The following is a 144,179-nucleotide window of genomic DNA, read 5'->3' as shown; positions in this document are numbered from 1 at the left end:
TAAATCGTCAAAAGAAAGATTGCAGCATTCCTATTCCTCCTGATACAGTAAATGAATACTTTGCCAATCCTATACCAGAAACCAACATCAAGGAAGATGAAAGTGAGGCCGAAGCACTGCTGCCACCAATACACAATAAACTAATTGAATGTTTTGAATGGAGTCTTGTAACTTGCCAACATGTCATCGAAGCAATAGCTAAACTCAGTAATTCCTGAACAGAAGATTACTAAAGCTTTTCTAATTTTCTCAATAAACAAATAAGAAAAGAAATAATAATGCTCTTAACAAAATTAATAAACAAAATATTAACAGGGGAGTGTACCCAGAATATCTAAAAATGTCCATAATCAAGCCAGTCCATAAGAAAGGTAGCACATCATCAGCTGACAATTACCAACCCATTTCACTAGTCCCAGTTATTTCCAAAATAACAGAGCACTGTATGAAAAAGCAGATGAGCCCATATTTTGAACATAATAACCTGAAATTTCTTGGATTCCATATTGATCAAAGTTTAAGCTGGGATACACATACAGATAAGTTATGCACCAGACTTGCATGTGTGTTTTATCTGCTGTATGAGTTGAGAGGTCGTGTAAGTGAAACTCTGCTGCTCTATGCATACTTTGCTTTCTTCAGTTTCCTTCTGACATATGGAATTTTGCAATGGGGAAACTCACCTGGCTCTAAGACTGTATTTAAATGGCAAAAAAAGGCCATCAGATGCATTGCGGGACTCACACCAAGACAATCATGTAGACACTACTTCAAGGAAATGTATATTCAACAGTACTTAGTTTATATATTTATAGTTGCCTAGTATACAACGAAAGAAAACCTGGATAATTTTGACCTTAGGATGTCAATACACCATAATAACACTAGACAGAGACATATAATTGATAAGCCCCATGCCAGACTAGCAAAGATCCACAATAGCTATAAATATCTTGGTGTCACATATTTTAACAAACTACCTACAGATGCCCACTCAGTGCCCCTGAATAAATTAAAAAGTGTAATAACAAAGTGGGTAAAAAGCAAAGCATTCTATACAGTGAAAAAATTTGAAGAATATGTAATAGATGATTTGGAGTTTTGAGATGAGACGATACTAAATTATAAACTGTTATATTTAGGAAGCTACCAGTGTAGCATGCTGATTCACTGTGCCATATTGTACGAGGGTGATTTGAAAAGTTCTCGGAATCACCATGAGAGGTCAGCACTAGTGCAATGAGTTGTTCACGTGATATTCATTGGACTGTTGCCTGTAAACACATGCCACATCAGTGCTCTTGGTAGAGAGCTGTGGTGGTTATGTGGCTCTGTTGTTGTTTCTGCGCAGTGATTTGCGAAGATGGAAAAATACGAGATTCGAGCAGTGATTAAGTACTTCATAAAGAAAGGTATGAAGCAAAGGATATTCATGTCGATTTCCAGAATACACTGGGGGACTCTGCTCCTTCATATTTAACTGTTGCCAAGTGGACAAATGAATTTAAATTTTGTCGGGAGAGCTTAGACGATGATCTGCACAATGGTCGGCCAAGATGCGTCACTGCTCCAGAAATCATTGCAAAAGTGCACAAAATGGTCATGGAGGATCGCCGATTGAAAGTGCATGAAATTGCTCATGCTTCCCAGATGTCATCTGAACTGCAGAATTAGAAACGAAAAATTTATCTGCAATATGGGTGCCATGACTCTTGACACGCAACCACACACATGTGCCATCACCATGGCAAAATTACATGAACTATGGTATGAATTGTTGCCACACCTGGCTTATTCACGTCAGACTTTCATCTCTTCCCAAAACTGAAAATTTTTCTTGTTGGACTAAGATTCACTTCAAATGAAGAATTGAAAGCCGGAGTTGACAACTATTTTGCAGGCCTGGATGAAACTCATTTTCAAGATGGGATCAAGGCACTGGAACATCACTGAACCAAGTGCATTAATCTACAAGGAGACTACATTGAAAAATAAAAAAGTTTCAGTGATGTAAGTACTTTTTTCTATTCCATTCTGAGAACTTTTCAAACCACCCTCGTATAAGGCAATATAGAGATAAAATTTATGATTACTATAATTGTATACAGATTATTTAGATACAAAGAGACTAACATGGTATGCTGATTCATTGTGACTTACTGTTTTTGGTTTGCAAAAAGTGATCAGTTTGGGTTACAGCGTACTTTTCTGAAGTTGTTACATATGTAAAAGCCTCCTTGCACCATAATTAGGCAAGAATAATTGTAAAATAACTGTAATGCTGCAACTATAAAACATATGATGACACCAATTGCATGTAAACATGTACAAAGGTGAATAAATATTCTGTTGTATTCTTAAAAAAAAAAAAAATCCTGAAATTCAGTTCATCAACATCAATGTTTTTTGCATTCAATATAGCACTTTTGCTCAACCAAACATGATTTTTGTAATTTTGCACAACATTTGGGAACATCTTTCAGATGAGTTCAGTCTTTGATTCAGTGAACTGGTAAAAATCAACAGGAAATATGATGCAGCCAGTCAAAATGTCAACAAGGATTTTATTGTCTATTAGATCTTGCACTGTTTGATCTAATGCCTGCAAAAACTTTTTATGCGCCATCGTACATTCATCCCAAATGATCCACTTCAATTGCTGCAAAATTTTTGTCATCACACAGTTCTTTTAAAGGTTGCATTATGGAGCTGAATGGATTTGTACATTCAATGGTAACTTGAAAGTTGAATGAGCCGTTCGAGCACCTTCCAACAATTAGCTGCAGTTCCTGATGAAGCAAATGCAAGTGCAATTTCATTCTGCAAGCAAATCGTTGCCAAAAGCAATGCATTCAAAAACGTTTTTCCATTTCCACCAGGAGTGGCCAAGAAGAAAATTCTCCAGTTCCATCATTCATACTTTCATGAGGGTGTCATATGCGTATTTCTGTTGTCGATTCAACAGTGGCATGTTCGCTTGAACTGATTCTCTCATTGCATTGCAATTATATTATTTTCCTCATTCAACTCTTGATTAAATGCATTATGCATCACATAATGGGGCACTGTCATGCCTAATGGAGGTAATACCTAGTTCAATATCATCATGCACATGGCCTAATTTAATGCCAATGGCTCACTGTCAATTTCCTTGTTCAGTTGCATATCTGTATTTGGTGTTTAGTATGCATCTGATGCAAAATATCATGAGACATGTCATCTTTGTATTTGGTCCACAAATCAGTTCATTTTAATGGGAAGCATGTTGAGATAATGATCACAAATGATGAGCATTTGATGAAATCACAGAGCCTTGGAGGGTGTAATTCCAATGAGCATCATTCTCAGGCAATCAGAAATGTTGACAGTCTTCTCTATACATGTCACACAGTTCACCGTTAATAGTTTGTAGATGTTGTAACGATGTTGGACCATGAAAGTTGACTAATAGCACATCCAAATACAACAACTCATTGTTGCGTAGATGGACTGAGTAAATGTAACCTAATGCATCAGTGGAAAATACATATGGGTAATCTGGAACTGGATTTCCACATTTCCATCACTGAAATATCTTTGATGATTGATTCCATTTATAATATTTTGACATTTCAGCGTTTGAGTGATGTCATCATTCTGGCATATTTGAAAAAGAGGTGCTCAATGTTCTAGATGGTGGTCAATCAGCTCATTGGAATGCTTTCTCCAGAGTGAAGAATACTCTTTGACCATTCTGCAGATGTATGGCCAAATGGACAACAGTGGGATCTCTTTCATAAATGGTGCCATGTGCTCTTTAAATGTCTTCGAGAGTAATGATGAGTACAGAACAATCCAGTGATTATCAATTCCAATGTTCTGTTGACCACTGTTGGTCTCCCGTTGTTCATAGTCAATTGGCAATGATACAGTGGATAACAGTCATTCTGGTAATTGTAACACTTTGAACATTTTCTGTCAATCATACATGGAGAATTAACAATGTACGAAAAGATAGATTGCTAGTTACCGTAAATAAGACACGTTAAGTTGCAGACAGGCACGATTAAAAGGCACTTAATACAAAGCTTTTGGCCACAGCCGTCATAAGCAAAAGAGAAACACATACCATTCATACAAACAAGCTTTTGCTGATGAAGGTTGTGACTAAAAGTATTGTGTAAGTGTCTTAATTGTACCTGTCTGCAGCTTAACATGTCTTCTTTAAATAAGTAGCAATCTATCTTTTCCTACATTGTTGATAATCCTATAAGGAGTTTCCATTGCTTGATACATGGAGAATTGTTACTTAGCGTTCCACAGGGGCCATGAATCATGTTCACAGTAACAACCTCATGTGCATGTCTGGCTCTTCTTCTTCATTGGGGATTTCTGTTGATATCACATCATGGATTTCATTCAGCTTTATCTTCTGAATCAACCAAATTAGAATATGTTCTGGTGGTAATCCATGTTTCTGTCACTCCACTGAATACATACAGCAGTGTGTCTCACTGAGCACATAATACTACACAAAGAAATCCGTAAGTGACTCCAGTTTTTGTTTGAGGACTCTCACAGTGATGTCATGGTGATCGCTGGGCGACTGGTCAGGGAATAGCTCATGCCAGATTTCTATCCACTGTGCATTGCATGTGAATGTGATGAACAAATCTGTTGTGCCATAAAGGCAAACAGACAACATGGCATCTTGAGTGTATTCAAGCATATGTTGCAGGCTTCTGATGCACGCTGCTTGGAGAATCATCATTTGGTCAATGTTCTGTGCATTTCCATCAGCATTGATGGCATCTCGAAGGTGAATATACTTTTCAGAACAGAGTTTTTCCTGGTTCAATCTGATGAACGTCCATTGCTCAGTTTCAACTTTGACATACATATCAACAGCATATTGATGTAATAGTCACCAACATTTGATTGTTCTCATTTTCACAAGCCATTGATCAATATGACTAACAGCTGACTGAATTGACTTTCTTGTTCATTTCAGCGCTTGTAAACAAATTTTTGTGTCGGTGACATGAATTAATCTTATCACAAAAAATATAGATTTGCTATTGAGCTGTAAACAGATTTATCATCTTTCTTGATCAGGAAATAATAACCATCTTTACCTAACCAATATACAGTATGATGGAATACTTTAATGCATCATATAATATGCGTTTCCTACACATTCTGCAGCTGATCATCCTGCTCATGTAGAACAATGTGATGTGATTCCATATTTTCACCAATAATGACTTAATCAATTGTTGGTGCCTTGTGGGTTCTCCTGCAGATGTCTTATCATCTCTGATTACAAGTTTGTGATTATCAGATGGCATGCAATTCAATGCACTTTTGAACAAAGGCATAAATTCATATGAAAAAAGTTTGCAGTTGTTTCACAATTGATACTTTCACCACACTGTTGTTTGCACAATGCTGATCTAATTCTGGTGGTGAATTGCGCATGAAATAAATCTACAGAAATTTATAGTCTGCATCCCACAGTGGCAATAGTGAACCTGCTTGATGATATATCTGATCTTGAATCTATAGAGCTAAAAGTATAATCTAATAATGATAATATATATAATACGAAATGATGATAATATAGATGTCGAATAACCATGTTGTGTGGAAATATCAAATTATGTGAATGTGTGTTGTATCAAATGGTGCGAAAATTCCAGAAAGAAATTTTCACTTGGCAGTGGATTGTGTGCTTATATGAAACTTCCTGGCAGATTAAAACTGGGTGCCAGACCGAGACTCAAACTCGGGATATTTTCCTTTCATGGGCAAGTGCACTGCTGAAGGTAGGAGTTGAGGCACTAGTGGAAGTAGGGCTCTGGGAAGGGGCATGAGTCACGCTTGGATAGCTCAGCCAATAGAGCACTTGCTCATAAAAGACAAAGGTCCCGAGTTTGAGTCTCAGTCATGCACACATTTTTAAACTGCCAGGAAGTTTTGTTGTGAAAGATGATTGTGTTGAAATTACCTTGAGAGTGGGCAAGAAATAGTCCAGAAACGCTTTTGTTACACAAAATTATGTTATTTGGAAGAAACTGTTATATTTCTGGATTTATGTTAAGATATCTGTGGAATGTGTTCCTGTTGCATAAACCAATGAGCACAATGGCTCTGGTGGTGAGACCAATGGTGCCAATTGGATTTTGCCACTTGTGCAACACAATCCAGGAGCTTCATATCTGTATTTCAGTGCCTCATAATATGGGCACATAACGACCATCAATCCATTAGCAACAGATTGGTCTGCACTATAATCAATCAACACACCGTAGTAGAATGCAGCTCAATGAGTATTCAATGCAACATTTATTTGTCTTCTTGCATGATTATTCAAATTCATTTCCACACATAGCAGTGAAGTATACCAGGATATAAATAAAATAACTATGTTTGTTGACAGATCAGAATACAACACAAAAGTAAAATGAATGTAATCTTATTTTAATTTAGGTTGGAAAGTGCTTTTTCAAACCTCCCAGAACTTTTTTTCAGTTCAAAACAATTCTAACTGAATTATTTCCATTCGGGTAGCATAATGAACAAACCAAGAAAAGATTCAAACAAATATTTTGTTCCTGCCATCAGTTATGGTTGAGAGTGTATACAAAAATTATGATTTTTGCACTTTGTCTGAATTTTCTGACTTCACTTTGTGATTGTCCCAATTTTTTTCTGAAAACTTTTCCAGGACATAACAAACAAATCAAAACAAAAAAAGAATTCCACATATCCATCATGAGTTACGGTTTTGAGTTCATGTAAAAATCCCACAGAAAAAAGCATTTTCATGTTTTCTGGATTTTAAGGTTTTTTTTCTGGGCAACTTTTTCAATTTATCTTTCCTTAAAAACCAGACACACACTATTATCAACATTTCAAAAAATAAATTAGCCAAATGGGTCCAGCTGTTCTTAACTGATGTGCTTACCAACAAGCAGCATTAATTTTTATTTATATAGAAGATAGATCAATTTATTGAATTGCAAACAGTCACAACAAAAAGACTGCTAAACAACTAATCTTTCAGCCATTAAGGTACACCAGGTCTCTTCATCACATTCACGTGCAATGCACAGTGGATAGAAAGAAATTTGACAAGAGTTATTCCCTGTCCAATCACCATCGATCGCATGACATCACTGCAAGAGTATTCAAAAAACAACTGAAATCACTGATGGATTTCATTGTGAAGTATCATGTGTTCAGTGAGACACACTGCTGTATGTATCCAATGGAGCAGCAGAAACATTGATTGTCATTCACACATATTCTAATTTGGTTGATTCAGAAGGTAAGACTGAATGAAATCCATGATGTGCTATTAGCAAAAATTTTCTCTCAAGAAAATGATCCATACTTGCATGAGGTTGTTACCATGATTCATGGCCTTTGTGGAACATTAAATAACAATTATCCATGTATCAAACAATGAAAACTCCACATAGGAATATCAACAATGTAGGAAAAGATAAATTGCTACTTACTGCAAAGAAGACACATTAAATTGTAGACAGGCACAACTAAAAGACACTTACACAAAGTTTTCAGCCATCAGCAAAAGAGAAACAGAGAAACACACATCATTCATACACACAAGCAAGCCACACCTCATGCACACGTCACCGCCAACTCCGGCAGCTCAGGCCAGAATTCTGACACACTGTATGCTCAGTAGCACTCTTTCCTTTTCATAATATTGTCATTATTCCAACCTGGATTTTCCACTGTTGGATGAATTCCTTAGCTGTAATGAATAATATCTCCTTACTATGCTTAAATCTATTTTTTGCCCTATGTGGCAAATGCATCATTCTTTGTTTATGTACAGCATAATTTAAACTCAAATTTATGTATATATGTATAATTCTAGTGAAATAATGTGTGGTAGGTTATATGTTGAACTATTCGTTAGTTTCTGTTATTCATATGAAAAGTTCAATATGCTTAAGTACTAAACAATAATTTTTGAAAATCTGAGCCATTCTATATCCAGTGGTCTATTCACAAATGGATCCATGGAATGTGAAATAAATAAATAAGCAGTCTAGTAATAGTTTATTGTTTTAATGCAGTGTACATATTAAATACACATAATTTCCTTCTTCTTTTAAGTTATGCTTTGACTTGTTCCACATCCTTGAAAGTTCTCCTCCTTGATGGAATACAATGAGTGACTAAACGATTGCATTCCGTTTCTTGATGGCAACACAGTTCTTCCTTGTGGTAGTGGAAACTACCTTTGCTTTCTTTTGATAAATGTTTCTTATTTATTTGTTACATTTTTGTATATACTATAGTCACGGTTCAGCACTGCAGGCAATATTCAATAGAAAGGATAGCTGCTGAACTGATTGTTGCTCTGATCAAAAATGGTATAACAGCAATGTGATAACCACGGGATAAAATATTCATCTAATAAAAATTTCAATAACAATTTAAAATTCTCATCGACACATGTGGATGGCTGACTACTAAATTTAAAAAACTGGGAAGAAGAGAGCTACTGGTACTCTGATGTGATTTGAACCCATAGGGTATACGAAAATCAGAATTAGTGATGAAATAAAATAATTCTCAAATTAAAAGTGGAACAATAAAAGGAGTATATAAAATTGCTTTGCAGATAGACATGATTGTGTGACCACCAAATAAAATAGAAGAGAGAGCCACCCATTTTAATGTCTGTTAAAATCTACATGTTAATAACTTGGGAAGGATTCTCCCATACATCACAAAATTTTAAAAGCAGTGCTACACTCATATAACAATTACCCAAGCCTTTCAAGGTGTTTCCTTCAGTATACAAATCACGTTTAAGTTCAAATATTCAATTGTGGTCATTTCATTCCCATGTATCTATGACAGTACCCCCACAAATGCCATCAGTAAATTGCTAGGGAATGTCATATAACATCTATGTACGTTCCTCACAAGCACATATAAAAAACAAATGCTGTTTGCTGGAGACATCTACATAGATTCTTTAAATAATAGCAATAATTATTTGCATTATGTTGACTTACTATTATCACATAAACTCAGAACCTACAAGAATTACTGTAGAAACACAGACATGCATTGACCACATTCTCACAAAATAACAAAGGAGAACATAAACATAACCACAGCAGAAAATGATATATCTGACCACAGGACCCTTGCTATGGTAACTGATGTAGGGAAAGTAACTATAAATAAAAGTGATACATTTATGTATAAAAGAACATTCAATTATAATAAACTTAAGAGTGCATTAGGCAATGAAAAATGGGAACCAGTTTACAGTGCAACAAATGTGAATGATAAATGGGAAAATATCTATAAACTATTCAATTAAATATTTAATGAAACATGTTGTATAGTAAAACAAGTAAACGAAGTTGTTAATCACAAAGTTGAGCATTTCCCTCCAGAAATCATTGAACTGAGAGAGAATGTGAAAGACTGTTATGTACTGTTTAGATATACTGTACTAAATTACAATACTATGTAACAAAATACAAACTGCTCAGAAAAAATTGAAAGATTCCTTGACTAACCTTGAAGCTCAGAAATATGCCTATCAAATAAGCAAGTCAACATGTGTTAGTAAAACCGTCTGAAAAATAATGTATAAAGAATGTGGGAAACAGCAATCTCATGAACACACCAGCACAACATTAAAAGAAAATGACAGTATAACAAATGGCACAAAAGAAGTGAGTGAGAAATTCATACAGGTGTTTAATACAATCAGCACAAAAAAACACATGACTGGGCACCCAATTTAAATGTTACAAAAAGTAGCCAATCTTTTTTCATCCATGGCATTACTGAGAGGGACCTCCTCGCAGTCATTTCAAAACTTCAAGCTAAAATGTCTTATGGCTGGAACGATATTTCATCTATGCTGCTAAAGGAATGCAGAAGAGAATTAGTAAAGCCTCTGACACACCTAATAAATATCTCACTCTGCCACAGAGAATTCACAGATTTTTTGAAAATCACTGAAATCCTACCAGTGTATAAGAAGGAAATAAAAACTGACACGAAAAACTATAGGCCAATATCAGAGCTTGGAAAATTATTACAGACAGTAATATTAAATCAATTTGAGGCATATTTTGTCAAACATAATCTATTTAACAACCTACTACGTGGTTCTAGAAAAGGAAGATCTACTGTAACAGCAGTAGCAATTTTTATACATGAAATATTAAATACACTAGATGAAAGAGACAAGGTAACAGGCACCTTCCTGGACATGAATAAAACTTTTGATAGTGTGAATCATACAACTTTACTGCATAGATTAGAAGCAATTGGGATGAAGAGTAGCCTTACAACTATCTACTTCCTATTTGAAAAAAAAAAAAAGGGAACAGTGTGTCAAACTAACTTATAAAAGGAATGAACAGTTGGTAACAACCAAATCAACCCACAAGATACTTCAATGTGGTGTGCCCAAGGAAGTATATTAGGACCTTTACTGTTTCTTGTGTATGTAGATGATCGAAGTGAACCCCAAAACTGCAAGGTTGTAAGCTACGCTGATGACACATCTTTCGTCAGCTGGGGCCATGATACGCAAACTACTACAATCAGTAGTGAAATCAATTGTAATTTTCTGTCAAGTTATCTTACTGCAAATAATCTACTCATAAATAAAGAGAAGACAGTGACAATGCAATTTATGCTTAGCTATAATGATAACATAAATAGGACTCTATCTAGACCTCCATTGGCCCTTAGCTACACAAACAAACACAAACTTTTGGGCAAAACTGCTGATGAACACCCGTCATGGAAAGAACATATAGACCATGTTTGTAAGAAAATCAGTACAAACGTTTATCTGTTAATAAGGGCCTCAGCCTTCCTAGACCATGACAGCTTGAAACAAATATACATCTTCAGAATGGTATTGTGATATGGGATAGAGCACCAACTGACTACACAGACGACAGAAAGAGCGGCAGCCAAGGTAAACAAGAAAGAGCCGTGTAGAGAAAGCTTAAGAAAATATAAAATACTAACTATCTATTCCATGTACATCCTGCAGGCAATAACTTTTATGTAACAAATTCCAGAATATAATGTAACAAACAGTAATATACATAGGTACAATATATGAGGAAGGGAAAATTTTCACAGAACTGCAAGTAAGAAAAAAAAAAAGAAAAAGAAAAAGGCTGCAGACCACAGTCTACACACAACAGGAACCATCTTTTTATAACAGACATCCATCTGACCTGACAACAGCTAACTGTAAACACTTTAAAGAATAAACTAAACATTTATTAACAAAGAAAACTGTTATTCAGTAATAGATTTCAAGTTGCAATATTGCTTTGTAAAACAGTGTATATAGCATAAGTTTGTTTTTGCAACACAAAAATGATAATTTTTGATCTTCACACACTACATCAATGCATGCATTTATATTTCAAGTTGTAAAGTCTTTCTGTAAAACAGTGTACATAGCATAAGTCTGTTTTTGCAACAATAAAAGATATTTTCTGACCTTCACAATTTATATCAGTATGTGCACTTATGTATGTTTACTCAACCCTGTGCCCTCATTGCTACAGATTCCAACATGTCCTAGTGTCCAGCAGAACTTCACTTATTTGCCCCTGCTTTTTGCAGAGAGAAAATTATATCCTAGATGTATTGTTCAAGTTTCTTTGCTTCATACACTCTCTTGACAGTCTATGAGTGGTAAAGACAGCATTTATATGGACAAAGCTCATCATTTGAGCAATGAGCATAAACCTCAGCATCAGAGATACTGACTTCTCTTGGTAAGCTAGACCTATGGATGTTCTATGAGAAGGCAACAGAACAGTCAACTAAATCCTCTAGCTTGGGGCCATCAGTGTTAATGACTGTGTCTTCAAAATGTTTCTTTGAAATGCTTCAGAATGTACGCTGGTATAGAAAACTTGAATTATTTAATTTGTTATGCAAATGCAATTTGAAATATATTCTGGGCCTCTTGACGAATCAAAATGCCTGCTTCTTTCAACACTGTGGGAGGATGTAATATCTATTATGTTATTCTAGTATGAACGGTTTTGCTGAGAAGTCTAATGGCTTTGTGACTTTAAAGTAGATGACAAACATTTGTGGGGGTACTGTCATAGATATGTGGAAATGGAATGACCACATTTAAATATTTAACTTAACTAGGTTAACAGCTGAACGAGTGTATCACTGCTTTTAAAATTTTGTGATGTTCAAAAATCCTTCCCGTTTTATTAACATGCAGATTTTTAATACAAATTAGAATGTATGCCTCTTTCTTGTACTTTATTCATTGGTCACACAGCCACAACTATCTGCAAATCAGTTTCATATACTCCTATTTTATTGTTCCACTCTTAATTTGAAAATTATATTATTTCATCACTAACCCTGTTTTTCATGTGCCCTATTGTTTCAACTCACACCAGAGAACCAGTAGCCCTCTTCTTCCAAATTTTTTTATGTTTAGTTACCCACCATCTATATGTGTCTGCTGGGAAAAATGTGCTCATATACTTTTGCATTTAGCATTTTCTTAAATGCAATAACAGAACTATACCTTAACCAAAAGAAACGCTCCCACACCATAACACCACTGCTTATATACTTCACTGTTGGCAGTACACATGACAGCAGGTAACACTCTCCAGGCATTCACCAAACTCAAACCCTTCCATTGAATTTCGACAGCATATAGTGTGATTCATCACTCCAAATTACTTATTTCCCGTCATACACTTTACACCACCTCAAGCACTGCTTTGCACTGATACAGAAATGAGTGGCTTATAAGAAGGTGCTCATCCATTGTATCCTAACCCCATAGGCACAGTCATTGTGCTAGCTGGACTACAGGTAGCACTTTGAAACTCATGAGTGATTCTTTCTGCTGATTTGTGAATTTTTACTATCACCCTTTGTAATGCTTGACAGTACCTGTCCATCAGTACATGAGATCTGCCTGTCCTTGGGTTAGCTGTCATCAATCTTTCACATTTGCAGTTTACAATCACATCACCAACCATTGACATGGGCAGTTTTGGAAGCGTTGAAATATCTCTGATAGACTTTTTATTCAGGTGACATCTCATGACTATTTCATGTTCAAAGTCACTGAGCTTTGATGAATGAGCCTTTCTGCTGTTATTGCTTCTCTACTGACAACACAATACTCCCTGCCTTCTTTTATACTGATGGGTCCAACTTCATTACACCTAGTAGTCAATTTGGTATAACATAGGGATGTCCAGATACTTTTGATCATATAGTGAACTAAGTCAGTCTACCCAGTTGTGAATTGCATGGAAGGATGCCAAAATTATTGAAATATACACAAAAAATAGTGTCCTTCAAAGCATTTTAAGTATCATCCTCTTCACTGTTCTATGACTTTTCAATTACAGGCAACAGTTAAGAGTCCTTAGGACTGGTGAGAAAGGACAGATTTTATATTTGCAACAGCTAAAACGGAGTGTGTCCATTTTAATGACTATGAACTACATTTTAACGGCACCACTTTCCTTCTTTGTGAATCAGTCTTGTTCCGGGGATTCATATTTGACAAAAGGGTATCACACTTGCAAAACTTTAAAATAAAAGTACTACAACCCTTCGGTATTATTAAGTACCTGGATGGGAGGATCTATGGTGCACACAGCTTTTGTCTATTGCATTTTGGCTAAATGTGTATACAACATCTGTAATTCAGCTCCTACATGTAATGCTGGATTCAGTACACCATGCAAGCTGACAGACTAGCGACAGAGGTTTGTAGGACAAGTCATATTCCATGCACCTATGTTGAAGCTGATGAGCTGTGCCTAAGCATCCAAAAGTGGCACCTCATCATGCAAGATTCCTTGAGAACTATATCAGCTAAACAAGACAAAGTGCCCACCACCATTGCTCCAAGCAGAGCAGCTGTTCCTCAGCTGCTTACAAGTCCTAAAGCCATTAGGATTATTGGCAAAACTGTTCATGCTAGAATAGCATAACAGACATTACGGTCCTCCTATAGTGTTGAAAGAAGCAGGCATCTTGGTAAATCAAGAGGCCAGAATATATTTTAAATTACAGTTATAAAACAAGTTAAATCATTCAAGTTCTGTACACTGTGAATAGAACAAGAACAGATTGGACATGATGGCAATGATATCAGCCTGGCAATATACACTATCATAAAGCAGCATCTGTGAGGTGCTGGTTTGGGGATAATAAACTAACTAAATTGCAATTACCATTTTGTAGAAACATTTTAAAACCCTCTCAGGCGCAGTTATCTGTTAAAACTTCCCCTATAAACTTTGCCTTAATTTCATCTAATCTACAAGATCTTTTCTTTATGTAATCCATTTTGGGTTAGGTAGAGTATTCAGGTTTGAATACTGTTTGGGGATGGATATTGTTGCCCAAGGAACATGGCTTTCATAGCGGAGAGGTTCTGTGCTCTTTTCAACTATAAAGGCAACAACACTGTAACCTGCTCTGATAGCCTCCATTAATAGAGTGCACGTCTACCAAACCATATGAAGCCTGCCATAAGAGATAGCTCTAGTTCCCTTAGACAGGTATAAAAGGTACACTGACCTCGGTAATAGCCCCCACCCCCCAAATGATTGGAAAAGAGCACAGGTAGTCTCAGTCTTCAAGAAGGGTCGTCGAGCAGATGCGCAAAACTATAGGCCTATATCTCTGACATCGATCTGTTGTAGAATTTTAGAACATGTTTTTTGCTCGCATATCATGTCATTTCTGGAAACCCAGAATCTACTCTGTAGGAATAAACATGGATTCTGGAAACAGCGATCGTGTGAGACCCCATTCGGTTTATTTGTTCATGAGATCCAGAAAATATTAGATACAGGCTCCCAGGTAGATGCCATTTTCCTTGACTTCCGGAAGGCATTCGATACAGTTCCACACTGTTGCCTGATAAACAAAGTAAGAGCCTACGGAATATCAGACCAGCTGTGTGGCTCGATTGAAGAGTTTTTAGCAAACAGAACACAGCATGTTGTTCTCAATGGAGAGATGCCTACAGATGTTAAAGTAACCTCTGGCGTGACAAAGGGGAGTGTTATGGGACCATTGCTTTTCACAATATATATAAATGACCTAGTAAAGTGTCAGAAGTTCCTTGCGGCTTTTTGCGGACGATGCTGTAGTATACAGAGAAGTTGCAGCATTACAAAATTGCAGTGAAATCTAGGAAGATCTGCATCGGATAGGCACTTGGTGCAGGGAGTGGCAACTGACCCGTAACATAGACAAATGTGATGTATTGCGAATACATAGAAAGAATGATCCTTTATTGTATGATTATATGATAGCGGAACAAACACTGATAGCAGTTACTTCTGTAAAATATCTGGGAGTATGCGTACGGAACGATCTGAAGTGGAATGATCATATAAAATTAATTGTTGGTAACGTGGGAGCCATGTTGAGATTCATTGGGAGAGTCCTTAGAAAATGTAGTCCATCAACAAAAGAGGTGGCTTACAAACCACTCGTTCGACCTATACTTGAGTATTGCTCATCAGTGTGGGATCCGTACCAGGTCAAGTTGACAGAGGAGATAGAGAAGATCCAAAGAAGAGCGGCACATTTCATCACAGGGTTATTTGGTAAGCATGATAGCGTTACGGAGACGTTTAACAAACTCAAGTGGCAGATTCTGCAAGAGAGGTGCTCTGCATCACGGTGTAGCTTGCTGTCCAGGTTTCTAGAGGGTGCGTTTCTGGATGAGGTATCGAATATATTGCTTCCCCCTACTTATACCTCCCGAGGAGATCACGAATGTAAAATTAGAGAGATTCGAGCATGCACGGAGGCTTTCTGGGAGTCTTTCTTCCCGCGAACCATATGCGACTGGAACAGGAAAGATAGGTAATGACAGTGGCACATAAAGTGCCCTCTGCCACACACCGTTGGGTGGCTTGCGGAGTATAAATGTAGATGTAGATGTAGACGTAGAAACTGCTATCTCTCAAAATCTTTAACACGCCAACTTACAAACACCAGCATGAATACAAAACCCTTTTACAATAATTTAAAATACAACTGAAATAAATTGTTAGAATTCTGCCAAAAGACACCTTAAGAAGTATCCTTTGTTTATTGGTGGTGACTAGTTCCAGATATTATGTTCACTTGCAAACCATCTGTCTTGTAAGCACTTAAAATACAGTCAAAATATGCATGCTTAGAAATAGCCACAGCACACAATCCAGAATGACAATGCAGTTAGTTCAACATGTAATAAACAAACTATGCTGAACAGTACAGAATGAATGTATATTTTGACGGCATTTTAATTACTTACAAAGAGGGATGGTTTGAAAATGGAAATAATGCTCATAACTAGTCAACCAGAAATAAATAAAGGACTCTTCTTACGGCAACTTTTGATAATGTTCCAACCATTTATTTCATAAAGGAACAATCACTGACCTATTTCAACTGTAGCATGCTGGAGGTCCATAAAATAAAACTGATTCATTGACTTTCATAGATTTTATGTTGAGACTACTTTTGAATCTTAACATTAATTAACATTACATTAGACCATTTCTAATGCCGCCCGCCAGCTTGGACACATTAAAAAAAAGTTAGTCCTGCAAACAGCGTGCTATTGTATCAGTTAATTACTTCCATATTTTCTCCGGTATCAGTAAGCAAAACTTAACGTTTGTCTCTTAATCCTCAGAATGGTAGGGTAGTGCTACTCCTTTATCCCCTACTTACCATACATTCACAGTCTTACTTCCTCCTAGGTCCTCAATACATTGTTGTGAGTTTCAGAAAAAGACTCCTTTTATCAAAAATTTTGAAATTGGATACATTGGTCATTTGGTAAAGCTTCCTTAAAGATTGTCCAAATTTGAAATTATGTCTTGTCACTAATTGTGCGTCAGCTACACAAATCTATGTGAGTACAAGTGCCTGCCAATATCCCAGCCACAACATAGTGGACCAATTTGGTTTGTTGTGTTCTTCTACACTTTATGTAATAAAAAAAAAAATTTAACTGTAAACTCAGTTCATATCTGACATAATTAAATCTGATGTAAATATTTATACTCAGATCATGTATAGAAAATCCCACATCCTTAAAGTTATATAATGAGGTACCAACCTCTACCTATTCATTAGTAATATACAATACCAGTAATACTAATAAGCAATTAATTTTCAGTTTTAAATTTTTCATAATAAAAGAGCTTAGTAATTGCTAATGATAGCAGTCAGTCAGTTACTGGTAACACGGAAACTGAGAAATGGTACTGAAGATAGTAAATAGCTACCAGTAGCAAACAGTGGTAAAAGCTCTGTGCTAACAGTAGCTGATAAATTCTCAATAGTAATTGAAGATAACATATTCTCAGTAGTAATCGGTGACAGTAAGTTCTCAGATGTAACACATGATAACAATTTGTCAGTAGCACCCAAACATATCAGTATTAATAGGATCATCTATTAATCTACAATATGCATAGTCACTTCACTATCAGAGGATTTTTCCACAGTTTGTAAATTCATGGTTCCACATGTTTCCCAAAATGAAATTACCTGATTTCTAGACAGAGCAGTTTTTAGTATTTTTTTTCCTGATAAATTTTGAGATCTGATTGGTAAGTAAACAAGCAAGTTGGGCAAAAAATGTAAAGACTTCTGTATTTCTGAATGTCTCTTTAACTCTAATTTTGAATGAACAGTAAGTTATTGAGGCCTTCACAGGATTTTTTATCTGGAGGGTAAGTAAACAGATAAGTTGAGTACTTAAAAGCCATTTCCAGTTAAAGCATTTCTGTGTTCACTAATGAGTTAACTCAAACTTTGAATTAACAGCCAGTTTTTGCTCCCTTTCACATACAGGATACATGAATTTTCCAAACGAAATAATGTGCCAGATCAGACAAGAAACACAAAAAGTAATATTCCATATAATGTAACATTAAAGTTTCAAAAATAAGAATGACAGCACTGGGGTACAACAGTGACATCTTCTCTGCCAAATAATACTCTGTGTTTTGTCAAACAATAAAATTCAAACAAACAATTTAAAATTAGTCAACAAAAACCAGTCAAATGTCCTTTGTGAGAGAAGTGATCTGTTCATCAATCCCAATCAGTTCAGTGGCCCCCTCAGCCAGTATATGTGACTTTTTAGCCTTGATTTTATTAACTAGCTGTACAATGGGCCTCTTCTGCCTAGTTATCCCCTTGTAGCTTTAAAGCCTCATTGTACCACCAGTCTCGAGCATTGTAACAATCCGCAATCATTGTCTTGGAAATGTCTATCTTGAAGACATGGCTAGTCAACTTCATGCTGTCATATACTTATGTAATAACCGGAGTAACCACCAGAATGTTGAATGCAAGCATGCAAACATGCATGCATTCTATTGTACAGGTTCTGCATGTCAGTTTATGGGATGGAGTTTGTAATGGGACACCCTTCTCTAACATTATGTTTCTTTAATAGAAGTAACTGATGCCAAAATATTTTCGAATCTCGTATAGGTTAAGATTATCTCAGCTGTTTCACTGAAGGAATTTTATATGATCTGATAAACGATGCGTTATACTTCAGGCTAAAATGTATAAAAAGAGATTAATTTGTTACAACTGATATGCACTAACTCTGTATGTACAACTAAAATTGTTCTTCTTTTAGAAATATCTGAAATTACAAAATATCTGGCACATGTAAAATTCCTATTGTTAATTACACAATCTGATGCTAAATATTACATTTATTTCTGGACTCATTTACAAAATAATGATATAACTTGGTGATCTTTTTCAAGAAAGTTTGTAAAATCTTTTTGTTTTGTAAACTCTTTGGAATATTGTTAATACCACAGGATGAACTAGTACTGGGCATGCCGCTGATGGAATCGGACGTGTTTTTATGTTTGGCAAAAACAATGTAAATTTCTGTTTTAAAGTGGAGATTGTAAAGACAGTGAGACATAGAAGAATGGGATAAAATAGTCATAGAAACAGAAATAATGCAGCAGATTTACTTAACTGTTATCAAGTCATCTGGAACCTACAAAGTTAAAAAATTTCAGCCTCAAGAATTTACTCCTAGACGTGACAAACTGAAGCCAAAAACAAGAAAATGAAGATAAGTAAAAAAGTTATTTGTACATCTTACTCTTCTCGAAGCTTGTGAAATAAATCAATCATTTAGGAGAATGAAAATCTACTGGTGATGGGAAGGAGGGTAAGGTCAAAAGTTCCATGCTTGTTGCACTTGGACAGTCAATACAGTGATGATTAATGCTGTCTGTGGATGATACTGGAGCTGTCGTCCGATTATGTCCCATATGTGCTCAATTGGAGACAGATCTGGTGATGGAGAGGGCCAAGGCGATATACTGACACTCTGTAGAGCATGTTGAGTTATAATACCAGGAATCACCACACTGACATACAAATTTGCAGTCAGTGTATGTGGGATGACCGCAAGAGTGCTCCTGCTGTCATACAAAATCGCATCCCAGACCATAACTCTAAGTGTAGGTCCACTGTGTCTAGTATGCAGACACGCTGGTTGCAGGCCCTCAGCTGGCCGCCTCCTAACCAACTCACAGCCATCATTGGCATTTGTCAGAAAACACAACAGGCTTCCATCCTTCCTTCCAATGGGCTCTTGTTTGGCATCACTGAAATTGCAGATAGCAATGGTTTGGGGTCAGTGGAATACATACTACAGGGCATCTGGCTCAGAGCTGTCCTTGAGGTAACCGATTTGTAACAGTTTGAAGTGTTACTGTGATGCCAACTGCTGCTCAAATTGCTGCTGCAAATGCAGCATGATGTGCCAGAGCCAAATGATAACACTATGATCTTCCCTCTCGGCAGTGTCACGTGGCCATCCGGGGTCCGGTCTTCTTGCAACTGTAGATTCTCGTGACCACTGGTGCGAGCAATTATGTACAATGGCTACAGTCCTACTAAGTCTTTCTGCAGTATTGCAAAGGAAACATCCATCTCCTCGTAGCCCTACTACACAACCTCATTCAAACTCAGTGAAATGCTGCTAATGGCATCTTTGTCATCTTAAAAGCATCCTTGACTAACATCAACTCACCACATTCAATCTCAAAGGTAAAGAACACTCATGATGGTTACAGTGTGTATTTAAAGCAAACCTGATTTGCATCCTCATAGTAGTGCTACTAGTGCCACTCTTATGTGACAAGTGCGAAATATAAACCGATATCTTTCATATGAAGATACATGCTTACTAACTTCTGTTTATGCCACATGACTCCTTCTTGGTGGTGTAATTTTTTTTCCATCAGTGTATCATGGACACTGCATTAGCAAGAATAGAAAATAAAGTTTGTACAGGAAAAGTGCCATGAGGGGGACACATCGGAGTTCCCTCAAGAAAAGTGTGACCTGCTACTAAACAGTCAAAAAATGATATTTTAGCGAGCAGCAAGGGATTTTCAAGGTATTCCTACACTGTCATGAATTACCAACAGCATGTTGATGAACTGAGCCTGTAGTGATTAATCTGTGCAATGGATATCTTACGCACATACTCTGAGATCCAAAAAACTACTTCCCACACCTCCCTGCTGCTCAGCAAGCAGCGGTGGGGGTGTTGACTGCAAACTGAGAGGAGTGGTGGGGAGCAGAGAAGTGGTAGGAAGGATGGAGTAGGGAGGGGGTGCACTTCATCCAGCAGCTACTCAGCTACACCCTGCCAGCAATGAGGTGTGGCTTCTTTGTAAACAAACCATTTCATCTGCTGAGCCAAAAATGAGGTTTTCCAGTGTTTTTTAGAATTCCCCTGACATGTTTGAAATTCTCTGATTTCAGAACTTGTGGCACCTGTGAAATCATCTAACAGTCAGATATTATTTCTAATTGATGCAACAGTCTCCTCAGTCTTAATTCTAACTTGTTCTAAATTATCTGGTGTTTCCAGTACTTGTATTTCTAACACATGTTCTTCAGTCACTGTACTATATGGCACTGAATTAATAGTAACATACTTAATATTGCTATCTAATGTTTCTTCAACTAAACTTAAATAATCATCAACATCTGACACAATGTTTTTTCTTAATTATACTGTAGTATCTAGATTGTCCATCCTTTGATTTAAATAAGATGTTATCTCTCAGCAGAATAACAGGGATATAATAATAATAATAATAATAATAAAGTAACACTTAAAAAAAGGATCACTCATTAATGTTATGACTGCCTATGTTTGACATCAATGTGCAATAACCACTCACAGACGGTAGCTGAAATGGAGTGATTTATCTGACATCCAAAGGGCTTTATCATTGGCTTTTGGGCCAAGGGTGGCAACATTTCCAAAATGGCAAAGTTTTTTAAACTCGTCTGCCGCCATAGTTAAGGTATGCCAAGCCTGATGAAATGCCACTATCCAAAAGTGGCATTGAAATGACAGGGATGGACGGCAGCTGTGGAGATATGCATGGGCAAATAGATGTGCCCATCAAGCAACTGACTGCCCAGATGAATCAAGGGCTATCAACAGTCTTTCCTTAATGACCATTCAACGAATGTTGGTACGTATGGACCTCTGCAGCAAGCACCTGGTTCATGTACCCATGCTGACTGCTGTTTATCAGTGACAAAGGCTGAAATTTGCATGCCAGTATCACAACTGTAAGTCCACTGAGTGACAACAGGTGGCCTTTTCATGTGAACCATGTTTTATTCTCCTTTGGTGTGATGCATACCCTGCAACAATCATGAGAAAGCTCCAGGCTGGAGGAGGGTGTGTTATAGTCTGGGGAAGGTTTTTGTGGTATTCTCTGAGTGATATTGTCATTCTGGAAACCAGAATGGATCAATGCAATTATGCATCTACTGTTGGGGTCCATGTCCATGCCAACAAGCAGTTTGTTTTTCCTCAGCACAATGGCTTTTACCAGCAGGACAATGCAACATGACCCACAGCTCATATTTTTCAATTTTTTTTCCTGTGAATTAATCATAAATTATCAATAAACTGTTTGGTTCTTCTTTCCAGATAGAATTTATTACACTACTGATGCTTGAGCAATTTTACCAGCAAGTTTAGTATTGTAATATTGCTCATCCCTGAACATCATTCGTCGGCACCATCACTTCAAATTATGACCACTGGGCATTTCTCTCTATTAGTTTTGTATTTCATCTTGTCATTTATATTGCTTTTTGTGGATAACTGTCACTTAACACCACAATCGTGAAGTGCACTTCTTGGTTTATCTTTAATATGCCAGGAACAATTTTCATAATTCCAGTGCCACTTGATAATTCTTGGCCTGGACTTCTTTTCCTGATACAGAATTCTTCTTATAAGATATCCCCATGGGCAAGGGAATGTGCCAGTGGAAACATAATAACTTATTGATGCAATAAGTACTAAATTCCTGTTGAAAAATTATTCATAGCTATCTTCGTCTTTTATTTTGAGTTTCAATTCAATTCAAATTCATACATAACTCCACAGTCGCCACATGCGAGGGTTAAGCAGCATAAAATTATGTGTCTTCTGGTCCTGCAGAGCTCACATCCACTTTATCCTTCAAAGTTTAGACGTACTTATGTCACTCAAGCCTACTTCAATGTGTAGCAATGACCTGAATATAACAAACCGATTTATTATAATATTTAAATAAACAGACCTTCCCAATTTAAAGGATCTCAAACTACTCACTGTCTCTCCTACTCAACTGCATTTGTTTTTATATAACCTCATTAACATTTTCCCAAGGAAGACTTCTGCCTGAAGTATTCCGTGGAATGACATACAGTATTGGAGTGTGTCTGTTACACCTACGGTGACATTAGAGCATCTCTCATTGCGTCCACAACAATGCATGAAGCCCAGTGAATACTTCAAACAGAAATTATGAAATACAAACACAAACTTAATACAGTACTTGTTACATAAAAAATCATTGGTTAACAAAATCAAAACCTGATTTAACAATAATTCATACTGATTCAAAGTTACAATATAAAACGTTTGCTCATTCATATTTATTGCTGAGAGTGAAAGATGTTTATGGAATCTTTCAAAACTAAAATTCTGAAATCTACTTCTATGTTTGGTCTCCTTACAGACTAGCTCCAGACTGCTCGTTGCTTGGGTGCAGCCGGTCTTGCCACCTGCTTCAGGTCCATCCAAACAAACTTCATGGTGGGGTCAGGATCCTAGCTTAGGGACATGGGCACTTGACAGCTTGGATGCCTTCATTCCTCAACACAGGATACAAGTGTGGTCACCCCACTCTTTGGTCTGGCCATGGGAGAAGTGACATTGCACAACAGATCCATTTGCCTCCAACCAAATCAACCTGGTGTATCTCCAGAAAATTCCAGTGCCCACTTACTGAAGTATTTTCATGTTCTTTTGTTGCTGAATTGAACTTCCTTCTTCCTGGTGCCAGGGTCAATGACCATCTGCCACCTCCTCACCAGTATTGTGGCCCCAGCTTACAGAGACATCACCTGTCTCAGCTCCAGGCTCCCACACTGACGGATGTCGCCCACAGTCTCCTAGGTCATCAGTTCCATGTGCAGGCATATGCTTCCTGAGTCTTGGAGATGGTTGCCATCCTCTCATAAGGCACACTGACAAGGCCAGCAGCCAGCAGTGCAAGTGCCACTTGAGAGCACTCGCCCCACAGACCTGTTTGCTTCTCCAGACCACATGATCACAAATAGCTCCTCTGAAATCCCAATGCAGCCTGGGTATTTAAGGCAGTGCACCGCTGCTCCAAGTCAGTCTTCCATCGAACTCTGGGCCAGTATCTGATTGCATCTGCAGTTCTTCAATCAGAGCCTCTATCAAAACCTTTGCTACATATGACATATTTTTGCACCTTCATACATCCATAGTTGAAATGGAGGACAGTGGGACAACAGCTGGTATAAATTTATATTAAAAAAGAAGTGGCTGGTGCAATAATATTTATATAAAAATGAAGAAATTACTCCAGCTGTATTTAAGGTGTCGATTTTATTTTGGCAACTAGTTTCAACATTGTAACAACGTCATCTTCAGGCCCATACACTTGTTGACGTCAACTGCGTGTGGCTGATACTAGAAGTCAGTGGTGAGATATGGACAAGCTCCGTGTGGAAGGTGGGTAGTAACTCAAATACAGCTGGAGGAATTTCTTCATTTTTAATATAAATATTATTGCACCAGCCACCACTGACTGAGGGAGCTGCCAATGTCTGCCTTCATCGCCACCAGGAATTGGGCTATGCCTCATAGATGACCAGGAACTTGATATCAGTCGTCGACCTTCACTATGTTATTTTACTCAACCCCCAAAGTACCAGACTTTTGTAAATTCAGTGCTAAATGTGAATTTTTACAAACTATTGTAGTGGCTAACTTTTCTCCAAAGGAGGATGTGACCATACAAGTTGTATGGGAATGTGCATGTGGTGTGGATGATGAAAAAAAAAAAATACAATCTCTGACATCAACTCACTGAAAATCAAAGTTCTAAATTGTTCACAAGCTCTACGTCAACAGTGAGCCCCCATGGGCTACTGCATGAAAACATTTACCCATAGCACAAACCCGTCAATGGGCCCCGTAAATTTGATTGGACTAAAAGTTTGGCTATGTTTTGTGTACAGGGTGCCAACTCACATTCGTCGCAATGTACCCAACACAAAAGTATTTAATGTAAGTGCAGGCAGGATTTGCTATGCAAAAGCCATGTATGCATTCATACATTTTTTAAAGTTTTACAAATTCACGATTATTTCCAACAAGAACATAGAAACATCAAAAGTCACAGTTCACATTACATTAATTTCAGAGCATGACCTAGTTTCTTAAGATGCTCGATGTGGCTGAATAAACCATGATTAACTGCATGATTTATCTTTAGAAAACCATTAAAGTTCCACAGTACCTCAAATTATAAATTCCACAACGGCTATACACTGAAACCTTCTAAATAAAATTTCTTGAAACTGAGACCAACACAGCTTGGCTGGCTCCAATGGCACCTGAACATTGACTCCCCACCAAAATGCTAATGTTCACCTAGGAGACCTCAGTCAAGCACCACCGAATTCAGTTAAACGAGTGAACACAAAAATTGCTGAAATTCTTAATTTTAACCGTTTATACACATATGATACATCAAATTATATGGAAATTTCCTGAGAAATATTATGCTGGTATCAGTTTTCTGTTATCTGCCTTAGTTTATTCATAAATGATAATTTCTATGGTTTTTCTCTATTTTGGATTTATAAGTGTAAATATTAAACAACAATTTAAATTATACATTAAATAATTTCCTGTATATCTAAAGCTTACAGTACTGCCACTACTTTTAATGTTTCTCTATTTATTTAGTAAGAAAAGCTGTTTTTAATGGTGTGAAATCCATTTTTTTGGTTTCTCATTTAAATACATGAATAATTTCAGTAAATCTACTATCACAATCCAATACAGTTCTACGAGACATATCTTTAGACTCCTCATTTTTTGCAATCATATAATGTGTTGCCGGTCTACCCAATGGGAGACCCTCGTCACATGCCATTATTATAACATTTAACTCATAAACGAAAGTGGATATCGAAGGTGTGTCTTCACACGCACAATCGTCCATCTTTTCCACTTCAAATGGGCCCACTGGCTCTTCAGTGACGCGTATGGTTCAATATTTATTAATTTTGGGGTAAGCTTTAATTCTGCACTGAAGACGAAAAGCAGACACATAAAACGAGCAGTCAATGCGCTGCCCAATGGATGGGTTTTCTCAGTCACACGATCATCTTAGCAGCCAGTAGAAATTTAGAGACAACACATCACAGCACAGCACGAAACAGGCCTGCACGTGCTCCTGTCGATCTGATTTCTGCTGTCAACACGATAATGACCCGATCTTAGGCTCTTCCTGTGCATCTGTGATTGTGTGTTTGTGACTGAATAAAGTGTCTCTTCCCCTTGGAGTAGGCTGTCATGTTACAATACCCGCACTTGCTACACCACATACATAGTAAATGGTGTCACAAGTAGCACCAAACACTGTACCGGATTATTAGAAATAATTTACCCCAAAAACTATCACACGAAAACCAAAAGAACTTACCTAAATGAATCTATAAACGAACTTATGCAGCAGCACTTTGTGACTTAATATAAACATAATTATCCTAAATAGAATAAGTAACATTACACTCTGTGTCAAACAATAAATGAACAAATTTTATGTCTGTGGGCAATTTCACTATCAATTTAATGTCACACTTTTACTTATTTTTTTCACTGTAAACAATTTGCACAAACACTACACAACACCTTTCAGTGTCTTCATACATGCCTCATCAAAACTGTGATGCAGCTTCTACCATCGGCACAGTTTCTGAGCTCTCCTGTTAGCCAGTTGACATGACCCTAGCAAGATACAAAAATCACCCAATCAGTTTCTTATGAGCAAAAGCGTCCGAGTACCAAGGACTGGTTGGATTAAAAACCCACCCCCTTTGCCATCCTTACTTGACGCAAATCAAACTAAATTTCAGGGTGAAAGCTAACACAGACAAACAGATTATTATGTGTGCAAGAAATGCACATTAGATACAGATTTTTCATTTCGATAGCAACAAATTGTTCTACTCAAGGGCAGAAAAGCTCAAATCATTGTTACTGTACAACATGGAGACAAAGTTTCTCCAACCAAAGTGAAATGAAAATTTCACAAGGACGACACTCAGAATATCTAGACACATGATTGGTTTCATGGTAGGTGTCAGCTACAGTCTTGGCTACTCCTTTTGCTAACATTAAGTCAACTGCTGTTCATTGCTATTTGGCCTAAATTTATGCAAATGAATAAAAGTTGGTTGATTGGTTGGTTTAAAGAGGGGGGGGGGGGGGGGGGGCAGGGAAGGTACCAAACTGCTAGGTCATCGGTCCCTTGGTCCGATTAAAACAATTCCACAAGAGTGAGAAAAAACAAACGAGACTTACAGCATAAAACAAGGAGAAAGGAAAAACCACAAGAACAACAGAATGGCAGTAAACACTACACTGGACAAAATAGGACAAGAAAACCACAGAGACGCAAGAAACAGGTAGAAGGGATTAAAAAAAGAGAGCAGATGACAATGGCTGGCCGATCACGAGAATAGAAAGGAGAAGCCAGCCACTCTGTAACACATTAATAATTCCAGCCTAAAAGCACTAGGGTGTAGGACACAGAGGAACAAAGGACATGCGCTAAAACTTAATAGAACATAAAACCCACCCTCACATAGAAAATGTAAAACTTCATCAGCCGATGAGATGTTATCTGCTAAAATTAACAGTAAGAAGTCCGGTAACTGAAGATTATGGCATAGGGCAGCCAAAGTAGGACAGCGAACAGAATATGGGCCACTGTCAACCGGGCACTGACAATAAGGTGGGTCTTCAAGTGCAAGAGAGAGCCATGGGTCACCCAAGCGTGGCCAATGCTGAGCCGCAGAGAACCACAGAACCCTGCGAGAGGCCCACATGGAGGTCTTCCACACGTTTGTAGTCTCCTTAATGGCATGCAGTTTGTCATGTGTACTGAGGTTATGCCATTTCAACTCCCAAAGGTGAAAAACCTTGCAGCATAATAATGAACACAGGTCAGTTACAGGGATGCCGATGTTCAGAAGCGGTTTCTGTGTAGCCTGTATGGCCAGCCAGTCAGCAAGTTCATTACCTGGGATTCCGACGTGTCCTGGGGTCCAGACAAACACTACTGAACAGCTGGACCGTTCCAGGGCATAGATGGACTCCTGGATGGTCACTACCAAAGGTTGGCAAGGGTAGCACTGGTTAATAGCTTGTAGGCTACTCAACGAGTTACTACAGAAAAGAAACGACTCACCAGGGCATGAACAGATGGGCTCAAGAGCACAAGATATGGCCGCCAACTCTGCAGCGAAAACACTGCAGCCATCTGGCAAGGAGTGCTGTTCAATGTGTCCTCTGTGATCATATGCAAAGCCAATGTGACCATCAGCCGTCAGTATAAGCCACTTCAGAGCCCCGGACAGGTCAGGAATCAAGAGGAACTGACAGTGGAAAGCCGTGGGGTTAACCGAGTCCTCAGGGCCATGCAAAAGTTCTAGATGAAGCTTCGACCTAGGTTTACACCATCGAGGTGTATGTGAATGGACCTCGAGTAGAGTTGGTAAAGGGAATGACTCCAGTTCAGACAGAAGGGATCACACACAAACAGAAATCTTAAGACCTGACCTGGGCCGCTGATGCAGGAGATGAACTGCGGTGGTTAGGAAAAGGAGATGGTAATTTGGATGCTCAGGAGAACTACAAATGTGTGCAACGTAACTGGCGAGCAGTTGTGCACGCCTGACCTGCAATGGAGGGGCTAAAGCCTCCAACAGTACGCTGGTTACCGGACTCATCCTGAAAGCCCCTATCGCTAGTGGTGCATTGGGTCGTGCAATTACAACACTGAGGGCGCCACTGAACCATAAACCAGACTCCCATAGTCAAGGCAGGATTGAAGAAGGGCTCTGTCCAGTTGCAGCAGTGTAGAGCGATCTGCACCCCAATAAGTGTTGCTCAGGCAGCAGAAGGCATTGAGGTGCTACCAGCACTTACACTTAAGCTGATGAAAAAGAGGAAGCCAAGTAAATCAAGCATCAGAAACCAGTCCTAAGAATCAATATGTCTCCACTACAGTGAGTGGGTTGTCAGCAAGGTAAAGTTCTGGTTCCAGATGAATGGTATGATGCCGACAGAAGTGCACGACACATGACTTCGCGGCTGAAAACAGGAAGCCGTGGGCTCGAGCTCATGACTGCGCCTTGTGGATGTCGCCCTGTAGGCACCGCTCAGCAATACCAGTACTGGAGGAACAGTAGGAAATGCAAAAGTCATCTGCATACAGAGATGGAGAGACCGAGGACCCTACAGCTGCTGCTAGACCGTTAATGGCCACTAAAAATAGAGATACACTCAATACAGAGCCCTGTGGAACCCCATTCTCCTGGATATGGAGGGGAACTATGGGAGGCAACAACTTGAGAACAGAAAGTACGGAGCGGCAGGAAATTTTGTATAAAAATAGAGAGCGGGTCATGGAGACCCCTCTCATATAATGTGGCAAGGATATGATGTCACCAGGTCGTGTCGTAAGCTTTTCGTAAATCAAAAAAGACGCCAACCAGGTTTTGGCGTCTGGAAAAGGCTGGCAGACTCAAGGGACACTAGATTATTAGTGATAGAGCAACCCTGGTAGAAACCGCCCTGGCACGGAGCAAGTAGGGCACGTGACTGCAGGAGCCAACACAACTGCCGACTCACCATATGTTCTAGCAGCTTGCAAAGAACTTTGGTGAGGCTGAAGGGCTGGTAGCTATCCACATCAAGCGAGTTTCTACCGGGTTTCAGCACACGAACGATGATGCTATCTGACCATTGTGACGGGAATGAGCCATCGCTCCAGAGGCAGTTGAAAATGACGAGGATATGTCGCTGGTAGTCCGATGAGAGATGTTTAATCATTTGACTGCGGATCCGTTCTGGCCCAGGAGCTGTGTCGGGGCAATAAGCAAGGGTGCTGAGGAGCTCCCAGTCAGTAATTAGAGCGCTATACGGTACACTGTGGCATAAAGTGAACGGCAGGAGTTTCCCTTTCATCTGCCGTTTGAGGGTATGAAAGGCTGGGGGCTGATTCTCCGATGCAGAGGCTCGAGCAAAGTGCTCAGCATAGTACTCAGCATATTACTCAGCAAAGTGCTCGGCAATTGCATTTGTGCTGGTAGATAACACGCCATTGATGTTAATGCCAGGTAAACCTATCAGGGTCAGGTACCCAAAAACATGTCTGATCTTCATCAAGACTTGGGAATGTGACGTATGACACCCAATGGTCGAGAGGTACCTATCCCCATACTCCTGTTTCCATCTTTTTATAAGCTGGTGAACGTTGGCAAGGAGCCTTTTAAAAGCTATTAGGTGCTCCAGGGAAGGGTGCCACTTACGTCACTGTAGAGCCCGCCTATGCTCTTTAATGGCCTCAGCAATTTCTGGCAACCACCAAGGTACTATCTTTCACCGGGGCACACTGAGGAACAAGGGATAGCGTTTTCCGCTGCAGAAATCATCATCCTGGTGACTCGGTTAACCACCACATCAATGTCACCAGGTGGGGGAGATTCAACGGTGATGGCAGAGGTGAAAGCTTGCCAGTCTGCCTTGTTTAGAGCCCATCTGGGTAGGCGTCCGTGGGCGTGACACCAGGGGAGTGACAGGGAGATGGGGAAGTGGCCACTACCACACAAGTCATTGTGGGTTCTCCAGTGGACAGATGGGAAAAGTCCTGGGCTGAAAACTGATAAATCAATGGCCAAATAAATACCATGAGCCACACTGAAATGTGTGGGGTCCCCAGTATTTACGAGGCAGAGGCTGAGTTTAGACAGTAAATTTTCGACATCTCTACCTCGGCCAGTAAGCATGGTGCCACACCACAAGAGGTTATGGGCATTAAAATCTCCCAAAAGTAATAAAGGTTTAGGGGTTTGATAAATCAGTGCAGCCAATATGTTCAGGGGTACTGCATCATCTGGAGGAAGATATACATTGCAGACAGTTATTTCCTGTGTCGTCCTTTTCCTGACAGCCACTGATTCAAGTGGAGTTTGATGGGGCACAAGTTCACTGCATACTGAGTTGAGGACATAGACACAAACTCCCCCTGACGTACTATAAATTCTCTACGGTTCTCGTAATACCTTCTATAGCCGCATTGCCAGGAAAGGTTTTTTGAACGGCAATGCAGAAAGCAGGTGTAAAGCTTACCAGTTGCTGTAGCTCAGCCAGGTGGTGGAAAAAAAACCGCACAATTCCACTGGAGGATGATGTTATTGTGAGGCTGGGAAGGCACAAAGCGTGCAAGGAGGCAGTTTACGCCTCAGGGTCATCTGCTGCCACTGATTGAGTATTTGTATCCATTCCTATTGCGGTTGAGGCATCTGTGAGATCCAGGTCCTCAGGGGATGCTAAAATCTCCACCTCATCCTCAGAGGCAGAACTGGTAAGGAGTGGTGGTGTTTGAGCCACCAGAGGGTCGTGTTTCTTACCAGTCTTGTTCTTGGTTTGCTTGCCCTCTCGCTTCTCTTTAGGGGCTTGCTGGGAGGACTTCAGGCATGGACGGAGACCGTTTAGCCACTGGCAAGTGTCTGCTGTGGCTTAAATAGGGACCTTGGAAGAGAGAGTCCTAAGGGACACCTTCTGCACAAGAGGAGCCGCAGGAAGCTGCAAAGCTCTTCTTAGAGACGGCTGGGGGGGGGATCGATGTCCCCTGCATTTGAGGGAGTATTGGTCCTAAAGTAGGTGCTCTGGAAGCAACAGAAGAATATTCCCCCCCCCCCCCTACCACCAAGGGGGCGGATATATTCTGGTGGCACGAAGGGCCCACTGTTCACAGCACAGAGTGTGGAATTACCGTCACTTGTGATGGCGATGTTGAAGTAGCTGCAGCATATGTGGATGTCAACCACGGGGTGTAATCGTTCAAATTTATGTTTAGCCTCTTGGTAAGTCAATCAGTCCAGGGTCTCGTACTCCATGATTTTCCGCTGCTTTTGGAGTACTGTGCAGTCTGGCAAACAGGGGGAGTGGTGCTCTCCACAGCTGATACAAGTGAGAGGAGGCACACGTGGAGTATTTGGATGCAGTGGACGTCTGCAGTCTCAACATGTGGTGCTGGAATTGCAGTAGGAAGACATGCGCCCAAATTTCCAGCACTTAAAGCACCCCATAGGGGGAGGGACGTATGGTTTAACATCACAGTGGTAAAGCATCACCTTGACCTTTTCATGCAATGAATCACCCTCAAAGGCCAAGATTAAGACACCAGTAGCGACCCTATTGTCTTTGGGTCCCCTGTAAACATGCCGGATGAAATGAACACACAGCCATTCTAAATTGATGTGTAGCTCGTCATCAGACTGCAAGAGGAGGTCACGATGGAAAATAAATCCCTGGACCATGTTGACGCTTTTATGGGGAGTGATGGAAACAGGAATATTACCCAGCTCATCACAGGTGAGTAAGGCCCGGGACTGGGCTGGGGATGCTGTCTGAATCTAGACTGCACCGTTTCTCATCTTGGGCAGCGCTGTAATTTCCCCAAACTTATCCTTGAAATGATCAACAAAAAATTGAGACTTCATAGATAGAAAGGAGTCCCCATCCATTCTGCTAGAGACTAAATACCAAGGCAAATACGGTTCTCTTCTTTCTATAACTCTATGTTCCTCCCATGGCATAGCGAGGGAGGGAAACAATTTAGGGTCTACCTGTCAGCATTGTATTTGATATTTCCCTTCTTAGAGACTGCTGGCGCCGTTCAGACACCAACAAGAGGTGACTTAGTCCACTTCATTGCGGGTCATCAGCCCTGATGCCACCCACTCTGATCAGGGGCTCCCCCTACGGGTGCTACCCAGCCACAGCAGTGGCCACTCGGCATGATGGCCTTTGCTGGGAGTCCTGATGCCCCAAGAAGATGAGAATCTACTCCTTGTCATATGTGGGGAGTTTACAGCTCAGGCATCAGCAGTGCGATCCCTGTGTTGTCAGGGGGTACATGACGGCCCCACCACAATGGCTGGCTACCGTGCTGGATATTGGGTACAGAGAAATCCAATATTGTCATGGCAGTGAAAGAGGACAGGAGACAACAGAAGAAGACGAAGTGTCCTCCCCCAAATAGTTGATTGCAGGTGGAAATGCAAAGCCATGACGAGAATAGGTTCAGGACATCGAATCTAATGGCACTATGGATAACTAGTGCACCACGTAAGGCATCCTTCCCCATATGGCCCGAACTTCTGTAGAATTTAGAAAGTGGCAGGTCAAACCATCAAATGGGACCTGAACTTATAGGGCCGAAAAATGGGAGACTCCTTTTAGTCATCTCTTTACTACAGTCAGGAATACCTCGGGCCTATTCTAACCTCCGGACCTGCAGGGGAGTAATGAACAAAAGTAAAAATTGATAAATATCCCATTACACAACACAATACACAATTTCATTCTAACCTCACTGAATAAAGTAAGCCACAAACATAAAGACAGAAAACTATATACCACAAAAAATATTTTAATCAATTCATGTAACTTATTGTCCACATCACTTCATGTGGTGTGAATCCCTTAGCACTACTTTTCAGACTGTTCATCATATCCTCAAATGTGGTTACATATTCTGCCCAGATGATAAGGCTTGCACATCTATTGTTCAGCCAGATTTCCTGCTGGGTGATAAACTGAGGTCCTGATGTGCTTTGCAACTGTTTGATTCATGAAATTTTCCCATGCCCTCTTGATTAATTGGGATCCATTGCCAGAAAGCAATGCCTTTGGCTTACCTAGGCTCTTGAGGTAATACTTGGTAAGACTCCAATTTCTTTATCATAGTTATAGTTCTACTAGTGGCCTTTTTCATTTCATACAACTTTACATGTTTGGAAAACACCTCTACAGCAAGCAGAATGTATTTTTGTCCGCCCATACCCATTGGCAATGGACTGAATACATTAATCACAAGAAGTTCCCTCACATTTTTGGGAAGATGTTCTGCATTTCTGCTTGACTTGCAATGGTTCTGTGTTTTACTCTTTGGCACCGGTCACAAGCACCTAGTTGCTTCCACCCTCTGCAGTCTATGTTGTTAAAAAATACATAGTGCCGTAACACTTTTACACATTTCTGTGCCCCATAGTGTCCATGATTCAGTTGCTCATAATTTACGAGGGACTGTACATGTTCCGCACACTCCTCTTTATTTTAGCTGTTCCTACAGAACAACATCCCTTTTTAAATCTAATAAAACTTGTCCAACTTCTCATTCCCTGTGGCTTCCAAACTGATCTTTACTAACTTAAATTAGGATCAGCTTTGTGTGTCCATCTCATGTCCTTACATATACTTCTAATGTGATTTTCCCCTTCTACATCTCCCACCACCACTCATGTACATTCTAAACTCACTCCTCTCTTACCCTTCTTCATTATTTCCATCACTTCCAACTGCCAAGTGTGAGGGCACATCAGCAACCACACTATCAATGCCCCTGACAAACTCTATCTGGTATTGAAATCTCTGCAAGATCATCATCCACCAAGTGAGCTTTTTATTCATTAGGTTACAGTCCTGTAAGTAACCAAGAGCCATGTGATCTGTCACCACAATGGTCTCATGTCCTTCCAAATATGTCTGAAATTTCAAGAATGCCCATACCACTACAGTAATTCCTTTTCTGATGTGTCATGGGCCCACTCGCATTTTGTCAACACCTTACTGGCATATGATACGCCCTGATGCTCCACCTTTCCATTCATGAACTTCCTCTGAAACAGAGCAGCACCTATTCCATAGTCTGAGTTGCCTGTGGCAAGGTAAAATGGGAGACACATGTCCAGGTAATGGAGTAAGCTACTATCACTCAGACTATCCCTCATGTTATTGAAATCCCTATCACAGTCAGCTGTCCACACCCATGGTGCATTTTTCTTAAGCAAGCATGACAAGTCTGGTGAATTTAGACTTAAATCACCAATGAATTTCCAGTAAAAACTTGCCATTCCAAGGAACAACTTTAACTGCTTACAATTCCTTGGCTAAGCACACTCTGTTATTGCTTTTATCTTGTCTTCATTAAGTACAAGACCTTCTGACGACAGCACAGGCCTAAGAAATTATTTCTGCCTTGACAAACTCAATTTTTTTTAATGTTACAGGCATACCACGATTTCTTAAAGCTGCAAACAGATCCTTCAACAAACAGTAGTGCTCCCTCCAAGTTGGCATGGCAATCAGTATGTCGTCCACGTATGTGGTCCGTCTTCTCATCAGCTCAATTCCCAGCATGTAACACAGACCCCTTACAAATACAGCAACAGCCATGCAAAGTCCAAAATATACTACTTTTACTGGTACACACTACTTTTGAACAGAAAGGCGGTACATTTTCTGCTTTTCACTGTAAATGGGACCTGGCAAAATCCACTGGTCAGATCCATAGTTGTTCATAATTTTACATTGTTGAAACCTAGGATTAATTCATACATATTTTTGGGATGGTCTGTTTCCCTTGCACTTATTTCATTTAGCCTCCTAATATCTGCAACCAAACACAAATACTTGTCCTTCTTCTTGACAATTACTGTTGAGCTGTAATATTCACTTCTGTATTGATTAACAATTCCCCATCCCAACATATACTGTAGCTCTATTCTAACTGCCTCTCGGTCTGCTAATGCTACTGGATATGGCCTGATCTTAATGGGTTCATGTGGTTTCACCCTGAGTAAGTATTCAAAATCTGTCACCTTCTCTGGTTGTTCTGAAAATGTGTCTCTGTTTCTAATGATTAACTAATATAATTCTGGCTTCACCATTTCAGAAATCCTCTCAGTATTATTTACTTTATTCCTTAACTCCTCCTCAACCTCCATCGCATCCATTAAGCACTGTGCCCCATGCAAAATAGCCGCTAAATCATCATTGAGTGCAGTTTTAAATTTTACCCTCTTCCTTCCTTACTGCCTTTCTTAATACTTATTTTGAAACCCCCCATTATTTTTCCTATAGTTATTTTCCTGTGGCCTGGTCCTGTTTCTGTCATTGTGTCTTGCCCCAAATCAGATTCTAGTTAGAACATTTCATAGTTTAAGGAATTCTGTTTTGTTCCCCTCTGTTATTCATCTCCCCTCTCCTGTTTCTATCTTCCTGCACTGACCTTTCCTCATTCTGGTAGTCATTCCCTCCTGGACTTTTTGGTTCCTATTTTCATCATTTCACGTTGCTCTGTTTTCTCTCCAATTTTCATTTTGATTTCTATCCCTATTTCTGTTCTCATTTCAGCTTTCATTTTGATTTCTACCTCTGAATTTTGATGATTGTTAACCTAACTCGTATTGTTCCCTACAATTATTTCCTATATCATTACCTCCGAGCCTGGTTTATGGCAAGTTGCCTGATCCACCCTTTCAATGAATCCCAAAAGTTTTCAATAATAAGTGAGGGCAATGTATAAGTTCCCACTGTAAGTTCTCTGGTAATCTCCTCCTTGGAGTAGAGATTTCAGTTAACACTCCCAATGGTCTGCCTAAATGCAAAAGGTGTACAACTTTGGTTCCGCCGTTTACCAACAGGTGTAGACAGTGGTACGTAGTGGTCGAAAAAAACAGATCGCAGACAACATGCAATTATCTTGGACCTCAGTCAACATAACCACATTCAAACATTAGTCGATTTGTGCCTGCATCATAAAGTTGTTCTTGATTGAAAATGACAGTTTACAAGCCTAATTCTCATCATTTGCAGGAGGTGCTACTGTTTTGTTCCAATATGAAGAACACAGCAGCTGAGTCTCATCAAATGCTCTCAAGTACGCATGGTAAGGACGCTATTAGTGAAAGAACGTGTCAGCTTCAAGAACGGTGATTTTAACATGTTAGACTGGCATAGTGGTGGAAGAGAGAATGTTTTTGAAAATGCAGAATTGGAGACATTGCTGAGTGAAGACTCGCGTCGAACTCAAGAAGAATTGGCACGATTAGTGGGAGTGACACAGCAAGCCATTTCAAAGTGTCTCAAGGCTATGGGCATGACTCAGAAAGAAGGAACTTGGATCCCATGTGAGCTGAAACCAAGAGACGTTGAACGGTGTTTGTGAACAGTTGCTTCAAAGGCAAAAACGGAAGGGATTTCTGCATCACATTGTGACGGGGGCCGAAAAATAGGTTCATTACGATAACCCTAAATGCAAAAAATCATGGGGACATACCGGACATGCTTCCAAGTTGACAGCGAAACTGAATATTCATGGCTCCAAGATCATTCTCTGCACTTGGTGGGATCAGCTCGGTCTCATGTACTATGAGGTGTTAAAACCAAGTGAAACAATCACAGGTGCTCGTTATCAAATGCAATTAATGTGTTTGAGCAGAGCATTAAAAGACAAATGGCCAAAATACAGTGAGAGGCACCATCAAGTGATTTTGCAGCACAACAATTCATGACTCCACGTTGCAAAAGAGGTCAAAACGCTCTTGGAAACGTTAAAAGTCCTACCCCACCTGTCATATTCTCCAGACATAGCTCCTTCTGCCTGTCACGTGATTAGATCAATGGTGCATGACCTGGCTGACCAACACATCCAATCTCATGGAAAGAAAACAAGAACAGGCAAACTGGGAGTGATCTGTGAGGGAGGGAAGGATTTTGAGTTGCTAAAACTGTATTATGCTGTTACTAGGGGTCGCATGGCTGGTGGAGGTACACGCGCAGCTGTCATAATGAACGCAGCCAATACTAAAGGGTGTGCCATGGCCATTACAGAGTGAGTGTACAAGTGAGAGAGAAAGAAATAGACAATAGAGGGGAGCTAAATGAAGGAGACAGTAATGAAGGATGAACAACGTGAAGTTTGGATGGAAGCCAGCCCCTAAGCAGTATAATAATGTACAGAAAGTTCTGGTTGAAAATCACAAATTAATTAAGAATAAAGGAGATGACCCATTGAAAGGCAGAAGGACTGTGTCATCAATAGCCACACAAACAAAAGGTACGAAGCTTGGCTAGCTTTCAGAATGCACTTCCTTTTGTCATCAATAGCCACACAAACAAAAGGTACGAAGCTTGGCTAGCTTTCAGAATGCAATGCACGCGCTCTCTCACACATACACACACCTCATTTGTCGTACACCTAACCACGTACATCCTAACCCACAATTACTTCCCCTTTGAAGCGAAGGTATACAAACAAATATGTGGCACAGCCAAGGGCACCTGTGAGGATACATTCCTAGCTTCCTAAAACAGCAAACCCCTAGCCTGGTTCAAGTTTATTGATGACGTCTTTATAATCTGTATCCAAAGCCAGGACACCTTAACCTCATTCCTCCACAACTTCACCACCTCCTCTCCCATCCACTTCGCCTTGTCCTCCTCCATCCATCGTGCTACCTTCCTAGATGTCAATCTCTTCCTCTCAGATGGCTCTATCCACATCTTGGTCCACATCAAACCCACCAATCACCAACAGGACATGCACTGTGACAGCTGCCACCCCTTCCACACCAAAAAATTTCTCCCATAACAGCCTGGCCACCTGTGGTACATGCATCTGCAGTGATGGTGATGAGACCTCCTTGCCCAGTATGCTGAAGGCCTCACAAAGGCCTTTGCAGAGAGGCAACACCCTCCACGCCTAATTCACATACGTATTTCCCATGCCGTATCCTCACATACACCTGATCCTCACATCCATCCCAAGAACCAACCACAAAGGAGCACCTCCTCCTCCCCCCCCCCCCCCCCCCCTCTTGTCGCCCAATACTACCCCAGACTAGAAAGACTGAACGGCGTCCTTCATCAGGGCTTTGATTATCTAAAAATTAGGGACATCCTACCCGAGATACTTCCAACCCCTCCCAAAGTGGTGCTCTGCTGGCCACCCAACCAACCTCCACAACATCCTAGTCCATCCCTATACCACTCCCACCCCCGATCCCCTGCCACAGGGATCATACCCCTGTGGAATATCCAGATGCAAGCCCTGACCAATCCATCCACCCAGCACCAATTACTCCAGTCCCCGCACAGGCTTCCCTAGCTAGCCCACAGATAGCACCCCATTCTCCCCTGAGACCCTAGACACTTCTCCCAACCCCCTACCTGCTCACACCTCTCTCCATCCCTCATCCCATCCCACCAAAGGCCACCCCCATCTCACCCCAGTACATTCACTATGGGCCAATAAAGAGCTGGCAGTCAACTGAGCACAATGTACGGAGACAGGTGTGTGCAAGTGAGTGAATGCTTGTGTGTGTCTTTCTGTGCATGTTATTCCTACAGGTAGAAAAAGGAAGTGCATTTTGTATGCTAGCCGAGCTCCGAACCTTTTGTTTGTGTGTGTATCGACGGCACAGCACTTCTGCCTTTTGGTGAGTCATCTCCTTTATTCTTAAATAATTCATAAATTACAACCAGAACTTTCTGAGCCTCAGACAATGAATCACTTATACAGGGTGATTCATGAAGAACAGCAATTATTTTAGGAGGTGGTAGTATAGACGAATTGCAATAAAAAAAAAAAAGCCATGTAACATGTGTCCAATTTTTACTGAGTATGTAACCCAAACAAACTCAAAACAAAGGCAAATGATGTACACAGTTGATTTTCAAAAATTCCACCGCCAACTTCAACGCACTTTTGGCTTCTCTTGATAACACCATGCGTAGCACTTCTGAGGTCATCTTTGTGTTCCTTTGTGAGGGTTGTGCTACTCATTATCTGGATGATCAAATCGGCTCTTTGTAAACTTTGCCATCCCCACAGGCAAAAATCCAAAAAGGTAAGGTCCAGGGACCTCAGTGGCCAAGCAACATGCCCATATCTAGCGACCCATTTTCCTGGGAATATTAGGTTTAGATGATGTGCAGGAGCCCTGTCATGCTGGATGAACATACATATTCTTCTAGCCAAAGGAATCTCTTCCAATAATGCTGGAAGCTCATTTTCAAGAAAGTGTAGATAACAAGCTCTGTAAGACAATGTGGCAACCCAACAGGCCCAATCAACAACATTGTCTATCAAACAACACCACAAATTTACAGAGACATGTTCTTGAAATTATGTCTCCACAATGGCACATTGATTTTCTTCAGTCCACTGATGTGAATTATGAGTGTTACTGATGCCGTCACAAGTGAAAGTGCCTTCATCAGTGAAGAGTAGAAATGGGACTACCTGCCAATTTTCAAGTATTTGATGACAAAATCCCAGTCATCTATCTTCATCTCCTGCTCGAAAGTATTGAATGAGCTGTAAATTGTATGGATAGAACTTGTGCATATGTAATGTCCACCATACTCTTGTATGTGGAACACCGATATGTGCAGAAATTCTATGTGCGCTTGTTGAAGGACTACATTGTACCAACTGAATAATGTCTTCTACTTCATCCACAGTCTGTTCGTTTATAAGTTCAGATGCAATATGACTTCTGGGCAGTGTCCCAGTGTCAAGCAATGTATTGAACACCCAAGTAAACACTGTTTAATCTGGTAGTCTGTAGTTAAAAAATCATATACCGTATTCTCGACAAACAGCAGCAGCATTTCTATTACAAAACCCATACGCGAATACCATATCACCATACTCAGCATGTGTAAATACGTGTGGCATGTTTATATGCTACAGTACAGTTGACTTGGCCAATAAATTACAATGAAATCTTCAATGTAAATTAAGAGCACAACTTCACAACATGAATACCCTGACATTCGATAAATATGCCCATAGCAACAATACCAACCAGTGTAATAACGCACGATATGAAAATGCGTTGAACTCAGCTGTATGTCTGTACTCAATAAAAATTGGCACATACTGTATGGCATTTTTTACTGCTAGTTGTCTACACTACCATCTCCTAAGATACCGGTAATTAACATTCTTCCTGAAATATCCTATAACATTTGCTCTATTTCAGATTGATGATTTTGTTGAAGACAGCATCAGAAATTTAACTTACTTTGCATACTCTTCCTCATTAATGCCACATGAAACACTTTTCTGGATATAGTCCACACACATAGGCAAATACTATTAATTGCACAGAAATGTCCTACAAAGATAATGTGTGGTGTAAACTTACTAAGAAGTTCAACATTATGGCAACTTGTCACAAATACAGTCCAAATAATGTATAAATAAGTAACAAAACAAAATCCCAAGCAGTAAAAATGACTAGAACGATACTTGTTTAATTTTCCTTTGAATTTGCAAGAATACCCATTTTCTCATGTAATGTCTGTCAGTAGCCTGTTAAAAAGATCTCTTTCCAGTAGCTTACAGTTCCTCACTCTAACCCTAGTCAAACATTTATATTCTACACAGAACTTGTTTTGAGTATTGTATAGTGATTGCATAAATTATTGCTCATCTTAAAGCAGTATTTAGAAGTAGACACAAATAGCATTAAAAAGGCAAGTGCACTGTTAACTCAGAAAGAATTGTGAGGTCTTTGAAGATATCTATAATAGGCCTACTGATATGTAAGATAGGCCATTATCTACTTCAAACATTATTACTACTGCTCGTTTATACAATGACAAACATACAGTGATTGTAGGCTTGCTTCCTACTGATAGAGCCTTTCAGTGAGACAACCTTATTCTAACAAGGCTCAATTATAAATTGCAAAGTGGAGGAAGAAAACTGGATGCAATTGAAGTACCTCTTACCTAATATGAAAAAAATCCAGTAATGTCATATAATGTTTACATCTAGTGTATATATTTAGCAAACACATACTGACATTCGTAAGTAGTTAGAACGACCGCAGTAAAAACGCATCAACATTGTAATCATACTAAAGTTTCACTAATTTATTCTCCACGACTCGCAAAGCTAGTACAATATATTCGCATTAAATTAATTAGTACGGATCGGGTTAGATCAAATGTACTAATTGCTTGTTACCTGCAAAAACAGTATACAACTTCTTAATGAATACCATATGGTTTCAGTTACGGGTTCATGCAATTTTGCTTTCATTCTGAAGTGCAGCTCCTATTCGTCAAAAGTCGTTAAATGTACGCGCAAAAGTATGACTATTCGGGTAATTTCTGCACTTTCTTTCCATTTCCTTTTATCCCCTAAATAAGTTTTGTCCTTTTTTTCTAACACAAGCTTCTTTCGTCAAGGGACTGTGAAATACTAGTCCGAAGTCGTTTGTAAATACCGCTAGTGACTCGACGCGTCAGTACACTCAACTGTCAATGTATCCGTAGTATGGCTGCCGATAGTCTTATTGGCAAAACATTTATTAACCTAGAACTATTTCTACACAAGGTAAATCATTATCACTAAAAACTTAATTAAATACAATATTTTAATTATATGATTACCACGGCAACATTATGTGCCTTTTCAGGTTGCACAGCTTGGTGTATTTGAAGCACTCATTTTTAATTACAAACTGAAAGTCGGCGTTTTGGAACCTGCCAGTAATCTTTTTAAGCCTATTGTCAACGAGCTTATAAACGAATTGCAGGTGAGAAAGGTTCATCACACGAGAAAGCACACGATTATTTCTGTATCTGAGTTCTAATTTGTATTTGCAGTTGGTGATTCAGGAGCAGGCCCTTGTTGGACCATACAGTCAACCTGCAGTAACATCGCCTCAAAATTTAAATGGTGTTAGGATTGAAACGTGCAGCAGCAATGAAGAAGGGAAGACTGATACCACTAGAACCAACGAGTCCGTCGTCTTATCATTTTGTGAAATTGATTACTCAACAAAAGACATTCAGAACCTAACATCTCTTCATAATGTGAACGAAGCAGATTCAACAAACCATGAAACACCCTCTAACTTTCAGGACGGGGATGGGAATGGGAATGAGGGTGTAGTGACAGAGAATATCGACAGCCCAAAAGAGAATGTCAAAGCCTGTAAAACATTACGCCGAAAGCAAAAAGATGAGCGCTGCTGCAAAACAGAAAATGACGTTATGGGGAAAAGCTCTCATATGCAAGACACCGGCAACAATGATTCTAGAAGCAGATTTTTCATGTGTCCAGTATGCAACAGGTATAGTAGCCCGAACCCGAACCTTCATATAAAAATTCAAGATGCAAATGTCCCCTTAGAAAAATATATTTGAACAAATACCATGCCCATTGCTGAAATAAGAGGAAAGATATTTTTGAAGACGGCTTCAAAGTTTATGTTTGTAACGATTCGCTATAATCAATGTATGTCTGTGGGAAAATAATCACCTAACACAGATTATTTGAATAATTTATGCTTCTGGTACTGGTGTGCCCACACAATGAATTTCATCCTACAATTTTGCTTGTGTCATCTCCTCTTTAGTGTGTGACCATTTATTCAGTGTTTATTTTCAAATGATATCTTAGTTAGCTGGTTATGGTAGTTAGTTCTTTATTCATTTATAGATAATTTTACAATTATAGTATACTTATTATTTGCAAATTGTGTGTGATCAAGAAAACACGCACATTATGGACCAACCAGCAGCCTGTGTAATTGTTAAAAATATTGACTTCATGCTCTGGAGGATCGAGTCTGCTCCATCTGAACATCCTAAATTTGGTATTTCTATATCATTTCAGGCAAATGCCAGGATGGTTCCTTTGACAAATTCACAGCTGACTACCTATCCTATCCTCTTTGTGTGTATATTTTGGAACTATTTATTTTCATTGCATTTTGACACAAATCCTGTGTCATTGTAAAATAATTCCAGGATGAACTAATAGATAAAAGACAACAATAAATTATAATTAAATATTAAAAAACATGCAGGCATGATGTTAGTTACAGATTTCAAAACTAATGGTACTTTTTTTTATCTCGTAAGTCGTGCACACATTAGACTCATTGGAAACATTATAGGCCTACATATTCAGCGTGCAAACAAAGTTGACACTCGGTGCGCTGGCTGATGGGAGCGGTTGTAAATGGGAAATGCCTTTGCAGTCGCTCCAATCAGCCTCCGTGCCGAGTATCAACTTTGTTTGCACATACAATACGTCCATTTGGCTGATTGGCTGATGAGTATACACCTGCCTCTCCCTTACATTCTCATTTCATTCCTATTTATCTGTTTGGAAAATTGAGTAAGCATCTCTGTTTAATGACAGCAGTGTTGAGCTCCGAAAGACAAGAGGCAGCTACCATTTTTCATCACAGATCTTTGTTTACAATTTTCCAGTAATATGCATTACATTCTGAAAGTATATTAGAGAATAACCGACATATTTTCATTTTACCAACCCCTGTTACTTTTGAATAATATTTTATAGTTTATATTATTTTCGTGATAAAACATGTTAGTGCTAGTTACCCCTTTCACTGTTGTGGGTAATTTGTTGTAGGGTGGTGGGGTTGCAGTTTGATGTGCTGGTAGTCTATATAGTTTTAAGTTTTTTGTGTAATTTTCCTCAGTATGTGTTAAAATCAGGTTCTTTTTTGATGATCCTGAATAGTGCTGATAGTGTAATACTAACATACATATTTTTTTCCTTTATATGTGTAATGGATTGGCAGATGTACTCAGATAAGGCAGTTAAAATCCCAGCTCTTTAAACAGAGTTTTACAGTAACCTCAGTTATTGTTTTCTGTCATTCTTATTGCCGGCTGGTATAGGTAGAATATTGCCATTGTGTTTTGTGCATGTTACTCCCCAAAAAGAAGCCATAGCTAAAGAATGAGCCTGGGCATCTCTTATTAGCCACTGATGACAAAGCTTTAAAGGCATAACATGCTCATGACAGTCTTTTGTTAGTATCTTTGTGTGCTCAATCCAGTTCAGCTGACAGTGAATGGTCATGGCTAAAATTTTTGTGTTTGTTACAGTCAATGGAATTAACATCTACACGTGGCATTATTAATTCCCCATCTTCAAACTGGAATTCGTGCACTTTGTTTTATTTATGTTCAACATTAGTTAATGGCTGACTAGAAGTAAACATCCCTCAAACTGTCTACATCTACATGACTACACAGTAATTCTTACTTAAGTGCCGAGTAGAGGGTTTATTGAATCACCTTCAGACTAGTTCTCTGATCCACTCTTGAAGAGCGTGGGAAAAATGAAGACTTAAATCTTTATGTGCCAGCTTCGATTTCTCTCACTTTTATTGTGATGATCATTTCTCCCTATGTAGGTGGCCACCAGTAAAATATTTTCACATTCAGAAGAGGAAGATGGTGATTGAAATTTCATGAAAAGATCTTGCTGTAGTAAAAAATGCTTTTCTTTCTAATGATTGCCACCTGTAACTCTTGTATCACATCTGTGACACTCTGCCCTCTCTTTCGCGGTAATATATGAAAGGTGGGGCCAGGGGAAATGCCAGATTCCACCCATCTGCGTGACCCATGACATAAGTGTGTTGTGTTGTATGACGTTATTGTGGTGCAGTGTTTTGAGTCAGGTCATGTTTGTAGATGACTTGTTGTAATTGTTGGTGCACCCTTGTAGTGGATGTTCATGTGTGAAGTTTTTGTGTTACATGTGGTATGTGATCATTTGACTTTGTGTAATCATTCTGTGAAGTTGTTGTTGGAAGAATGTGTTTGTTTCTGGTATTTATGCATTCTTGTTTGTCTTAGTTATAATTGTCATGTTTTTACTGAAATGCAATACAATTTTTGATTTTGCTAGCTATGGATATAATTGAAAAATTTATTAGTTATTCGCTCTGGCTTGCTCTGGGTGATGATATGACAACAACTATAAGGTTTTTTCAGGAGTTTTACGTGATTGCTGACTGCATAAAAAGTTGTGTGCTATGAGGAAGTTTACTAGAGTCCCAACTTCTCAAACCAGGGTCCTGTATGTGTGGCGGTGTCACCATGACAATATTTGCAAAACTATTTGATGAGGACCTGGTTTGAGCGATTTTCTCTTACATATTATTTTTGTTATTGTTCATCTTTACATTTTTGTGTCAATAAGGCAAGAGTGAATGCACAAAGTGTGTTGGATTGATTTTATTTTTTGTAGGGAAGCGTATAATGAGTATGTGAAGTATAAGGGGAACTTGGGACGGTAGTGGAGATTGAAGAGTCTTGTGTGTGTGTGTGTGTGTGTGTGTGTGTGTGTGTGTGTGTGTGTTGGGGGGGGGGGGTGGAGGAAGATAACTAACTTGCTTGTAATTTTTTTGTTTTATTTGGTTTTTAAAGTGTTGTTTATGACTTGTTTGTTTTGCTGTGTAGTTTTTTTGCTTGTATTTTAGTTGGGCAGAGGAATTTAGGGATTTTGGATTTTCAAATTTTGTATGAGGAGGAGGGGTGTGATATCATTGGCTTCATTTGAGCAATGTATGTTGTGTGAAATTTACAATACCAGGACTTTCAATTTCTGTTTGGGATCTAGGTATTGATGGCTTCGTTTGAGATTTATAGGTGAAGAGAAATTTGCGATACTGTGTTTTGGATTTGCCTATGTTGGTTTTTTTATATCAAGAGCTTTGTTTGAGCTATATAGGTTAAGGGAAATGTACAAGTCCTGTGGTTTACATACTTTCAGCATTGTGCCATATGCTGATAATTTTTTGTTTGAGTTTGTGGATAATATTTGTTTTTGGATGGTGATGTTTTCATATCATGTATTTATTTGTCACTGCCCTAATCCCCTGCTTCACGTGGTTGGTTCTTTAGTTTCATTTTATTACTGGAGTGAACCCTTCTTTGAACTTTTTCAGTGTTCTCCAGCAGCCTTATCTGTTAAGGATCCCATACCATGCAGTGTTATTCCTGAAGAGGAGGGACAAGCATAGTGTAGGCAGTCTCTTTAGTAGACCTGTTGCATCATCTAAGTGTTCTGCCAACAAAACAATCTTGGGCTCACTTTCCCTACAACATTATCTTTGTGAACGTTCCAGTTTAAGTTGTTCATAGTTGCAATCCCTGGGTATTTAGATGAACTTTCAGCCTTTAAATTTGTGTGATATATCATATAAGTCAAATATAATCAAATTCTTTTTGTACTCATCTGTATGATTTTAAACTTTTCACTATTTGGAGCCAACTGCTGCTTTTTGCACCGTACAAATATCTTGTCTAAATCATATTGCAAATGCTTCACAAGTGTACTGGTGGTCCATAGGGTCCAGCAGGCACAGTATTTCAGCAGGCAGCCATGTCACCGTTGCCAGGTTTGTTGAGGATCTGAACTCCTGATGGTAGGCAGCTGACTTATATCTCCTCCTATGGCAATCCATTGCCTCAGTGGTTCACATCTGACGGCGCACATTGGCAGTTGCAGCATAGACATGTGTGTAAGCCTCTCTGGTAGTGAACCATATCGTGTTTGCTGAGTGTCTTTTTCATTAGAATCAGTACTGGTTTCCAAGCCTTGCTGAGATTATAGGCACAGTCCCAATTGATAAGATTATCTCCAGTACTAATTTTGATGGCTTCTGTCATGACAGTGTACCAGTATTTGTATGTCTGCTTTAAAATCCTGATACGTATGTGTTCCATCACATGATTCTCTGGCAAACAGTGCTCAGTGACCGCTGATTTGACGGGGGTGGGGGGTTAAATTAGTAGTGTGCTGCTGCTGTTCTTGGTATTGATCATCAATGGTGTGCACTGCTTGTCCAGTATATGTCTTGCAACATTGGCATGGAATCTGATACAGCCTGGCCTTCCATAAACCAAGGTCATATTTGACACTGCCCAGTAATGATTTTTTTTATTGGACTGGCAGGAGACAGTTCTTACATGGAGCTTATTCAGTAAGCACTCATCTGTGATTTCATCCGTCCCCACAGGTTGTACTGTAGTGGTGGGGCAAAGAACGCTCTTAATGTGCCACCCTGAGTATCCTTTTTATTGAAACACAGTTCTGAGACGTTCCATTAACCGTGGCAGACACTTTGCATCTGAGATGGTGTGGCGCCTTGTGTACTAATGTTTTTAGTACTCAGCTTAGTGTGCATTTTCTTGTAATAGACACTATGGCCCAGGGTGCAATCAGCTGTTCTCTTGACCACCATATTTCCAGGATTGGTAGTCCCCCTCTACTTTGATCTCCATAGTGAATTTGATGTTGGGATGTATGGAGTTCATATATACCAAGAAATCAAGAAGTTTGTCCCTTCCATGAGGCCAGATGATGAACATGTCACCCACATAATGGAAAAGGCAGATCAGTTTCCATTTGGATGCCATCAGAGCCTCTTCCTCAAAGCCATCCATATGCAAATTCGCAACCACTGCTGAGAGTGGGTTGCCCATTGTGGCTCCTACCTTTTGCTCTTAGTATCTCCATTAAATAGAAAATATGCGGAGGTGAGGACATGCGTGAAAAGGCTGGTGGTCTTATCTCAAATTTCATACCAGTGAGTTCTAGTGACTCGCGTAGACACACCCTAGTGAAACAACATCAAAATTCACCATGATATCTGAGTTCTTCAACCTGAAATTGTTGAGATGTTTCACAAAATCCATATAATTTTGGGTTTGATGTGGGCATTCACCCACTTAGTATGTCTATCAGGTATTTTGTCAACAATGGAACATAACTACATACCATCTTTGAGGACTTTGGGAGGCCACAAAATCTTGGTGGTACTGGTCTTTGTGGTGCCAATTTCCTGAGGACCCCTCTGGTAACTCAGATTCCTTCAGAAGTGCCTTGATCTTGTTCTCTACTTTCTTGGTGGAGTCAGCGTTGATCTTGTGGGAGAGAACAACAGTAGTATTAACTTTGTCAGCAGGTAAGATAGCAGTCTCAGAGCACCTGACATGGCGACAGGTCTGATCACCGAAATATTGTGCTTGTTGGACCCCGTGGTCCGGCAATACACTCATAGACTGTTCGAGTAACAAATATGCTGGGAGAAACTGAAGAATCACATTTTGCAGTTGGTTTTGATCTCCTGATGCCTTGGTTTTAAATGACATCTGGGCTGCTCATATTGTCTCCTAAATCATATGGATTTCTTAGAAATTTCCTTTGGAAATGACAGATACAACTTCTGTCATACTCAATGACTTTCCATCAGTTACTAAGTACTGTGACCTTTGTGACAAGAAATCACAATTCCAGTTGCACAGTTGAAATGATACTCCATAGGCAGGTAATTTGATTAGAAGTTGCTTGTGAGGAGCAGCATCAATACCCTCCTGGAAATCTAGAAATATGAAATCAGTTTAAGATCGCCTGTCAACAGGATTCATTACTTTGTGTCTGTTTCACAAGAATGATATTTTCTGAATCATTTCTTGCTACGTGTCAATAGATCATTTTCTTCTAGATAGTACATAGAGCAAATTGATGTCAGTGATATGGATCTGTAATTCAGCAGGTTACTCCTACTTCCTTTCTTGAGTGTTTGCGTGACCTGTGCAACTTTCCAGGTGTAGAGCTTTCATCGAATGAGCAGTTTTTTATGATTGCTTCGTGTGGAACTCCTATATCAGCATTCTCTGAAAGGAACCTAGTTGGTAAACAATCTGGCCCAGAAGACTTGCCTTTGTTAGGTGATTTAAGTTACTTCACTACGGCAAGGATATCTACTTATAATGGAAACACCAGGCTGGAGTGTAAAAATATTATAAAAAGGAAAGTTGCTACTCACCATGAAGTGGAGATGCAATGTCACAGATAGGCACAACAAAAAGACTGTCACAAATAAAGCTTTCTGCCAGTAAGGCCTTTGTCAAAAATAGACTTACACACACACACACACACACACACACACACACACACACACGTCTGCAGTCTCAGGCAACTGTACCCACACTATAAGCAGCAAGTGTGGCTAAGATACAAGTGGACCACCCTGTTGCTGAACACACTGCCAAACATGACATCATGACATCTTTCATTTCAGTGACTGCTTCACAGCCTGTGCCATATGGATCCTTCCCATCAACATCAGCTTTTCTGAATTGCTTAGGTGGGAACTTTCCCTGCAATACGTCCTACATTCCCATAACCCTCCTGGCCCCAGCCTTCATTAATCATTGTCCTCACCCATACAGCCCCTTTCCTGTTCCCATTCCAGCACTACACAGCCCACTATCCACCATTGCACCCAGCCTTTTTACTTCTCTCCTTTTCCACTACCCCCCCCCCCCCCCCCCCACCTCTTCCTTGCCCTCTGTCTATCCTGCAGCACTTCACTCTCCGCCACCCCTACCCTACTATCCCTCCCCGCCCCAGCCTCCTCCTTACCCCCACCCAGCTGCCACTCCCATGATGCACTGGTGCTGCTGCTGACAGTGTGGCTACAGTTGCCTGAGACTGCAGTTGTGTGTGTGAGTTGCGTGCGTGCGTGGATGTCTGTGTGTGTGTGTGTGTGTGTGTGTGTGTGTGTCTGCCGTCTATGTTTGACGATGGCCTTACTGGCCAAAAGCATTATTTGTGACAGTCTTTGTGTTGTGCCTATCTGCGACTCAGCATCTCCGCTAAATGATGAGTAGCAACTTTCCTTTTCATAATATCTAATTATAAGTTAATCATTCAACTCACATTGCAGTTGTTCTGGATTTGAATTCTGGAATATTTACTTCCCCTTCATTGGTGAAAATAAACTCTGCTTTAGTGGCACTGTCATTGGTAACATTACCAATGCTATCAAGCAGCAAAGGTATTGATCATGTCTTGCCACCTGTGTACTTTACATATGACCAGAATCTTTTTGTATTTTCTGCCAGTTTTTAAGGCAGAGTTTCATTGTGGATACTATTAAAAGCATCTTGAATTGGAGTCCACACTAAATTTCGAACTTATTTGAAGCATCACGAGTTTTAGATATTATGCTTCTTAATTTTGGTATACTTTTTCCATTCATTGTGCAATAGTGTTCTGACCTGTTTTGTGTACCATTATCAGTTCCATCTCTTGTTAATTTATTTGGTAAAAATCTCTCAGTTGGTATCAATACAATTTCTTTGAATTTAAGCCACATCTGGTCCACACTTACATAGTTAGTTTGTAAGGAGTAGAGACACTCTTTGTAGTTAGTTTGGAAGGAGTGGAGACTGTTTCTTAGAAAGATATCAACCAATTTTTTAATTGCGTTTTGAAATAGGTATGTTTTATGTTTGTTTTTCGTGGATTTTGATGTTGTAGTATTCAATCCGACTACAACCACCTTGTGGTCAGTAAGCCTTGTGTTCATCAAGATGCGACCTGCTTGCAAAGGATTATTTGTTGCTAAGATGTCACATATACTTTTGCAGCCACTTACACTTTAAGCCACTCCTGAACAAATTGCTCAAACATATTTTCACAGGAAACATTTAGTATAATTTCTGACAATGTTTTTTGCTTACCACCGACCTCAAATATGTATTTTTGCCAATATATCAAAGATAGGTTGATGTCACTACCAACTAAAGTTGTATGAGTGGGATACCTATTTGAAATGAGACTCAAGCTTTCTTTGAACCTTTCAGAAATTCTTATCATCTGGGTGTTAGGGGTCTGTAAAAGGGACTATTTATTAATTTATTCCAGATGTCAAGTTTAACCTCTACCAACACTAACACACAGGAACAGTCAATTACACTACAAGGTAAACTACTTCTAACAGCAACAAACACACAACCAACAACTGTATTTAATTGACTGAACTTAAACTTCGCTTAGCCAGCTTTCGGAACCTGTAACTATTTGGGCTTCAGTGCTTTTTATTAGTACTTGAAGCTCTGGTTCTTTCCCAACCCAGCTATGGAACACAGCTATGGCAGTTTACAGCTATAATACTGATTGTTCCTAGGTCTGTCCTCAACCTGTGATTACCATGCATCCTTTGAGACCGAATTGCTGTTGTACTTTTTCAAGGCACTCTAACCTAAAAAAACAACTCTGTCCACAATACCCAGTGCCCACTCCATGTGTAGTCAACTCCTGTTTTTAATGGAAGCCTGATGCATTAAATGTAACCCAAAACCCCACCACCTGATGGTCCAAATGAAGGAATCTGCAGCCAACACGTTTGCAGAACTGCTTGAGCCTCTGATTCAGACCCTCCACTTGGCTCTGTACCAAAGGTCCGCAGTTGGTCCTGTCCATGATACTACAGGTGGCAAGCTCTACCTTCATCTGTAAAACAAGAGTGGCAGTCTTTACCACTTCATATAGCTGCCAGAAACCAGAGAGAATCTCTTCAGATTCAAAGCGATGCACATCATCAGTGCCAACATGAGCCACCACTTGCAGTTGGCTGCCCCCTGTTCCACGTCTGAGATGTCTCCAGTATGTACACAGAGTGCACACTTTTTCTTCCCCTCCTTGGCAGCCATATCCACTGGAGATCACAACTAGCAGTAACGCCACCTCTGTGAATGTCCAAATCTGTCAGGCCAAGAGGCTTTCTCCGTCAGGAGTTCGGTAGTTTTATATGTAATAACAATGTTGCTGTCATTGTCAAAGAGATTTTTTTTCCCATGAGCCCATCTTTATCTGGAAAGTGACTGACTTATATCAATAACAGTAATGATCCTAAGTTGCTACCTTGAGAAACTTTTAGTAAAGTGTTTTGGTTCTGATCGAAGTGTTATTAAAATTTTCACTTTATTACAGACCTATGCCAACTCTACTGTTTGTACCGTGTTTTGTGGTTGGAACCATTCATTTGCTGCTACTCTTATTCCTAATGATTCTGAATTATTTGTAAAATTTTATTTTAATATTATCAAATCCTTGGATAACTCTAAATATAGCAGTACACAATCTTTATTTAGTGCACAATGTAAGCGTTTTTGTTAGCTCCATCATGGCTGACTAAGAACTACATCCACATCCAGGTTCTGCAAACCACTGTGAATTGCATGGGAGAAGGTACTTCCCATTTGACCACATATTAGGGTTTCTTCCCATTGTATTCACATATGGAGCACAAGAAGAATGACTGCTTAAGTGACTATTTTTGTTGCAGTTTGTTTACTCTTTTCTTCACTGTTCCTAAGGAAATGATATGTGAGAGGCTGTAATGTATTCCTAGATTAACCACTTAATACTGGTCCTTGAAACTTTGTAAGTAGATTTTCATGGGGTAGTTGGCATCTATCTTCAAGAATCTACCAGTTCTGGTTTATTAGCATTTTCATGACTCTATCCTGTGGGGTACACAAACTTTTATTCATTTGTGTTGCCCTTCTTTGTATACATCCAGGGAAAAATACCATAAATATAAATATAATTCCATGGTCCATGGTATAGAAACAGAGTAAGCTGTGATGCACATTGATTGCCTCTGAAGTATTATTTATTCAATTCTTTCTTTAATTTTACATCCCAATGTGCATAATGAGATGGAAATACGTCTGTTGGATACACATTTATTTGCTTTGCTTTGAGATCAGAGTTAAGTACCCTCAGCAGGAAGCTAAGACCTTCAGAATGAAGTTACAGTTTTGTAAGTGGTGAATGTCACAAGACATTTTCCAGAAAAATACTAAATACCTTCTCTGAAAAGTACTTAGAACAGATAATTCGGAAGCCCTCTCATGAGAGTGAATATTGGCTCTAATGGCAACAAATAGATCCAATCCTCATTGAGGATGTCCATATTGAAACAGGTACCATTCATCATGCAGTTGTTTCAGCAGTGATTACCAAATTACAAAGGGCAACAAAAACAAGTAGAGAAATTTACAAATTCAGCAAACAAAATATAGGTAGTAGTATCGTATCCCAATGTGGAACTTCGAAACATCTGGCTCTGGGTTGAAGCATGTAGAGGAACTGTGGCTGAACTTCAGATGCTTGACCAAAAACTGGATAGATATATCATCTAGTCAAACAGTTCAAGATGTAAGATGCATTATGTGGTGTACAGGAATAGAAGCAGCAGCTACTGCACAATAAAACATAGTACTGTATATGGAGAAAAGCCAAATGAAATCACTGGTGATGAAGAAGGAAATCAGACACAAATACTTATAGGAAGGTTTATTTTAACACTATAACCAGTTTCACACTGACATTCTCATCTTCAAATGGCTAATGTTACCATATATATTAATTTGGCACAGTGATTTTTGTAGAATATGTGTGCTATTTGCACTGCAACAGTTGGAACATTGTACAAGAAAGCATAAGGGCCAAAGCAAGACGGAGTGTCACCCATAGAAACATATGTAAGTGAATACAACTGTTTCATTTTATCAGATGCTGGCACATTAGTATGGTTTTGCTATCCAAACAACATGTAAAGTGGCACTAAACATTAAAATAGTCTTGTGTTATGCAGGAGTGAATGACATGCTGCTGATGAAAACATTAATGTAATTGGAAATATTAGCCATCTGAGGATGGGAAGGGTAGCCCAAAACAGGTTACGGAGTTAAATTAAAGCATTCTATAAGTATTTACAGGTGGTTACATTCTTCATCACAATCCTTAACAGCTGTACAGTTCAACGATCCAGCATGGATACAATAACATGTAAATGAAATTTGTTTGGGTTTCAAAAGGGCAGTGCGTGAAGCCTTTGATAACCATTGTAGCAACATTTTATTGAAAGATCTCTCATAAAACCTCCCAAAAGCTGTCAGTGATTCTAAAGTTTTATCCTAACACTCATAGATGACACTGAAAGTTAAAAGCAAAGAAAATACAGAAATGTTGAAAATCTGAAAAAGGACCCATAGATCTCTCAAACAAAAAGAAAATCCCTAGCCCATCAGTTGGAAAAAAAAACACAGGTCACGCCATTCTACAAGAATGGCAGCAAAAATAATCCACAAAATTACAGTCCCACGTGTTTGATATCCATCTGTTGTGGAACCTTAGAACATATCCCAAGCTCAGATATTATTAGCTATCAAATAAAATGACCTTCTGCATTCCAACTACCACTGATCCTGAAAACACTGGTCAGGTGAACCTCAATTTGCACCTTTATCACATGACATCCCAAAAGCCATGTAGCAAAGCAAACAAGTAAATGCAGTACAGTATTTCTTGATTTCAGAGAAGAATTTGATGCAGTGCCACCCCAACACATGAATGAAAATATGATTATTTGGAGTAGAGATATTTGTGACTGGATTGAGGATTTCTTGGTAGAAAAGACACAGTACGTTATCTTTGGTGGGGACTCATCGACAGATGTAGTATTAAATTCAGATACTTCCCAGGGTTGTGTGTTGGGACCCTGGCTGTTTATGTAATCTCAGACATTTTGCAGATGATGCAATTATGTACAATGATGTACTGTCTGACAAAAGCTGCACAAATATTCATTTAGATTTTATGAAATTTCAGGCGGTGCACAGATTGGCAGCTTGCTTTAGGTGTTCAAAAATGTAAATTGTGCATTTCACAAGGCACTAAAATGTAGTATATTGTGATTGCGATATCAGTGAGTCACAATTGAAAACTGTCAACTCATACAAATAGTGGGGTGTAACAGTTTGGTGTGGATGTGGACTGAAAAGATCATAGGCTCACTCATAGATAAAGCAGGTGACAGACTTCAGTTAATTGGTAGGATACTGAAGAAAATGCAGTCACTTGACAAAAGGAGGTTGCTTTCAAAAGACTTGTGTGACCCACCCTAGAATATTACTCAAATATAGCAGAGAGGACTGTCATGGGATGTTGACCAAATATAAAGAATGGCGGCACACAGTCACAAGTTTTATTAACCCATTAAAGAGCAGCATAGAGGTTTTGAAATATCTGAACTGCAGAAATCAAACAATGGAAAATCCACGATGTAGTGTAACAATATTATGAAAAGGGAAGTTGTTACTCACCATATAGCGAAAATGCTGAGTCGCAGATAGGCACAAAAAAAGACTGTCACAAATAAAGCTTTCGGACAGTAAGGCCTTCATCAAAAATAGATTCCCCTCCCCTCCAGGAATATACAATTCCCTTCCTATTACTCTCATAGTGAAAGACTAGATTAGACTAATAACAGCACCCACAGTGGCATTTAAACAATCCTCCTCCTCCTCACACTCCATATATGTGAGTGGAATGTGATGATGCCGTACTAAATGGTACATGCTTTTCTCCGCACTTCAAACTACAACAAATTTAGACCTTGTCACCCCAGAAACCTCAAGCTTTCTACCAGTCAGAGTGGACTGGCATCAGATCATGTCAGGATTACCCAAACAGGACAGGCCACAAACAGAATGCAACCAGTCAGTTTGGACTGAAAACAAAACACTTGGGGACTTGAGAGTGAACCACAGATGAAGGAAGATGGAGGGTACAAATTGTGAACATGCACATCCAGTCAGTAGTCTCAGGTAGCACTTGATGACAGTGACTAGTCACGCCACCAAAATATCATACAGGGAAGAAGACAATATTGGACAGTGCCGACAATTCAAGAATGTCAGCAAATTGCTGGGAAAGCCTGAGGAATTACCCTTCACAGTTATTTGCAGAGTATGGATGTAGATGTGGAAGTTATACTTCATACTCGTAGTGGAGTTCAGTAAAAGTAAAACTAATTTTCATGAGATTTGATTAGACTTGTCATTTCACGTTACACATCCTCTTGGGTATGCAAGAATAGCAGTTGTGACTACCATAAAATTTTATTTTGGATTTTGATAACTCATAACATTCATTCCCTTCACATTCAGTACTATATATAAATGCCTTCATATTGACACTGTTGTGCCATAGTGTGAAGTTTTAAATTGAGTAACTATGCCTTCTCTTTTCTTAATCAAAACATTTCTCATTTTGACTTATTTTGTCCTTTATACATAAAGTCACTAAAGTATTCTGAATCCAGGAAATTTCTCAAGGAAAGTCGATTGGCAGCACATTTATCGAAGTGTGGCAAGGCAAAGGGCAAGGCAGAAACGAGGTTTTGTGAATATTGTGACATGGGATTTTCTTCACAACGTGTGTTAAATTTACATATTGAAAGGGTAAGTCATTAAGAATCTTATAGGCATTAGTAGTATAATAAATGTGTAATTTGTGTTTGCAAAGATTTATGAGTGTATACTGACAGCAGAGAAGAAATTAACATATTTTTCATGAGGTTTCGTTACTTTATTGATACTTGTTTGAGTTCATAGTAAGTTATCCGAGTTTAATTTTAAATTGGCAAAATTCCTGATGGTCGTCTAATGAGAAGATATGAAGATTTATGGAATCTTAGTGTAGTATAATGTTCTAATAATGTTACTAAAATTAGTGGATTTAGGTGTACTTATTATAAGCAATCAAACAGTACGTAATGAAACTTAGTGGCAGATTAGAACTGTGTGCTGGACTGGGACTCTGACTCAGGACTTTTGCCTTTCATTGGCAAATGTCTTATCAAGCATGACTCGCAACCCGGCTCACAGCTTTACTTCTGCCAGTACCTCATCTCCTGCCTTCACAGAAGTTCTCATGTGAAACTTGCAGGACTAACACTCCTGGAAGAAAGGATATTGTGGAGACATGGCTTAGCCACAGCCTGGGGGGTGTTTCCAGAATGAGATAGTATTCATTATGAATAAGTAATGATTTTTTACTCTTGGTGGTGGAGTTTTTTCAAAACTCTCAATTTATTTTCAGTGCGTTCCTTTCCTTGGTATTGGCAACTCTGTGATAATCTTTTTACTCTGTTTGTTGATATGTGGTTGCCATGTTATTAGGTTTTATTTTGCTTATTCATTGCTAAATGTTAATGATACCCATAACATAATGATCTTTTTTTTTTCAAATTAAATGCCAGAAAATAATAGTTTTTTACTAAAGAAAACATCCTCTAATGAATGACATTATATATAGACAAATGAAGATACCTTTTAAAGTTAAAAATAAGGAGTTAGAAAATTTTGACGATCACCAATAATAAAATCCCGAGTATGCTTGTGCACTGGACTTTGACTAAAATATCCTGAAACTTGAAGTCATTTTTTAATTTCTGTGTAGCTGCAAAGTCGAACCATGCATTTCACAGTGGTTTCCTATGAACATCAATCTTGGAGAAGCTAGCTGGAGCCTAATGGATGTGATGTATTTATCTCATACCACTGACAGGCATTTGTCACTCAGTTGACAAACTGTCGTCACTTTGTCTCCAATGAAGTAACATCGCATTGCTCTTCATTTTCTGAGTCACTAAATCCAGCGTCAAACTCTGAATCACTTTAGCCACCCTTTTTTTTAAAACACTGCCTAAACAACAATACAGGAGAGAAGCTGAAAGTATTTGTTTTGTTGTAAAGTATCCAAAGCTACACTCAGTAAAGGTGATGTCTAGTGGCAACCACCTCAAGCAGAACTTGAGAGCTGTGCTACGAATGTAGGACCAGATGCTCTCTAGTGGTTGAAATCTTAACTATCAGTGCTTAAATGAATCTAAATGGTTTTTCTTGCTCCTCCTCCTAAAAAAATATCTGTTCTTAAGTTGCTCGAGCATACTCAGGAATTAAAATGAGATAACTCAGGAATTAATGTTAAGGGGTTAAATAGCTGTTATTATTCCATGTGACTTACAATTTGAATGCCTGAAGAATACCTCCTGCTCTCTAAATTTATCAGGCTTAATCTCAGTTTGGTACTCAATCACAAAGACCCAACTAAGAAAAGAACTCATAAGCTGCACAGTTTTGATCGTGTATATGTAATATGTTGACTAAAGGAAAGCATTTAGTAGTGAAAACACGAGTCATGTGATTCATCAGATTCGCTAGCAGCACAAAACAAGTAATTGCTAAATTTGTCTTAGTATTTGCCTACAAATAACAGATGTGAAGTGTTCATGTATCAACTGTGGAAAGAGGAATCATGTTGTAGAATTAACTGACTTGCAAATGAAAGAAACATAGTTGCATTTATAGCTAAACCTAGTTTACAAGGAGACATTACATTGCAAAACAATGTTTCAAAACTGTGCCGTTAGCAACTGCGTATTTGTGGCTCACAGTGGTGAAAATCATTAAAACTACTCAGTTTTAAGTCGTTCCAACTTTCACAGCATGACTATCAGTTGTGTGTTTTATTTTATGTTTTTATTTACACATGAAGATCCGTAGAAACATATTGAGCAGCAAATCTCCAAGGTCATGGAATGTGTCCATACATGAAATTACAACATAAAAGTAATAACAGATAAAAATAAAATATTGATGAACCCAAAAAAGTCAATCCATAAGGTCAAGTAAACACAGTCAACAATACAACAAGAATCAGCTTAATTTTTCAAGGAACTCCTTGACAGAATAGAAAGAGTGACCCACGAGGAAACTCTTCTGTTTCGATTTGAAAGTGCGTGGATTACTGCTAAAATTTTTGAGTTTGGGTGGTAGCTTATTGAAAATGGATGCAGTAGTATTCTGTACACCTTTCTGCACAAGAGTTAAGGAAGTCCGATCCAAATGCAGGTTTGATTTCTGCCTAGTATTAAATGAGTGAAAGTTGGTTATTCTTGGGAATAAGCTTATATTGTTAACAAGAAATGACAGTAAGGAATATATACATTGAGAGGCCAATGTCAAAATACCCAGACTTGTGAACAGGGGTCGACATGAGGTGTGCGAACTTTACACCACTTATTGTCTGAAGCACCCGTCTCTGAGGCAAAAATATCCTTTTGGAATGGGAAGGGTTACCCCAAAATATAATACCATACGACATAAGTGAATGAAAATAAGCAAAGTAGACTAATCTTCTTGTCGAATGATCACTCACTTCAGATGTTATTGAAACGGAGGATGACAGAGTAAAGGCCGAAATACTAAATGTCATTTTCCAAAGCTGTTTCACAGAGGAAGACTGCACTGTAGTTCCTTCTCTAGAGTGTCGCACAGATGACAAAATGGTAGATATCGAAATAGGTGACAGAGGGATAGAAAAACAATTGAAATCGCTCAACAGAGGAAAGGCCGCTGGACCTGATGGGATACCAGTTCGATTTTACACAGAGGATGTGAAGGAATTTGTCCCCCTTCTTGCAGCAGTGTACCGTAGGTCTCTAGAAGAGCGTAGCATTTCAAAGGATTGGAAAAGGGCACAGGTCATCCCCATTTTCAAGAAGAGACGTCGAACAGATGTGCAGAACTATAGACCTATATCTCTAAACGTCGATCAGTAGTAGAATTTTGGAACACATATTATGTTAGAGTATAATGACTTTTCTGGAGACTAGAAATCTACTCTGTAGGAATCAGCATGGGTTTCCAAAAAGACGATCGTGTGAAACCCAGCTCGCGCTATTCGCCCACGAGACTCGGAGGGCCATAGACACAGGTTTCCAGGTACATGCCGTGTTTCTTGACTTCCGCAAGGTGTTCAATACAGTTCCCCACAGTCGTTTAATGAACAAAGTAAGAGCATATGGACTATCAGACCAATTGTGTGATTGGATTGAAGAGTTCCTAGATAACAGAACGCAGCATGTCATTCTCAATGGAGAGAAGTCTTCCGAAGTAACAGTGATTTCAGGTGTGCCGCAGGAGAGTGTCGTAGGACCGTTGCTATTCACAATATACATAAATGACCTTGTGGATAACATCGGAAGTTCACTGAGGCTTTTTGTGGATGATGCTGTGGTATATCGAGAGGTTGTAACAATGAGAAATTGTACTGAAATGCAGGAGGATCTGCAGCGAATAGACGCATGGTGCAGGGAATGGCAGTTGAATCTCAATGTAGACAAGTGTAATGTGCTCCAAATACATAGATAGAAAGATCCCTTATCATTTAGCTACAATATAGCAGGTCAGCAACTGGAAGCAGTTAATTCCATAAATTATCTTGGAGTAGGCATTAGGAGTGATTTAAAATGGAATGATCATATAAAGTTGATCGTCGGTAAACCAGATGCCAGACTGAGATTCATTGGAAGAATCCTAAGGAAATGCAATCCGAAAACAAAGGAAGTAGGTTACGGTACACTTGTTCACCCACTGCTTGAATATTGCTCACCAGTGTGGTATCCGTACCAGATAGGGTTGATAGAAGATATAGAGAAGATCCAACAGAGAGCAGCACGCTTCGTTACAGGATCATTTAGTAATCACGAAAGTGTTACAGAGATGATAGAAAAACTCCAGTGGAAGACTCTGCAGGAGAGACGTTCAGTACCTCGGTACAGGCTTTTGTTGAAGTTTCGAGAACATACCTTCACCGAGAAACCAAGCAGTATATTGCCCCCTCCTACGTATATCTCACGAAGAGACCATGAGGATAAAATCAGAGATATTAGAGCCCACACAGAGGCATACTGACAATCTTTCTTTTCATGAACAGTACAAGACTGGAATAGAAAGGAGAACTGATGGAGGTACTCAAGGTATCCTCCGCCACACACCGTCAGGTGGCGTGCGGAGTATGAATGTAGATGTAGATACCTTTCGAATAGAAAAAAGGCAGCATTAAGTCTTCGAACAAGATCCTGAACGTGAGCATTCCATGACAGTTTCCTAGCTATCTGAACATCTAGAAATTTGAACTATTCAGTTTCACTAATCATATGCCCACCTTTGAAATTAAAACATCAGGTTTTGTTGAATTGTGTGTTAGAAACTGTAAAAACTGAGTCTCGCTGTGATTTAGCCGTAGCCATGAACTTAGGTCGTGAACTGCACTATTTGAAACCGAGCCAATGTTGCACACAACATACTTTACTACCAAGCTAGAATCATCAGCAAACAGAAATATTGTAGAGTTACTCGTAATACTAGAGGACATATCATTTATATAAATAAGGAACAGGAGTGGCCCCAACACTGATCCCTGGGGCACCCCCACTTGGCTGTACCCCACTCAGACACCCACATCACAGGCATTCTCAGCATTGTGAATAATGACCTTTTGCTCTCTATTGCTAAAGTCATAGGGGAACCAATTATGAGCTACTCCCTGTATTCCGTAATGGTCCAACTTCTGGAGCAATATTTTGTGATCAACACAATCAAATGCCTTAGTTAAATCAAAAAATATGCCTAGCGTTTGAAACCTTTTGTTTAACCCATCCAGTACCTCAGAGAGAAAAGAGAATATAGCATTTTCAGTTGTTAAACTACATCTAAAGCCAAACTGTACATTGGATAGTAAATTATGTGTTTTTGGGTTAGGTGGGATGGGGAACTGAGAAAATTGTTGATTCTTGGGGCGTTACACTATGCTTGTAGGGTATTAATGATAACCATTACAAGAACAAAATGTGACACAGTACTGCACTCGAGTCAATTGTTCATGATGTGAACAGCAAGCGAATGACGATATCTGAGTTGCTGACCAAAATACCATACTTGTAAAAAATAATGATACACCTAAGATTAATGAATATCCCTTGCTGCATTTGGAAACTTGTATAGATTTTTTTTAGTTCAGTATGAAGCCATACTGAAGAGAATGACTACTAAAAATATAATTGCGCAAATGCGAAGTTACCCAAAGAATACAATGTGGAGATAACATCAGAAATAGAAAATTTAATGTGTACAAAGCGAATGTAGGAGATAAGAAACTTCCCAGATGCGTGGGATCACAAATAAACTTGGCAGCTCTGGATTCTAGAATTTGACATCAGTACTATAGAGACAAGGAATAAAAATACCTACATGGCAAAAAATGCTATATGATCTCTAGTTTCAAACTTGATGATAATGCTTCACACAGTAACATATCTCTGCTTTCTATTATAATAACACAGGGTTATTCTAAATGATGGACCCATTTTCAAAAATTTGTATGTGTTCAAGTACAAATTCAAAATGAACAAGCTTTATACCACTGAAAAAAGAAAGTTTCAAAGCTTTTTCCCTGATGTTTGACATCAGTTTAATAAATTTAATAATTTGTAATAATTCATAATTAATTAGTTTTTAATAATTATTTAATAATTAGAAATGTGGTAAATGTTATAAATATTCAATGTGGCCACCATTGGTTGCATGGCAAACATCGACGCGGTAGCCAAATTCATCCCACACACTTGAAAGTGTATCTGCTGTTACTGAGTGCACGGTACTAGTGATACGGTTCCGCAGATTGTTCAGATTACTTACAAATTATTAAATTGATATCAAACATTATAAAAGAACCCTTGAAACTTCCTCTCTTCATTGGTATAAAGCTCGTTCATTTTGGATTTGTACTTGAATAAATATGAAGTTTTGAAAATGTGTCCATCCTTTAGAATAACCCTGCATATTCCCCGATTATTTCTAAATCTGATTTTGTTTCTCAAACTACAAGTTTCGGAAATGCAACAAATGAGGATTTAATTTCTGAAAAGAAAAACTTAAAACACATATTAGTGGCAATGGTGAATCCAACTCGACAGTCATATGTGAATGGACTCAACCAGATTATTCGCTAATTATGATACAAGACAATATGGCAGCAATACTCTTATAAAATATTCTTAAGCATCTGTACTAGTGCAATTATGAGCAGAAGTAGCTTGAATAGTGGAGAGTTATTTTAAAACACATGTATGTAACTCTTTGGAAATTATTAATCTCTGCAATTCTTACAACACAAGTTCCTGATTCAATATGTATGTGAGACTTCACCTTGTAGCATCTTGAACTCTGTTATGATCCATGAATCTTTCTGACATCATTCTAAAATTTTGAAGTAGCTTCAGAAATAATCTAAAAGAAATTTGTTGTTGACTATCTGTGCTAACATCTTCTCTTGATACAGTCACAAATTATATTTACTCTTTTTCTTTTGTACTGATGTCAAGCAGACAAGTCTGAACTCCAGCATTACCAACATAACTGCCACCACATTCATTTTAAAGACAAAAATTGTGTTTCAGTTTACATAAAATGTCAAAACTGAATGTACGCTGATGTCACTGTGTAGACAGTCATTTATGAAAATAGTTTTGCTGTGCTGGTTTCAAGAAACAATTTTCACAACCCACGTGTCTCTGTCTAAAGAAGAAAACAGCAAGCACTCAATTGTTAAAAATGAAATTCTGTAACATAAAAAAAGTCACAAGAGACTAATGATACTAAAATGGAGGAAAATGTAAAGGGAGGGGGAAAGAGAAGGGAGGAGGATATTGAGAAGATAAGCATAAACTGATAAAAGCACACAGACAGAAGGGAAGATGCTGTATTAGAGTATAGAGTAGGAAAAGGGATAAGAAACAAATTTGAATCAAACCAGAGTGAATGAGAAGACCCAAAATGTGTTCCTCAGACAATGAAAAATCCAGGATTTGTCCAGGATATTGTTACTCTAACATAGCTGCCACCCTTGAAAAGAGGCTGTAGATTTCAGAAATTTTCTTACATTACATAAAGATTTTCTAGAAATAAAAACAACTGTAATGAAAAAAATGAAGTTACGTGAAAAATACTTTTTAGTTTAGTAAACATCAAGGGTGTTTGAGAAACATTCTGTGATTTTCAAATACTGCAAAATCAATACACACATGAAACAATATCAAGTTACATTCATAAATGAGAGGCCTGTCTTTAGTGTTTTATACAGAGATATTCACAATCCTGCCTCATCCACTGCCCCCTCTTCTTCCTGGATTTGCCTATCTTGTATAATACATAATCTGGATTCTCATTTTATAACAACAGATTTTTGGGACTTGGTATGATGAATGAAGCTTCTAGTGTGTACGCCAGTGGCAGTAACATCATCGCCTTTGTGAGATTTATTTTTTTGAAATTTCAATTCCAGGTTTATTCCTGCCCTTTAAGTTGACACGCAGAGAATTAAAAATTTTTGTTGTCACTCAGCATAATCTCTCTTAGTACACCATGGTGACAAAACCGTTTGTAGACAGTTGTACTATATACTCAGTAAGGAAATCATTACAGTTTATAAAACATTTTAATGGCATATGATTAGCGAAAAGTGAACAGTACATTTTCCAACTTTTTTATAACATCAAATTGTAAAATGTGTATTTCCCCAATTTTTTAGTAACTTCACATAACTCCTTAAATATGTAACAATTAAAATCTGTGATAGTTGGTAGCCATGCTTTCGGTGTATGCATTTGCAACATTTGTGTTAAAATGTCAGACAAATGGCTCTAAGTGGTGAAAACGATATTCAGATCACTCCTGTTGCATTGCACAGAATTTTCAACTGCAGGCTAGTATATGTTGCTAGTACATGTAGTTTTGTGTGTGGCTGTTCATTCTGACTGCTACAAGTACTTGGGTGGTTGTGGTGTCATTATCAGTGAAACAAGATCATGTTGCTTTGGTGAAATAATAATAATAATAATAATAATAATAATAACTTTAATTGCCCCTAATAACTTTACAGTCTTAGAGACATTTTTTCGACATTCACGTTAATGTTATATCATATATATAATGTAATATGTCCGAAAAATAGCAAACGAGCCAATACACTTCAGATGCTTAAAAAATAGTGACTTGATAGCAACAGGAGATTTTAATGGAGAATTCTTTGTAAATTATCTCCATGAAACAATGTAAACATCTGAAGCATACTTCAATCATGTCCCCATTGTATCCTCGCCAGACGCACAACTTCAACCACAATCCTAACTAACAACATTTTTGTTAGAGTAAAGTCAACTATACCTCGGTTGGAAAAAGTAATACAAGGGCTGATCTACAAGGACTGAGACTGATTTTCTTCCAATAGCTTCCATGGTAGTTTCCTGTAGTATTGGACAAAGAAAAGCAAGCATGCTCAGTTATATCATGCAAGAACTGTGGACACAAACCCAGAGAAACACACCCAAATTATATACATTTATTCAGCAATAAATTACCAATAAATAACTGTCTGAATAGTTTACAAAAATTTTCAAATAACAGTGACTTTAGCATGGGACAAACGGCCTAGTCTCCAAACAAACAGCCCCTACGGTCATGCTGACCACTGCTTTCAAAAAACACATTAACACATGTCAGGTACAGGCAAAATGTAAAATAAACACATATATTATAAAATTGCGAAACATAGTGGCAATAATCATTCAACATAATTAAAAGGAAACCTGCTTGACACTCATTTAGTCAGTCTCACAGTGAAAATCAAATTATATTAGAAAACTTTAAAAACCAGTAATAAATCTTAATATTCATTAAAAAGTTTATGCCTAGTAATGTGAAACCAAAATTTTAAAAGAAAATACGCTTTACCTTGAGGTAGAATGTTAATGCTTGTAACATATATAAACTAAATTTCGGATCAGCCTAATCAGTTTTTAGAAAACCACAAGGCATTACAAGCTAGCTGCAGTCTTTCATAATTTGCCTCAAGCATTATAACTATTTAAGTTCAAAATTAACTACATAAAGTTTAATGGCACTAAAATAAGTGGGCCAACACAATGAGAACATTTAAAAGGAATTGTGTCAACAAACACATAATGAATTTTAAACAGTTTAACCTCTATTCTTAAAACAATAAATTCTTAAACCAACAAAAGCCTTAGGGCCAGTCAAATTCAGGAACTTCAAAGTCCAGACACACACCCGAACGTTCAAAATACAAATGACCCTCTCTTGTCCTAATGCCAATGAAAAACTATTTGCATGCAAACATAGTGCTCACCAGGGACTGCAGTGTTGCTTTATTCTCCATCAGCAAACATATCTTGAGAAACATCCACACTAGGTGACTAACATACGGAACAGTTGACAACTCCATGTGGTGTTTCTGATTGCCGTATCTAGCAGCTATCTGCTATGGCTACCATCTGTATGCTATACTCTACTGCAAGGTGCACTACCATGGCCAGGGAACAATACCACACATCCAACTGGCAGAGTGCCACCATACAACTCTCACAGGCTCTTCCCTCAACTCAAAACAACAGACTTGGTGATGCAGACACTACTCGTCCAGCATCATATAGAACACTCCTGGCAGACAGGACCAACAGACCCCTTAGCCTGGCAATGTGTCTTCCTTTATTTCAGAGTGTCATAACTCTGTTGCCTCCTAGCAAGGCAATAAGGGTAGTGCGGCCTTGAGTTCAGCCTGAGATCTTTGACAATTGATCCCGGACTGGCTCAGTTTGAAAAGAGTGGGTTTTTATGTGTAATGTTGCAGGCGGCGGAACTCCCGTATCAGTAGGTTGGTAGTAATGGTCTATTTTGTAGACACTCTTGCGTTTCACATAATGAACAAAGGAGGTGATGCGAGAGGAGCAGTACGGCACAATAAGATTCTGTGTTCATTTAAATCATACAGCCATTGTAACATACGAAAAGCTGCAGTATGCATATGGTGAAGATGCACTACCTCATGCAACAGTGTTCCGGTGGTTCAAGGGCTTCAAAGAAGGCCGACTTGTCTGTGTTAAGCAAGATGGGCCTAGTGTTTTGACTTCTGCTATACCGAGCGAGGTGGCGCAGTGGTTAAACACTGGACTCGCATTCAGGACGACGACGGTTCAATCCTGTGTCCGGCCATCCTGATTTAGGTTTTCCGTGATTTCCCTAAATCGTTCCAGGCAAATGCCGGGATGGTTCCTTTCAAAGGGCACGGCCGGCTTCCTTCCCCGTCCTTCCCTAATCCGATGAGACCGATGGCCTCGCTGTCTGGTCTCCTCCCCCAAAACAACCCAACCCACTTCTGCTATGACTGAAGTCAGCATCAGCACAACTGCTGTGATTGTATGTTGGGATCAGCAGATAATTTTATCTAACCTCAGTGAAGTGCTGAGAATTTCATATAGCAGTGCTTTTGCGCTTATGAATTATCATCTCCATGTACCCGTGATTTTGCCCATTGGGTGCCACATCTGTTGACCCATGAACAAAACGCTGTGCATATGGAGACAAGGCATAAGGTGCTCAGCTCCTTGATGATGGAGAGGATGTGTTTCTGGCATTGATTATCACGATGATGAGTCATGGCTGCATCATTATGATCCTGAAGGAAAATGAGCCAGCACAGTGTGAAAACACCAAAAAAGCCTAAAGTTATTCCATCTGCAGGGAAAGTGGTAGTGATAACATTTTTTTACTGTCATGAAATGATTCACCAGCATGCAGTTTCCACTCACACTACTGTTTCAGCAACATACTACATATCAGTATTGGCTAAACTGAGGAAGCAAATTCCAAGGAAACAACCTGAATATTCTTGGACGGAGTGGTGACTGCATCATGACAGTGAGCAGCACCCTGTCACGTACCAAGTTACGCAGTTTCTGGCTCATTTCAGTATCACCTTTGTACCTTATGGCAGCGATCTTTGCATTCTGTGATATTTATTTGATCACTAAAGGCAACGCTTTGGGGTATTAGGTTTGAGATTTCTGAAGCAGTGCTCAAGAAAAGTGAGGTAATTCTCAAGGACCTGACAAAAAATGGCGTGCACTTTGTGTTTGAGGACTGGCAGACATGCTGTAATGACTGAATCGTGATGAGATTGGCAACAGAGAGAAAGTCATCTTAGTAAGAATTTTAACAAGTAGAGCCTGCAAACCTAGGTGAAGACGTCCGGTGCTTGCCGCTTTCACCAGACCAATATGAGGTTGGGTGCATTAGGAAACTGCCGATATCAAGTTGGCTGATTGCAAATTATAGGTAAAAAAATGTGACACAGTCACATGAATCTGTAAGCTAACATCCTCAGTACAGTATAAAGAGGTCACCAGTTGACGAGCAGGGCAGAATTCAACAGTTTGATAGTTCCTACCAGCAGATGAGCCTCAGGTGTCTGTCGGCTGGCAGCAGAAAGTTATGTGAGTGAAAGAATCTCTTCAGTTAAGCTTATACACTAAGAGGCACTTGCATTCTTGTCTGTATGTACCTCTGGACTGTGGGTAGTTGGTCTGTCATGGCTTACTTGTACCTATGACTGACTGTCACTTACAGTGTGACATGTAATGGAACCAGGGTGAGGTTTCGATTTGATCAATAGGAAACTGGCCACTTTCCATGGTTCAAGTCAAAGTGATAGGCCAGGCAGGCTATTTGTTCTAGTAATTTGAGTATCCAGTAAGTCTAATCTATGTTCTTCACTCATAGAAATTATGACCCAGTGTCCATGTTCTTCAGCATGTTCATGTAAACTCAGGAAGAAGTAATAAAATCAGACCAAGGTACCAACTCAGAAGCTCGTTTCTTCATTTCTACCTTCCTAACCTGCTACACAAGTGTTTCTGTACTGTCTCCAATTAATCTTAGCTAGACTCTTTCACCAGCTTATTCCTTTGCACGAAGCCACTCATTTGTCAGAGAGTCCATAGACCTGAAAAATCTCCCATCACTTCCTATTTGCCTAAGGGATTCACATAAGTATGTTGCAATCCCATCGGGTTACGACAACACCATAAAAATTGCATTCAAGTAGGAGGGGAGTATGTTGAAAAATATGATGTAAACTTTGAAATGGAGTAATAACCAATCATGGAAAAAAAAAATCAGTCTCAGTTTTTGTTGATCAGCCCTCATAATGCCTAGTCTGACCAAGATGGGCCACAGTGAAAAACTGCAACAATAATGAATAATGAAGCTATTCAGGTATTCATGTCATTCTTTCAAGAAACTAGTAATGGAGACCAGTGTGTCTTGGAGAAGATGCTAACTCAAAATACAGTTTGTCCATAACTGAAATAACAATTTTGGAAAGCATGTTTCCAAAAATATTACAGAATCCAACCTACAAAGTGTGTTAAAAACGTAAAGGCATAAGTGTATCTTTTGAGACAAAGAGACAACACAAATAGCATCAATGCATTCTAAACCTGCACAGTAAAGGAATTATAAACACTACTGTAAGATACTAGCCCAAGTAAAAAAAACGGGTACATGCTTAGTGCCTGAAATTATTAACTCATCTCATGTTGTGGTTACAGTTGTCAGAGCTGCACCTTTTTGGAATAGGAAGGGAAAGAAATAAAATTTTAAGGGGGACTAGGATTGGAACAGATCTTCAGTTTGATAAAGAAATTAAATGACTTAATTATGGCATATTGCATCAGCATAAAGAAATGTTGGTTAAAAATTTTATTTCCATTCAGTTTTGTCTCAGCCAATGTGAAATGCCTACTATCTTTATCTCATTAAAATATTTGAAGACTGAGAAGTACAATTAATGAACTACTTAACTTCATTAATGAATTAGGATCACGAAATACAGTTTTCATAATCTACCTCTCTGAACATCATGAGACCATTGGTACAGATGTTTTAAGTAAATTACTGCTATAGATGTGTTAAGTGTTACAGAATTTACATTAGTGTTTAGAGCAGAAATGGAGAGAGGAGGTGATGCCACACTTATTAGGAAATATCATAAATTTAAAAACAGACATATTTATAAATTTTACTTACAGAAAGCACGTGTGACACAAGTAGAATTTCATAGTAAATTCTTTATAAGTATGTACTGAGTACCTTCAGGTTCTTTTAACCCATTCATCAATAGCTGTGAAGCTCTGTTGGCCTATTTAACAGTGAAATACAAAGAAATAGTGACTTACAGTTATTTTAATGTAGGTTCTCTTTAAAACACTTCAGTAAGACTTTATTACAATCTGCGTTATTCAGCTTAATTCCTCCCGTAAACTTTCTAACTAGCATAGGTAATTGCTTACAAAATACTATTGATAGTATCTCTACAGGAAGCTCTAATGAACAAAATTATATTAGAAAGCAAATAGTCAGCAGCCTCTAAGACCATGACATGTAGTTTATTTTGTTAACAATGAACAGGATATAAAATCTACTAAATTTGTGTGTGTGTGTGTGGTTTGAGGTTTTCGGGCACTAAACAGCGTGGGCTAAATTTGAGTTCAAGAGGGTAGTAAGTAACCAAAACTGGATTATTTTGGGAACTTCCTCATAGATATGAACTAGAGTGAGATATACAGTGCTCTTGGCATGAATGAAAAATGCAAGACCAAAGTCTACAGAGAAGCCAATGATTATTCGTGGAATAAAGGTGTCTTGTAAGACCAAAAAAACTGCATGTGCTAGTCAGAACCAGCTCTTATATTGATGCTATAACTCATTACAAGACATACTGCAAAATATGGAACAGATAGATTGCTACTCCACATAGAGAAGGCATTGAGTTGGAGACAGGCACAATGAAAAAGAATGATATTAATATTGCTGTCCTCCTTTAAGGCGGGTCCACACTGAGCGCGCCGCGCTGCGCAAAACGGCTGTGCGTGGCTCTGCGCGCTCAGTGTGGACGGCGAACCGCGCTGCGCTGCGCCGCGTCGTGCGGCGCCGCACAGTTTTCGGCTGTTGTCGGTACATCAAAGGAAGTGGCACGTTTGCGCACGCTCAGTCTAGACGGGGCTTCGGCTCGCTCCATCTTCAGACCGTGCGCGCGCTCCAACTGGAACACAGTGCACGCCTCGGAGCGGCGCGGCGGGGCTCGGACGGCGCTCTCCTCTCTGCTACAGCTGTGCGCGGGGTGCAGCAGCACGGCGCGGCGCGCTCAGTGTGGACCCGCCATTAGAAGTTGACCGCCCAACACACACACACACACACACACACACACACACACACACACACACACACACACGACCTTTGACCATAACCACTAAGGCCCAACTGCGACTGCATGTGACGTGAGCAGCAGTCTAGCTGGTGTGGGGTAAAGGAAGAGGCTTGGGGGAGCGGAGATAGCAGGGTAGGGTGGAAAAAGATGTTAGTGCCACTTGTTGGTGTGCAGGGACATGGTAGGGACAGGATAGAGCTGCTAGGTGCAGCTTCGAGAGGCGGTTGGTGGGGTGGGGGTGGGGGGGAGTAGAGAAGAGGGAAAGACTGTGTAGTTACATTGGTGGGATAGAAGGCATGTGTAATACTGGTGATGGGATAGCAGCAGATGCAGGACAGGGGCTAGTGAAGATTGAGGCCAGGGATGTTATGGAAAGGAAGGGTGTATTGTATAGAGAGTTCCCACTTCCACCATTCAGAAAAGCTGGTGTTGATGGGAAGAATACAGATGGCACATATTGTTAAGCAGTTGTTAAATTAAATCACATTGTGTTTGATGACATGTTCAGCAGTTCGGTGGTCCATCTGACTAATGGCCGCGGTTTGGCAGTAACCATACATTCAGACAGATACAGTAGTTTGTTAGTCATCATGCCCATGTAGAATGCTATACAGTGGCTGCAGCAAAGTTTATAGAACATGGGGTTCCAGAATCACTGTTTTTGTGTCTTGCAGTGGTAGACACACGTGCATTAATTGCTGGTTCCCAAGTTGTGCATGAATAATACTTTGTTGACACAACACCGTAAGAGATTCTAATAGACGCAACTAAAGGATCCACATGGTCTGATATAAATGTGACAGAATCAGAATCTTTTGAGATGTTACTTCCAGGCACTGGTTCAAAATCTAAGTTCCACAGAAGAATAGTGGTTCACACACTACATTCCACAGAAGAATATCAGTCATGAGTCCTGAGAAGGCCAATGTCGAAGAAGTTGATGGCTCTGAGGGTGATGGCTGGCAACCTGCTGTTGCTCTTGTTCAGTATATTCCATGGTGGCAGCTGGAGCGGTATCATGGTGTGTTGTAGGTGCAGAGGCTATGCTCAGGTAAATAGAGGCAGTGATCTCAGAGAGATGGGCCACTGGGTGCAGCCAGACAGCATTGTAAATATTCATCTAGTGGAAGGATACTCGCGCAGTGGTCAGTGAGCATGTGACTTGCGGATGCAGCATAGTGCCCACAATTGCAGTGGCGTCATCCTTGATGCACATGCTGCTGCTGGTGAGGGTACTGCCTCTAGTGGTGCCTGCTGGAGGTTGGCTTATCAACATGCATACTTATGTTTTTGGCTGTGATGTTGCCATCGAGGTGCCTGTGGTACTGCAGCATCAGAGTCTACACTCATGCTCATAAATTAAGGATAATGCTGATACATGGTGAAACAACTCTCTGGTGGGCAGTTTGCGGGTTTAAATCACCTTGGGGTATGACCATGCAGTCCATTTGACCTGCGGTCGTCGCACGGTGGCACTGGCAGCAGTCCACGTATGCAGAGGTGTGTTGGTGCATGTCAGAGTATGGTGCAGCGAGTAAGTGTGCAGACATTTTCAGATGTGCTAATGGTGACGGTGTGTTTAAAATGGCTCAAAGAACACATATTGATGATGTTATGAGGGGTAGAATACCAGGGCAACTGGAGGCTGGTCAAACACAGCAGGTCATAGCAAGGGCCCTCCTTGTGCTACAAAATGTGATCTCAGGATTATGACAATGATTCCAGCAGACAGAAAACATGTCCAGGCGCTACAGTACGGGATGTCCACAGTGTACAACACCACAAGAAGACCGATATCTCACCATCAGAATCCCGCAGACGGCCACGGAGTACTGCAGGTAGCCTTACTCGGGACCTTACCGCAGCCACTGGAACAGTTGTCTCCAGACACACAACGTACAGATGACTGAACAGAAATGTTTATTTGCCCAGAGACCTGCAAGGTGCATTCCACTGACCCCTGGTCACAGGAGAGCCCGTAAAGCTTGGTGTCAAGAACACAGTACATGGTCATTGGAACAGTGGTCCCAGGGTATGTTCATGGATGAGTCCAGGTATAGTCTGAACAGTGATTCTCGCTGGGTTTTCATCTGGCGCGAACCAGGAACCAGATACCAACCCCTTAATGTCCTTGAAAGGGACCTGTATGGAGGTCATGGTTTGATGGTATGGGGTGGGATTATGATTGGTGCACATACACCCCTGCATGTCTTTGACAGAGAAACTGTAACAGGTCAGGTGTATCAGGATGTCATTTTGCACCAGTATGTCCACCTTTTCAGGGTTGCAGTGGGTCCCACCTTCCTCCTGATGGATGGTAACGCACGACCTCACCGAGCTGCCATCGTGGAGGAGTACCTTGAAACAGAAGATACCAGGCGAATGAAGTGGCCTGTCTGTTCTCCAGACCTAAACTCCATCGAGCACATCTGTAATGCTCTTGGTCGATGTATCGCTGTAGTCTTCAAACCCCTACGACACTTCAGGAGCTCTGACAGGCACTGGTGCAAGAATGGGAGACTATATCCCAGCAGCTGCTTGACCACTTGATCCAGAGTATGCCAACCCGTTGTGCGGCCTGTGTACATGTGCATGGTGATAATATCATTGATGTCAGGGTACATGAGCAGGAAACACTGGCGTTTTGTAGCGCATGTGTTTTGGGACGGTTTTCTCAACTTATCACCAATACCGTGGACTTGCAGATCTGTGTCAAGTGTGTTCCCTATGTGCCTATGCTATTAGTGCCAGTTTTGTGCAGTGCCACGTTGTGTGACACCACATTCTGGAATTATCCTTAATTTATGAGCATGAGTGTGCATTATCTTGAACCTTGCTCTTACGCCTGTTGTATCAGCAAAGTATTATTTATGTAGAACCTGGGAATCAGCAATTATTGCATGTGTGTCTACCACTGCAGGATACAAAACATTGATTGTGGAACCCCACGTCATGGATGTTATACCAGTAGCTGTTGTAGCAGCAGGTATGGCAGGGATATAATGACTGTCATTATTCATTTTAGTTTTACCCACTTACTTAAGCTGTTTAAGCTCCCATGCATAGACTAATTTCAAGAACCACAGAGTGCTTTTTCTGGAAGGCAGCCCATTTTGAGTCTTGATATCAGTGCTTTTAACCTAAACTGTTTTGCATAAAGGAAGAAAAGAAGACTCTCTCTCTCTCCCCCCCCCCCCCCCCCCCCCCCCCTCTCTCTCTCTCTCTCTCTCTCTCTCTCTCTCTCTCTCTCTCTCTCTCTCCCCCCCCTCACCCCCTCTCACCCTCCCCCTCACCCCCCTTTCCCTCCACCTAACTCATCCCGTCCTCCCCCCATCCCACCTGTCCCTCCCTCTTTTCCTCCCTCCCAGACGTGAGATGTTTGCTGTGTCTAATATTCCCTTAATCATTATGTGTGAGCTTAGTGTACTTGATTTTTATCTGTAACTTACACAGAAATAACTGTCATTCACTGTGAAGCAGATGTTTCTTAGCACTATCCCACTTGGAATGGCTACTGTTGTAGGTCAGTGTCATCATATCACTATCTCATTTAATACTGAGGTTGGTGTCAAGTGCAATTACATTTTCTTTTTATGTATTGTGTGATAGATAATATAGAATTTCAAATTTCACAAATATACAATTATTGTTGATGAGCACAAGTGCTGTAGAAACATTTTTTACATTTTTTAAGGTATCTTGATGGTGATAATCAAGGTCCGTTTCAAGACTTTATAAACAGGTGTTTCAGTTAACTTTTTACTAAGTTTGTTTTGTATATAACATATTTTACCCCAAGAGAAGCTGCATGCCCTTTCATACCTAATTCTTGTAGTGACTTTTGAAATTCCAGTAATACAGATGGCACCTAGACTACCTTACATTGTGTGTCTCAACCTTTTTCATAAATTGACTTCATTGCCAGCTATTTAAAATTGGCAAGAATTGCTGATGTTATCTCCAAGTTTGAAGCAACATATTCTGTTCTGGATTTAGTTCTAGAGACTACATGTCTATCTTCTGAAATAGTTACTAGGTGAAAAATTGTGGCATTTACTCTGGGTGATATTGTTTTAGTAATTGAATTATTTTTTATTTCAGATTAGGCCTATACCTAAATTTGTTGCAAATTAATCTACAGCAATTTTCCATTTCACGTGATACACTATATTCAACATTATTTTACATCTACTTTTCAGATTCATAAACTGCCTTTGGCATCAACTGAATCTGCTTCTACCGCTGGAGATACAATATCTCTTAAGGATGATTTTCCAGATGATTTACCATTCTTCTGCTGTGTTGTGTGTCAGTCTGCTTACAAGTCTGTATCTGATTTTGTGACCCACGCGTGCAAGGACGCCAGTCTCAAAGTAAGTTATCAGATTTCTTAACGTTTCTGTGAGTATAAACAATGAAAAGAGAGAGAGGTAAAGAGATATTTATATTCCTTCTGAGATGTTTGGCTTGATTGAAGTATGTGACAGGTGTTGTGATGGTTATATTTTTCATGTACGTTAGGAAATTGAAAAGAAAAGTCACAACTAAAGTGCAGACAAAATGTACTTGTGCAGACGGCACTGTAGGGGAGGTGACACCAGTAGTCATGGAGTTTTCAGCGTGAATCACCATTGAACATCAAGGGCGGTGCTGTTTGATAACTGAAGCCTGTGCATATCCATGAGGCATACTATGCATATCTTGTATTACTTACAAGCTACACCTAGCGAATCTGCAGGTGGTTGTAGTAACCGGTTATGTTTATCAGACCAATAATTTGACCCATGTAGATGTTCAAAGTAAATAGCTTCTCACTAGAGTACTGAAAAAGGATCAACCAAAACAAAACAAGTTCAATCATGCATTGCCAAAAAGAACTAATGTATTCCTGGTGGGACCAACATTTTTTTCGCGTTAACCGCGAGTTCGTCTTATGCGAGTTCACGCTAACGAGGTTATACTGTATATTGAAAATATAAAATAAAGCACAGGGTTCAGTTGACAGTTATTTTGTCAGTCTCCTGCTTAAATTTTCTTCTCCTTTTCTGCGTATTTTAGAAGTAGTCCAGCCTAGTGAAGTGAAGTACTTGTACCTATATATCCCCCTCCCTCCATTCTCATTATGAAATGACTGGAATGGTTAATATTTCTTGAAATCCTCTCAAACAGGTTTTTAAATAGTTTTTTGCTGCTTTGTTTGTGTCTTCCAGCATAAATGTAATTACATTCCATACAGTCACATAGCGCCCGAAAACCTCAAACCACACACACACATACAGTCACTTGCGCCTTTTTATGAAGAAATGACCGCGCACCTGTGGTGCCATGCTATGCAATGTAGAGAAAACAAACAGAACGCTCAAAGTGCACAAGTTGGCAGGTGACAAGCAATTTGAGGTCACTGTCCCTTTAGAATAATGGGTGGACTCTCACTGCATTCAGCGCGAAAATTTGTTTCGGCACTGGAACACCGTTTTTTGTGCAAGCTCTAGTAGTAAACATTGAACCAGACTGAAATAAGTATTATGTAATGAACAGCCAATGCACACAGATTTATGTGCTAAATGGTATCGTTAAGCCTTGAACAGGTGTGTCTGGGTATAAAGTGTGCCAGCCGCAAATAAAATTGTTTTGCACCATTCCATTGTTGTTTCACAATTGTAAGCCCATACCCATTCCTTCACTATTACTTTAGCTAATGTAGTGATAAATTATATTGTCATACGTCCAAGTAACCAGTGGTAATATAAAATTAACAGGGAGCTAGGTGAGAAAAAACGGCCCATATTATGAGCTAGTGCCACAATCCCACAATGAGGCAGTTTCTTCTGAGATAATCAGTAATTGAATAAGCAGTTGAATGGGATCTGATGCAACTGTGCTATTTAATGCTTCCAGTGAATCGTTACTGTGGGCTGTCTCCTGTCCATGACAACTGAGTAATGTAATGAAAATTTATTTCATTATTGTTTAATTAAACAGTGCTCGAGCTCATATTATGTAAGTTTATTTTATCATTGGTTAATTCAACTGAGATTAAACTGTGGTAACATAAAGACAGCTATTCTTTACATGTGTACTAAGTACACCACATGCCCACTCATGTTATGAAAGACAGTATCCCACTCAAGGGCTAACAGTATGAAGTAAAATTTTCAGTAATTATCTCTCCTCAAATAGATATTTTATGTACAGTAATAAAAGTTAGCCCTCATTTTTTCAGGTGTACCGCTTTATTGAGTTGCTTCAGCTGTAAATACTGTCAGAAAGAGAGAACAATTTTGAATTGCTCCTCTTAATTTTCTCTGCCCTAATTTTAATACTCTTGGACCACAACTCTTATCTGACAAAGACTAGGTTAGTTGCACATGTATTATGGTACTTTTGTAAATCAATTTACATGTGTCCCATCATAGTAAGGCATCATGAACATGGTTCATTGCTTATGAATGTAACTAATCAACTATTGTTTAAGGCAACATCCAGCTGTTAGATTTATTAAATAATATACAATAGTCCCTGTTGACAGAGCCATTAGAGAGGAATAGTTTGAGAATTGATATTTGTTCATTTACATTTGAGTTCTTATTATTATCATCTTTTGAGATCGAATTCGAAGGGATCACTTTCACGTTATCACCTTCAAATACCTTAGACTAAGATCCTTTATATTTTCAATTAGCCCACTTACTGTTTATGTGTGAGCTAAAGAAGTGTATTTATGTATTAAATCATGAAATTGTAGTCAAGAATGACAAGCATCCTTAAACAGATGAAATGGGTCATTTTACTGAAATGGTGAATGGGAGTAGATTCTTCTGTTTTTCCTAAGAAGTTATTTAGTTATTTCTCCTGGACACCTTCTTCAGTAATACTCAGTACCAATAGTGTTTCTTAATTTAACACAGCCACAATCAGGCTTGTTCTTACTGACTAGTCTGTAGAAACTGGACATTATTACAATATTAATTGCTAACATTTTACATGTTTACAGATTTATAACAAATGACCCTACATTTTAACACTGGGTTCTACCTTTTTTTCTCTGTTGAAAGAATTGTGATTCAACAAACAAGTGTCAGTGGAAATCACATAATCCACCAACTTATTGTGAAAATATGAAAAATTCACGTATAAGAAAAGTGTTTTATGAAATAGATTTAAAAATACATGTAATACATTTCCACACCTTCATAATGTGTATCAGAACAGTTATTTCACAGAATCATGTTATTTCTTAGTGTTTCCTTGAAATGAAGCTAATGATTAATAACAAGGTACAAGCCCAAGAATATCTAAGTAAACTGCAAGCGATTCATTGCTTGGTGATCTAAATTACAAGTCAACACAAGGTTAGTTTTCTAATGGCCTATAAAACTCAGCTTCATTGAACACACACATGAAAAACAATGATCAAGAAATTTATAATGTTAACTAGCACCACTGGCTTAAGCTCTGTACCCAGTTTGGTTTTGATTCATTTTTACTGTGTTATTTTCTTTTCATTATTATTTGTAACACTTGTTAATTTCTTTAAGATTTCAATTCTCTAGTGTCGTCTTTGATTAGAAAAATCGTAATAAAAGTTCTGAAATGAATTTGTGAAATTAATGTTCAAGATTATTTTTACTGCAGTTGAGGTAACAAGCAAAGCATATTCAGATTTGTCAAAAGACCCTGAGGCTAGGACAAACTGATTCAGTTCACTTTATTAGCTGAAAGAAAAAAATTGTCCATGATACTACAGTTCTAGGAATGATTTCTGATGACTTTCTACATCAATAACATTAGTTCCACATCAGCCAGCAGTAAAGTATATAATTACCGATCCATGTTGTAGAGCTGTGGAACTGATAAGCTGAGCAAGAATTAAGACAATTTGTAGATTGAATCGGCCCAAACAAATAAGACTTAAATCAGCTTCCATCCAGCGCCATTGCCAGCGGAGGACGTTGGACTTCTGTCTCATCACAAACAGAATGTTTTTTATAAAGTGGTTGTTCTGTGCCCATTTGAAAGAGCTATCAGAAAAAGTCTAGTTCAGTATTTTGTTTAATGACATAAATATGTTACTATAGACATGACGTACAGTCAGTACACCAGCAGCAACAGAGTTGTGCTGTTGCGTGGTGGTAGCAAACAGCATGGCATGGGCTGGCACAGAAGACATAGCAAGTGGACCTGTGAGAACTGAAACACCAAGCCATTTTATGAAATGTATTGAAAGTGGTACTCTATTGGGCTCTGCTAATACATGGCCTACTCTCAAGCAGTCTTCAATGCAGTCAGTAGCAACAAACACTCGTGGATTGGTTGATGACTGTTGGCCATGTCTGCCTCCCCAGACTTTTCTCATCTTGTGTGCCAGGCTACACTGTGCAGTTTGTCTGCTAGTACCATGCTGCAGTGCTACTAACTTGCTTTAGGAGTACTGGTTATTCCTCGTGTTTTGTTGTCCCTGTATATATTTGTGGTTATAAGTGCTTATGATTTAAGTGCATTTAATTTATCACAAATGGCAGTATTGCCTATCACAAAATTGTGTAAAAGTCTGTACATCATCTCCTGCCAGTTTCCACATTTTTCAGTTACTATTTCGTAATACATAAATAGCAAGAATCCATGTATTATAAGCTTTCATGATAGGTATATAGAAATTTCTAATTCTAACTAGGGAGAAAATAATCTTGCTGCAAGTAAATAATCATTGGGGCATTTAGTTAAGATGGGGGTTAAAATAAGAAAACAATGAAAGCTGTTCCTCATTATGACCTAAAAACATAATTGTGATACAGAAACTTGTAAAGCACAGCGGTGATATAGTCTTTTTTGTTTTCTTGCTGCAGCTTCATGTTTTAATTAACTATACAGTGTTATTTGTTAAATTAATTACACCACTCATGAACATCTTTGTGCTGTGAATGTTTTACATGATTTTCCATATATTTACTCCTCTTGTTTGATGTTTGTATTTTCGCTTTTAACGCCTTAACTTACATTGTTGTGTGAGAGACGTAGCGTGCTGACCTGGCCAAACATCACCTAGACATATCAGAGACGTGCTACGTTTACTGCACCGAACAAGCACATGTCGTGTGAGAGACGTCATCGGTCAGCTGCGCCAAATGTAAACAGAACGTCTCTGAAACGTTGCAGAGCTGATCGAGTACACGCAGCATACACGAAGTGTTTTTTCCCGCTTTCGGACCTGCCGATATTTCAAAAATACTTTCACAATGTTCCCGACGTGTAAAAAAACATGTTCGCGAAGAAAAGGAGACATCTGGTGGCACAGCCAACAATGATTTTGCAGGATATTTTGACAGCGGCAGTGACAGTGGTAGTGACCTGTACGAAAATGGTTTAAGCGGCTGGTGATTGAAGATGATACTGACGAAGAAGAGCAAACCTACCAGCAACAATCAGTCATGGATGTGGCAAAAGGAAGACAATGAACCAACAATGTGGACGTATGCGGATATTCCCGAATAAAGTAAGCAGCTTTACAGCCCGTGAGTACAATTAGATGTTTTCTATGTAATATTTAATAGTACATTTTGGGAAAACATCATAACTGAGACGAATGGATATGCACAAGAAGTGCTCAACAATGAACAGAAGAGATGAAAAATAGACCAAAAGTGGTCTCCTATCGGCTGTGATGAAAAAAAAATATACATTGCACTATGTGTAATCATGCTTGAAGTAAGGAAACCATCGATTCAGATGTATTGGTCTAGGAGGGCCGTTATAGAAACGCCAATATTTAGGAAGACGATGCCATTCAGGAGATTTCTGCACATAAGTAGATTTCTACATCTAGCGAATAACAGTTTAGCCAACAACACAGATAAGCTGTACAAACTAAGGCCAGTCATAGATATGTTCAATCAAAAATTAAAGATGTGTACACAATGCAAGAGAATATTGCCATTGATGAATCATTAATGAAATTTAAGGGGTGCTTATCCTACAAACAATTTAACCCATCAAAAAGAGCTAGGTTTGGTATTAAAATTTATAAATTGTGAGAGTCAAGTTCAGCATACTGCTATGATTTTAAGATATACACGGGTAGTGACAAATGTGATGCTAGTGGTAGTGCCTCTGAAAGTATAGTTCTAGAACTATAACAGTCGGTATTATACAAAGGGCATACTCTATATTTGATAACTGGTTTTCTTCACCGAAACTTTTCAAAACTCTCCTCACCAATAAAACTAATGTGATTGGAACAGTGCGCTCAAACAGAAAAAATATGCCCACAGACTTCCTGAAGGCAAAATTAAAGAAGGGAGAATATACAGTGAGGAGTTGTAATGGAATATTGGCACTAAGATGGAAAGATAAAAGAGACGTTTACATGCTTTCCACAAAACATTCAACAGCAGAAATGATTGCCACAGACACACCTCTCCGAAATGCGTCGTGGAAACCGAAATGTGACGTCGAATACAATAGAGGCATGATTGGAATTGATCGCCAAGATCAGATGCTCGCATGCTTCTCTGTGATGAGAAAATGTATGAAAGGATACCGCAAGATATTCTTTTACCTATTTGATGTTGCTTTATTTAACACATACATTTTGTATTACAAAATACATTGTGGCAGATGACAGAGCTATGCGAATATAGGATTCACATTGCAGAATCATTGTTGAAAACTACACCTTTACCGGAATATAATCGGAAGGGACGATTAGCATCCAGCGATATACCACAAAGACTGCACGCGAAACATCGGGGACATTTTCCCGAACATATTGATCCAACACCATCAAAAGTAAATCCTGCAAGAACTTATGTAGTGTGCAGAAAGCATAAATGACGTAGCGAAACAAGGCGAGAATGCAAAAAGTGCAGGGTTGCATTACATGTGCCAGATTGTTTTGAACGATATAATACAATCGAAGACTATTAAATTCATGTACATGTCATTGTGAAGACAGTGCATTTGAAAATAAGTTTGCCAGCGTAGCAACTTAACAGGTCCCAGAATGTTTTGAACGAAATATTATAGTCTTAGATCATTGCATTGGTGTGAATATTATTATTAAGATGTATTTCGTCAATGTATGTTTGCTTATAAAGGGAAATAAAACGTTTGTTAATATATCGTTGCATTTGAGACAGTGAATGTTTCATTTCCAATTGGCAACCAATCGTCATTATTTATGATACCTGTAGAAATGTCATGTTACTGGTATCTCACACACGTACTTAAAAATCCCGAGGGTGTTTGCACGACACTCGGACGCCACCAGGCATAATACACCACAGCCTTAGCGTGTGTAAGTGCGGGGAATCGTAAGGCACATCTGTACCTTGCAGCCGCTTATGGCTCACGCTAACGGAACTTAAATCGTACGGCAAAGGATTAACTGTTTCTTCTAAATTGGTTAAAATTTTCCATACATACTCAGGTATTGTTTTGTGGTCCATGGTATATTTCTGTGTCCACACACACACACACACACACACACACACACACAGAAGAGAGAGAGAGAGAGAGAGTGAGGTTATGCCCCGACATCATCAGATTGCTGCCTAAAATAGCAGTCATGCCTAAATGTTATAGAACTTTTAGTGGGGAAGAGTTGACGCTGTTAGCTGTATTTAGCTGTGAGGTCCAGAAATTGTCTAATTTCAATGCTACTTCTTTTCTGTAAAAGTTGTTTTTGTGTCTTTGAATTTCTGTGACCTCTCTGTACTTCCTAGGTTAGTGATGATTGGGTCTTGAGAAAATTATTTGGTGGTTCCCTGGTCCTACTGCTTGGTCTACTACTGCTGATTTATCTGTGTTTCCCAGATGATAGTTGCTGTCGTCTTCCTTAAATGTTAATGCTTTTTGTAGTTTCTATGTATGTTTGACTGATTGTGCAAGGGATTTTGTATACTTCTGTTGTTGCTAGCAGGTTCTTTGCAGTGTTCAAATATTTGTGCACCTTTCTTGTTGGTTTAAACACTGTGCCAATACCATGTCTTCTTAGTACTCGGCTAACGTGAAATGTGACTGGTTTTGCAAATGGGAAGAAAACTTTCCCTTTCGTTGATTTTTTTGTCACTAGAAGCTCCAAATGTTTCAGAAAGTAGTGCCCTGTTCTTCTCTTCATCAGGGGACCTGTTGTTTCTGAAAGAAGTTGCTAAATGATCAAGCTCTTCTACCAAGTGCAGCGGTTCACAGATTCTTTTTGCCAAGTGCACCAGTGTTTTGATCATTCCTTTTTCATGCTTGAAATGGTGATTGGAATTTTTGTGAAGGTATTTATCCATGTGAGTGGGCTATCTATAAACTTTGTGTCCTAAAGTTCCTTTGGGTTGTGGAAGTACATATCCATCCAGTAATGAAATTTGACCTTCTTTCTCCTTTTCCAAAGGGAACTTTATCTATATATTTATCAGTAAACACTTCACGGCTAAGTTGCCGTGGTCGATCTGTAGAAATTCTTCTCCCTGACGTTTCGTTCTCAACTACGGAGAACATCTTCCAAGGTGAGTCGACGACTCACCTCGGAAGATGTTCTCCGTAGTTGAGAACGAAACGTCAGGGAGAAGAATTTCTACAGATCGACCACGGCAACTTAGCCCGGAAGTGTTTACTGATAAAGACACCGGCCGTGAAAGCCTACATTGGATTTATCTATATATTATTCAGAAAATTTAGAAATTCTGAGTTCTTTCTCTCCTTGAAGCCATGTACTGAAAGTGTCATATCTATACTGAAACAAGCAAGAGGGTTTCTTCATGGCCATCTGAAGGGCTCTGTCTTCAAGTTTTTCCATGTAGAAATTTGCTACTACTGCACTGAATGGGTTTGCCAAAGCCACAACATCTGTTTGCTCACAGAATTTGCTGTACCATTGAAAATAAGATGTTGTGAGAGAACGTTTAAAGGAATGTGCTGTGTCTGTTATGAAAATACCTTCCAAATGTGACATCACCTCATTAACAGGGACCATAGCAAACTGTCATACAACAACAAAACTGGCCATACTATGTCTTGGACTCAACCTGAATTTTAATTTTTTGATAAACTGACCAAAATTTTTAATATGTTATATGAAGGGGTGGTGTCTGTTCATTCAGACGTATCTGAAAGAACAGACATCACATGAAATCTGCAGCTGCCAATCATATTATGTAAATTTTTGCTCAGCATCACTGATTACACGTAATGTCTGTATGCAGCTGATATCATGACTTCCTTCCTCTCCCTTTCCTTTCCTTTCCTTTCCTTTCCTCCCCCTCCACACTCAATTTACATTTAATGTAAGTTCAGTATTTCCTACAAATGGCTAGAGTGCCTAAATAGTGGACAGTCCCATTGGTTGTGCAATCAGTAGTGCTAACGATAGGCTTTAATGGAATGTCAGGATTGTCAGTTTTTGGTAAACCATACAGTATTGGTGACAATGTTTCCGATTTGGTGAGACACTTCTTTCATAGGGAGAAATTGAAGAGACCTTCATTGCCTTGTTTGTTACATTAAGAACAGAGGTTGCAGGATCTCCCTTAAGATTTCTGTATCTTCAGTGTTCTAACATGTTCTGAAATTTATTGTGGCATTCTTCTTTCCCCATTAACTCTACAGCATTTCCCTTACCTTCTACAGGAATTAGAATGTCTTTATCAGAATTTACATCTCGGGGAACGGTCTTTTCATCTTTTTGTTAAGCGCCTGTGAGGTAGTTTGCTTCTGAGCAATATCTCAGTTGATTCCGTGCGTATTTTCTTTGCTGCTAGTCCAGCTAAAACACAGATTCTGGCTTCAGTATTGGGAACAATGTTTTCCATCGATATTATAGAACATGAAAATTGCGTGGTTTCCTTCTTTAGCAAGTACAACTGTTTCATTCTTATGCAGAACTCTATAAACAGTTTGGCCTGCTCAGCTTGTTTAAGTATGAGTATTTATAACCTTTGATGTTGTCTCCAGGTGTAGGGAGTAGGAGACAAAACTATAGCCACAGAAATATGCATTTTTATATTTGATGATGAATTACCATTTCAAATATTGAAATTTATTCAATATTTATCAAACCTAGATTTCCCAATTATTATATGAATTAATAATCTGTGAGAAGAAATAGATAGGTGTGTAACATGTGGACGTTTGGGTCAGTCTGGAGCATGCTTAGATAACCTGTGTGGTAGGGCAACTACTCACAGTAAGCAGGAAATCCAGGTACCAGTCCCCGTGTGGCACAAATATTCACGTGTCACTTTAAGGTGGTTCTTCTATACCTATTACAGTTGAATTTTAGAAATAAATTTAAACATAAACATGCCTTGGACCACAGCATAATGCCTATTAAACAAACTTTACCAATAATGCAAATATTGGCTGTGAAAGCCTCCATTATATTCCCCCAGACAATCATTGGACTGTTGACAAGGTGATCTGTAGGAAACAGGCATTTTTAGATTGGCTAGTACACTGCTGGCAGTGGTGGGAGGGACACGATGCATACATCATTCACTGTAGAACCGTTCACTATTTCAGTAGTAATGATACTGTGGAGTACTGTTTTTGCTTATGAAACTTTTGGTCTAAATGCCAAGTCTGTTGTTGCAACAAGGCACATTTTTCACTGCTGTTTTAATTGCACAGCTGAAATTGCAGTGCAGTCATATGATGGGTTACAGCTTTCAGAACAGTAGAACACATTCTTAAAAAGAAACTGCTAAGTTCTGATAAAAAAAAAAGTGGGAACACCTCACATTGGTATTGTGAGTCATCAGGAGCCTGAGATGATCTGCATATCAATATTCGCACTGTCTACAGATGTGCCTTGAGCCTGCGAGAAAAATATTATTTTTGGATATAAATTTCCATCCGTAAAAAATGCTGATAGTCCAGCAGATGAATGATTGGGACTTCCAACAAGAAGAAGACTTCAATTTGTGTATGCAAGTCATCTGTGCAGCTGACCCAAATGCAAGTGTTTATGAGCAGTTAAGTAGTTCATGAAAGATCTCTTCACTCCCCATGTGTGACCATACGGTTTGCCCTAGCAGCTGTTGGTGTAATCAGTCTCTCTTTTTTTGAGAAGGATGGCAAAACAGTGACAGGGAACTCCAGACATTAGGTACACATGCTTAACATATTCCTTCCACCAGAATTGCAGAGACAGCAGATAAATGAGGAGTGTTAATTTTCCCTCTGCACCTGATCCCTCATTTTGGTGACGTGCCATGGACTCCAGGATCACAAGACATGTCTACTTCTAACTTTTTCGTGTGGGATATTTGAAAGAACGTACCAGCACTAATAAACTCCAGAGTTTAATGGAGTTTGGGAGGTGGGAGTTGGAGAGATGGATTTGATTGTTGAATGCCTGTTAGCCCAAGTTGTGAGTAAATTCTCGCAAATAGCTGAAAATTGAATACGAGAGAATGGGCACCACTTGGATGATGTATGTCATTGTGTATAAGGTATCTTTATGTAACATTTTTATGTAATTGTAAACTGAATAGTTGGATTTGTTCCATATACTTCTCTCTTTGTCACAACAATTGACCTGTTCACTTCCAATTCCTTATATGGCATTCTTTCTTGATATGTTTGGATCGTTGAACAATGGGTCTGGCACTTTTATTTCATGTTACATCTCTCACTCCCTCCCTCCTCCTCCCCCCCCCCCCCCCCCCCTGCCCTCCTTTTCCCACATACGCATACACAAATATATTTAGAGCTAATTGTTGCGTTGATAAATGCGGACATGGGATGTAGCAGACTGCTCGCTAATTCTTTAAATCGCAGCCTATCATCGACATATGTGTCACAGTTTGTAGTTGAAGAAAGCTATGAGAACTTGTACTTCACAGACACTAAAAAAAATAATAAAATTAATTGTCTGTATAGGCTTGTATTATTACAATTTTAATCACGTGAGTCAAGAACTGTTACTACATATCTGAGCTGAACTGAAGTAACTTTCCTTCTGTAATCAGTTTATCAGAAAGTTAAGCTATTTATGTGTGGGTATGAAAGCATTTGCAAGAAGAGGAATGGAGAACAATGAGCAAGATCAAAATGTCAGCAGTGAATGCTGCTTCTGCTGCTCTAATACTTGAATTATTAGAGGTGAGACTTGAGTAAGGGCTGTTAAATTCGAAAGCTGTCTCTGTCTGTCTGAAAGCTCTGTCATCATCTGTGAAGCAGATTCACATTCAACTATATAGATTGCTACATTTAGTGGTTTCATGTAATGGTGAATAACCGTGCTACATTACAAGAAGGCAGACAAATAACACATTAGTACAAACATTGTTGTCTAAGTTAGGAAATATCATTCACAACATCAGAGTTAATTATCCAAATAGTTTTCTTGTGACTTTTACTCTCCTGTCCGTGTGGCTGCATTGAATACTCCTGTGATTGCATTCAGTAGGTATACATTCTAGTACCTACCTCACTTATAGTGATAAGTTACTGTAAACTTTCCTTGGTGTTTCCACTGATCTCCACTTTATTCCTGTTACTATCTTACTCTAATTTACACTGGATTGATGGCTGAAAAGTCCATTACCTGTATGAAAATGTAAACTATACCTGCAAATGTGCTGGTTGCTTCTTGAACGCAAAAAGGGACTATTTTTCTATACTTGCTTTTTTGTTGCGTTATAATAGTTTCTTGTCAATGCCTTGTTTTTCTGTAACTTGTGTTCAGTTGCTGTTCTCTGTTGTTGTGCTCTAACTATCTGTTTTTGCGTATATGATCCTTGGCTTATATGTATACTGCTCCATTTATCTTAAGTGTGTGTAATATGGAGAATGAATGTGTGATCGTACAGACTGGATTTAAGTTATATACTGGCTTGTACACCCACAGACCGATCAAGGACTCTGCATGACCACTGCTAATTTACACACCAGATATTTAACTCGAATCGCTTATTCTGTGTTTATTTAAAATTGTCTTTACCATTGACTCTAACGAACATTAGAACGTCTGCCTCGTATCACCTGTTTTATTTTTTATCCTTCATGTGATTTAGTTCTGAATGTTTTCCTTTGTCACACTATGGTTCATTTTTAGCAGAGATATTGTGATCTCCCAGAAAAATTATATTTCTTCCAATTTCAAGAATGTGTTTTGAAGTAAAGGGAAAACTGTTGTTCCTCTGATCACTGTCACTAATTTCTACATTTTCTTTTTCTTTTATGAGTGCAGCTAGGACGAGAGGCAGTAGCAAGTGCTGAACACCTGAGACAGCTTCGCAAATTTCTTTGTGGCCTTTGCCGAGAAGAATTCAGAAGTTTGGCTCGAACATTGTACCATCTGGCACGCTGTTCTGGTGGCCCATATCGCTGTGAGCTCTGCCCAAACAAGTATGATTATCCACGTGAACTCAACCAACATAAAAGCAAGGCACACAGGTTTGTAATTGAGTGGAATTGAGGAGGATAAGTGTTAGCATAAGAGTGTGGAGTAGTAAAGAAAGTGGGTGGGTAGTGGATTCTGCACAGTAAAGGGGGGGGGGGGGGGGAGAGAAAAGAGGAGGGGGGGTGAGAGAGAGAGAGAGAGAGAGAGAGAGAGAATGTGAGAATGTGAATGTGATGCCGAGAGATTTACTTCTGTTTTTCAGTGCAGTAGGAACACTGGCATACACAAGCTTCCATAGTGATCTGCATTCTCAATAATGCAAATGCATAGATAATCATACACACGACAGTATTGTCAGTAATAGTGATGTTTATTTCAGACTGAAAGTCCTGGTAAAGGTAGGCAACCATCATGAGATATATGATAAAAATGACTTAAAAGGGTTGTTAGTTGTTGAAAAAAATCTAATAGCTGGTTTTGGAGAGTTTTTTATTTCCACATTCACAACATGTTATGGGCCCAGTCCATCATCTGGTGACTTGCCAGTAATTAAAATTTGAGATTACAAACTCTTCCCGTAATACAAATACATGTATACACAAATGCAAGGTTCAAAAACACACAAAAATAATAATAAATCGAAGATATCAAAACACACATAAATCTACATACCATATGCAGCTACTTCAGCTCAAGAGGCAGTTGTAAATGCCGCTCATCAAGAAATGCGTATGGTATATCAGGTGCAATAACCTACCACTTGCACAGACAGAAACCAAATTTACCAGCACCAGAGCTGTAGGTAACACGCACCATGGCCGATAGAGGGCACCTTTGGCTGGCACAGCACCTTGTAGCAGAACTGCCAGTGTGATAAGGATGCATTTGGGGGGGGGGGGGGGGGGTGACTATAAGATTAAGTGTGGAGCTTGTTGCAAGTTTTACATCGGACAGTCTGGCAGGGAGTTCAGAACTCAATGTAGGGAACATGGTTATTCTAGCTGTGGTCGTGCATTAAGAATCCACTTACTTGAGTGTAATCATCTGCTTCGTGATATCAAAAACAATGTACAGATTCTTCAATGTGAGAATAAAAGTGTTTATTTGGATGTTTTGGAAGACCTTTAAATTTTCGTGCACAGATGGTGCTTGTATGACTGATAACTTAATGAGCAGATCTGTGGAACAAGATATTGGTTTTTTCGCCTTATTGATAATTTCTTCAGTTGTCACTGGGAGTGAAAATCGTGCTCTTTGCGGCAACTATTTATAACATCAAATGTTCGGTGAAATTTGCCACATTTTTGAGTTTATTTTTTAATGTCCTGTAATTTTCACACATGTAGTTCCTGTCATATCTTACATGGTTTGTGTTTTTGAGCCTTACCTTAGTCATTGGTAGTAATCTTGCTATGCAACTTTTAATAAATTTTGTTTTGATACTGAGGGCTCTGCCATGTGGCGTGCTAGCTCAAGGTGCCCACTATCGGCCATGGCGTGCACTACCTACCACTCTGGTGCTGGTACATTTGGTTTCTGTCTGTACAAGTGAAAGGTTGTTGCACCTTATTATATACCACACGCATTTCTTGATGTACAGCATATACAATTGCCTCTTGAGCTTAGTAATTGTATATGATATGTACCTTTTGTGCCCGTTTTGACAGCTTTTACATTTTTGTGTATACTTGCATTTGTATTAGGGGAAGAGTTTGGAATCCCAAATTTTAACTTCTGACAGGTCACCAGACGATGGGCTGGGCCGAAAGTATATTGTGAATGTGGAAAGAAAAAAGTCTCCAAAAACAGCTACAAGATTTTTTCAGCATCCAACAAGCATTTTTAGAGTCATTTTTTAAATTAATCATGATGTTGTTGGTGTAGCTTTTTTCTTTATATTCTGTCAGTGTTTAAATTTTGTACTTTGAACAATAATGATCTGTTTTTTCAGTAAAATTCTTTTGGGTATGTGACCATATTGTTAATACATAAAATTCCCCAATGATTTGGCCACTGTTGCAAATGGCATTCCTGAGGGTGTTGTGCTGAGTGCATAATGAGAAAACTTACTTTTTGCTTTTTAGAGGAATTAGCTGTTTTTGTAATATGGTAGGGTATTGAGGATGAGGAGGAGGGGTGTTATACATCATTTATTGGTGTCTGCTTTATTCCACGTTATTGGTGGAAACAGACATCTTTTCGTATCTCATTCAGCAAAAGCACAACACCCTGAGGAAGCCCATTTGCAACAGTGGCCGAAGTGTTGGAGAATTTTACACACTGAAAATGCACTCACACCCAGAAGAATTTTATTGACAGTGATAACGGCCACGGAAGACTACACTTAGAATGATCTGTTTTGTTGATCAAATGACTCTTTGTAATTCTTGTGTTTGGCAGCTACATTAATCAGATATACTTAAGTCATTCTCAAACTGTAAAAATATGTAAGTTAAGGATATCAGAAACAGAAGATTTAGTGTGATATTAAAAGCTGATTTTTTTTTTTGTACGAACTGCTTACAATATCTGCTGCTTTTTTGTATGAACTGCTTACAATATTTATATATTTGCATGGGACCGAATGTGTCTTATATAGTAAAATACATTTTATGAGCCCAAGATGAACCCTTATCCTTATTTTTATAATGCAGCTGTAGATATAGTTATGGTAACAAAATCATAAGTACCAGTAATTAATATTTCTAATGCAGCTGTAGATATAGTTATGGTAACAAAATCATAAGTACCAGTAATTAATATTTCCATAGTCCAGTGTAAGAAATCTCACTCGCAAAGATTTATTAATAAAAGGTTTCATAGTCGCATCCCTGACAGTTTTTTCATGGTACTCTTCATCCTGTAGTTTTCCCATGTGCCTTATGCAAGCTATCCCTGCAGATGTTGAGATGTCTGTCACTTATTGTCTACTGCCATGTGTGTGTGAACCTTCTCAACATGTACGGTTCTGAGTATATTGTTCTTGTCCACAGTATATGATTTTGCCGGAGCTAAGACCAGCTCTGTTGTGCTATAATGACAGTGGTCCAACAACATTGTGTCCATGCTGCTTTGCAGTTTCATCTGTCTCATAAGTTCTGTCTGCAGGCTCATGATTACTGATAAGTACCAGCAATTCTGCTCTGGTCTGTTATGAACTATGGGGTAGTGTGTTAGAAGTGTGCAGGGAAATTGGCAAGAATTGTTGTTTAAATCATTTTTAAGAATACTGTATGTCATTTCAGAATAGTAATCTTCAAAATTCTTAGCCTTTGACACATTAAAATCAGCTTACTCTGTAGAATAAAGCCATGTTCTGCTGACCCAACGTGAAGCACTGTAAGTCAATTACTTTTGCCAACTTTAAGTTCAGCGTACCAATACAATCCATCACAAAATGTTTTGAATTAAGCCATCTAGATCACCCACTTTTTTGCAGTTTTATTGCTTGCATTATCTCATTCGTAATTCTCTGTACAGTCTTTAAGCCAAACTCACCAGCTTCTGCCATCTACCTCTGACATTTGGCAATGGTAAGACATGCTGTATGACAGCTAAGATCCAATGAAAGACTGTCTTCTCGAGTGCTGATACATACGTAACACTGTGCCTCTTGCTTGCTTGTACAGCACATGACGTGACTGCTTCCTACCACTCACAATGAATGCTATGAATGCAAAATAATCACTCAGTTCTGAACTCCATAACTGAAATGAATAATTAGCCTCAAGAACACAGAATGAAGACAACAAAGTCACTGACAGTTCACTTTCTCTGACTGCTGCTGCGGTGATATAGTAACTCTAAGAAATCTTCTTGTGGTTTCTGGCTGCCGTAATAAGTGATTGCCACTATAAAGCATGTAAAAAAATGTTCCTAGAGTTCTTATTTTTTACAGGCAGAGCTTAGATCCTGCAGCATGCATATAAATTTGTTGAATGATTCATTGGAAATCATTTCTATAAAATTTTAAGTTTAGCTCTTGTTACATTTCTGCTGATTATGTATACTTGCGTCTTCTTAAATCAGAGAACCTGGATTTATAATAAGAGGCATGAGTGACTTCTTTCATAAACCTCTCAGCTGAGGCTTGCATTTATCCATAAATTAAATTCTGTGGAAAAAGAACATAACAGTCAATATTATGAAAAGGATAGGGTGCTATTCATGATATAGTGGAGATGTTGAGTCGCAGACAGGCACAACAAAAAGTCTATTAAACATGTAAGCTTTTGGCCAGAATGCCCTCTGGTCTTTTTGTTGTGCGTGTCTGCGACTCAACATCTCTGCTGTATAGTGAGTAGCAATCTGTCCCTGGTCTTCTTCCTCTTAAATATCTTCCCTACTATGATGCATATTTGCTTAAATGACAAAATTTGTCGAATGTGTGAAGTTGTTCAGCTGTTAAGACAGAGGACTGATATTTAGAAGTGAGGTTCAAATCCCCATCCAACCATTGAGACTTAGGTTTTCTGTAAGGCTCCTCAATTACTTCAGGTGAATTCCAACATGATTTCATCAATGAAGCCAAGACATTCTCTCACACAGTCTTCTTCAAGTGAACTCTTGTACCGTTTATAATGATCTTGTCAAGAAAGTAATTTTTAACCTGTTTCACTTATTTTTCTCTTTCTAAAGGTGTATCTGAAAGAAATTGCATTAACGAAAGACACCATTGGTAGAACAAAAAGACTGTAAATAACCCTGGTTACATTTACAGATAGTGTGTGTAATTTTAGATAAACTATATTTCAGTCATGATCGGAATTCTTTATCCACTATACAAAAATTTAATTTAATAAAGGATTGGCTGTTTTATATTGCTGTCCTTAGTTATTCATTGTCATATTCATAATAAAAATAATAATGAGATCTTTTGTGAATTATAAACTGTGAAAGAGGTTTGGAATGATGGGTACCATAAGATAAATAAAATAAATGTTGATGCTTTCAAAACCATAGTTCTCTTTTTCTTGGATCTGAAGAGATAAATAAATAGAGGAGAATGTGAAAATAGAAAGTCATTAGTCAAGAAAGCATTCAAAGGGAGTCTTGATCCAGTAGTCACCATCTGCATCCTATATATCCAACTGTATCTTCTTGTATTAATAAAATACTGGTAAATCATTAAAGACATACAAAAAATGAAAAGAATAAAGGTAAGCACTCATGGTATAATTGTACCGTGCTATCTGTCGCCATGAAATCAAGTCCAAAGTTGTTGCTCAGCAATTGGATGTTTTTATTGTTGTCGTCGTCGTAGTTTCGTCGTTGATATACCTCGCATACTTAAAATCTTCATGTGGCTGCTAGATCGAAACGAGGCTATTGGCTGTTGTTTTTCCTTAGAAGTATCCTAGTAACACTGCCAGTGGCCATGGAGTATAATCTCTTCTACTGTCATTCATTTACTGCTACCTTCTGTGAAGCCACAAAACTGAGTGACTCTGGCCAGTGTGAGGAGATGTAGAGCAGAATCCTTCATGCTATTCAAATCAGCAAACTTTGAAACTTTTTGTACATTTTTCGTGTAAAGTATTTTTAACTGTTTGTTTCTATAATTGAGGTATGAACATATTCTAAAGCAATTTCACAAGATTCCTGGTAATGAATAGCCAGAACATGTGTATATATTTGATTGAAGCTTTGTGTTTCAGGGGTGCAAATAGCTTTTTCTGTGATGAGTGTGGTTTAAATTTTAAGCTCAGAACATCCTTGCAGAAACATAAAGTAAATCGTCATGAGAGGCACGAGAGCCTTTTCACATGCGATGAATGCTCGAAAACATTTACGAAGAGAATACATCTAACTAGGCACAAAATATGTTTTCATCGGTTTGAAAGGAAATTCTTATGCCAGGTAAACAACCTACTGCATAAAATAATTAATATATTTCTGTTATTATTAAAAACACTGAATTTTTATCACCATTTTCTTTTGCAAAAATATGCCGCTTTTTTTGTTATTTGTATTGCAGTAAATTTAAAATAGAAGAAAAATTTATACTAGGGCAGAACTTTTTGAACTTTCGTTCATTTTTCTTGGGCCATCCCCCAATGTTGTTCCATTTCACTTTAAAATGAGCTGTGTGAAATTTGGGTTTAGTAGGATAAGGAAAATCCTGGAAAAAAATGCCAACTTTGCAAAATATTACTTCTACATGATAAATTCATAACATAATGAATGTGTATTTTAGTTCTGTTTCGTGAACTGAAAGCATTCTCATTTCACAGTTCTTACTGGTAAAGTTTCATGTGGGGTTAGTGACCCCAAGACTGATAGAGGAGCTCAGAGCGATCTGAACCAAATCCTTTAGCTACACAGCTCAACTCGGTCCAATAGTTCACTTTGATGGGAAGGTATATGTTGCAGCAAGTACAATGACTTCCTCTTTAGTTTGTAATATATTTGCTTGAGCATGATTCACGTGAGATAAATGGAGTTAATGTGCTATCTGTCAAAGGAATATTCAGGATTTCATCTTCTTCTTTTTTGTTCTCTCCCCCTCTCTCCCTACCCCCCTCAGCCTCCCCTTTTTAGAGGAGTATCACACTTGCTGTTTTGGAAGTGACAATTTATCGGGAAAAATCATGAATTTTGACATAGTATCATAGTAACTGTGTATCAAAATTAGGAGCTATGTATTAACAGTGGAGGCAACTGCAAAAATATGCTGGAAGAATGCCGGAAATTAATAATTGAAAAGAAACAGTGTCCACCCACCCCTTGCCGGGTGGCTGCAGTGTTTTCACTGCAGAGTTGGTAGGCACCTCTCACACTCTTGAGCGTATCCGCTCCTGCACAGGTGAGCACTTCATCATCTGTAGTAACTCCTTAAACAGCCTATAAGATCTCGACCAGTTCTTCCCTTGCCATCCTGTGGTAACAACTATTAAGGAGTCTCTTTAATGCCCTCAAAAAAAGTGGATGTTCTGTGGCCTTCATTTGGACCCTAGGACATGTCGGGATCCCAGGCAATGAGCTTGTTGACAGACTGGCCAAACAGGCTACCATTAACCCATCCGTATAGATTGGCACACCAGAAACTGATCTCTAATCAGCTGTACACTGTAAAGTTTTTGGAATCTGGGATTCTGAGTGATGTACCCTCAGTACACCAATAAATCATGTGTTACCAAGGAGACAACGAATGTGTGGAGGTCACCCATGACCGCCACTCACAGGTACTCCATTGTCCTTTGCAGGCTGTACATCAGCCATATCGGCTGACTCATGGTCACCTCCTTCATCTCGAGGACCCATCTCAGTGTCGCTGTGGTTCCCACTTGACTGTGGTCCACATCCTGTTGGACTGCTCAGTTTTAGCTGCGCTGAGACTGACTTTTAATCTTCTCACCACACTGCCTATGATGATCATCTACATCTACATCTCCATGGACACTCTGCAAATCACATTTAAGTGTCTGGCAGAGCGTTCATCGAACCACCTTCCCAATTCTCTATTATACCAACCTTTCATAGCGTGCAGAAAGAACGAACACCTATATCTTCCCGTACGAGCTCTGACTTCCCTTATTTTATTGTGGTGATCGTTTCTACCTATGTAGGTCGGTGTCAACAAAATATTTTCGCATTCTGAGGAGAAAGTTGGTAATTGTAATTTCATGAAAAGATTCTGTCACAATGAAAAACACCTTTCTTTTAATGATGTCCAGCCCAAATCCTGTCCATCATAACGAAAAATGCCATTCTTTTAATGATGTCCAGCCCAAATCCTGTATCATTTCAGTGACACTCTTTCCCATATTTCGCGATAATACAAAACGTGCTGGCCTTCTTTGAACTTTTTCGATATACTTTGTCAGTCCTGTCTGGTAAGGATCCCACACCGCGTGGCAGTGTTCTAAAAGAGGACAGACAAGTGTAGTGTAGGATTTTCTAAGTGTCCTGCCAATAAAATGCAGTCTTTGGTTAGCCTTCCCCACAACATTTACTATGAGTTTCTTCTAATTTAAGTTGTTCGTAATTGTAATTCCTAGGTATTTAGTTAAATTTACGGCCTTTAGATTTGACTGATTTATCGTTAACTGAAGTTTAACGAATTCCTTTCATCACTCGTGTGGATGACCTCACACTTTTCATTATTTGGGTCAACTTCAAATTTTGCACCATTCATATATCTTTTCTAAATCGTTTTGCAATTTGTTTTGATATTGTGAAGACTTTGTTAGTTGATAAAAGACAGTGTCATCTGCAAACAACCTGAGATGGCTGTTCGGATTGTCTCCCAAATCATTAATATAGATAAGGAATATCAAAGGGTCTATAACACGACCTTGGGGAACACCAAAAATTTTTTCTGTTTTACTCAATGACTTTCCATCAATTACTACGAACTGTGACCTCTCTGACAGGAAATTACAAATCTAGTCACATAACTGAGACGATATTCCAGAAGCATGCAATTTCACTACAAGGCGCTGGTGTGGTATGGTGTCAAAAGCCTTTGGGAAATCCAGAAACAGGGTATCGATCTGAAATCCCTTGTCAATAGCACTCAACACTTCATGCGAATAAAGAGCTAGTTGTGTTTCAAGAGAACGATGTTTTCTAAAGCCATTTTGACTATGTGTCAATAGACGGTTTTGTTTGAGGTAATTCATAAAGTTTGAACACAATATATGTTCCAAAATCCTGCTGCATATCGACGTTAGTGATATGGGCCTGTAATTAAGTGGATTACTCTTAGTACCTTTCTTGAATATTAGTGTGACCTGTGCAACTTCCCAGTCTTTGGGTATGGATATTTAGTCGAGCAAACGGTTGTATATGATTGATAAGTATGGAGCTAATACATCAGCATACTCTTAAAGGAACCTAATTGGTATACAGTCTGGACCAGAAGACTTGCGTATATTAAGTGATTTAAGTTGCTTCACTAATCCGAGAATATTTACTTCTACGTTACTCACGTAGGCAGCTGTTCCTGATTTGAATACAGGAATATTTTCTTTCTCTTCTTTTGTGAAGGCATTTCAGAAGACTATGTTAAGTAATTCTGATTTGGCAGCACTGTCTCCAATAGTATCTCCATTGCTATCGTGCAGAGAAGGCATTGTTGTTTCTTGCCGCCAACATACTTCACATACTACCAGAATCTCTTTGGATTTTCTGCCAGGTTTCGAGACAAAGTTTCATTATGGAAACTGTTGTAAGCATCTCACATTGATGTCTGCGCAAAATTTTGAGCCTCTGTAACAGATTACCAATCTTGAGGATTTTGCGTCTGTTTAAATTTGGCATGTTTGTTTCGTTGTTACTGCATTAGTGTTCTGACCTGTTTTGTGTATCAAGGAGGATCAGCTCCGTCGTTTGTTAAATTGTTTGGTATAAATCTCTCAATTGCTGTCAATACTATTACTTTGAATTCAAGCCACATCTGGTCTACACTTATATTATTAATTTGGAAGGTGTGGAGATTGTCTCTCAGGAAGGCGTCAAGTGTATTTATATCTGATTTTTTTGAATAGGTATATTTTTCGTGTATTTTTGGAGGATTTGGGGGTTACAGTATTCAATCTCACTATGACGACCCTGTGTTCACTAATACCTGTATCTGTTTTGATGCTTGTTATTAACTCAGGATTAGTTGTTGCTAAGAGGTCATGTGTGTTTTCACAATCGTTAACTATTCACGTGGGCTCGTGAACTAACTGTTCGAAATAATTATCAGAGAATGTGTTTAGCACAATTTTGGATGATGTTTTACGTGTGCTTCTGGAATTAAACATGTATTTTCACCAATATATCAAGGGTAAATTAAAGTCGCCACCAACTATAATTATATGAGTTAGGTACGTGTTTGAAATCAAACTCAAGTTTCCTTTGAACCTTTCAGCAACTGTATCATCTGAATTGGAAGGTCGGTAAAAGGATCCAATTATTATTTTATTCTGGTTGCCAACAGTGACCTCTGCCCATACTAACTCGCAGGAATTATCTACTTCAAACCTCGTGACAAGATAAACTACTTCTAACAGCAACAATCACGCCACCACCAACCATATTTAGCCTATCCTTTCGGAGCACTGGTAGGTTCTTCTCAAAAATTTTGGCTGAGCTTATATCCGGCTTTAGCCTGCTTTCAGTGGGTATAATGATTTGAGCATCATGTTAGGAGATAATGCGTCACCGGCTGATCTAGTTTTTTGTTTTCTTCGAGAGGGAAGTTTTTATCACTCAATCTAAGGGTGGGCGTCTGGCTTTCTCTCTCAGGCCTTCGCCCTCCCTATTTTTTTAACTCTTTCTCACTCTTTCTTTGCTGTTTATCTGCATTGATGTTTGCCTTTTCCGTATTTGTGTTTCTCTAGCCTTGTGTTTTTCGGCTGGAGATTTTAGCATGTTGTAGAGTGGCTGGCTCGTCCGTTTTTCTTCTTGCAATCACCCCAGCCCAGGCCATCTGCTACATTATTTTAATACCTTCCACCGCTTTTTTTCTTGTTAGTGCACAATTTCCTCTTTTGTTTTGCTTCTTTTGTTTTGTCTTGCGGTGTGGTTCCCAATTAGTTTTACGCTTTTTTACTTTTACTGTCTCCTTTTGGGCATGGTTTTAACCTGAGACCCACTTGCTTGAGGAAAAAGGGATTGGTGACCCTGTAGTTCAGTCCCTTTACTCTCTAAACCAACCACTCAATTTGTATGTTAGTATTCTTTCAGAACTTTATAAATATTGGGTCATCAGTAGTGATGATGTCATGCAGCACTGGAAAAACTTAAAATTCATTTATAATATGTGTCTCCGTTTCTGTGGTTTAGGCCATCTGTGTTCCTAATTAGCTTTCTGCATCAATAATCAATGCATTGAACAGTGGGCCAGAACTAGCAGACAAAATTATTATAGGGGTTCAAGTAGCAGTCAGTCAGATCCCACACAATATCAGTAATGAGATTAAACTGCATGTTTCTAATAAAGTGAGGATATTTTTCAACAGTTTGGTTCTGGGGGATAAACTTCTTAAGACAGATCCTTCTTAGTGGCATGAAAATGAAGATTTTGCCAATGCTAGCTGTTACTGTAATGTGAAAATTGTTGTTAATCTGGCTGAGATAGGCATCGATCTGATGGTGGTGTACAATAAATAATTTACAAAAATGAAAACAGAAGCAGCATGTAGTTCAGGTTGTATCTGTGTATCGCCATATGTTTTCAGAGCATAAAAGGAGACATCATCAACAATAACAATTTTTGGAAGAAAGAGATGATGATGTTTCTTGTCACATTTTCCTTGCAAACATCGTACATAGTAGCTTTGTAGACTGTAGTATTAAGATTGATACAGAAATATCAATATTACGTTGAGAGTGAATAAGTTATTGGCAAGTCACCTACTATTGAACAACATTTTTAAGATATAAAAAAAAGGATTTTATGCCTTTTTTTCCTAATGTAGCAGCTTAAGGGCATGCCTTTCTCTTTTCGTATTGAGCCCATATTATACACAACTTATTTTGTTGTGCAGAGGCAGCAAGTTTGAAAAATAAGATTCACCCCTAGTGTATATGCTACACAGCTACTAGAAAGCTATATACAATGAAACTCAAATGCCCGTCGCTATTTGTTGCTACATTTAGAGTCTCTTTATTTATTCTTCAAATAAATTCATTGAATTAGTTAAGTGCACAAATTTTTATAACGCCTGTTTGTATTATCTGTATAGGTGTGTGGCAAAAAATTCTCAACCCACAGCAGTTTAAGTGCTCACTTGGACACACATACAGAACTCAAGAGATTTTCATGTACCTTCTGCAGTCGCAAATTCCGACAGAAAGAAAAACTGAAGTTCCACATCAGAATACATACAGGTAATTTCTTCAGCCATACATTGAACATAATAATGTGTGTTACACGGTATCTACAGTAAACAAGAGTTTTATTGATATCCATGCTTACATTTTTAATACAGTGTCACTAGTCACAATCCTGAGAGCAGGTAGATATTGATAAAGGCATTAATGTAGGTGTACTGTATTTATGTCCATGAGTTCTACTACATTATAACAACTAGCCATGAATGTTAACTGCAGAGTGATGTGTTGGGATGTTTCTAACATTTTTTTTTTTAAGTTTTTCTGATGCCCGGCTTAGCTCTTGAATTTGCGTTCAAGGAAAAGTAACAATAGGAAGTTTGTTTCCTACCACTTTTACATTTGCTAATGACATGCATCTGTTTTATATGGTTTGATGATTAATGTTGTCCTCCTGGGTAAAATAATCCAGAGTTAAAATAGTACCTTGTTTGGATCTCTGGCCAGAGACCAGTCATGAAGATGATACCTGGTCAAACTGATTATACCATTGTCAAATGCTCACGTGATTGTATTGTATAAAATATGAAAGATAAAAGAACATGTTCCATCCCTTCCCTGCATGGCGCAGTATAAGTAAGATATGGAACGTAACCTTTGTAATCATATTACACCATAGGAGGGCATATTTATGTGTGTCAATAATGTCGGAAGTAATTTGCTGTGTTAACAATGTAGGAGTGTACTGATGGCAACTGGCACTGCATGCCAGATTCACTTTTATTTGAGCTCTCATGTGTGAACTTCACCTTTTATTATCTTGCTCCTTCGAAATATTCATAGGAAAGTTGATTTGCTCTTAAGCAGTTGTTTAGTGACATGCGATAAGCAGCTGTGTGAGAAAGTATTGATAAAAATCACAAGTTTAGTTATATCTCAGTGCTTCTGTTGTTAATCAACTAATGATTCCTCGCAATTCAAGTGGTAAATACTACAAATAATTTTGCTGTGGCACCTTCTGAATATGGTCAGTGTATTAGGAAGGAAAAGTAGAAGGGGGTGGGGTGTCACAGTGTGACGATACATGCATTGATCCTTGCTGTGACATCTTCTGAATATTTTCAGTATATCAGGAAGGAGAAGGGGGTATTACAACTTGGTGATACATGCACTGATCCTAAGATCCTGTTGTTTGTAACACGTTGGCTGCATCTTGGTGCTGAAGTCAGGAAGCAGATTGCAGGTGGACTATCATCAATCAGATTGTTGTGGTTAAATTGAAACTCAGCAGGCCATCTTTCTCTCTGGTTATAGCAACACAGACAGAATGGGAGGAGGACTGGATATGTCTTTGAGTTCCAAAAGCCTTATTTAAAGAGATGAAATTAGGCTCAGATATGACTGACTGCAAAATCTGTGAATGGTAAGAGTATCAATATTTTTGCATAGTTGTGCCTTGTGCACAAAGTAAGAGAATGTTGATCAGGGGAAGAAAAGTGATTAGGACTTTTCAATTAACAATATCTCTGTGAACAATAGAGGTAGACATAGAGACGGAATGAATCATCATGAAGGAAGAGATTCAGGTCAAATGAGAAAAATATCAAGGTTTCACTCATGGATGTTCGTAAGAATATTAGCAAAGAACTTAAAGAAGAATTTAGCAGCAAGCACAAAAAGATTTAAGGACAAGGTACAAGGACTACAAGGGTATTCCTAGAAACGAAGTTTGGTGGGAAGAAATGGTGACAGTTTTGTTCATGCAGGATAAAAAACAAGACATAAATTGCAGAAGCAAAAGATGTCTCCCAGGTAAAAAAGAATCATCAGTTAAAACGTCAGCGGAGTGCAAAACCAATGTAGTGAGTTACAGCAACAACCTGGTCGGACCTGTGCTCATCCTCTGAAAAACGTGTTAACTACCATTTTTGAAAGAGACAAAAGGAAACTGCGTGAAGAAATTGCTAAAATGTTTGAAGTTAAACAGAAATAAGTTATTGTTGCTATTATCACATCTTGAGAGATAATTATTTAAATGTGCATACATTTCAGTCATTCTAGCCAGTTGACAATATACACCCAGCTGCCCTTCTAAAACAGTTGTTTAAAGATGCATTTGCTGTAAATTGAGACAAATGTAAGAAAATGATTTTTGTGTTGGTGTTATGCAAGGAGGAACACACACTTGTGGCATAGCAAGCAATCAAAAATTCAAGAGCTATGAATAATTGGAGGATATGTTTCTGAAGAATTATTGGTTGTGAAATAAACAAAATTGTCCCTCTTGAGCCCCCCCCCCCCACACACACACACACACACAGTGTGATATACAGGAATTATGTTTACTACTAGATAATATAGAAGCCATGACAGAGAAGAGCTGGAAGAATGAAGGGCACAAACATGAACAGAGATAATGCAGCTGTGATAATTTCCATAACCACAATGCACATGGGAAGAAAGATTATTATGGGGAGTATATGCATCATAATTGTGATGACCACTCAAAGTTCAATGTTTACAGTAATCTCAGGAACTATGAAGACACGAGAAATTCAGGAGATCTATTCACACAGGGAGGATATTGCGCATAGAACTGTCCTGAATTTGTGAATAATAGGAGGTGGTCACCAAACCAGTCGTTAGAAAAGAATAATCGTGGAGAATGCATGCCAGCACATCAATAATCTGAAAACTAAAAGAACTAATGGGGCCTGGTTGGGAACAAACACTGGAAACAGGTCTGTACCGATCAAGACAGTAAAATTTGAAGCCCAGAGGAATAAGGGCAAGATCTGGTACACGAAAACAATGTCATACATTGTGAAGGGTTAGCACTTTTTGTAGAGACTGAGGTACACAGAATAAAGGTAAATATCTTAGGAGACAATGGCAGTGAGGATGCTCTCTTGCCATACTATATGATCTGTTAAAGAAGAATTAAAACACTCCAACCTTACCAGTCAGTGGAATCCGCTTTGTTAGTGTCATAGGGAACAAGAGTAAACTGATGAATGGGCAGGCTTTAATAAGATTTAAGAATAGAGAGAAGGAATTTGAGAAGAACATATTAATTGTACAGCACTTTCGCATAAGTTTTGTACTCGGAGTGGACTTTCTTATGAAGAAATGTCTCATTATTATTTGTTTGGAATTCCATAATATGAGATTTTCTAAGATTAAAAGTTAAGCTATTGGCTGCCTGTTCCATTATTACCCTGTCTGCCTGTCTGTTGTATTTATGTTTGGACCCTTTATCAGCATACTTTTGTCATCAGCAAACATTGCAGCTTTTGGAGAGTGTTCCAGTGTCCTTGGTAAATAATGTATGTAAACCAAGAAGAGCGGTGGGCCAAGCACTGAAACTCGCAACGCACCATATTTAATATTTGATCACTTTGAATTTAATATTGTTCCAGTCATATCAATTGCTCATAAGACACTGTTTTCTGTTGGTAAGATATGATTCTATCCTTAACAAAATTAAATAACTACCTATTCAAAAGCCTTGGCAAGGCCGCAGATAGTGCCAGCAGGGCCATTTTTATTCGACGTATGTAGTTTAAATACCATCTTTTGTGACTATAATAAATGGTCATAATTAAACTTTATTAGAGCCACAAGAGACGTTATTTAACCTACATAACTTGTGTAACCATTATTGTGGAAAAAGAGGCCAAAAACACAGACAGCGTGTACAATTTTTATTGCTTACTTGTACTGAAATTGAGTTCACATATTGCCCTCTCAGTAAAGAAGCCTTATGGAAATTGTTGTTAAAAGCTTATTCTCAGAAATATCGTTTATTATATTTTGGTAACATGGGAGGTGGGGGATCAGTCCATAATTAGAAGTCAATTGCTTGTCTCCACTTGAGCATGTTGTTCCTTCTGTGTACTTCAGTCGTACAGGAAATACACCTTGACTCATTGATGGATTACAAAGATAACTCAAGGGTGGCACTACCAAGACAGCACAAGATTTTAGTACTTTGGCTGAGATATCATCATACCAGAAGTATTACTACTTTTTAGTCATCTAATGACCTCCGTAATTTCTATAACACATTAGTTGGCGAAAGTGATGTCTGTAGTGGAGTATGTATTTCCTATGTAACTTTATTGGATATGCTGCTGATGGACAATTTTTTGTCTCCTTGCTTTCAGCTGCAGTCAGGAAGAATTCATTGAATATTTGAGTTTCATATCATCATCGTGATGCTGCTGTCTGGGAGTTCAGTATAGTTTGTGTTGTTGAGACTATTTGTTTCATGTGTAGTAATGCTCCAGAAGATCCTTACGTTGTTCTTTGAATTTTGCATTGGTTTTTGTCTTTTTAATAACACACTTTAGTGTTGAATGTTGGGCTCCGTAAGGTTCCCTTTCTGTGCAGTGACTGTGGAATATAAAATTATAAAGAATGTAGCAACCAGTCACGGAAACATTATTTATCTTGTTGCAAATCGATTTCAACTGATATCAGTCATCATCGGTGCTAAAACAAATACAAGAGACAGGGCATAAACAACAACTGCTTTAAAAAATGAAAAAATTGACAGTGAAACATAGTTACATCAATTGCAACATATACAGATGTCTGAAATTAAAATTCAAAGTCATAACATACCATTTTTCTGACAGATACATGCCATAAGTAGAAGTACTGTCCTTGGCAGACTTCTATAATAAAGTGACACATCATTGGTCAACACTACAACAAGACAACATGAGATGGCACCACGTTGCAATAAGTGCCCTCTGTGTAAAATACAAAAGTAATGTAAAATACAAGCAATAAGGAATATATCACATTACAAAAAAATTATACAGTGACGGTAATTGATAATACCAGTTTAAATAATTACAACAAGTGAAAATGTCTGAGCACTGTCAGATGATAGTAACAAATTAAATATATACGTCAAAACTACTATCTTCAAAATTGTAAGAAGAGATAAACTCGCTAGAAATATCATTCCATTCACACAAATAACTTATTTGTCATAATGATGAAACAGGATAGTGGTATCAATGGCCATCTGCCGTTCTACATACGAGCTACAAGCGCATCAGAAAGCACATTTATGTTACTTCCAATAGATGACGCTATGCTACTGAGTGCACAAATCCAAAGTTGACGGAGTTCAGGTAAAAATTAAAGTACAACATAAACAATCGTATTACTTAAATAATGCAATTAACAAAGTGCTGCACATATAAAGAACCATATATGTGGATAACAACTTTAGATCTATTGTGCAAACTATAGCCTCATGAACAAATGTACCATATGCCCTTATATTTCTCATGAGTATGGTGGTAACCGATACAAGGATTGTCACATCACTGCCAACCACCAGTGATAAAATAGGTGCTCAAAAGTCAGTCACAAAACAACAAGAGCAGCATGTTCAAAATATGTAAAACCAACTCTGAACTCCGAAAACCATTTACCACATAACAACCACTCATTTTGAATGAGAAAGGCTCAGTTTAGGTGTGAAAATTGGCAGTTGCATCAGATTTCACAAAATACATATTTTTTTAAAAATGTTTAATACATATATATAAAGAGATACAAAACCATTTATAGAACCAAAAGTTAAAATTGTAGAATAGACGTCACTCAATGTAAGGTGACATAAATAAGCATGAAGAAGACAACAACGCAATCTACTGTGTTATATCGTTCTAATGTGAACAAATATGAACAATCTTGTGATCACAGATCATCTGCTCAATAAGCAAACTTACATTGTAATGGCCTAAAGAATTCGTTGATTCAACAGTTAGCTACGTAAATTTGTCCGAAAAATATAAAGGCTGCCGCATATCAAGTAAGGTGATACTGTTAACAACACATCAGTCATTAGAAAATGGAAAAACAGTGACTACATAATCTGTTAATCTACTCCTTCAGTGAACTAGATCGAACCACTGAGGCCATCTATAGGGAAAAAGCATAGTTATTGATGAGCACATATCATTTCCATAACGGTAGATGGCACTGCGAGGGAATTGAACTATCAAGTATGGTGTGCCTTTTTTACCTAGCTAAATGGATGAAAAGCTATTATTTTTCATTGTTTTCATTGCTGGTAGAATGGGTAAAATCATGCCGATTACATACGCTCGATAAGCGGAGAAACGCCACTATCAATGGAGAAACAGCGAAAAGGAACCCAGGATGTACGGAGTAAATGTCAAAGGTCAAAGTTAAATGGTAGGAGGATGTTATAGACATTATTCATATTGCAAACCCGCTGAGCCCCCCCCCGGGTCAAGCAAATGTTTGGAGAACAGCTCCCAGAAATGAACACCCCTCACTGTCCCTTGCTCGTTGAGAAGGCAAACATCAGGCGATCTGTGATGGCCATATCCTCAGGTAGATCAAGAAAAGCTTCCTTTTTGGCTTTATGCAACAACCTCGCATGTGTTCCAATCACAGGAAGCTCATGTCAACTATTAATAGTATGAGCTGCAAAATTCGATCTTTCAGCCGCGTCTCTTCTATCGTCAGCAACATGTTCGGCAAACCTTGTTTCAATTTTCCATCCCATTTGATCCATATAACACGCTTTACAGCTGGGGCAAAATATTTTATAAATCCCGGAATGGTGTAAATGATTGACTTTATTTACCCCTTGATTTAAAATATGTCCCAAATTATTCTTAGTAGAAAAAGATTTCTGTACCTTGACTTTCCTAAAAACGGCCACAATTTTCAGGCTAACTGTCCTATAGCATGGTAAGGAAATATATTTCATTGTCTTATTTTTGTTATTCGCTACACTCGGTTCGTTCACCCCCATATCTCTATATTTATTGGCAATTTTCTCATAATTTTTTTGAATATAAGGCAAAGGATAATCATTGATTTTAGCTATGAAGTAAATAATTTCCAGTTCGGTTTTACGGGTCTTCATCAGAAAGCGGGACACTACATACACGATTAAAAGCAAACCTAAAAAATGCTGCTTTATGCTGTTTAGGGTGGGCTGAGTTACAATTAATAATGCAGTCAGTATATGTCTTTTTTCGAAATAAATTTACAAGTGATAGAGCGTAGCAGTCAGCATCCATTTTTGCAGGTTTTATTCAGCAAATGTAGATTTTGTCCAGTGCTAGCCATTATCAGTGCACTATTTCATAGTACAATGGATGTCAGTTGCCTGTTGTTTGGGCATCTATCGCAGTTCTGTCAAGACTCTTTGAAGTCACAAGTCTCGAAACAACTGTGATAGATGCCCGAACAACAGGCGACTGATATGCATTGATACTATGAAATAGGTACTATCTGAAATCTAGATTTGCTGAATAAAGCCTGCAAATAAGGACGACTGATTGTTGTGCTCTATCATTTGTATATCATATTACTGAGTGCACTCTCATTCCTAATGGAAGGTAACCTGATAAAGCATTTTTAAATCTTGATTAGAGCTAGTCCTTTGCATTAAATAAAGCTCTCTTTTAATACCTCCAGATGTTAATCATCACTTTAAAAAAAATTAAAAATAAAAAAAACTGCAGTCATAATGTTGTGCCAATATTTTTAGGAAAGAATTAAATTTATCATCTGCTGGTGGCCTTTGTACATTCGTTCCCATTTTTCACCCTGTAAATTCTCTCCAAATAATGTGACAGATTTGTGAACCTTTCGTTTTCCTTTTGTTGTTAAGACTGAATGATAGCGAAGCTTTATTGATGCCATTTGACTGTCAGATCAGATGAACTAGCTGTTATTGGGCTCACATTTATTTCCTTAAAGACAGATGGATTTTAGAAATGTCTGTTGGACTGCGTCCCTCTGTTCTTGTTGCAAATGTTACTTTGTCGTTCAAAACAAACCCGGACATCAGTAACACTAGGTGCCCTCAATCAAAACAAACCATGATGAAATCCATATTGAAATCTCTGATGTAATCCATATTGAAATCTCTGATGAAATCCATATTGAAATCTCTGATGTAATCCATATTGAAATCTCTGATGAAATCCATATTGAAATCTCTGATGAAATTCATATTGAAATCTCCACATACAATCATTTCCCAGATATTTCTATGTTTCAAAGTCTCAAAGTCTCTATGTTTCAAAGTCTCAATTAGCTGCTTAATGCAGTATTCACTGAGGTCTGTGGTGTGGTACTTCGTTCTACTTTTTGTGTATATAGCCGCTAAGCCTTCCTCACATTACACCTTCAGTATTGTGATAGCAGTCTTCCATCTAGATGCTCCCGCTCAATTTCCGTGCCTTCCAGGTGATATTCTGTTGTGCGAAGTACATTTGTAGGAATGTCTTTAGATTTTCAGTGTCCTGTATTGATATGAGAAGCTAATCTTTCGTGTTGAAAAAGCTTCTTATGGTTTGATGGAAAGGTTAAATCTATTATGATTGTCAATCATTGTACAGTCCAATCTGCTGATTTTTGTGTCTTCACTTTTCTTTGCAGCTGTGTTATTTGGCAGCTCTGTCTTTCAGAACAGTTTGTCCTAAAAATATCTGGAGAAAATATTGGAAATCGCTAGTATTGGATGTAGTTTTCTGGTTACACTGACTGGTTCCCAAAATGAGATGTGCAAATAGCCTCCTACTGGAAACATTCAGATATATAACATGCTATGTGGGGTACAACCGTGTGAGAGGCAAAACATCACTAACACACATGCATCGTAGCCTCAATTTGTTGAGCAACTCCTGGAGTTCTTCACTTCCATGTTTAACCAAATGCGTCATCCAGGGCTCATCAAATTAGTGTCTGAGTGACACATTCTTCGTGTTTGTGTGCAGCGCATTCTCACTGACATTCCTGCTATCAGCCTCATGTGCTTGGTTTAGGTTACAGTTCAAACTGTTTCCAGGACCCCAACGACCACTACATGATCTTCTTTAGAAATATCTCTCCCCAGAGAATCTAAATCGCAGGTGACAATATTATTAAAAGGGTAGTTGCTACTCACCATATTGCAGAGATATTCAGCATCTCCACTTTATGGTAAGTAGCAACTATGATTTTCATAATACTGTTACATTCCATCCTGGATTTTCCATCGTTAAATCATAGGTAACATTGCTGAGTCCTGCACTAGTCTTAAAAAATACTAGTGTTAGACCTTTGCCCTGGCCAACACTTTCTCCACTTCTCACCCTTTGAAAACATGTGGCCATGGGTTGCTGTGAGACTAGCGTGCCATTACTCACCAGCCATGATGATTGATTATCTCTGGCATAGATGTACCTGTACCTGTTATCCAAGTTCAGTTTGACTTGATGCCAAAGAGCATCTGAGCAGTTGGTGCTACCAGAGGTGGAAAAAACAGTGCACTCTCACCTCTGCATTTCAAAGCAATCAGTTAACAGTGCAAAACAAGGGATTAGTGACCATTCTTTTCATGTATAAAGCCAGTAGGAAGACATAATGTTCTTGGAATTAGTACTAGAGCACTTTGAATGATGGAATGTACATTCTTGAGAAGTTGCCATATTAGTGTACCTGCATATCTCAAAGTATTGTATCTGTAACTCCTCTTGTGCAGATATCTATGTTTCCCAAACTTAGCATTATTGTCACATGTACTATTGGTTTCAGAGTAACAGTCAAATGCAGTATGTATGTGTAGACTGTATTTTAAAATTTGGTATAACTTGTCACAAAGTTTTACTTCCATGTGCCAGCATATGTAAATGTATTTGTTTTGTTATAGGCCGTACATGTTATGAGGGCTATTCAGAAAGTAGGGAATGTTTTGGCATTTAAAAAACCTAAGTACAAGAAATACATTTTATTATATACGTCTGAAAGAGCGACTGATATACTACTTTTCCACATAGTCACCAAGCACATTGAGGCACTTATCACAGCGGTGGACAAGCTTTGAAAGATCTTCATTTTAAACTCTGCTACCTGAGACTTCAGCCATGGAGTCACACCCGCCTGGAGTTGCATGTCGTCATCAAAGTGCTGCATTGCAAGCCAGTTCTTCATCTTGGGAAACAAGTGGAAGTCACTTGGTGCAAGATCGGGGCTGTAGGGTGGGTGAAGGAAAATTTCCCATTTGGATGAATTAAGGAGTTCTTTAGTGTGGCTTGCCATGTGAAGTTGGGCATTGTCGTGCAAAATCAAAATTTTGGACATCAGCTTTCCTCGGTGTTTTGTTTTGAACTGCTCTTCTAATGCTGTGCAAAGTTTGACAGTACCGGGCAGAGTTCATGGTTGCTCCACGATCGAGAAAATCAATAGGAAGCACACCTTGCCTATCCCAAAACACTGTCACCATCAACTTCCTTGCTGACAAGGCTTGCAAACATTTTCTTGGTTTTTGGCGGGACCTTGTGTGCCCCCAATCTGTGGATTGTAATTTTGTCTCACAACTGACATGTTTCACTCATGTCTTGTCACTGGTTACAATTCGATCCAGTAGTGAATCAGCCGGCCGGGGTGGCTGAGCGGTTCTAGGCGCTTCAGTCTGGAATCGCGCGACCGCTACGGTCGCAGGTTCGAATCCTGTCTCGGGCATGGATGTGTGTGATGTCCTTAGGTTAGTTAGGTTTAAGTAGTTCTAAGTTCTAGGGGACTGATGACCTCAGATGTTAAGTCCCATAGTGCTCAGAGCCATTGAACCATTTGAGTAGTGAATCACCATGTTTGTGGTAGGCCTCCAAAAATGTCAACGTTGTCCCCATTCACTGTTCTTTATGGTGCTTTGTAAGCATTTTGGGCACCCATCGTGCACAAAATTTGTGGTAGCCTAGCGTTTGAGTGACAATTTCAAACAACAAAGTCCGTGAAACTTGTGGAAAAGAAAGTGAAAGCTCTATTATTGTGAAGCGACAGTTTTCACGAATCATTTCATCAACTTTAGTGACAAGATCATCAATCACAATTCTCAAGCATCCACTGTTCTCTTCATAATGAACGTTGGTTCGGCCATTTTTAAACCGAATGCACTATTTCCGAATGGAATATTCACTCATTACATTGTTTCCGTACACTTTGCACAGTTCACAATAAATTTCTATAGGTTTTAGGTTTTTTGCCAACAAAAACTGTATCACATACCGCACCTCACAACTGGCAGGATTTTCGATTACAGCACACATTTCAAGTTCAAATATTGTAAAAACCAGACGCGCAGAGACTTTCCCGCTGTCACGGATGGATGCCGACTGAGCTGCTGAGCACGCACATACCAAAATATATGTGATCGACATCTGCCTAGTAGTGTCAGACGGAAACGTTCCCTACTTTCTGAATAGCCCTCGTACTTGCAAAATCTTACTACAATAGTAAAGTAGAGGGGAAATGTAAAGCAGTGATACACAGTACTTGATTCATCCATTTGTGTAGTGCAAACATTAAAATATTACTATTTATGTGATGCAAATAATTTTAGGATATTTGTTTCTTTTTTGCCTTTTTGTCACTATTGAACCAGGGCTTTCAGTTATCTATTCTCACTCTCACACGATCTCACTTTCTTCACTTGGTAAAAAAAGAAAAAAGAAAGGGCTCTACGGATGTAAACCCAGCGTATTGTATACAGGATGTTTCAGGATCCCGCCACCAAATTTTGAGGGATGGTTGGCCAGACACACAGGATAATTTTCTTTTTTAAGATATGCATTCTTGTTAACACATCATATATGAATTATGCGCACAATACAACCTTAAGATTCTGAGAGTGAATAATAACCACTGCATACAAATTATATTTTATTAGAAGTGTGTTTGGTTTTCTGTCTGTCCTGAGTCTGATTTACAGACATTTTCTAACACTGTCCTCTTCACTCTGTCAAGTATGACAGAGTTCTTTTACGTATTGTGAAATGCACTATTCATTCGAAATTTGTGCTAGTGGTAGTTAAACTGAGTGAGATGATCCATGGTACTAGAACCAGCTGTTGCTGTGCTGCTGTAATGTGTATAGAAAACATTGGTTGTTAAGACTCCATAGTTATTGTGTTTTACTTACACTCCATGAAAGCACTCAGTGTGGTCGCTAAAAGAAGTATGAAGGAAGGAAAGAAAGAAGACTACTACTAAGAGTGGATACAACCATTGAGTCACCGAGCGAGGTGGCGCAGTGGTTAGACACTGGACTCGCATTCGGGAGGACGACGGTTCAATCCCGCGTCCGGCCATCCTGATTTAGGTTTCCCGTGATTTCCCTAAATCGCTCCAGGCAAATGCCGGGATGGTTCCTTTCAAAGGGCACGGCCGACTTCCTTCCCTGTCCTTCCCTAATCCGATGAGACCGATGACCTCGCTGTCTGGTCTCCTTCCCCAAAACAACCAACCAACCAACCAACCATTGAGTCACTTCTAGTTCAAAAATATATGCCTGATCATCATGGACAGCCAATCTGCTTTTGGAGAAGTAATGATGTAGTATCAGTATCAAAACAAACAACCAAACAAATCGTTATCATCAATGAAAAAATACTAATATCTGTAAGACAGTATTAAATAGGGAAACCTTACCGTACAGGTCCAGAATGTAAATGAAAAGTATGATGCATAAAAACTAGTTGAGTACCCGGTGTTGCCCAGGTGTGTATTTATTCCAGTCTTCTATTAGTCCATCTCCTCCTTCCCCCACTCTCTGTCTATCTTCTCCTCTCCCCCTCTCTATCCACTTCCTGCTCCCCCTTTCTCTGTCCATCTCCTCCTCTTCCCTTTCCCTGTTCATTTTCTCCCCCCCCCCCCCCCCTCTCTCTCTCTCTCTGTCTCTCTCTCTCTCTCTCTCTCTCTCTCTCTCTCTCTCTCTCTCTCTCTCTCTCTCTCTCTCACACACACACGCACACGCACACACAAACACTCTCACTCTTTCTGTACATCTCCTCCTCTTTCCTTTCTCTGTCAGTCTCCTCTTCCCTCTCTCGTTCTATCTCTTCTCCCCCCGCCCCCCCTCTCTCTCCACCGCTTTCTCCTCCCTCTCTCTGTCCATCTCCTTCTCTTTCTTTCCCCATCTCCTCCTCTGCCCTCCTTCTGTCTGTCTATCTCCTCCTTCCTCTCTTTCCACATTATCAGCCCTACCCTAACAGGACATTGCTGGTTCTTACCTCCACTGTATTTCTTTCCAGGTAGTAAGTAGTATGTGCACCAAGTTGGGCTGAAATTGATACAGGGGCTTAGGAGAAGCTTTTTATGAGTTGCTTTGACCATGTATGCATATGTCAAATATTTTCCACATATATTTAACATATTTCAGACATATATGTACATACAGTTCACCTGGAGCTCTAGCAAATTTCACATGACTGTTTCATTTCCACACAGCTCAATTTTCATGATGTCATATCTCCTGAACTACATGTCATGCAACAATATACAGTATTTCTGTAGGTCATTCAGTGGCATATGTGGATACCATCAGTGAAATGTGTTGTGAATAGAGTTAGTAGAAAAAAAGTAATAAATTTAAATTTAATGGATGTGTGGAAGTTTTGCTCGCATCTCAGTGTTTATGACGTCATGTATCCTGAACTATGTCATACAATGATATAATTTTGCTGATACATTCAGTAGTATCTACAAATACTGTCTGCTAAATGTGTCGCAAGTACAGTTAGTAGTAAAGAACTAATAAATTAAAATGTTGTCCCTGATGTGTTGTCCCTGATGTGGCAATTTTACAGCCTGAACAGCATAAATGTAATAAAGGATAAAATTTATTCATTTCATCATTTCGTGGGGCTTGTCAGTGAGGAAAAGTTTTGTAATGCTTTGAACTTACGTGTAAAGTTTGTTGCAAGTCACTAAGCACTCACATTTTCAAATACTGGATGAATGAAGTTTGGGTATTTCCACATTGTGGGGTAAACTACTTCTTCACTCCCACACACACCCCTTAGATAGGTAGGTGGTTCTTAGCCCCCACAGCAGTTCTTTCCAGACAGTAAGTGATATGTGTACCAAGTTTGGTTGAAATTGGTCCAGTAGTTTATGAGGAGATGTGGAACACATACGCCAGCAAAAAATACTCCTATGAGAGCACAAAAAAACGTGGTTATGTTCGTGTTCATTTAAAAGATTCTTGACTAAAAAGTGGTGTACAAGCTGCCTCACTGTGCCTTCCTCAGCACCTCTAAAAATTTTCCCAAAAAGTTTGGCATGTGAACACACTTGCGCTGTAACATGCAACTCATCTCAAACTCCCACAAGCTCTCCTAACTGTCACTCACTGACACCCACTAGTCCATCACTGTAAATCAGTCATACCCATCCATTTCTAGTTGCTCTTTCTCACTGACTTATTCAGACCAGCTCATTCTCATTCTCTCTTCATATCTCTCTGTCATTGTCTGCCATGTCACAGCCACAGTCCCCCTACAACAGCCTCCTCTCACTATCACTGTCTCCATCTTGCTCTCTCTTACTGCTAATATCTCCTTCATTATTTCCTGTTGCTGCTCTCTCTTGTCGCTGTCACTGTCTCTCACTGCCTTATGGTCAAATACTGTGTCTCTCATTATTACTGGCTGTCACCCACTTCCTTTTTCTCTTTCTCTTTACTCCTTCCTCTCCAACCCCCGTGGTGTTGTTGCCTTCACACTCTTCGTAGTACTGTTTTGTCACCGTCAGCTATGTTCCACTGCAATTGTGTGCCTCTCTTTCTCTCACACTGCCATTCTCTCATTTACTCTTTATATAATACAACCACTGTCTACTATCTTCCAGTATTGATTTCTTTTCTGTCTCACTGCCACTGCAACTGTCCTCTTCTCTCTCAGCATAAAAACTGCGAATATGTTTGCATGCCAAAATTTTGGCGAAAATTTTAAAATGTACTGAGGAAAGTAGAATGAGGTAGCTGATACCCCACTTTCCAGTCAGTCTTTTAAATAAACAAGAACATATTCACATTTTTTTCTGGTCCAATAGGAGCAGTTTGCAGCTGGTTCCCTTCTTTTCCCTGCTGCAGCAAGGCATGCAACTCGTATGAAAAGAAATGTATTGATCGGTAAAATTTAGATAGTTTACTTACGTGAAATTGACATTATGCAAAACTAATTGTACACCTCAGACTGGATTTTGCTGCAAAAAAATTATGCATGTGCTTCAGCACTACATGGAGGTCCTAGATGATAATGAAGACACTTTACAGCATATTTCTCCATACTACGTCACTTTATAAACTTTGTTTTCCTACATATCACATTTTACATGTGTATTTTGCAAGTACAAATAGGGTAACTTTAATCTTCTGTGTCTCAGAAACAGATAATGATGTAAAGAATATTTTCAAAAATTTTTAATATTGTTTGAGATTGGAATCATAGGAATACATCGTAAAACTTTCAGCCATTTGGTGTGCGTAGCCATCTTGGAATTTCTTGGCTGGGTTTTGGTCTGCAGGTGATGGCAAAAAACTATAGTAAAAAAACCCTTCTTTTTGGATTTTCGAAGGAACTGCCTGTGAACTAATGTGACTCCGTAAGTCCCATCAATCCCACCAAAGACCACTTAAAAGACAAAAAGAAACGACAAATTTGCTCCATTTGCCTGTGCAGGAGAAAGTGAGTAATTTTCATACTTTGGCCCTGTGCTGTAGGATAGTGACAATAAGACAATCCTTTTCTTGGGTATAAAAATGATACCTAGCCCAAGCACTATCCAAAACACTTGACCCTACCTTTTTATTACCAATAGAACCCAAGATATGAACATCAGAAAATCATTTTTTTATGTTCTGTTTTGGAACATATTAGGTATGCATGCAACCAGTACACATATCAATATATAAATACATATGAATATAATAGAGGGAAACATTCCACGTGGGAAAAATATATCTAAAAACAAAGATGCTGTAACTTACTAAACGAAAGTGTTGGTATGTTGATAGGAGACAATAAAAAACACACAAATTTCAAGCTTTCGCAACCCACAGTTGCTTCATCAGGAAAGAGGGAAGGAGAGGGAAAGACGAAAGAGTGTGGGTTTTAACGGAGAGGGTAAGGAGTCATTCCCATCCCGGGAGTGGAAAGACTTACCTTAGGGCGAAAAAGGGACAGGTATACACTCGCACGCACGCGCGCACACACACACACACACACACACACACACACACACACACACACACACACACACACACATCCATCGGCACATATACAGACATGGGGGGAGGGGGGGGGGGGTAAGCCAGTGTTGGTGGTAGAAGTTTCCACTGCCTGTTTGTTGCAGTTGCTGCTGCTGGTGCAGGTGCAACTGCTGCTGCCACAACTTGAGAAATTTTGGCTCCATGCACATGGGAACAGTTGTATGATGAGAAAATTTCTGCCCTACTTTGCTAAGGTAGAAATACAGTTTATCATCAGCTGCAGGCATAGAAACTCGGTTTGTGATAACTTGCACTGATGGTGACATAGAGATCAGTGCACCGAAAATGACCATTCTGGAGATGGACGACAGCAGAGATTATGAGGTCAACTAAAAAAAGTCATCTAAAGTATACACAACCATCCAGGGAGAAGAATCCAATCACAAATGTAAATGAGGCAAGATCAAAACTCTACTATTTGGTGACGCGTAACTAAGGCTTCAGTGACTAGTGAGACACGACTCATAGTATCTAGGCTGTAGTGTATTGGTAAACACTTCTCAGAGAGTAGCGCCATCTCATGTGCTTGCTGCAGCAGCTCTGACGTGTTCTCTCAGTTGATATTCGGACTAGGTTTAGAACCCTAATTGCCCTTGGATACTTAACAGGAAGCATCATTAATCAATGTGCTGGGTGTATTTATGGAGTGCATGTATAGTATATGGATTCTCATAGTCCCAGATATGGTTTCTCATAGTCCAGATGGGCTGTTACATATGTGGGGAATGTAGTATCAATAGCATTTTGATGAAGCAAAAACCACTGCACAAATTATACACACTGTGTGACACTCAAGAGGTACTTAGTGCCTACACATTCTGAAGGTGACACACATGTAGGCTCTACATCTGCAGTCCCTCAAAATAGTTAAAATCACATGTGCCTATAGTGCTTGCCTCATTGTTGGTATGGATTGAAGGTATGTTGCTAAACTTCTCTATGTGGCATTGTCAGAATCTGGTATTTCCCCATTTTGCCAGCTGCTAACACACTTAGGGCAAAAATGTACTTGTTTTTCTTCTGCTGTTTGGAAACTGATGCTTCTTGATGTAACAGTCATCTCATCAATCACCTGTCACCTCATCATAAAATGAAATTATAACAGTAACCTCTAAAATTCAGACTCCATGCTGAGTCCAGAACATTAAATCTAAATAACAATTTATAAACAATGTTGAAGGTATAGAAGCACATGTTAGCTATGGTGCATTATGTAGCATTAGTGAAGCACCTGACTCGTGTACATAAACCAGAAACAGAGTTAAAAAAGATATGTTCTGGAACCAAAATTATCCTTTGTTTTTGTGACATATTTTTACTACCCTGCTCAGTGGTAGATAGCAAAAGTTCAGTTTCATTCAGCAACAGTGACCAGTGGAACAATTGACAGTTCCCAGTGGTCAGTAACAATTAAGTTCAATAGTGAATAGCTTCCCAGTAGTCAGTAACAACTAAGTTGATTTAGTGAATGGCTTGCTAGAAACAGAATTTTAAAAGCGCAGAAAGGTCGCTGTTAAGTAGACATGATCAGACCAGACTGAATATGGAATGATAAAAACTAAAACAAGACTACACAAATGGCCTTAGCTGAAAGCTTCAAGTGGTAACTGGTGGAGGTGCATGGGACTTGTGTCTTACTTAACAGCAGCAGTACCTCCAACTCCATATAGACACTGCGATTTGGCAGGGAATACGAATCACTGTTGGTTACAAAAATATGTCTCTCTCTACTTCAGTCATCAATTTTACAAATAACCTTCAACCAGGAAATAAAGTTACATCACATAATTCATACATTTATACCGTGTTATAAATTGTTATTTACATTATAAGATACTTTGGTGTTCATGGAAATAGTACTATATCCTGCCTAAATTACTACTTTGAAAAGTAGTAATTACTACAGGGAATAGTTGATATAATTTACTTGCAGCAGTAACAATGTTGAATTATGATGTAGTCAGCTCATAGGAATTAAGCTGTGTGTGTTAATTTTTGAACTGAGATATTATAAAAGTGAGGCCAGACTGTTCCTGACACTTCATCTTGCCAACATATTCCCACACATGTAACTTCGTTGCTTCCCTACATTTTATATTTTTGAAACGGAATTTGGCGATTCAAGACAAATCCTCACATTTGAACAAATGGCCTGTAAGTAACGTCATTTGTAATGTCTTAGGATCACCTGTTGTTTGACCAAAATTAGTAGCGCTTCAGTAAAGAAGTGACCTACAGCTATTGTGTATTATTTTATAAATCATTTATCATATCCTCATTTCTGCATAACAGTAAAACCTGGATAAGAAAAACCAAGTTGAAAGCAGACTTAAATGAAACTTGGTGATTGAGTTAAGGGAACGTCCACCCCCAGTAGCTGAGTGGTCAGCGCGCCAGAATGTCAATCCTAAGGGCCCAGGTTCGACTCCCGGCTGGGTCAGAGATTTTCTCTGCTCAGGGACTGGGTGTTGTGTTGCCCTAATCATCATCATTTCGTCCCCATCGACGTGCAAGTCACCGAAGTGGCATCAAATCAAAAGACTTGCACCCGGTGAGCGGTCTACCCGACAGGAGGCCCAAATCACATGACATTTACATTTATTTATTTTAGTTAAGGGATGAAAAAGAGTAGGCTGCTTAAGAAAGTGAAGATATTTACTGTGAATAATAAAATTGAAGACTTCAATATTCTAATCCTCATTTTAGGGACAACAATATATATTGAACACAAGTAAACCACTGTAATGACAGATCAAAATTGTATAATCGTCCACAATCGTGATGGAAACTAACGTAAGCCATAGTTTCAGATCGTAATTATTATGCAATAGTTCCTCACTGAAACTGATACAAGTCCAAGCACTACTAATTTGCTTTGCATGCATATTGTAAATATAAAGTTAAGCAAAATTCCATTAAGCCTGGCGATGGTAGAAATCACACGCTCATCGGTGAAGCACTGTACAACAAATGTCTAGTGGGTCCAGGTAACTCAGCAACATCTGGAGAAATTTCAACCAAATTTGTTACTGCATCATGATTTCTGATGTATTATTTTATAGAACATTTATCATATGCTCATTTCTGCATGGCAGTAAAACCTGGATAAGAAATACCAAGTTGAAAATAGACTTACATGAAACTTGGTGGTTGAGTTAAGGGATGAGAAAGTGTAGGCTTCTTAAGAAAGTGAAGATATTTACTGTGAGTAATAAAATTGAACACTTAGATGTTCAAAGTGGCAGTGTAGTACACATGGAGAGACAAAGTCAAATAACAGCAACTGCGAGTAAGTCCACTGGGTGGCATTATATTTGCATGCTATGGAAGTTCAGGTAGATCAGTCTGCAATATTTACAGCCTTCCTACCGCATCACCAGGTATGAGCAGTCTTATACATACTGATATGTACTTATTTTCCATTTGAACTTCCAGTGGGTTACTAAAATAAACATTCATTCCATCAGCATGGAAAATGATGAACATGGTTTGTGACATCAACAAAGAGAAGGGCTGATAGACCTGACCAGGTAATGGGCATTTAACAATATTGAATGTTATTTTTTAATTGATTCATTAATAGGCTCTACTTCAAACCACCCTAAAAATTTATTGTGTTGGTTTCGAGAAGTGACTTGTGTATGATATGTAAATGTCACTTAAATGGCAGGAAAAATACAGATGCAGAAGAATAAAGTGGGTTTGAATACTTAAGACCGCCCAACCCCTGTCCTCAAACACACAACAACAACAACAACAACAACACACACACACACACACACACACACACACACACACACACACACACCTGCGAACTACATGACTACTTCTATCCTGCAATCCCTCTTAGTCTGCCATAGTCCCTGTTTCTCATTCATCCCTGCCTTTGTTCTTTCCTCTCCTCTCCATTCACTACCCTTCAGTTTCTTACTCCTCACCCCTATTTAATTATCCCCCTTCCTACTGTCTATCGACTCATAGATCTATGAGTTTAAATTTTTGTTTGCAGAAGCTGTTTTATTCTGTACTCACATCCCCATCCCTCCTATTTTGCCATGTGCAATGTAATGCTATAGTTTGTTCATGACATCCTGAACGAATTTATGGGGGGAGGGGATGGGGGTGTGAGCAGCTGAGGAATCAGGCTCCATCTACTACAGCCCAACACATTGAAAACCATAGTTACAGTAGAGGTGTGGAAAGAACAACTTGCACTGTCCTTACACAGCACTGCCTCTAAGCAAGTGCATACTGCATGGCATTGCATGACAGTAATTTCTTTAAACAGGTACTGTATTTTTAGATTGCCATTGTTGACAGCAGGCAGATGTAAAATACTTTTGACAAAAAGTCGACTAACTTTTACCAGTTTCAGGTCATCCATGTCTAGGAAGACCTCATTCAGGACATTTTGAACAAACTATGCCTCTGCAAGCATCTGAGCAAAATCTCTAATGTGCCCTTGTACCTTCCCACCCTGGTGCTTCCTCTCTTTTCCCTTACCACTATTAGCCTCCTTCGTCCACCATCCCTCCCACCTAGTGAGGTGGCGCAATTGGACTTCCATCCAGGAGGAAGAGAGAGTTTCAAATCACTGTCTAACCTTCCATATGTGTTTTATGTGATTTTCTTAAATTTGTCAAAAAGAAATCGGTGAATTCCTTCCCCATTCTTATTCATCAGGGATCATGTCCCTACTCTGTTGATCTCATCATCAAAGGTGCCTCAAACATAAATTTTGCTTATGTCCTCCTTCCTTTCACCCATATCCACTTCTGTATGCCACTTACCTCACATAATGCAGCCCCATCCCCTGTCAGGTACAAGTACTGGAACAATGTGCATATGTATTTGGTGTGGGGGGGGGGGGGGTGTAAAATAAGTAAACTGAGCTTCTGTGTTCCAGTCTGTAGGTAATGTTCATTCCTCGGTTACTTTTGTTTATGTAAGTTTTCCATAAGTGAGGTGATGCCTCATTCTGTAAGTTTCTTTGTAAATCACGCATCATTGCTGTACTTGTTTGGAGATAAGTTTGAAATCAGGGTGATACATAAAATCAGTATTTAGTAAAAACAGTTTTTCATAATTCTGTATGAATACTTACTCCTTTTCAGGAGAACGCCCTCACCTGTGCCAGACATGTGGCAAAGGATTCATAAGAAAATCAAAATTGGATGATCACATTCGGCGGCATTTGGGAGAGAAACGATACAGTTGTGATCTTTGTCCCAAGTGCTATGCCAGTAGTTGGGACCTTAAGTTGCATCGGAAGTAAGTATCTAAATCCTTCTACCACCGACAATTTTATTTGCAATCAGCATGCAAGCTTCAGGAAGTGTTTGATGAAAAACCAACAGAAGGAAAGGATAAGTGTCATTTAAGCTTGTTCATGCAATTCGAGTTTGGGACAGAGGGGTTTGAGATAGATTATCAGTTTTGCTTCAGTTGGTTCTTTCACTGTCTCCTTCAATCTGACAATAACTACAAGTATGTTAACTTCAGAAAAGAGCAGCAAAGTAATGCAAAGAAATTTGTGCATCCTATTTCCTTGCGTATAATTATGAACACAATCCAGTACTGTTGTATGAGGATCAATTAATAGAAGTATCTCTGCACATCTGTATCAGAGCTAAAGTATTCAGAACCAAGAAGTCCGTGGAAAGTAGTTTGTGATGAGAAAGCAAAAGGTGTAGAAGCTCTTTTATAACTAGATCGGGAAGTCTTTAGTTTGGGGCCCCATGAGAGAAAGTTCAGTGTGTGACAAAATTATAATCAACAATGAAACATTAAGATTTGAGGCTGTAGAAAGCCATAACAGAGCTGAGTAATACAAGATAGTGGATGAGGCATACTGAGAAAAGGAAAAGTTATGAAGAGAAGCTTAAGGCAAAAGAGCTATTTGTTAGAGCTGCAGAATTTCCTCCCCCCCCCCCCCCCCCCCCCCCCCCCCCTCCTGTTTACAGGGGAAGATAGCCTATTTCCATGAAAGTTAATCTCAATTATTGCAGTACAATGGTTGGTACTATATCTTTGATTTACAGAAACAATTTAAAATTTTGAGAGAGGGATACATGGTCAATTTAGTTTTCATTATGTCATTATGTAACAAGGACAGCTGCATGTGTAGCATTTAACACAATATTTAGAGCAATTTGTTGTGTTCCCACAATTGTGATACTTTTCAGGAAATGTCATCCAGAGGTTGAGTCTTCAAATCCCCCTATTGAAGCTTCAGCATCTACTGAAGCTCCTTCAGAACTGACACCAGTTGCTGACATTGATGATCCAGATGAGCCATCACCATTACCTGTTCCACTCTCTGTTGAAACTGTTGTACCACAGCAGCAATCAGCATCTAGTACACCTCCTGTGCTAGTACAGCTTGATGGAGGACATGCAGGCATGTTGACATTAACTGATGCTGTACAGTTAGGCCCATTGATGGCAGCTGATGGGACCACAGCAACTGGAGGACCAACTCTTGGAACAACTGCCCAGTTTGTGCAACCACCTCCTACAGAGGCCTTTGGACTTCAACCTGGACTGGTCTTTGTTCCAGCAACTTTTGATGTTAGCAGTATCACTTATTGATAACTTATAATAAGAAATCTGGTTTTATTGTGCACTGCTCCCAATTGTAAGGCTTGTGATTAGTATAACATTGACAGTGTTTGTAATTCCTCATATAAGTGATAACATTTGAGTTGTCTGTATAATGTAGTGATTGTGACTGTAGCATTCCATATCATCTCTGCTAAACAAATAATGAGTCATAAAATGAAATATTCATTACTCAGCTGACACTAAATTAATTTATAATCTTTTTCCTTTTCTTTTTACGTCCTAATGAAGTGATAATGTGTCACTACATTGAGTGTACTTGATTACACTCAATACTGATGTGTGAAGGTTATATCCCCTCACAAATGTGCAAGTTTCCAAATTTTTCATAATGTTTCCTGGTGTACCAAAGAATGACGATGACGATCACACCAAGTCCCCGAGTGGAGAGTAAATGTTTCTGTTGGTATCTTTACATTACATCCCTCATCCTCTGTGAACATTTACAGTGTCATGATATTTTGAAAAAGCTGTCTCAGTAACCAGAGAAATTCACAGTAACATACGGCCCAAAAAATAAATAATTTTTGAAAATACTATTGCCTGTGCATGATAATATTGGAAACAATATAGAAGTCACATAATACCAAACTTTGTTGGTATCATCATCTACTGCCAATACTCATTCTTGGCAGTTGCACAGAAGGCTTTTCTGAAAGAAATCGAACTTCAGGAAATTTACATGTATTCATAAGTTGTGTAGGTAACTTTTGTTCTACATCCTTATTCTGTGATAGCGTTATTTTATTTTCATTAATCTTATGTAGTTCCCCAGCAGTATTTTGTTACTACATTAAAGATCTACCATGCAGACATATTCTCATATTTTATCCCAAAATATCAAAAAAGAAAAGAAACCAGAGCAGATAAGATCTATCATTAAAACAAGAGTGATAGGTAAAGCTATCACAAAACTCATGGTACATTGTGAAGTTCTTTTTCATCATTGTCGTAGACACCTATCTTGCACAAATGTATGTTCATTGTCCATTTACTTACTCATTTATATGGGGTGGCATGTCTGAAGGCACAGAATTTTTGCTGATTATGGGCGCTATTAGCCAAGGGCAGCTAGCGTCACCACTAGTGTCTCCTGCGACTCAAGGGGCGTTGTGTCAAATGGCACTCAATTAGCGGACACCTGTGGCAACACTGAGACACCAATGTAGGGGCCTGGTGACTGCCCTGGCGACTCTGAGTTGCCCAGACCCCTCACGGGGTATTGTGGTAAATGGGGCCCATGACCCGTAAGACACTTACATCACCACTTTTCTTCCACTGGGCCAGTGCACACGCATGGTGTGTCACTCTGGCAGCTGTCCTCCAATAGCTCATGTACAACATTACTGTGTACGCTGTACTTGCACTGTGTTACAATATTGTTAACTTATGAATATGTAAATACTGCCTCGAGAACTCAGGAAGCTGAATAAACTCTTTGAAAGTAAAATAAATATAGAAGATTTAATTGTTGAGATACAAAAAATATTAGTACTCTGTGATGTAACGACAGAAGCATATTCCAACAAAAGTGAGAAACTGGGTGCTTGGTGCAGTATTTTAAAGAACTTCATTTCAGAGTTCGAGGAAAGATCCATGAGTGAGAAGAATGTTCTAGGTGAGTTTTATAACTTTAATAGCTCAATACAGAATTTAGTAATATCCGTAAATAATCAATCATTATTCAATATTTGTACATGTTCTTCCATTACGTTGCTTTATTAGTGAGCCATAGCTAACAAGGAAATTGTCCAACGGGTCATGTCAGAACTTGGTTTTGTTAATATTTTCATTGCATCCAGTTGATTATTGAAGACAAAATTACAATGCAGATAATAATAAGACTGCGAAACCAGTGATTTGTCACATTCCTGAGACGATTACCATGAGTAAAATCAGATATTATCTGGTACCCCCCTCCCCTCTCAGTCAACATTAGTGCTTGAGTCCTCCACACTACTCCTTCCTAGAGGCACTTGCTTCACCCACACCCACCACCCTGATTTAAAATCACTCAGGTTACAATGCTTTGTGTCTGACTACTGTAACTAATAATAATGTGTAAGCCCTACAGAAATGTACCAGCCATTACATTACTGTTGTGTTGTGCTGTCAGTTAATTCGTTCATTACTGTGGAGTAAATAATGAAGCAATTTCTGATCTGTCGTGGGAATTAGCTACAACTCGGTGAAGGCGTATTCCTGAGATACTCAAGCATATGTGATGACTATGTGTTAAGTATACTGTCATAGATGCATGGTACAAAATATGTATGTATATATGTATGAGGAACATATATTCATACATTCGTTTCACAAGCTGCATCCTCTGCCACATTGTGTCACGAATCAATGTTAGCATTTCAAAAAAAAAAAAAAAAAAAAAACGTAGTTATTGGTCACTGGTGTAGGCAGTATTCCAGCACTACAAAACACTAATGATAGTAATGGGTTTAAGTTTCGAAACCAAAACAAACTTAAACTCTTTCATTTTCACTCCTCAGAAAATTTCATTTCACCCATCATGGGGGTAATTACCCTCTGTTGTTAACCACTGATCTAAACTAATTGGAAAATATTGTTTATAAATGTGTAAGTCCAGAAATAATTACTGCACTAACAACTTCCCGGATTATATGTACTACGCTTAGCGAAACAACAGGTACATAGTGAGATTCGGAGGTAGCCATCTCTTTGCTGTATGTGGCAACCGAGAAAAAAAAAAATCGTCCAGCTGAATATTGACATGTACTGTTACATGAACTTGGATCTGAATGGCTAAAATGTTGGCTGTTTTGATATGACAAGCTGGATCTTCTGTTTTGTCAGGTGTACTACATAATTTCAAGATGAAGGAGATTTTTGATGGACTGTAATTTTATTTATCAATAATCCTTAAAAATTACTGATACAGTTGTCTACTGTAAGTATAAAAGGCAAGTCTTTTTATTCAGTAAGCCATATTACAAAGATTAACACATTCCACAATAATAGTGTGAAAAATCGTAATGAAGTATCAAGTTAACAAACCTAATTTGAAGCTTTAGGTAAACAATCTATTTGCTTCAACATACTTTTTAAATGCAGTTCATTTGCTGTGGAAGAGCACCTCACAGAATCATCAGCAGACTTACCTCTCAGCTTAGTAGCTTGCTTGTATCGCACTTCTTCTCCATAGTCCAAGTCAAACAAATCATCAACTGTCAGAGTGTCTTCCATTTGAAAACCATCCCTGTCCTGGACAAAACTGTGAAGAACAACGTGTACTTTAACAATATCTTCACACAACGTCAAATTTACATTAAAAGACCAATGGAGAATCCTCCACTTATTTGCAAGGACTCCAAATGAATATTCTATATATTGGCAGGCTCTTCAAAGTCTGTAATTAAATACACATTTATTAACATTAAGGCACTGTCCTGAGTAAGGACTGAGCACATTGAGATGAGAATCCAAATCCTTCAACAGCAACAAACACAAAAGGTGTGGTCTGTCATTCCTATAAAAGAGCCCTGGGGTGGGGAATTTGTAACTTGTTATCTCGAAGTTTTTTTAAAAAAAGATACACTTTCTTTGAAAATTGTAGAGTAAAACATGAGCAACTGACTTTGTGTTCATATTAGAAACACATTATGTAAATCAAAAGCACTGAAACTGACATGTTTCAAAGGCAGCTTTTCATCATCTGAGCTACTATATTGTCTATTATTGTTTTGTAAAGTACATTACAGTGTAATGTAACTCTGCACTTAGCACCTAATACATATTTATCCATTTCTTAAACAAAATCAATTCATTCTTGCTACAGCCGGGAACTTCGGAAGAGGAAAAATATGAAAAGCAGTTCTGAAGCTATTAACAGAAAGTGATATGTATACTTTGATCAACAGCAGTTCTTAGAAACACTTCACAAGAAATCTACAAGCAGTATGGAGGAAGACATTAACAGCTATGACCCATAAGACACAGGTGTAGAAGTTGATCCAGTCACTCGTGAGAATCCAACTGAAATTGAAACTCCAAAAAATAGCGCAAGGAAAAGAGGTAAAAGTGAAGACGATGAAGTCACTGCAGTATTAAACAAGAAAACTGCTGCAGAAGCACATTCTAGGGAAGAAGAAAAAGACGACGTCAGGCATCCACATATACCTCATCAGCAAATCCGTTCTTCTGAATTTCTACATGCACAAAGTCTGTCAAGTAACCCAAATCACCAACAAAACTACCTGTTTTCATCACCAGCGCCGCCATCACTATCTACTGAATAACCTACTAGTGATTCACGTACCCAGTGAGGCAGCAGATTTCCAGTGACTTTTCCAGTAATTTTTTATGGAAAATGATGATTTCAAAAGTAATGTACATTTTAACTTTTTTTTTTATATGTAAATAAAGGTGTTCAAAGTCTTAGCTATTTGTTTTTGCCTAAATTATAGATAGCTGTGCAAGATATAAGAATGAAGTAACAACTACAACTCGACTTACCTCAGTGTGAGGTCCAGTTTTTCTTCTGCTGAGTAATACTTGTTTAATTCTGTGTTGATTCCCATTATATCTTCTTTTACGTAGCCAAGCAGCTCATAAAACATCCTGAAAAATTTACTGTTGTCATCACTTATTTTGTCAAACAGTGTATAATATAGATCTAGCTAGTCGAGAAGCATATGTAGGATGTTTTTGCATTTTCCTAATTCTTTGACTTTTCTTTTTTAAAAGAAGTGCAGAAGGAAGTAGTCTTTCTTAGGACACCATTCTGTCAACTGACTGTACTCTGATGAGAAGGAAGCAGATGCTCAACAGTGATGCCACCACTGACAATGGTTCAAACCAGTGTCATCACTGATGGCATCAAGTGGCAACCGTAATTGCCCTCAGCTAATAGTGCCCAAAAATCCAGGATTTGTTTTCCCATAAGCATTACAGATTTGAAGTGATCTGTACTCTTGTCATCTACAAATCAGCAAGTATGTCTGTAATTAATGTTACTTTGTAATGGTTATGAGGTTTAAATACCACAAAAGTGTGTCTTCTCTATAAATAGGCAGCAGGATAATACACATATAAAGGTATTAAAATTTGCAAGCTTTTGGAGCCAGTGGCTCCTTTTTCTGGCAGAAGGGTTGAAGTGGAAGGAAAAGGACTGGTGAGGTTTAGGAAATAGTGAGAATTCAGAAAAATCAACCAGAATCCCAGCTCAGGAGAAACGTACCAGACAGTATGAGAAGAAAAAACTGATTGCAGGGGATTGCACTGGACGAGATTTGAAAACCTGAGACCCTGAAGAAGATAGGGTAATATGCAAGACGGAGATTATTGGCAAAACATTATTCACGCATTAATAAGAGCAGAAAGCTAAGTGCATTGTATGTACTAGAGGGGGGAGGGGTTGCGGAAAAACAGACTGGTTGGAAAATGAAAGATATAGAAAACTAAACAGCAGTGAATAAAGGAATACTTACTATGAAGAAAAGCTGAGACCAAAGAAAATTAACATAAATTGAGGCTAGTTTGGTGGCGAGAACCAAGGGCATGTTGTAACCCCTGTTCCCACCTATGGAGTTCTGACAAACTAGTGTCTGTGGGAAGAATCCATATGGCAGATGTGGTGAAACAGGTAACGAGGACACGACTTCATGTTGTAGAGCATGCTTTATAGTGTGTATTTACATCTGCTGGCTATGCTCATTCATCCTAACTGATAACGCGCTGGTAGTCACGTCGATATAAAATGCCGAACAGTGTTTACATAACAGCACATATATGACGTGTTGTCTCACATGTGACTCTCCATCTGATAGTTCATGTTTTGCCAGTTACAGGGCTGGAATAGGCAGTGGTAGTAGGGTGCATAGGGCAAGTCTTACAGCAGGGATGGCCACAGCAGTCCTCTCCAAGTGGAATGGTCTTGGACAGTTCTCTGCCAGGTACTACCAGCAATCTTCTTGATACCTTTGTCCCATCTGTCCGGTGGTCTTACTGTAGCCCTCCAATGCTCTCTCGGACTCCACTCCAGTAATAGCTTCGTCCATCCGCTGTCTTTTCTTCTCGCGACGTGGCCAGCCCGCTGCCATATCAAGGAGCCTACTGTCTCTAAGATGTCCTTAACTTTCGTCACAGACCGGATGTCATCTGCCCTTTTCCTATCCTTTCTTGTATAGCCCAGCATTGATCTTTCCATGGCTCTCTGTGCTATCCTAAGTTTCCGTTTTGTAAATTAATTCAGTGTCCATGTCTTGCAACCATACGTCAGCACAGGAAGAATGCATTGATCAAATACTGTTTTCTTCCGATTTATTGGCATTTTTGAACTTAATACTATTGAATTCCTCCTAAATGCTTGCCAGCCAAGCTTGATGGGCAAATAGGTTCCTGGCTTTACATCTCCCTTCATATTTATAATCTGGCCAAGGTAGATATATTCACTGACTTCTAATGAACTGTCTTTGACTTTCACATCTTCAGCTGGGACCAATTTGTTGGATATTACTTTTGTTTTGTAAAGGTTCATGTTCAAGCTGACCAACTGACATTCCGATACAAGATCTGTAACTAAGTTTTGGGGCTCTGCGAAGTCGTTGGCCAGTAAGGTGATATCATCAGCAAATCTCAAGTTGGTAAGCCTTCTTCCATTAGTTTTAATTCCCTTACCTTCCCAGCTCAGCTTTGACATAGCCATTTCTAGTACAGCTGAGAACAGTTTTGGGAGATGGGGTCACCTTGCTTGACACCCCTCATGATGTGGAATTCTTGAGTTGATTCACCGATATTAACATAAGCTGAAGAAGTTTCGTAGATATTGCTGAGCACTCCAATGTATGCTGCTCCCACTCCTTGCTCACTCAAAGCTTGGAGGACAACTATATGACTAACGGAGTCATAAGCCTTTTCAGAATCAGCAAAGGCAATGCAGAGAGGCAGTTGGTATTCATTTGCTCTGCTTATCACTTCACTAATGGTCAGAATGTGGGCAATAGTGCTAAAATTGCTTCAGAGTCCTGTTTGTTGGACTGAGTCTAGGGTGGAACTAATTAGATTTAACAGGATCTTTGTGAAAATTTTGTACAAAATTGAGAGCTAGCTGATAGGCGACAATAATTTTTGATATTGTGAATACTTCATTTCTTGTGTGCCAATATAATCTTTGCCTTGTTCCATGATAGTGGGATTGAAGCATAATGCAGGCAAGAAGTAAATGCTTTTGCCAAGTGATTTGTTACCTCTCCTGTCAGTTTCAGGATGTCAACACCCAGCATGTTCCCTTCTTCATGCTATGTAGTGCACACTTGACTTCTGATGGGAGTGTATCTGGAACACTAGGTACATCATGTAATTTAGATACACTCAAATTTTCCCTTGGTTTGCTATGCAAATTACTATAAAAGTCTGTGATGAACTTCAAAACTCCCCTCCTTTTCAGTGATTTTTTACCGATTGTGAGTTTGCGTTTGGATGACTTTAAACTTGTCTTGTTCTCTAAACTTGCTCGTAAGGTGTCTTCACTGAATTTCTGTGTGTCAGTTTTCATTTCTCTTCAAATTGCCTTACATTGTTCAGAATACGCTACCATGTCACAATCGGTAGGTTTGGATTTTAATTTCTCTCCTCTGTTGTAAAAGGTTTTCAGTTTTGGCACTAAATTTCTTTCGTTGTTTATTCTTTTGGCATAGGCCACAAATTTCTTGTGCACCAAACCTCTATCTTTAGTTACGTGGAACTTGCTTTGGAGGACTTCTTGGAATTTTGACGAATGTTCTTCCAGGTTTTTGAAGTTGAATACACTTCTCTTCCCTTACGTAAGTTTATTCTTTTCATCACTTACATTGAGTTTGACCCTTGCTCTCACCAGATGGTGATCACTGCTACTGTTGAACTGATTTAGCACCGATACGTCTTTTACAGTCTGCAGAATGTTTGACAGAATAAAGTCTATCTCATTTTTAACACTGAAATTTGGTCTCCTCCAAGTCCATTTTCGGTCAGGGTGCTTCTTAAAGAACATATTCATGATGGACATATTGGAGTACTCAGTGTATTGGACTAATCTCTCACCTATATCGTTTGGGTCATCAATCCCATAATTGCTCACCACTGTGTCACCTTGTTCCTTGGTGCCAACTTATGCATTAAAATTGCCAATAACCAACTGGAAGTGACAATCACTATCTTTTTTACCGGTGCTACCCGGGCTTTCATAAAAAGATTAAATTTCTTCGTCAGTACGGCTTGAGGTGGGAGCGTACACCTGAACAATCTGTATTTTATACCTATTCGACACCTTAAGGACCATTCAAGCTATCCTGCTGGAAGTTCCTTCTAAGACAGATACTCAATCAGGGTGTGGTGAAATAAATAAAAAAATTTATTTATTGATTTTATGAAAAGAAAAAAATGGATATGGAACTCTAACTTTAGAATTTTTGAAAGGCATTTAAGGACTGTAATGACTGGCTTTGAATGCGGACAAATTCAGTGCTGATTGAATTTTGCCTGAAATATAATGTACATTTCCGATTAACAATATTTTGGAATTTAAGTTGTTGTCTATTTATTCAGAGTTCTCACCTAAGGTGTGGAATTAGTTCTTGCCAAAATATTAATTCATAAATGTTCTCTTCGTTGACCGTGTGTTCCTTCCTAAGTCGGCATCAGCTTCCTTCACAAAGATGGTGGAAACAAAGGAATACAATGCTTCACTTTAAATAATTCTCGTAAAACTTGGATACTTTTCACTATTTTTTATTCACAAGACAATAAGACTCGATATGCCCGTTGCACAAATCATAAATACAAACAAGGTATGTCTTTCAGCACACACCAAAAATTACGTCCCTCCCCTACAAGGTAACAAGTGAGAGTGTGTCTTAATTCTTTCTTGGAGTATGAATCAAATATGGACATTACAGAGATTACATTCTACATTCCTCTCAATTTAATCTTTGGGACAGAATTTAAAGTATTGTATCCCTCTGCGTCGTAGTGTCATTACAACTGCCCCCCTATTGTATACTGTCACTAGAAATTTTTATTTGGTTGACAGGATACAGTAGTCGACCTTGCAGTTGATAGGTTTGGGGGTATTTTATTTACAAACTTCAATTTTAATGTCTTATTTTCACGACACTGTGAATTCTTTCGTATTACTGAGTGTGTGTCAGATTTTTGGTATACTTATGCTAATATTTACAAACCTTAATCCTAATATACAAACTTTCGATTTAGACTGAGAAAACATCAATATATAGTAAAGTTTATTCAATAAAATCTACAAAGAATACAACATTGTTTACAAATATTTCCTTCCTCCTCAGAGGTGAAAATTAAGTCTGTGTATTGCTTTCCATGTTTATTCTGGGGTGGCGAGCTTTGTTCGCTGGCCCCAGTGTTGAATGTGGGCGGGTGATATGCACACCTGATTATTTAGCTGTCCGTTAGTGGGGGACGTTGGCTGATTGCGTGCCATTCTAGCAAATCTCCAGCGTCCGGGTACCGTCTATGTTTGATTGTGTGTTTCTACGATTGCTAACAGTTCCTGTTCCTGTTTGTTTGTAAGATCTGAAAATTTCTTTTCTAAATCATTTGCCAATACATTCTTCTTCTTCTTCTTCTTCTTCTTGCGTTACAGCCTCTGTAAGACCACGGGTAGCCCCTTCGTAACCTGCATTTTCCTCTTCTTCTTCCAGAACCTTTTCATTCTTTCTCTTCTTCTCTCCCGCTCTTCTTTCGAGCTCTTCAGTTTCCGTTTCTCGTGGCAGCTCCACTGGTGACATTCTAATCTTTTCCTGTATTCTTCTCTGTCATTGATCTCCAGCATATTTGTCAGTGTATATTTGTTCCTCCAATTTTCCTTCTTTCGACCTTGATCCCCAATTCCAACCAGTTCTTCCAAAGTTCAACAATCCACTTGGTTCCTGTCTTTCCCCTTGTCCTCCCTGTTGTTTCCCACACTCTCTTCGTCATTCTGTCCACATTCATCCTAACTGCATGTCCAGCGAACCTTGCCCTTTTGAGTCTGATTTCCCCGGATATTGTTCTCATGTTCTGGTACAATTCTTCCTAGGTCTTCGCGTCCACCTCTCTCCACCTCTTTTGGGGCCTAGTATTTTTCTCAGTATTTCTCTCTCTTCTTTCTCTAGTTGTTCTGCCCCATTTCTTCCTAGTGTCAGCAGCATATAATACTTCATTCCTCACTGTTGCCTTGTAATGGCTTATCTTTTCCTCTGTGGATATATTCTTTTTATTGTATACCTATCTCGTCATGCAGAAGACTGACCTCATCTTCTTTATCCTCTCTGCTATTCCCTCCTCGCTCCTGTTCCTTCCTGTTATAAATTCTCCCAGGTATTTAAATTTGCCCACCATTTGCACAGTGCCTTCCGGTGTTTCCCAGTCTGCAGTGGTGTTTAATGTCTTTGTGTTGTTGTAGGCGATCGTCAGTCCCACCTTTCTGGCTACCTTACTTAAGTTGTCGAGTTGTGTCTGTGTGTCTTCTTCCGTCTCACTTACTATTGCTATGTCATCTGCAAAGGCTAGGCAGTCCACTTGAGCCCTGTTGTCCTTTTTGTCCCCCACATGGGTCTTTGGTATTCCCATTTCCTCGTTTATTGCTCTCCACTGCCTGATCAGTTCGTCCAGTGCTATATTGAACAACAATTGTGACAATCCGTCTCACTGTTTAACACCAGTCTTGATCTCAAATTCTTCTGACAGTGCTCCTCTGAATCTCACCCTTGCTTTTGTGTCTGTCAGAATATATATACACTATTAACTGTTTTGTTGACTTTGTCTTCGAACCTTTGATTGATTCATTAGTGAGTTTAAGTGTTGATCGAAATGTTTGTGCATATTTTCAAATTGCATGTTTACACTTGACAACTGCTCTTGGAACCCAGTTTCCATGCTTGACAATTTTGTGTTTGCCGTGTGGTGGCTCATTTCTAGATTTGACAGTTTTGTGTTCATCGTGTTGTGACTGATCTTTAAATCAGATAATTGCGTACTCATGTTTGACATCAGACTATATAATGCCTCAAGTGTAATTGTCGACACTTGTGTGTTTGTATTTATGCCATTATTTGTAGCCATTGTTTCTCTACCACGGTCTGATTGAATCGCAACCAGGCTAGGTTCACTGATTTCACGCGAAATATTTTCACCTGATCTGGTAATCGATGCTTCATCGATTGTGTACAAGGTTTCATTTGCAAGTGGTTCGTTATTTTTAATTATTGTGGAGTGCAATTGAATTGTATTTACCTCTGCATTATTTTGTGCTGAAAAACTAATTGCGTCTTCATTTACGTCATTATTGTCAGAATCAGTGACGTGTCCATGAACATTTGTCAAATTAAAATTCTCTGATTCCATTTTGAAGATATTATTTTTATCTGGACTTTACTGTTAATCTAAATCTTCGCAATAGTTAGTTGGTGCACATCAGAAATTTACAAAAGGCGCACTACATCTTCTAATTCTGCGATTGTTAAACATAAAAATGTAATTATCAAAGTGTAATTGTGTGTTGTGCGTTGCCACAAACACTACCAGGATTTTAATATGGAAACGAAAAGGTTCTGCTTTAAGTGGAGCTAAGCCAAGGTGCAGCCACTGTACGCGTTTGCACTTTCCTACCTTAATTCTGGCTGAGCTGCGTCACTCACAATTACATTAGTTTTGTAAATCCTTGTCCTTGTTCCTTCTGGTTATTGTGCCATCCGTTTGCACAATTAATATTGTTTCACCTTATTCGTCATTTTCCATGTGCGTCATGTAACAGAGAAATGATAATTAGTACAAGTACAATTGTAGTACAACAATCAAGTACTTACTCTTTGTTCCACCAGCACTGTCCTGTCATGGTCACCAGTGCAGCGAAATAAATAAATAAATTTATGTATTTATTTTATGAAAGGAAAAAAATAGGGATATGGAACTCTAACTTTAGAATTTTTGAAAGGCTTTTAAGGACTGTAATGACTGGCTTTGAATGCGGACAAATTCAGTGCTGATTGAATTTTGCCTGAAATATAATGTACATTTCCGATTAACAATATTTTGGAATTTTACATTGTTGTCTATTTATTCACAGTTCTCACTTCTGTCACAATATTAATTCATTGGTCGCCCTAAATGTTCTTCTCTTCGTTGACCGTGCGTATCTTCCTAAGTCAGCATCAGCTTCCTTCGTGAAGATGGTGGAAACAAAAGAATACATTGCTACGTCACTTTAAATAATTCTCGTAAAACTTGGATACTTTTCACTATTTTTTATTCACAAGACAATAAGACTTGCTATGTTCTTTTTGCACAAATCATAAATACTAACAAGATGGCTGCCTTTCAGCTTACCCCAAAAATTATGTCCATCCCCTACAAGGTAACAAGCGAGAGTGTGTTAACTCTTTCTTGGAGTATGAAACAAAAGAGAATCAAATATGAACATTACAGAGATTATATTCTAAATTCCTCTCAATTTAATCTTTGGCACAGAATTTAAAGTATTGTATCTCTCTGCATTGTAATGTATCATTACAAGCGATATTCTTGTTAATTAAGAACCCAACTCCATTGAGTTTTCCTTCTGGGTCGCCACAAAAGTAGAACAAGTTGCCAGAGTGCAAATGTAGACAGTCTTCATTGACATATGTTTCAATAAATAGGATATTCTGCATTAGTTCAAATATTTGTATTGTATTTTGTTATTTGTTTGAGGCACTCTTTGGGCAGTGTGCAGCAGTTGGAATTCTTCAGCAGCAGTTGGAATTCTTCAGCAGCAGACCCACCAACACCACACAGACTGCCTAGGGGAGGGGGAGGGGGCAGGGGAGGGGTGCTTGTAATCTTGCATGACAAGTTGCCGATCAGGATGCAAGATGATAATGGATAATATCAGTATCAAAAATTTTGTATAGTGTGAGATTAGTAGCCACTCAAAAGAAATGTCTGTAATGGAATCTGTAATAAACATTCATGGTTATATTAAATTGTCAAAAATTATGTTGAACAAGTATAAATAGAAGAATAATTATTTGATAATATTTTAAGAAGAAAACGATATCAAGAATTTAATACAGATTTGACACCCGGAATTCATCTACATTGCGACGAATGTGAGATGCAAATCTACAGTGAAGAAGTTCGATTTTGAGATTAAGAAAGTTGAAGATACTTGGGAAGAAGAATCAAACATTCAAGGAAGAGAGAAATGCTTTACTGAAGAATACTTTAATTATGACTTGGTTTCTCAAGTTTGAAGATTGTTTCGCTACTTTCAAGTGGACAGCATGGAAGAGAAATGTTGAATGCAGACGTCATTATGTATGTGGGTGCTGTAGTAAGTGAGCAAGGGTGGGATACTGTAAAACATTAAATTTACTAAAGACTTTGCAATTACTTTGAATTTAGTAGAAAACTGAAGACTGGACCTTACATTTTATCTACACAGTGATTTAAAGGGATTATTTGAAATTGGTACAGAAGAACTGCAATTAAATGTATAAATTGTTGAGGATCTACACATACTCCACCTCTTCTGTTCAGATGTCAGGTTCCTTAGTTGTGCTATTAATCACCAAACATGAATATTCGTTTTCATAAATTTTGTAGGCTTCTTCTCCATTGTTTTCATACTTCAAGACTTATGATATCTAATTCTTTACAGTAATATGAGTAGAGACTTTTTATCTAATATTTGATGCTCAGGACATCACATCTCAAAGTTTTAGTCAAATGATCTTTATCTGTGGCATTCCTTATGTCTTCTCTTTTGGCTGTAATCAGCTATAAATTTCAGTGCACTCTCTGTTGAATCATCAGACATTATTGCAGTTCAATTGCTTGCAGCATAACCTTAACACACTACACATGGGCCCTAGCTGTGTTTCGTGTGCTAAACTGTGCAAGACATTCCTGCCAAACCCATGAAGCAATGTACTTTTATGTACAGCCTCCATTTTGAGGAGATTATAACCCAAACAGAAAGGAAACATTTTGAAATTTGAACTAAAACGCGAATGCTGCATTTTTCCAAAGTCTAACTGTTCAGATGTTTGGGCACGTCATAATGACCACTGCAGTAATAGAATATGGAAAAAATAATTAAAAAGTAACAATATCAGTATTGAATCACATTTACTGGGGATGGTCAATTCAAGTTAATTTGGTTACCGGTGTTAAAAGTCTTCAGGCTCAGAATCTTTGTTGCCAAGCAGATAAGTTTGGTGACAGTGAAGTGTGTTTGTATGCAAAAAATAATTTGCTTAACACTAGTCAACATGAATCAAGACTTTGTTAAATAAATTAGATTGCAATCTTCGACTTTTTTCTACATTGCGCAAATCTGCAAATAATGGCACACAAATCAACACGCCACCAATATGATCTCCTTCCAACATAATTAACACTGAAACATATACTACAAATAAATAACATGAGATGCTTACACTGTGGAAAGCAGAAGAAGACAGACAGGAAGCGATTCATGCGCCTCTTATTTTGCAAGATGAACATTGAAAATAACAGGGACAATGGTTGTGGAAATATGGTAGTGGTATTACATGGTTTTATCTATGCAGAGCAAAATAATTTATTACAGAGCCCATTTGAATGGCTGTGACATTACTGTTAACAATATTGGAAAAGCCATTCAACTACATCACTTTGGGGGTTTATTTGATATGACGTGGTACGTATTGGTAGTTAACCATCTGTTGAATTCTCAGAAAATGTGTTTGCTTAAATTTCCTTCTGGCTGTAAGCATGATATTGGTATTTGTTTAATGCCATTCCCGCGTAAAAATGTTTTCCACATGTGACAAGTGAAATTTGAAGCATTATCTGACAGTACAGTGGTAGACTTGCCAACTGTTGGTATGTAACATTTTACTGTTCTTTTAATAATGGGACCTGCTTCATTGCATTCAATTTAAGGTATTAATGTTTGCCTTACCTGATTAGCAATGTCTACTTTCTTTTTACAAGGGACAGGGTACATATTATGACAATAGATCTCGATGGGGCATACTGGTATGTTTTGATAACACCAGGCTTACTTCAAAATGCATGTACATACTTCAATAATAAATCTCACAATTCTGCTTGTTGTAGTGTGCCAGTACTAGTGCATTCAGGAATCTTACCTTTCACCACATTCTCAAGATTTTCAACCTCACTGCAGCATCAAGATGTGCCTCTGGTGCATTGTGTCTGTGCCTTAAGTAGTCTTACCTCTAGAGCCGGGCAGCATTTACCATGTTCCAATTGTATTTTAGATTTCAATCCATGACGATGTGCTAGCTATCAATGTTCAAAAAATTTTGCGTGCAGAGAAGGCAATTATTGCAGCCCTCTTGTAGCAAATTGGTGCCTAAAATGCATTCGACATCTAATCCCCTTGTAATTAGGAACAGGCATTTTATTACTCCACTTCCTGTTTTCACACCTTAGTGTGCATCTCGACATTACTGACTTCACACCAGTAGCTCCAGTAATTCCACAATTCTGTACTGGATATTTGGGTACTTCACTGACCTCATGGATTTTATTGAATAAATTCGACAATAAAATGCTCACCGTAGCACCTGTGTATAATTTGACTGTAGTCAGTAATTATCCCATTGCTACACATATTGTGGTCTGAGCAATATCTTTATTTTGAACACAGCATTTGGAATGATGTGTAGTTAATTCCTCTTGGATATCCACATCTTCATCATAATAAAGCAAGTTTATAAATCTGATCACCCCCATCCCACCCTCCGCCAACATTAGAAAGTGCAATGTGGCTGGACACCATACTATCAGGTCACAACTCTGATCCTTCTCAATTATATTTACAGTGGAGTGTTATCTCAGCAATCACCTCCATTAGTGCATCTCTGTATGGAAACCTCCGGCATGTTATTATTATTGTTGTTATTTTGTGTTGTTGGCTATGATTTCCTATATGTAAACTCCATTTGTTATCATCATGTGTATTACCGTGATATATGGGATGATACAGGTTATCATTGCATTTCTCTCTCTGTGAATTCTGTGGACTACAGTCAGTCTGTTGCCCAATGTGCCCAGGAGGTAGTCCCAGCTTTTTGACACACCCCACTTGATGCTGTCTTGTCCTGCCATAATTACACCACTGGCTGCGCAGTGGAGAGGATTGTTGAGCACAGTTGTTGTTACTACTGCTGTGCTAGTATTAGTCTTAGTTGTAGGAAAGGGGAATTTTGTTAAAAGGCGCAATTGGGCGATGAAGCTTGGGGCCGCTGGCAGTGTGCGGTAATAGTCAGCAGCCAGTAGGCCAGACAGGGTAAACATGGTGTGGAACTGCAGCGTTGCTTTAAGTTATTGCAATGTATGAGGCGAGGCAGTAGTCTCCATAATTGGGGCATCTACGTGGCACAAGACGCGACACATTAGCGGGCAGCGACCGGGCGAGCACGGCTGACTTCCATTGTCAGACGGCCTTGATGACCCCAGCAGCAGTGTCGGCAGTCCAGGAGTGCTGAGACAGCCGTGTTGGAATTGTGTGAACAATATATTTCGTGTGTGACGGCGCAAAGTGCACTGTGTAAAATAGACCTCTTTGGGATTGTCTAACACTCTTTGTGTGCGCTAATTATTCTGTTGTGTTTGCTGTAAATTTTATTTGTTCTTGAATGTGCAAATATAGTTATTAGTAAAATGTCCTTTTTTTCTCCTTAATACTTATTCAGCTGCGCAAATTCCAATAGGTTATGGGCCCAGGCTGCATTTGGAATAAGTATATCAATAAAATAGTAGGGAGAAAGTATTGAAAAAGTTCCAATTTACGTGAAGTGCGAGTTATCCTTACAAGACGATCGCAATTTTTTTCCGCATTATTTTTCGATGTTCGTTACGGCAATAAAAAGCAAGTTACCGTTAAGAATGAGTGCGGCACAAATTCCACAGATTGAAAGACTTATAGGTCATGAAAACTATGCAACCTGGAAGTTCGCAGTAGAAGCGTATTTACGTTTAGACGACCTATGGGACGTGGTAGATGGGACAATGAAATCCACAGATCAGAATTATTCAAGTAAGGATAGGAAAGCAAAATCAAAATTGATATTACTGATTGATTCGTGAATTATGTTCACGTTGAAAAAGGTGCTACAGCGAAAGAAGTCTGGGACAATTTACGGAGTGCATTCGAGGATGGTGGTCTTACGAGAAAAGTAGGATTATTACGCGAGTTAATTACCACTCGTCTGGACAAATGTAAGAGTGTAGACGAATACGTTAACAAAATAATAACCACGTCGAACCGACTGAGAAACATCACATTCGAGATGGATAGGAACATTGCTGTTGGCAGGACTGCCCGAAAGGTATGCACCTATGATTATGGGACTTGAAAGCTCGGGTATACCAATCACAGGCGACAGTGTTAAGGTGAAAATCCTGCAGGACGTAAAGAGTGCTCCAAGCTGTTGCACATTGGAGAAGGAAGGTGCGTCTGCTCTCTACTCAAAAAACAAAAAGAAGAAATCGGTGAGGTGCTGTAAATGTCAGAAGATGGGACATATTGCGTCTCAGTGCAAAGAAAAAGTAAGCCCAAGATCAGACACTCAACAAAAGGGGTATGTTACTGATAGCCCAGAGAGAAGGACCAATAACAAAGGTAAGGCACTCTCATGTTTTTATTCTTTTGGTGGGATGAGTAATCGTGATATGGAATGGATTTTAGACTCAGGTGCATCTGTGCATATTGTTAAAGATAAATCACTTCTTTATGACATCAAAGATAAGACTCATATGGGAATATCTACTGTTGATGGCAACACGCTCCAGTGTCACCTGGCTGGGAAACTAGATCTACATGTAAGTGTAAATGGTGAATCAGATATGGTTACAGCACATAATGTTCATTATGTGAAAAATGTGGCAACTAACCTGCTGTCTGTAGGGGAAATTGTCAAGAAAGGAAATACAGTCACTTTCGACATGCAGGGTGCAAGAATAATCAGTGAAAGTGGTGAAGTTATAGCTACAGCAAGTAACGAAAGGGGTATTTTTAAGTTGGATACCATTGACAGTAAACATAAAAATGTTAGCGATTCAGTATATTCAGCTGAAGGTTTTTTATGGCACCGGAGGCTTGGACATCTAAATAGAAAGAGTATGTCTATAATAAAGGATATGGTAAAGGGAATACAGAATTTTAGTGTGTCCAAGAATCCTTGTGTGAGATGTATAAAGGGAAAACAAGCAAGGTTACCCCTCAAGACTAGTAAGAGTAAATCCACAGAAGTCTTACAGTTAATCCACACAGATGTATGTGGCCCGATGGAGTGTGAATCCATAGGTGGGAGTAATTATTTTCTTATGTTTATAGATGATTACTCACGATATACTCATGTTTATTTTCTTAGTTCTAAAGACCAAGTGAGAGATATCTTTGAGGAATATTGCAATATGGTTGAAAGGTGGATGGGAAAAAAGATCAAGATCATCAGGTCTGATAACGGGAGAGAATATATTAACCAGAAATTGAAGAAACTTCTGGCAGAAAAGGGAATCAGGCATCAAACTACCATAAGGTACAGCCCATCTCAAAATGGGGTTGCTGAGAGGGCTAATAGGACCATTGTTGAGAAAGCAAGGAGCATGATGACTGACGCTGAATTATCCAAAGATTTTTGGGCAGAGGCAGTGTCAATAGATGTATATTTGAACAATAGATCACCTACAAAAGCAGTAAAGAATAGAATCCCTTATGAGATATGGATAGGAAAGAAACCTGATCTAAGCAATATAAGGGTTTGTGGGTGTGATGCAATGGCACATATTCCAAAACAGCTAAGAGGAAAATGGGATCCGAAAGCTAAAAACTGTATTTTTATAGGCTATTGTGAAAATTAAAAGGGCTATCGATTAATGGATCCATTGACTAAAAAGATTGTCACAAGTAGAGATATAATATTCTTTGAAAATAGAAAGGACTCAAAAGACAGCAAAACCACTAAGTCAACTGCACCTAGTTCAGAAGATGAAACCTTGTGTGAGGAAATAGAAAGTGAAGAAGAGGAAGACGACAGCCAAGGACAAATGGATACAATTTATGATGACAATGAGTTAGAGGATGAAACAAATGAAGAAAACAATGTAAGGCGTTCTTCTCGTGTGCCAAAACCGAAGGAATATCCGGATTTTGAGATGTATACAGCACAGTCTTTTAATGATGAGCCAAGAACAACAGAAGAAGCAATGAGTGGCCCAAACTCTCAAGAATGGAAAGAAGCGATGAAGAGAGAATTAGAATCTTTATATCAGAACGAAACCTTTGAATGGGTAGATATGCCAATAGATAAGAAACCAATGCAGGCAAGATGGGTATTCAATTTGAAGAACCCTGAAAGCTCATCACCAAAAAACAAAGCAAGACTTGTGGTAAAAGGATATTCACAAAAACAAGGGGTAGATTACGAAGAAACTTTTTCACCTGTAGTCAAGTATGCATCATTGAGATATCTTTTAGCCTTGGCAGTAAAACGAAATTTAATAATTCATCATATGGATGTTAAAACGGCATATTTAAATGGGAAATTGGAGGAGGAGATATAAGTCATTCCACCAAGGGAAGCCATAAAAACCAGATCAGAAAGTAAAAAGATTTGGCGTTTGAGAAAAAGTATTTATGGACTTAAACAAAGTGGACGTTGCTGGAATCGATGTCTACATGAAACTCTAATAAATATGAAGCAATCCAAGGCGGATCCCAGCATTTACTATAAAGGGAGAAAAGAAGAAATAATAATAATGGTGATATGGGTGGACGATTTCTTTATCCTGACTGAAAGTGAAGGCCAAATGAGAATTTTCAAGAAACAGCTGCAAACCAAGTTTAAGGTGCATGATTTGGGAGAAGTCAAACGTTATTTAGGTATGCAGATTACTAAGGATGAAGAAAGACAAGAATTGAGCATAAGTCAATCATCATACACGGAAAAAATATTAAAGAAATTTGGCATGAGTGATTGCAAATCCATAAGTACTCCAATGGAAGTAGGAGTGAAGTTAAGTGTAAATGAGACTGATGTGGAATGTGACAAGAATGTTCCTTATTTAGAAGCAGTAGGGAGTCTGTTATATTTGTCTCAAACGTCACGACCCAACATTGCTTTTGCCACCAATGCATTGAGCAGATATTGCAGAGACCCAAAAGAAAAGCACTGGAAAGCTGTAAAGAGGATATTCCGATACCTAAGAGGAACCTCAAACTATGAGTTAAAATACCATAGAGATGGTAACGCAAAACTAGAGGGATATAGCGATGCGGACTGGGGGAGTGAATTGGGAGACAGATACTCCACCACTGGCTGCTGTTTTAAATTAATGGGGGGGCCTCACATCATGGTCCTGTCAAAAGCAAAAAACTGTTGCATTGAGCACCGTAGAGGTCGAGTATATGGCACTATCTTACACCACACACGAAGCATTATGGCTACGAACATTAACAAGTGAAATAGAACCCAATTTAATTGAGGAACCTACAACCATCTTCTGTGACAATAAGGGAGCCATAAACCTAGCTAAAAATGATGTTACTAGTGCTAGGACATAGCATATTGATATACGGCACCATTTCATTCGGGACCACATAGAGCGACAGAACATTGCCGTGGATTATCTGTGCACAGAAGACATGTTAGCTGACCTTCAGACCAAACCCTTGGAAAGGGAGAAGTCTGAGAAGATTGTGGGACTATTTGGTTTATCTTATGGAAGCAACACACAAAATATAAGTTCAAGGAGGGGTGTTGGAATTGTGTGAACAATATATTTCGTGTGTGACGGCGCAAAGTGCACTGTGTAAAATAGACCTCTTTGGCATTGTCTAACACTCTTTGTGTGCGCTAATTATTCTGTTGTGTTCGCTGTAAATTTTATTTGTTCTTGAATGTGCAAATATAGTTATTAGTAAAATGTCCTTTTTTTCTCCTTAATACTTATTCAACTGCGCAAATTCCAATAACCCGGACTTGCAGAACAGCACATGAGCGGTGCACGACATTATGCTTGTGTAAACTAGCTGAATAAAGGAATACTTCCGAATACCGCTGTATCACTCTGCAATGCCCCAAGACGCTATTGAACTTGTTCGCCTCCTGACAAAATATGGTGCAGTGGGTCCTGACTTCAGCTCGGCCATCTGGAGTCCCGGATTTGACCACCGCAACAGTGGTGTCAGTAGTGGTGCAGGTTACAATGCTGGTACCGGATTTCCACTCCCGCATCTTATGTCGAGCAAGTAGCGTTGTGGTGTGCCTGTGTAGATGGGTAGTTGAGGTGTTTAGTTGTGTTTTTGATGGATGGTCATACACTTTTCTTGTTACGTCTTGTT

At 38.8% G+C, this 144,179-nt stretch overlaps 1 protein-coding gene across 1 annotated transcript; it reads left to right on the top strand.

The window, feature by feature from the left end:
* The first annotated feature begins 41,868 nt into the window (after window positions 1-41,868).
* Window positions 41,869-124,272, top strand: LOC124605425 (oocyte zinc finger protein XlCOF6-like). The gene is made up of 10 exons (XM_047137084.1): window positions 41,869-41,939; window positions 42,022-42,141; window positions 42,212-42,681; window positions 56,350-56,488; window positions 75,197-75,370; window positions 88,177-88,382; window positions 93,987-94,188; window positions 100,008-100,152; window positions 121,312-121,468; window positions 122,383-124,272. Exons 1-10 carry the CDS (start codon window positions 41,880-41,882, stop codon window positions 122,786-122,788), a joined length of 2,079 nt encoding a protein of 692 aa, XP_046993040.1. The 5' UTR covers window positions 41,869-41,879; the 3' UTR covers window positions 122,789-124,272.
* Window positions 124,273-144,179: the final 19,907 nt, after the last annotated feature.

Source organism: Schistocerca americana, chromosome 3 (assembly GCF_021461395.2).
Source record: "Schistocerca americana isolate TAMUIC-IGC-003095 chromosome 3, iqSchAmer2.1, whole genome shotgun sequence".
NCBI classification, from domain to species: Eukaryota; Metazoa; Arthropoda; class Insecta; order Orthoptera; family Acrididae; genus Schistocerca; species Schistocerca americana.
The sequence above is the reverse complement of the archived record's forward strand: the minus strand, read 5'-3'. Positions and strand labels throughout refer to the sequence as shown.

Coding starts and splice junctions, on each gene's coding strand:
- LOC124605425 (XM_047137084.1), top strand. CDS start 41,880: ATGGCTGCCGATAGTCTTATTGGCAAAACATTTATTAACCTAGAACTA. Junction 41,940..42,021: donor TAGAACTATTTCTACACAAG/GTAAATCATTAT, acceptor GTGCCTTTTCAG/GTTGCACAGCTTGGTGTATT. Junction 100,153..121,311: donor CCACATCAGAATACATACAG/GTAATTTCTTCA, acceptor ACTCCTTTTCAG/GAGAACGCCCTCACCTGTGC.